Below are 111,165 nucleotides of genomic sequence, written 5' to 3'. Positions count from 1 at the left end.
GTTTGGACATGTTGTTGTGCATGAGTCTCCCTCCATTCCAGCCCACAGTGTGTTTCGCCCTACCTGACGTTAAATGCCAGCGTAAGCTGAAATACAGTGGAAAAGTTTATGTAAAATAAGCTGCAGCGTTTTTATATGTCAAAAATTGGTGGGGCACAAACCATTTCAAAATATTAGATACATACCAGTAAAGCTACAAAACTTGCTTGTTGATGTTTATTTAACACATCAACAAACAGCATGGCTCCACAAAACACTTTTAATGAGTGGCTTGCTTCTACACATACTGGAGAACAAGAGAGACCTTCTTGTGTAATTGCTCTCCTTCTCTCTCACACACACATGTAAAATTAGCACTGTTACATTTACAAACCTAAATTAAGAATGCAACCAAGCTCAGAACCAATGTGCCTACAGGGCCACATGCAAACAGCAATGAGCTCAACACCACTGAAGGCCACAACAAAGCAGAAAGACAACGTTTTAGGGATACAGATCCATTCTATGACAACAACCTTAATAGATAAGCATGGACACACTGACACTCGTCACCATCTATATCAATCTATCCAGCACAAAAATATGACCAATGCACGGACCAGCACCACAAAGGCTGGATGATAAAATATGCTTTCACTCACCAAGGCTGAGGGATCACTTGAAGAGAAAGGGCAAACATTACGATGACTATGGGAATTAAGTAATGTAGCTGCTGAATCAGCTAGCTTTCGATGGACCATGTCCCATGATATTGCGAGTGAAGGTTTTTACCCTCTTCAAGATGGAAAAGTTCCTCTCTGACTCGGATGTCGTCATAGGTGTTATGATAATTTTCAGCAGAGTGGTGGTCTCGGCAAAAGCCTCCTCTAGGTTGTTCTCATGAATGGATCTTAAAAGAGACAGGGCCGTCTTACCAGTGTGAAGCTCAGTGTGGCGGTACAGCGTGGTCAGATCAGACTTCAACTTTTCCTGGTTTCCTAGAGGCCATAGTTTCACCGCACAGTCAAGCTCAGATGTAGGGAATGACAGGACAAATTGTGGGAAGAGTGAGCTGTCAACCAGCTTGGCAGCGATCAGGTGGTCACTTTGTGAAAACCTCTGATCCACCTGGGAGATGACTGTGTCGCATGCCTCCTTCATCACCGGCGCTGTGTTGGTTACTCGTCGGCCTGGCTCGTCTGGGTGGCAGCCCATTCATCAGTTTGCTTCCGCATATTCTGGTCACTCTTATTGAAACAGGTGAGCACACTGCTAAATCCAGATGCATGGATGCTCCGTTTTTGCAGAGTGTTGTATAAAATATCAACTTCAGGCATAAGGAAGAAAATAAATTCCAGCAGCTGCAGAAAGGCTCGGCCCCTGAGTTTTTTTGACAGGACGTATGCCTCACTTATGTTGGCCTCATCCCATCCTGGTTGTGTGCGTATGTCCTCCATACACAGGATCAGCGTAGCCCAGTTTTCCCAAACTGCATTGACAGTTTTACTTTTAAAGTTCCAACATACAGCGGGTGGCTGTGGAATGCCTCTCTGTGTTGCCTGAGCAAGTGGCGCAACACGTTTTTGGAGCACCAGAGAAAAAGGTGCCAAAAGCAGTTAAATCTGCATAAAACACCTTCAGGATGCTCATCCTTGCTGAACAGAGTTGCTGCAAGGTCAGGTTCAGCTGGTGAGCATAGCAGTGAACAAACTGGGCATGTGGGTATGTCTCTTTCATTAGTGTCTGTACCCCTCGGACGTTTCCTCTCATTACAGCCGCACCATCATAAGTCTGAGCGATCAGCTTTTCTTCCAGCTTCAGTTGTTCCAGCACACCCTTGGTGCTATTAGAGAGGCCGAGTCCAGTTTTATCTTTGACTTCCACAAACTCCAAAAAACCTCTCTGTCACTGTATTGTCAGGCAACATGCATCGCAACACAACCACCATTTGTGATTTACAGGAGACAACAGGTGTCTCATCTGCCTGTAGGGCAACAAATGATGTCTTGTCCACATGCTTGGCTATCTCCTCCCTGTACACTTCATACATACAGTCTAACAGTTCGTTTGGTACAGTGCTAGATGTCCCTTTGAAGATGGGCTGAGGGTCATAGTGCCTCTGAAGTCTCGAGTCGCCTTCACACATAGTGTCGAAAATGCATCCGAATATTCCAGGATTCAGGGAGTCCACTGACTCGTCGTGCCCCCGCAGTGCGGTTTCACATTTTCCACACAGTTTAATAAATGCAATGGTCCCGCTGAGAACGTACCTGATTTCCTCCACCTGTTTGTTATGCTGCCCAATAGAGCGCCTGTACGCACTGTCAAATTGGGCTGTGACATTTACCCTTCCAAGTAAGCCCGCAATTTCACAGCATTGTCCAGATGACTCCTGCTGCTCTGATGTTTTGCAATCCTCTCAGAAAGATGTTTCAAATCTTTGTAACCAATCCTCGACCAAGTACCATCTCCACCAAATAGCAGACATGGAAAACAGAAGAGTGTCTTCTTTTGTATCAGCAGTTTGAGAGATGACAATATCCTGTGGCTGTTGGGCACCAAGTCGCTTTATTTCAAGTTTCTCCTCCAAATTAAGGGTTTCAAACCGGTTCTCGAGTATGAAATCCACTTTATTCATTTTCTCAAGTTATCTGGCTTTTTAGAAGCTAACAAGCTAGCTAAGACAATCTTACCTCCTCGCTCTTCTTGCCAGACAGACAGCGAAATGACATGATTGGCTGTCAAATTTGGCATCAAATTTGTGTGATCTACATCAGTCTCCCAACCTTTTTCAGTTACTGTACCCCCAAAATGTTTCTGCACTGCTTTCAGTACCCCTGAAGTACCCCCTCATGTTAATTTCACTAGTAAGTCTATGGTGTCATGAGTGTTTTCAAGTACCCCCTGTGGAGAGGCCAAGTACCCCCAGGGGTCCTAGTGCCCCTGGTTGGGAACCACTGATCTACATTGATCACACTAACGTTCTGAGAATGCATATTAATATTTTCACACGTACATTGTACATTGCATTGTGAGAGAGGGGCTAGCCCCACATTCACGCTTAGCCTATGGCCTACTACTGCGAACTCGAATCGGCAGAACACAGTCTGAAGCAGCAAGGGAGGGACCAATGAACATGAAATAAGAGAAATAAAAATAACATAATTTTGTTGCAGTTCTTTCTGTTGCCCCAACTGCTACTAATGACCAGTCACCCCTGAAAATAAGACACATCTCTCTCTAGTTTTACTCTCTCTCATAGCGTAAAAGGGCCCTTATATGACCTGCTGTATTTGGGGGATTGGCACTATCCTCTGGGAGGGGCAAGGCAGATAATCATATCCCACAAGCAAGGTGAATCCTGACTGGTTGAGGAGATCAAACTTACAGGAGGGGAAGGAGGGGTTTCTGCTGGTTGACATTGCTCTGCCCGCCACACGTGTCCATGGCCCTGGCAGTTGGACCTGATCTGACCCGGTGAAGGGTTGTCCTTTCGGGCCATGATGGACCTCTCTGTTTACTGGTTTCACCACTCTGCCGGCTCGTCTGGCCCCAGAATTGTCTTCTCCCCCACCCGATTCTGTGGATTTGGCCTCCTTTGCCAAGAGGGGGCATTGGAGATGCCTCAACACCAACGGTAACTACTCCAAAGTTGTGCTGCGCACTATTCTGCATTTTTGCCTAATGCAGTGGACTTCTGGACGTCAGTTCTGGAGTTTGACCTCCTTCCGTTCCACCCCTCCCTTTGGTCTGTGAACCAGGAATGTTTAAACGGTTGTGCTGTTACTGGCCAGACAGTGGTGTCCAGTCTCTGACCTTTTCTTTGTGTCATTTGCATCTGTCCTATATCACAGAGGCAATTAATTTGGCATGCAGTAACAAGGGCCAGGTCCTGGACGCTCTTTATAGCGTTTCCCGTGGCTGAGATTTACACACTTTTCTTAATGTAACCGTCTGTCCCCTGGAGTAGCACTAAAGATACAGGCCGAAAGGGAACATTTGGATATAAATATAGCCTAACCTCTGTTCCCTGAGGGAGGGCATGAGGTGCCACTCCTTTTGCGCCCAACGTCAATCAAGTTACAGTGAAAGGTCGTCCGGAAACCAGTGACTGCATGATAAGGCTCCTGGCTGCTTTGCACCTGCTAGGCCTTATAAGCGGGATTTATCACTGTTTCGCATGCGCACTTCGTCTTTCCCCTAGAGTTCCCTCCGTCTAGGAACGAAGGATTTATTTATATCCGAAGGGTTTGTGAGCAAATCATTCAAATGAGGTAGTAAAAGTAGGGGGAGGTGGAAAGCGATGTCTAATCTTTTGAGTTAATTATTCACCGCGGAGAGGTTTGTAACTACTCAACCTTTGGAAGCACTGTAACCAGCAATGCTGTTTAAATGTCATTTGAAAAAATTCTGTGATCGTTTTATTTGCTATCAAGGCGGGCAAGTGCGGTCTCCACCACGCTAATATGTTTAGCTTCTTCCTACTATCGGTGGCGTTATTGCGCAAGCGCATTCTCACACGGACTGGCTGATAGTGACCAGGGTTGTTGTTACGAAGTGACGAATTTTAAAGACTAGCTAAGCATTTATTATCAAAATAGTAAATATTTCACATTCAACGCGTTTCACTCACTTGGCCCATGTTGAATTTCAGTAAAAGGTTTGGAAACCGATAATCAATCGCGGAACTGTTTTGAGGGATAAAGGTAAGCGCGCCGACGCCATTGTTTACTGGCCAGTTTAATAATGAAGCTTGCTAAGTAGCTAGCGTAGCCACAGTAGCTAGCAACATCGAGTAATGGAGTAGGGACTTAACGATTAATACATCGCTGTATATAACTTCAGAGACATTGTCAGATCGCTAGATCGATAGTAACAGGTTTTGGCCTGTACCAATATTTCCCTAAACCTAGATTTGACTAATATCAGTTGCCCGTTAATCCAAAGTTACTAGGCCGGATGCCATTTTAACCCGTTCATTTCCTACTGTAAATTGAAATGTATAATTTAATTTGTTTGAGCTACTTCCCTAAGGGTACCAATGGACAGTTCTGATTTTAGTTAGAGTATATTAAATCTACTAAATCCTTTGTCTACAGTGAGTTTTGATAGTGTTGCTCTAGTTCTTGGACATGATGAGATACAGTACCGATACAGCTTTCTTTTAGACGTTTCATAAATCAAGCAATGTCAATACAGTGTATTATATTAATACTTTTTGTTATATGATGTAGATTTAGTTGGCCAATGATACGCCAAAACATCCTATTAAAAAAATCCATGCAATCATATACACACACCCCTATGTGTATGCAGTAAATCAATTGAGATTGGAACAAGAAACATTTTATTCGGTGTTGTTGTTCTCCGATGTTTTAATTTCATTGTGGCTTATCCATCTGTTCAACAGGTAAAAGATGTCATACCACTCGTCTTCTCGTGGCTCTTCTCGTAACACAGACTGCAAGGTCTATGTTGGAGACTTGGGCAATGGTGCTGCCAAGGGTGAGCTTGAGCGGGCATTCAGCTACTATGGCCCTTTGCGGAGTGTTTGGGTGGCAAGGAACCCTCCTGGTTTTGCCTTTGTGGAGTATGAAGATGCCCGTGACGCAGAGGATGCTGTGAAAGGCATGGATGGAAAGTGAGTAACTAAATTATCAGCACATTATACTTATTATAATGTCATAACATGGGTCTTGGTGATATAACAAATACCAGTCTCCTGTCATAAATCTCTATGATGTTATTAGCTCAGGTGTTAAATACTAATCTCAGGTGTTAAACACTAATCTTTCAGTTTTGTGCCAGTTTTTTTCAGAGTGATGAAATTTTAAAACCATTTAATTTCCTGCCGTCTTAAGAGTCATGCACCATAAAACATTTGGGATTTTATTATTACGAACTGCTTAGGGTGCTGTGTGGCTCGCGAATCCGTGTGGAGCTGTCAACTGGGATGTCACGAAAGACCAAGCATGGTCGCCCCAGCCGCCGCCACTTTGACCCTCAAGACCGTTGCTACCAGTGTGGGGACAGGGGCCACTATGCTTACGACTGCTACCGTTTCAGCAAGAGGGGGGGAGGTCGCCGAAGCAGGTAGGCTACTCCCCTGTCTGCTGGGTGCTCCATGGTATATATTGCCATGGTGCAAAATTATTCAGAAAAACAGGCTAGGGTTGACCCTAATTAGTCGACTTGTCCACTGTTTAATAAATTTGATTGTATTGTCTGCGTGGTTTGTCTTTAATTTGACAGTTAAAAAAATGTTAAATTATGAAATTGCATTGCTGTTTATGGTAGCCTAGTTACAGGCAAAATTTTGGCTACTGATTTTTTTTATATGGAACAATCTGCATTTAAAATTTTCAGTAATATATTTCGTTTTTTGTTGCGGATAGTTAATGCAGGCAAACTGTAAATATTTCATTTGTAATTAAGTTTCTCCCTGAGAGTAATTTCTTTATAGAGGGCCTGCGGTTCAGGATTTTCTGGATTATGTTATTAGAGCTGTAGATGTAGTGATTTTCTGGATGCTCTCCTCTCACTTTCTGACTCCACTGCCTCTTGGATATTAATGGCAGATTCAACAAAAATAGTTATTTCTGTTGTTATATTAATCTAAGCATAAGCACAATAAAAAACAAGCAGTCATGCGATTGTTTTTTTTCCAGGACAAAAGTTTGCCTACTTGAAAATACTCCTTTAATTTGCAAACATTGGCTATTGTGAGGTTGTTCTTTTTCGCGAATGAAAAAAATTCCATCACGCAAAATGTTAAACTCTCTGTGGAATTCACCTTAAAACCTTCGGTGTCAAAGACTGTGGCTGAGATATGCATTGTACCTTTTATAAGCCAATCCCAGAGAGACAAGCCACTTAACAAAAAGGAACAAAGAATGAAAGCCAGGAGAAATTCGTTTTGGGGAGGGCAGGGTGTGGTCAGTTAACTCATTATGGGTAACCACTGCCTTTTCCTTATCACATTACAGTATCACTCGGTTAATCAGGAAAAGATTCTGTGACGCTGAGAAAAAGATTTCAAGCACATTATAGTGCTTAACATCTTCCAGTGGCCTGGTTGATTATTCACTCCAGTTGAGGGCCAATGCCATTCTGCCTAGGTTTCACTGCTACGTTTTAGAGACATCACAGCCAGTTTCTTTTCTTCCAGATCCCGGTCCCGCTCTCGTTCCAGGTCCCGGTCTGGTGGCCGTCGCTATAGGTCCCGCTCTCGCAGCAATGGCCGGTAAGTCCACATGGACCCCCCCCCCACCCCGAGCCTGTACTTTATTTGTGTCCTTGTAACCTCTCACTAACACAAGTCTGTCTCCAACCACACAGCAGCAGACACCGCTCACCATCTTACTCCAAGCGTAGGAACAGGTGAGAGTAAAAAAAAAAAAAAGATATATATATATATTTATGTTTTGTCTTCAAGTTTTTTTGGGGGGGAAATCATTAACAACTTGCCCTTCCATGTTAGGTCTGGCTCCCCTGCACGGTCGAAGTCCAAGACCTCTGTGAGGAGGTAAGTCGTCACGGTGGTGAAACAGCCAGGGATGCTTTTCAGCTGAACACTTCCTGTCTTTTGTTCTGGAGTTGGGGGTTACTATATTTTGGCTACCATGTTTTTTGTGTTGCAGTCATTCCCGCTCCCGTTCCCGGTCAGCATCCCGAACCAGAGGGCGCTCGGCATCCCGCTCCCGTTCCAGGTCCCACTCTCTGAGCCATAAGAGAAATAGGTAAGCTCAGCCCGTATCTTCACAGCAGCTACTGCACTGTGTAAATGCTGTGACATAGAACAATCACCTGTGTCTTGTACTCAGTACTGTACAATATTGCTAAATATAGTTAATTTGGATGATTTGGAATATTGTTTTTGCAAATGTGATTCAGTCAAATAAGCATGTGCTGGAAGCCCCTCCCTCCTCCCCCGACCCCTTTTAATCATGAAATAAATGTTTCCAGGGATGACAGTCCACACTAATTCAGCTGAAGCTTAGCTATACTGCCACCTGTTAGACAAGGCTAGGTGGGGTTTGGTAAGTCATTGGGTAGCTGCCCCATTAGCCCAGCCTCCGATCGAAGTCTGCTGAGTTGGCCTTCCAGAACGCAACAGCGCGACAACTCATTCAACAGATGGCTGCTGCTGAACATGGGGCCAGGGAGGGGGAGAGTGAGAAGAGTAGTCAGGGACTCTAACACTCCCTAAGCTATAGAAAGGAACACTGCCCCACCCCAAACCCTCCTCTATCTTTTACAAATACCTGATTTAATGTTCTTTTCTCTTGGAGGTCCCTCTCCTAGAATGACCTGGCCAGGCCTTGATTAGCTTCAGGGAGTCGCACATGAGACCTATACTTGGAGACAGAGGCTCTGTTTGGGTGCCGGCTGGGGGGGAGCGGGCCTCTTCTCTTTTCTCTTCTCCCTCAGATCCAGCCTCAATTTGATTAGCTTCAGAGGGCGAGTGTCAAAAACCCAAAAGAGAAATCTGTCGTGATCAGACTACGGTGACCAATTGCAGCAGGCCAATTTTTTAAGAGTGTGGGGGAGTCAACTGACTGCACAAGCACTGACCAGGGTCATCCTCGCTGTGTTAACATCCTTCGGGAGGGTGAAAGGGGCTGACCAGAGATCAGCCGGCGCCACGCTGGTTAAAGAGGTCGTCCGACGCACATTCGGACGAGACACATCCATCCTACGCGCGCGCACACAGTTGTTCTACCCACCCCCCCCTCCCTCCCAGAACCCACGCACCACAGCCCTGAACGCTGAGCTGAGTTCAGTCGACCAGTTAAGGCCCCCCAGCTCCCCACAGAGCTCCAGTCCTCTCGCTTAGCTTCTGAGAGGGTGGGAAAGGAGAGCTGACGAGAGATCAGACTTCAAGACCCTCCGAGTGTGTCTTCGAGTTCTAGCATCCGTCGCTTCTCTGTTCATGTTGTTTCTGCCACTGTCTCCAAAGGTAACCAAAACCCAAGAGTCACAATGTAATTCATGATCAGAACGCAGACTTATAGTCTGATGCTCCCTAACATACTGTACGCTAACATTCAACTGTACAGAGCATGCACTATCAAAGTCCACAGGTGTCTGGGGGTGTCTGGGGGTGTCTGGGGGGGTGTGTGTGTGTGTGTGTGTGCGTGTGTGCGTGTGTGCGTGTGTGCGTGTGTGCGTGTGTGCGTGTGTGCGTGTGTGCGTGTGTGCGTGTGTGCGTGTGTGCGTGTGTCTTTGTCTGTCTGTGTGGAGGTGTACATGTTGAATGTTATTTTTTGGAATTACATTCCATGTTGCCCTAGGCGTAATGATACATTGTAGGGGGGGGTGGGGCGTTTAGACTGGGGAGGGTAGCAGATTTTTACTTTCTGAAAAAGAAACATCCTGGTATATTAGCTCAACCTATTTCATTGTTTGCGCTTTTCCACTGAGTTTTAAATACGTTTCTGCACATAGGTGGAGGTTTACCATAGCAAGGTTGGATTGTAATGGTGTAGGCTTGAGGGGAGGAAAAAGTGTTTTCCCATGTAGGCGCTGTGGTCAGTTTACATATTGGGGTTTTGGGTGCCATTCAAAAAGTTCAATTCCTGCCCTAGCCTTTTATTTTTCTTGTGTGAAATTGCAAAGGAGGTTTTTCATTTCCATAAACCCCCTTTGAAATATCAGTCAAAACACACAGCTCCTTCATTGTCTTGACTTCTGGAACCTACTCTTGTTGCTTTAAATATGCCAACTGAGTGTTTCCTTCCCTAGTACACAGTACAATATGTAATATCTATTCTAGCTGTAATATGTATCCTCCTGACCTAGGAAAACAGGTTGTAGAGGGGACAGAATGCATTAAAACAGGTTTGGAGCTGTCAATGGTTCTGAGCTGGGTGCCAGGCTGGTTATTGAGTGGACATGCATTTTCTTCCCTGCATTGACACCCCTTTCTGTCTGTTTTAGTCGTTCCAGATCTCCAAGCCAGAAAAAAAGTCCCACCCCTGGCAACGATTGATTGAAGACGAAACACGTTCCCATCCCCCTCCAACCAACTTCTTTTGGCCTCATAGCCATTTCTTTTTCTCTGTTCCCTTCATTGATTAAACTGCATGCCTTACACAATGTCACATTCCTAAAATAGCTCTTGTGTCTGTCCCTTTTTATAGAGCAAAATTGTTCAAATCTTGAATTACAGTAGAACTCAGATTTGTGAATCAAAACCTGTTTGTTTAATATCTACTATATATTCTGTGTGGCATTGTGTTCAAGACCTGTAATGGCTTTCCTTTAAGTTTAGATTTTTCCAGGATGACCGAAGATTTTGGAATAAATCTAAAGACATGCATTGAGTGTTTTGTTTTATTTTAACCTTGATCACTGCTGCAGAATGTCATATTTGTTGTAACGTTTATTGTGTAAAAGAAAGTTGCAGGCCTCAACAAGAGCAACAAGAGGCACAGAATAGTCAATAACTATGCACCTCTGACATCCAGGATGTTTTAATTCAGATGGTCATTGGCCTGCTCTGCAAACCGGCCAGCTCTGCAAATGTTGAAATACCAGGGTTGCGGTCAATTCCGTTCAAACAGTGAACCTAATTGCAAAATACTTTATTACTTAAAAGAATGTGTTTTGCAGAGCAACTTTATACTTGGGTACCAATGGTATCCCGTTAAGTAATTTGTACTTTGGTTTATAAGAGCCTTAGGTGTACGTATAGGGCCTATAATCCACAGCTAAGGGGTAGATCGGGTTTAAGAACAGCCCTTGCCCCCCCCCCCCCCCCCCCCAAAAAATAAATATTTTCTGCTTTTTTATGGTGAAAATCTTACACATAGCTCCTTAAAATATGTAAAAACATTTAGTATTTGCTCATTCATTGTGGTTTTTCATTTTCTCAAACCCTATTCTGTTTAATGCATTTTGTCTTAGTGTCTTACTCTATTTTCAAGCTGTAACCACCTCACCTGAATTTAGATTTTATTGAGTGAATAAATGAAGATGGTTAATTGACTTCAATGTTGTTATTACAAATACACAAGCAATCAATGCAATACAGTAGCAGAAGATAGATTCGCTTGTATATTTCGTGCGATTTAACTGGTCTTCAGTTGATGTAACGTGTGATTGACATGCCCTTTAGGCCATTTGGAAATCGAAGGGACTCGTTTAAGGCGGACCCATAGGAGTGTCTTTTTCATGAATTTTCCGTCCATTTCACTCCGTCACCGCTACCAACCTTTTTAACTGGGACAACATGGCTACGGCAGGCCGTTATTACGAAGGCGGCAGAGCAACGAAAAGACTAAAAACAGACGACGGAATGGCAACGGTAAATAATTTATGCTAATTACATTTAGGTTGTAACACGAAAATGAAAACAAGTCCATGCATTTAGCAGTACTTTTTGTTTGAAAATAACACAATCGAACCTACGACGGGGCGTTTAAAAAATTTGATTCCAACTAGCTAGCTAGCTAATAGTGCTAACTTTATTTCACGACTTCACGCTGATGGAAACGGCCGACTTGTTTTTGGTAAAATTCCATTTGCTGTGCTGTTCATGTTTTAGTCGTGTTAATGGATTTTTCGTAACTATATGGTCAAGTAACCTGTTATCAAACAAGTTAATATGAAATGTTCAACATATGGATAACCAAGGTTAGCTGGCTAGCTAGCTTGTTTGAATGAATTAGAGGGTGTAACCTTTTATCTAGCTAGGCCATGCCTCACATGGCAGCTAAGCTAACGCGGTACTAGCATGTTGCTTTGTTCTTGTTCTGCGTGATCTTTCTGCCAGCTCCAAATTATTTATAATTATTGCTTGCTTTTGTTTTGCGCTAAGGTTAATCTTCTAACAATGCACACGAACGGTTTTGTTTTAAATCTTAAAATGTACGAACATTACAATGCCGTTATTGCCCGCGTCATTGATGTTGTTGTACATTAGGTCTGCCTTGCCTAGCCAGCAAATTGGTTTTGCTATCTCGGACGTTAGTCAGTACTTAACTTGCTCTGGGTAAAATAAATACAGGTTGCTTTTACTGTAGCCAGGGCAATGTTGTAATATTACGACCCCATAGTTAATGCACTTTCTAACTAATGTTCACGCTTCTATTGTAAAGCCCAATATTTCTCTCTTTATATAAAGATAAATGGATTATACTTCTAGTTACAATATTTTGCTAAGTTTACAAGCTGTTTACCTACTGTACCTTTTTTTTATTTATTTATTATTCCTGCTTGTTGCTAAAGCGCGCATCTGACTTTAAAATGCATTAACTGTTTTAAAATATTTCACCCATTCCATTATTTTCCCAGGAGGGCTACAACGACCCACATAAGACACTTCCCTCTCCAGTTGTGCATGTGAGGGGCTTGGTGGACGGCATTACGGAAGCTGACCTTGTGGAGGCCCTGCAAGAGTTTGGGGCCATTAGGTAATAATGCACATTGAGTGACTTACTTTCCATGCAATGGGGTTATAGTTTTCTCTATACGTTGTGTTTTCTGGGTGAAACAAGAAACCTGACCTCAGTGGTTTATAGGGCCCAATAAAATAATTATTGTATACATGTAATAAACGCTCCAAACCAACATTGTTTTGGTTGCATCCTTTATTAATATAACATTCTTTGTGCAGCTATGTGGTGGTTATGCCCAAGAAGCGCCAGGCCTTGGTTGAGTATGAAGATATGAACGGGTCGTGTACTGCTGTGACGTACGCGAACGACAACCAGATATACATTGCTGGGCACCCAGCTTTTGTGAACTACTCAACGAGCCAGAAGATCTCCCGGCCAGGCGACCCCGATGATTCTCGAAGTGTCAACAATGTGCTTCTGCTTACCATCATGAACCCAATCTACCCCATAACTACGGTAAACCTCACTTGAATTATCCTGAATTATTGATTATCGGTGCACTGCATGTTTTTATTTATTTTGAATTACTTCTGTCCACAGGATGTGCTGTACACTGTCTGCAATAATTGTGGCCCTGTCCAAAGGATTGTCATCTTTCGGAAGAATGGCGTCCAGGCCATGGTGGAATATCCTTTCAAATAAGTCGGTTTTAAATGATGTTTTGTGAAACTGTTTGCTACCCTCTGGTAATCCTTGGTGAGATCAAAATACCATGAGCATTTAAAAAGAAATCCATCTCTACCTGTGACACTGGCTTTCATTGGTTTTTAGACTGTAATGGTCTATTAACCAGCTTTTTTTAAATTAACGTTTGTAATAACTAATACAGAGAGAAACAATGGTTATGCTCATTTGCTCTGGAATTGCTGACAGGTTTGGTTGAGATGCTTTTCCATAAACTGCCTTGTCTTTCCTTGACTCTGAACACATTTGACTCAGTGCAGAGTGCACAGAGGGCCAAGGCATCCCTCAATGGGGCTGATATCTACTCTGGATGCTGCACACTCAAGATTGAGTATGCCAAGGTAAGAAAAAGACATGCCATACTTGGCTTTAAAGAGGTTTTTGAGTTCACTATGTGGAGTACCTGCAGACTCAGCCATTGTGGTTTACTGGGGGAATGCACACTCCTCCCAGCGTATATGTGTTGGTGAATACTCACTGGTTGAGCAAGCAGTGTTATAAGAAACAGAGTGGCTCAGCAAGGTATACATTGTAGAAATGTCTCAATCTTCATCTCCAACCCACTGGGGCGTTATGAGGCATGACCACAATTGTGAATTATACATAATGCTGTGGGTTGGGGAGAATAACTGGCTAAGATGTTTGGGGTGGGGCGGTTAATATGTGAATAATTTTGTTTCTTTTCTCACGCAGCCAACCCGCCTCAATGTATTCAAGAATGACCAGGACACTTGGGATTACACCAACCCCAACCTGAGTGGTCAAGGTAACCCTAACAGCCACCTGTAGTCCCCGCTGACACTACCCAGCACTCTTACTGCCGCTGTGGGGAATGGAACGGGAGGGGGGAGGCCTTCAGGGGTAACGCCACTGAGCACAGGACACGCTCCACGTCCGACTGTCTGTAACGTCGGGCTGGGCTGGAGTCTTTTCTTCCCAGCTGCCTTATTGGTTAAGGGTCAGTTCTTAACGTGGGGCTCCGTCTCTCTGGCATTATGACTGAAGTGTTGGTGTGGTCTTCTGGTGCCACGCCATCTCTGTCACACAGCCAGACACACTAGGGATGTAAGGAGCAGCTGAACAGGCAGATCATTCATAAGAGACTACGTTTTATTGCTGAGGCCTTAAATTAGAACCCCCATTTCTTTCCCCCTTTTATGTACCACCCATTGTGTCTGGAACCCCCCTCCCCCAAAGTAAACTCCTTAACGTCACCTTGGTGGTCAGTTGAGCTCTGAAGGTACCAAGTGCCAACAGATGTCCTGTGAGGCAGGCAGGTTTATCTAGTTGTCTCAATCTCAATGAGAACTTGATAATAAGCGGTCAAATTAAGCTAATTAAGTGGGTGTGTTAGGCGGTTTCTTTTGTTTTTTTAATACCCCTTTTCTGTTCATGGCTGAATACCTGCTTGGTACAGTCTCAAGTGATTTGATAAATATGTAATGTTGGGGGCACTTATTGTACTTGCATCTGCAGGTTAAACACTTTGCTGTGCTACCTGGAACTTTTTGTTGTTTGGGCCTACATTATTCAATGTGCACATTGAAGAAAAGTCAATGTAGAGCCCTTTTTAATGTTGATTCTCCTTTGGGCTGTGGCAACAATCGTTGCCTATAGGTACATTTAAGTTGCAATACATGTCTCTGAGCAAAGATGCCTTCCTATTTACCCACCCGAGTCTCTTGTGAAGCTTTCTCTACCCAGCAGCCAGTTGCTCCTTTCATTCCCAGTGCACACATGAATGTATAGATTTATGCATCTATACAGACAACCTGAAGTATAGACCATACAACCAAACAGCCACTAGCTACTCGTCGGAAACACTGGGGATGAACACACTTCCATATTTGCATCGGATACACATTGTTGTCGTCATCAACACTACTCCTGTTGTCAACACTACTCCAACACTACTCCTGTTGTCAACACTACTCCAACACTACTCCTGTTGTCAACACCACGCCCAACATCACCTCAACTTTCACCGCTCCTACTTCAATAAGGACACATCCACTCTCTCTGTACCAAACAGAAGAAAACACTTAAGACATTGGGGATTGGTAGACTGCAAGACCGAGGCAGCTGACATGTTTTGATTAACTGACACCCCCCTCCCCCCAACCAGTCAATCTCCTTCGTGCCGTGCCAGCGTAGAGCTCCAAAGCCACGAAGACATTCCTATACCTTTCCTATGGCATGACACATTTTCCAATGGGGAGTTTGGTGGTTGGTACATGAGCACTAAAGCTGTGCTCTCCTCACCCTCCCAGTTTTGAGAACCCAGCGAGACATGCCTGACACATTGAAACATGCCATCACCCAGACCTCACCTTCAAGTCACCACCTCACTGCTGACATGGAGTCTTTTTGACTGATACAAAGCCACAGAAGGAGACACCCTAAAACGAAAACATCCAAACAGGGACCCGTAGTGACAGGGGTTCAAGCATGCGCACACAAACCGATGAACAATACTGATTAAAAACAGTTCCAAGACCACACCGAGGCCTGTCCTGTTTTCTGTGCCTGCCTGTCCTTGGTGCAGGCGTTTTCACTCTTGTGTCCCGGTCCTGGCGTTTCACACGACATTTTTTTTTTTGACACACCACTCAAAACCCATCACTCCTGATGTTGCCGCACTGATGCCATAGACGATTTGCACCATCACTGTCAGTCTATAGCCAGTCACATGGGAAGGAATACAACTGATGAAGACACTACAAACAACATGAGAAAGCATACGCACATTGACTGACCATATTTTTCCTCTTCAAATATCTGCATACATCATGGAGTCAGGTGTTCTGTTTTGCCTTTCCTCTTTCCCTCTCCCTTCGTCTCCATACTGCTCTTGCAACATGCATCCCTTTCTAGATTCTCCCTCTTTTTCAGAATGCAGCTCTTTTGTTTAAAAAAAACAAACAATGTTAGTCTTTTTAGTACTGTGTAACACCTTCCATGTGATGCAGGTCTGGCAATTTGCTCCTAATGAGGACCCCGGTCTGTGAAATGTGCCAAATGCCATTTTTGCAGCCTGCCATTGGCAAGGAGTGTGTTGGATAAGGAACTTGGAGAGCGGTCCATCAACCACAATGGATATTGCCACAAAATAAGGGCCAGTTGTCCGCCAAAGGTGAAAGTGTTCTTCCAAAGGAGAGTGGAGTGAGTGGTGGGAAGGATGAAATGGACACGGAGAAGAGTCACAACTTCCAAATAACAGCAAATGTCTCCAGCCTCAGTCTTTGTCCCCCGTTATATCGAAGCTGTAAGTAAACTGAGCCCAGTTTGTTACACAACACATTGTCATCTTACATTCGGGATGTCTATCAGAGAGATGTTATATATTGGCCACCGGGAAGGTATTTTCTTCATCTGTTCAACTCCCCTGTTCTCTAAGGCATCAGATCCCCTTAGAAGGGCGCTTGTAACGGTTTCCCTGTGGCGTTTTGTCCAGGGCTCAACGCTGATCGTTGTTACAAGGATCATGTGTGCCTACGTTGAAAAATGTAGGTATACAATGAAATATTAAAGGTGCAGTAAATCATATCAGGAAATGGCTGATTCATTACACGTCAACAACAGTGACACGTTCAAATAAACCCTCTTAATGTGTTGATGTTGACTTTTCTTGCAAACCTAGCAGTGATGTTTTGTGGGTCAGGGTGCCGTGTTTTCTTTGTAGTACAAGGTTAGGTAGGGCGTTCTTCACATGGGCATTGCTGCAGAGGGAGCAGGCCTGGGTGTGCAGAGGGGTTGCCTAGCAACATGTCTCAGAAGGAGTACACATCCGCTTAGCGCAACACATTCCTGTTAGGTTGGAAGTGGTAGCGGGGCAGCTGAAATGGTTTGTTACAATATGATTTCATCTTCTAGGGAGACCCGTTTTAATTAAATTGACTGGCTCTTTAGCTATTTACACAACGAGGTACATCTTGGTGGCACTCCGCCTATAAAAGTAGAATCCTCTTCCACCTAAATGACACTTCTAGGTTGCACATCAAACTATTTCTGTGCATGTGTGATTGCACTGTAGAGCGTGGCTTTCTGACCCCTGTTGTATGACCTGTCTGAATAAAGCTGTCTTGGGTGGCTCTCCACTAGTGAACTCAATGGAATTGTATTTATTTTAAATGTTTTGCCTTGCAACACAAATAGACATGTAATTCTGTAGCCCATTCGCACAGATCGCACTGTAAAGGTATACAATAGATGCTAATTGTTAATTGTCAGCTTCTTTTAAATGTGCAGTTTTATTTTATTTTTTTTTAAACATTTTTTTTTGTTGTACCTTCTCTGGCCAAACTGTGTAGGTGAATGTATTTTATTGTGGACGGAGTTTGACGTGTGTAATATGTGTGCCTGAACAGATGCAGATGCTGATGGCAATGGGAGCAATGCTGGAGGTGTGTTTGCGTACTTATCTCACCCTCCCCCTACTCCCTTCCACTGTGCGCTGAAAGACTCGCCGCGGACGACGCATGTAGCTTTAGTCAGCGTTCCTAGACGTGTTTTAAACACCGAGTTGTTTTGAACCGGACGGAGGAGAGTAAACATTTCAATGTCGTCTTTGTAATTGGTCCAGTCGTTGGCATTGAGATTTCCACTTGAGAACTGATAGATGTGCTATGTAGGGTAGTCTTGACCTGTAGGTGTTATTACTGTTCACTAGCCTTAATGGTCAGGGTGCCCCCCCCCCCCCCACGTCTTTAGGCCAGTTGCTCGCGTGCGACCCTTCATTCTAATTGAACGTCAGCTGCAGTCCTACATTGTCATGTTTCCTGTCGTTTCTTGCCAATTTATCTATCGCTCTTCTCTTCTTCCCTTATTTCTTCCCTCTGCCTCCTGCTTTTACCACCTCTTAGAAGATGGGAGTGCCAACCCCAACAAGCGTGCGAGAGCGCCGGCTCTGCTGGGAGACCACCCTCCAGAGTACGGTAAGGCTCTTAGGCCCCGGGGAAAGAGAGAGACACTCTCACTCACTCACACACACACACAAGCTCTCCTCACACTAAATTCACCTCTGGGGGTCAGGGGACCGGTTGAAATGTACAATAAAAATGGGTACCCCACAGTGGCAGCTAAGTGGTGCTGTGTAGTCAATTTACTTTGCTCGCCTAGTGATGTGGCAGCCTTCCGTCAGCCAGAGGTTTGACTCGTGAGGTTGATCACTCTTTGGATTGCTTGTTTGTCCTGATCAAAACCGCGTTTAATCTTGCGGTCCCTTGTTTCTAGCTGGTGGTTATCATGGATACGACGAGAGTGGCTACGGGCCCCCGCCACCCCCACACTATGGTGAGGGCCGGCGAATGGGTCCTCCAATGAGGGGGCGAGGGGCAGCGCGCAGCTATGGCGGGGGCCCGGGTTACGGGCCTCCCCCTCCACCCCCTGGGGAGTACAGCGCCCATGCCGACTCCCCTGTTGTCATGGTGTACGGCCTGGAGCCCACCAAGATGAACGCTGACCGAGTATTCAACGTCTTCTGTCTCTATGGAAACGTTGAGCGGGTAAGTGTTGAGGCGGGGGAGGGCTGCAGCCGTTCCGGTAAGAGTCAGTCTGGGTATTGAGCCCTGTGTATCTGTTCTCACTACTGTAGGTGAAGTTCATGAAGAGTAAGCCAGGGGCAGCCATGGTGGAGATGGGAGACTGTTACGCTGTGGACCGGGCCATCACCCACCTCAACAACAACTTCCTGTTTGGACAGAAACTCAACGTCTGGTAAGTTCGAAATTCTCAAGTCTTCAGCGTGGCTTTTCGGCAAGTGATTGGAGACCGTTTGCCACGACGGGCTCATCTGGCATGGTGGAACTGTCACCAGGATGGGTCCTCTTTAGACAACTCACCTGGCAAGGTGTGAAGAAATGTATTGAATGTGAAATCGAGGGCTCTGGGGGGTTGGGAACCCCTGGTTTAGGTTCCTGGTTTTTTAGGCTATTTTAAGCACCTAGTCCAATTTGTTGTTTTTCTCACACACAATAATGTGACTGCAAATGTGGTCTGCTAGGCTTTGAGTTCAGTTCAGTATTGGATTTACTCAGTCCCCCATTTCTGTTTCCTATGCAGTGTTTCCAAACAGCAGGCTATCATGCCTGGTCAGTCTTATGAGCTGGAGGATGGAACCAGCAGCTTTAAGGACTTCCATGGCTCTCGCAACAACCGCTTTACTTCTCCAGAGCAGGCTGCAAAAAACCGAATTCAGCATCCAAGCAACGTCCTGCACTTCTTCAATGCACAGCCAGATGCCTCCGTAGAGATCTTCTCTCAGGTGAGTCCTGAGTCCGACGTCACCCACTAAGCGCGAGTAACTATGAAGTGAGTGGTAACGTGTTCATATAACCGTCAGTTATCATCTTAATCTTTTCAGATCTGTGAAGAGGTTGGTGTTAAAGCCCCTTCAAACATCAAACTGTTCACCGGAAAGAGTAAGTGCCTCATGAGCTTCGTCATTCTAAACTCTTGATGTTGGTGTTGTGTAACCGTGGTTCTAGACTAAGCTGGGCCGTCTTATCAGGTGCAGGTCCGGGTGAGCGCAGCTCGTCGGGTCTGTTGGAGTGGGAGTCCATCAACGATGCTATGGAGGCCTTGTCTATGATAAACCATTACCAGATGAAGAACGCAAGTAAGTTTCATATGCAAGGCCGTATGCGTTGTTAAAAGAATCCTGCCGTTTTGAAATTGTTGGCTGATTGGGTCGGGATCATGGTTTTCCATTTTTAATACTGTATTTTTCTCTTCAGCTGGACCGTACCCATACACCCTCAAACTGTGCTTTTCTACTGCTCAGCATGCTACCTAAACAGCCAAGATCACCTAGAGGTTCCACATCAAACCAGTGTCTCAACAGTCCTCACCCAGATTTTGACCTTGTCTGTTTTAGGCAGTTTGTGAATTTGTTTGCAGTCATCGGTTTGTCCTTATTCTTTGATATTGAACCAATAAGCAATGTGTGAACTGGTTACCTTCAGAAAATTGGATTGTTTTTATGTCTGATGAATAAGGAAAATGCTTTTTGTATAAGTATTATTTTGCATCTTTTATTATCCCATGTTAATTTTTTTTTTAATTTGTATTGTTGCCTGCGCAAAACGCCTGTCTGTATTTAGAGGAAGTTTCTTTTGTTGTAAGAAATAAAAGTCAATTTCAAGTATGGTGGTGTCTTCTGTCGATGTGCCCTGTAATCACAACTTTATGCACATAGACAATGAGTGTTAAACAAAATGTATACAACAAAAGGTTTTTAAGAAATCTATATGATTCATTTCTCGGTTCTTAAGTTGCCTATTAAGGAGAACATCGTGCCCGTTTCAAAGTAGCCGTTTGTCTTCCTACGTCCCATACCTAACAAAAGTCATGCAAAAAACAGCTTTCTAGTAACATTAAAGGAACAAGTTAAACCTGAGGTCAATTTTAAAAAGCACAAATTGTCTGCACCTAGTTACAATCCATAATTAAATACTTTTCTGTAATTGGTTCAAGGTTAGTAGATGCAAGTTGAAGGCGACTGCTTGCGAACGTAGGTGGACCGACTTGCCTGCGATTTGGCCGCGCAACTTTTGCCTTCTAAGTTCATTCGACCAAAGGGCAATGACATTCACTGTCAGAGCAGCTTTTACGAAAAGTAAGTGTACGTAATTGTGAATTTAAATGCTTGGATTCTAAAAACGTTATTTAAGCAAGCTCACTAAGATGGCAAATATTAAACTAGCATGTAGCTAACTTAAGTAGCATGCCTGCATGGATTACTGTTGGACATACCGGGCTGTCGAGTCCATGACTGACTAGCCAGATAATTAACATTTATTTGGATACGAACATTGTTATAAAGTGCCTTATACTGAGCTCCAGCTAACCAAAATATTTGGTATAGCGCCTAGGCTAACTGGGTGAAAGGTTAAAACTACGTAGCGTGCTTGGCTAACACCATTCTTATGCTTCAAACAAAGCAGGATTTGGGTGGATATTACTGGAAATATACTCCCTATTATACAAATGTCTTTGCGTTGTATTTATTTGTTGTACCCCCTCACGCTCAATTGTGCGCTGAATACCAGGCAGGAGTGTGTGGCTTCCGGGACTTAGTGCTGTGAGGACCATGTCTTCGGGGGACCCAACTCCCGCTTACACCACTCTGTCTGTCAGTCAACCTGCCACCTCTATCACACACGTAGAGCTGCATCGGCCAGAGAAACGCAATGCCATGAACAAAGCCTTCTGGAGGTACTTGACATCACTTGGACCAAAACCAATGAGTGGGAAAACTGTTTTCATGTGCAATACTATGTATATACACTATATGACCAAAGGTATGTGGACACCTCATTCCATATCATCACACCTATATGAGCTTGTTGGACATCGCATTCCAAAACCATGGGCATTAATGTATGGAGTTGCCCCCTCCCCTCTTTGCAGCTATAAAAGCTGCCACTCTTCTGGGAAGAATTTCCACAAGATTTTGGAGTGTCTGTGTGGGAATTTGTGTACATTCAGCCAAAAGAGCATTTGTGAGGTCAGGCACTGATGTCTGAGAAAGGCTTGTAAGATCAGGTATAGATTTTGGACTATAAGGCCTGACCCGCAAACACCGTTCCAATTTAGCCCAATGGGGTTCAATGGGTTTGAGGTCAGGGCTCTGTGTAGGCCACTCGACTTCCTCCACACAAATCTCTGTGAACCATGTCTTTATGGACTCCACTTGCTGGAACAGGACTGGGCCTTCCCTAAACAGATGCCACAAAGTTGGAAGCACCCAATTGTCTAAAATGTCTTTGTACTATATACTGTAGCTTTAAGATGACCTTTCACTGGGGCCTCTAGTAGGCACTATGCATTCCGATAGGTAGCGTTCTCCTGGCATCCCAGATTTATCCATCAGACTCTGTGAGTTTGCGTGGTGCACCACTTCGTGGCTAGGCGGTTTTGTTTTTAAACGGTTTCACTTCACAATTATAGCACGTACAGTTGACCGGGACAGATCTACTAGGGCAGAAATTTCACAAACTAACTTGTGGCAAAGGTAGCATCCTATGACCGACATGTATAAAGTCACTGAGCTCTTCAGTATCACCCACTGTACTGCCAGTGTTTTGTCTATGTAGATTTCATGGCTAAATGATGGATTTTATGCACCTGTGAGCAATGGGTGTCGCTGAAACACCTGAGATCCGTCCAGAAATGTTGAATGCTTTGGGTGTGGAGGGGATGTCTTGGATGACACGCCTCTTCAACATTGCGTGGGAGTCGGGGAAAGTGCCTAAGGAGTGGCCCTCTGGTCCCCCTGTTCAAAAAGGGGGACCAGAGGGTGTGTGCCAATTACAGGAGTATCACACATCTCAACCTCCCTGGGAAAGTCTACTCAAAGGTACTGGAAAGGAGGGTTCGGCAGATAGTCAAACCTCAGATTGAAGAGGAACAATGCAGATTCCGTCCTGGTCGCGGAACAACCGACCAGCTCTTTAATCTTGCAAGGATCCTGGAGGGGGCCTGGGAATATGCCCATCCTGTCTACATGTGTTTTGTGGATCCCCCGGGAGATACTGTGGGAGGTGCTGCAGGAGTATGGGGTGAGGAGGTCCCTTCTGAGGGCTATCCAATCCCTGTACGTCCAAAGTGAGAGCTATGTTCGGGTTCTCGGTAGTAAGTTGGACTCGTTCCAGGTGGGGGTTGGCCTCCGCCAGGGCTGCGCTTTGTCACCAATCCTGTTTGTAACTTTTATGGACAGGATATCGAGGCATAGTCAGGGTGGGGAGGGGTTGCAGTTCGGTGGGCTGGGGATCTCATCGCTGCTATTTGCGGATAATTGATGGCATCATCGGTCTGTGACCTTCAGCACTCACTGGACCGGTTCGCAGCCGAGTGCGAAGCGGTTGGGATGAGGATTAGCACCTCTAAATATGAGGCCATGGTTCTCAGCAGGAAACAGATGGAGTGCCTCCTCCCGGTAGGGAATGAGGCGTTACCCCAAGTAAAGGAGTTTAAGGACCTCGGGGTCTTGTTCGCGAGTGAGGGGACAATGGAGCGGGAGATTGGCCGGAGAATCGGAGCAGCGGGGGCGGTATTGCATTCGCTTTACCGCACCGTTGTGACAAAAAGAGAGCTGAGCCTGAAGGCAAAGCTCTCGATATACCGGTCAATTTTCCTTCCTACCCTCACCTATGGTCATGAAGGCTGGGTCATGACCGAAAGAACAAGATTGCAAGTACAAGCGGCTGAAATGGGTTTTCTCAGAAGGGTGGCTGGCTTCTCCCTTAGGGATAGGGTGAGAAGCTCAGCCATCCGTGAGAAACTTGGAGTAGAGCCGCTGCTCCTTTGAATCGAAAGGAGCCAGTTGAGGTGGTTCGGGCATCTGGTAAGGATGCCCCCAGGACGTCTCCCTAGGGAGGTGTTCCAGGCACGTCCAGCTGGGAGGAGACCTCAGGGTAGGCCCAGGACTAGGTGGAGTGATTATATTTCGACACTGGCCTGGGAACGCCTCGGGATCCCCCAGTCAGAGCTGGCAAATGTGGCCTCGGGAAAGGGAAGTTTGGGGTCCCCTGCTGGAGCTGCTGCCCCCGTGGATGAAGATGAGAGATGAAACACCTGAACTCAATCATTAGTAGGGGTGTTATATACTTTTGGTCATATAGTGTATATATATATATTATTATTATTAATTGATATACAGCCTCTAAGAATCTCTTGGTCATGTTTAAATTAAATGTTCTCTTTAATCTTCTTCCTCCCCTTATCGTCTTTCTCTCAGCGAAATGGTGGAGTGTTTCACACAGATATCTGGGGATCCTGAGTGCCGGGTGGTGGTCGTCTCAGGCGCTGGGAAAGTCTTTACAGCTGGTACTGTATATATTTATAATGTTTTCCCCTAAAGCTGGTCTCAGGTCTAACTGGGTGCATTAAAGAACAGTCTACCAAGTACGACTGCAAGAGACACGGTAAGGTTGGTACACAGCAAAAAGGATACAAGGGGACCATTTTTATTTCATCAGTATAAGGCTGCATGGTTGAAAGCCTTACACCCCCAGAAATGCAAATAACTAATCTGTTGCTTTTTCTTCAATCAAACTAAAGTCATATTTGTCCACTACTGGCTAAAACTAAAATCACTGCATTGTGATTTATATATCAATAATCCTTCAAAACCAGTCAGAGCAAAAATGTCCTAGCATATCTATCTCCCCAACTCTTCTTACATATCAGAGAATAATTCAAACATAGATTATATTCTGTGGGGGTGACCGCTTGAGGCACTGGCTTAGAAGGCCAGACCACCCAAGGCCTTGTTGTGGTAATTCAATGTCTTTTTTTTTAAAATGTATTTGCTTTTACTAATTTCTCACTGATGCGGTTTTTATGCGATATGTGTTAATTTTCAGACCTTGCATTGGGGTTCTTAACTAAACTCCCCTGTCTAAGTACATACTATCTTGAAAAGACAATTAAATGGACAATAAGAGCTATTGTCTGTGAGGGGGCTAATGAAGGTCTTAACATGTTAATGACTGTGTAGGCATTGACTTGATGGACATGGCCAGTGTCTTCCAACATGAAGGGGGCGACGTAGCCAGAAATGCCTGGAACATGAGACGCATCATCGCAAAGTACCAGGAATCTTTCACAGTCATTGAAAGGGTCTGTGTGTTATTTATTTGCCCCCTGAGCGATATGTTAGGGATTGAGGTTGAACGAGTAGTCAACTTGTTCTGTCTTTCCCCCCACCAACATTAATTTAGTGCCCCAAGCCTGTGGTTGTGGCGGTACATGGAGCGTGTATTGGAGGAGGTTAGTTGGCTTGATATTAATGATCGTCTTGCAAAAGTGAGGTCACATTATTTCTTCTACCAAAATGTAAGACACTGTTCTGCCAATTACAAATGGTTTGACCTGTTACAATAGTGCATGTGTCAAATGTGTTCTGTTAGGTGTGGATCTGATCACAGCCTGTGATATCCGGCTCTGTACTCAGGATGCATGGTTTCAAGTGAAGGTAAATATGTCTCCTTAAGGTCAAGGGGACACTGAACAAGTAGCAGCTTTCTGTTGCAACTACCATATCCCTGTGTTTTCTGCTTTGTATCCCTGGGGGAGAAACAAAGATGATGGGTACGTGAAAATAGTTCACTCAGACTGGTTACCACTGTAAATACTATCTACTTAACAGAGTGGCTTTCCTATAGACACCCACCTGGTATCAGCTGGGTTTGGTCAAAGTTCATTGAACCTTCATTGAACCAAAAAAGTTAGGTTGTCTTGGCACTTCTTCCATCTTTGACCTGAAAGGTCTGTCTGTGTCACAGGAAGTGGATATTGGCCTGGCAGCCGATGTCGGAACGCTACAGCGCCTGCCTAAAGTAATTGGAAGCCGCAGGTAAGAGCAGGCGTTTGATATGGATTGACTGCGTCATCACACTACCTGGTCATGCCTTGGCTGCCATACTTTACCCAATAACACCAAACGTGTCATCTTATGCTTCCTTCCTCCGCAGCCTGGTGAATGAGTTGGCCCTGACGGCGAGAAAGATGTACGCCGACGAGGCTAAGGACAGTGGATTAGTCAGGTATGAATGGAGCGCCTGCGCGTGAGTTCACGCTTTCATGTGTTTTGTGTATTCATCCACTGTCCCTTTGTTTCAAGTCACGTTTTTCCAGACAAGGAGGCGATGATGGCTGGAGCTCTGGAGATGGCCCGGGAGATAGCAGGTCGCAGTCCCGTGGCTGTTCAGGGAACAAAGGTCAATCTGATCTACTCCCGAGATCACAGTGTGGCAGAGGGCCTTGACTACATGGTGAGTTGTACTCATGACAATGTAAACATGTAACATGATGGGAGCGCGGCACTTTTATTTCAAAATGATAAAGTGTACATACAGTCCACTCCGTGCGTGCTATGACCGCGAAGCTAAACATATTAGTTTAATCCGGCATTATGCAGGCTTTCTCAAAACAGGTATTGCATTATAATAAGGGATAAGGTATGTTGGAAAACAGATGTTAAAAGTAGATCTCAGAGAGACTAAAAAAACAAAAGGAAGAAATGGTGTTTGTAAGCATTGCATAAATGCATCCGTCTCTGTCTTCAGGCCACGTGGAACATGAGCATGCTGCAGTCAGAGGACATCGTGAAGTCAGCTGTGGCATCCATGGAGAAGAAGAGCCCTGAAACAATTACTTTCTCCAAGCTTTGATTCCCAGCGTCATTAAGGTGCTGAAATGCAGCTCAACTGACCTAAAACCATGGTGGAGAGGTTTGGATGGAAAGGGCAGTGAGGAAAGTTACAGCTGGTATTAATTCCTCGCCGGACTTGAGCAGATGCATGTCTCTGTGATTCGGCCTGAATCCCTCAGGTGAGCTAGGGGCATCTGTCGCAAACTCTGTGCAAGGGTCAGGCTTGCGTTATCCAACTGCGTCATGAAAATATGCTTGTAATAAAACATTGGCTGAGACAAAGTGTTGTTTCTACGTGTGTGTGTGCGCGTGTGTGTGTGTGTGAAAATATACACCTCTTTCACCAAGCTAGTGGGGAAAGACGTTGCGTGCCCGTGCGGCGCACTGTCACTGTGGGAGCTCATTGAGCTGCATCTTGATGAAACTCCACTGGCCACTTGTGGACTAACAAACTGGGAATGCAAGTAGACCCACTATAAGGAGGCATATTATCACTTTACTAGCCAATGATATCATGTAGTCTTTTATTCCAAAGTCATCACATATCTGAATCTCAACAGAATAATAAAGCTGTAAAATAAATGTTAACCAAACTAGTTGTTGGTGCCATTGTCATTTCCAGTTAGCCTTAAACAATGAGACACCATGAAAAGGCACAATTCTATCGCCAAACAGCGTCCAAGCAGCACAATCCACCCATTCATCTGTATGAAGTATAGAATCCACTCCTGAATCCTCAAAACAAGACTTTTGTATGATGTTAGGAATTGGATTTATATCATACAAATTGCAAAACAATATTTCTTTGGGTTGGAACATACAAATTGGGTGGCACAGTACCCAAGTTCATGATGTTGTCCACCAAGAAAAGTGCACTGACTGAAAGTACACCAAAGCTGCACCTTGCAACTTCAATAAACACAGACAAATCCCAAACACCTGATGCCTCACAGCTGATGAGGAGAGGAGAGTAAAGGCGCTCTGGTTGTGATGCCACAGATGCTTTGAATGCAAGAGTCAGTCGCCCAGACTGTGAAACATCTCTGTGAGGGTGGTCTGCTTGCTGCCCCTCTTCAGGGGGTTGGAGGGGGTGGCAGTTTCACTGGGGGAAAGGCTTTCCCTCCGTGTGGCAGTGCAAGAGGCCTCGGACTGCCTCCGCTTCACAGACACCCTGTCCTCTTTGTGAGATGAGGAATGTGACGGCGCCCTTCTGGGCATGCTACTACTGCACTTCTGTGACGACTGTGACTTCTGGCGGAGCTGGTACTGGTCGCAGGAGCCCTTTCTGCGGTCCACGGCCCGCAACGCCTCTTCCCGGTTCAGCTGTTTCTGTAGCTGTAGTGCCAGCTGCCGGTCTTTCTCCTCTTGTTGCCTGCGACTGAACAGCACCTCCTCTCTCTGGGCTAGCTCCTGGAACAGATGGGCGTCCCCAACTAATTCTGCCTGTCCATAGGGTAGATAGAGGGATGATGATGATGACGACGACGAGGGACAGGACTGCTTACTGACCCGGTCCCCTTCGTTTGACTCCTCGATGACACAGCTCTTTCTCTTGGCTGGGGTGCCATGGGGAAGTGCTTGTGCCAGTGAAATTCCTCCAGCGTTAGTTGGATGGTGCGTCACACTCTCTGATGTTGTGGCCTTTCCCAGCATCGGACAGTTCTCTGGGCTTCCGTAGAAGTCCAGCAAGGGCATTGGGCACTCGGCTTGCTCTTTGGGTGACCAGCGGTTTGTCTCCATGTGTGAGATGTTCTCCTTCAATGGAACACAAAAGTCAACAGAATTCAGACTGACTTCCCCTGAACTACAAATCCCTTGAAAAAGGCCATTGTGGCATCAATGAGTAGGAACTGATATTCTAGTGTCAAACTTTTAGTGTCAAAGTGTCAAACGCTCATAGTCAGTTTCATCTAAAAGTACATTTCAAATCAGTCAGAATGTATAGTTCTTTTTTTGGAAAATATTCTATTATCTATGGTTCCATTTACCCAATAACACAGAAACCGTTGCCGTGACTTCCATACTTTGCTTACGAACACAAGTTGCATAAAACTAAAAACTTTATTTTTGTACATATTTGAGCCATCAAACAATGCAAAAATGCAATTTCCATAAGCTGTCAAAATGATGAAACCCTTTAAGGTACATAATATAAATGAGGTGCATGTGTATGAGGACTCAGACAGATAAACCTATTTTACAGTAAACGCTGATTGCAAGAGCATTTGAGAGAGACTCACCTTGTCGGAGACACTGCTATGTCTTTGTGGAATTAAGAACCTGAAAGAAAAGTTATCAGAACACTGTAATCAGCTCAGCATAAAACCAAGTGAATTAAACTTCAGGGATATCAATCTGTCCAGTTAGGAAGCAGTAGAAGTCACTTATCATCTGACATTGGATGAGATAATTTTCATTAAACCCCCATTTGATGCGGCAGGAAGCCTAGCAAACAGGGATTTACTGAATCCCTGAGCCAACAAGGGGAAAAATCGGTACTCTCCTTGAGCAAGACAGTCACCCTGGCCGTGACTCCTCTCTGAGCATGCAGAAAAGCACCTTTGACATTTACACATGCATTCAAGACATAGAACAAATCCAAGCACCATCTAGGGCAGGACAATCAATAGACGTGTGATGATAATATTTTAATAAACTATTCACATGTCATGCGAGTCGACTCGATTCAATAACTTGTCCAACTCGTGCAGCCCAAAACCCACTAAATGATTATTACTATACTTAAATACACCAAACAGCCATAACATTTATGACCACCTGCCTAATATTGTGTAGGTCCCCCTTTTTTTACACAGAAAGAGTCCATGCCTCGACAGGTCTGGGCTGAACTAGACCTCTGAAGGTGTGCTGTGGTATCTGGCACCAAGACGTTAGTAGCAGATCTTTTAAGTCCTGTATGTTGCGAGGTGGGGCCTCCATGGATCGGACTTGTTTGTCCAGCACATCCCACAGATGCTCGATTGGATTGACATCTGGGGAATTTGGAGTCAACACCTTGAACTCGTTGTTGTGTTCCTCAAACCATTCCTGAACCATTTTTACTTTGTGTCAGGGCGCATTATCCTGCTGAAAGAGGCCAATCCCATCAGGGAATACCGTTGCCATGAAAGGGTGCACATGGTCTGCAACAATGCTCAGTTCTGTGGTACGTGTCAAAGTAACATCCACATGAATGGCAGGACCCAAGGTTTCCCAGCAGAACATTGCCCAAAGCATCACAATGCCTCCACTGGCTTGCCTTCTTCCCATAGTGCATCCTGGTGCCATGTGTTCTTCAGGTAAGCAACGCACACGCATTCCGACCGACCACGTGATGTAAAAGAGAACATGATTCATCAGACCAGGCCACCTTCTTCCATTGCTCAGGACAGACTGTTCACTTGCTGCCTAACATATCACACCCACAGACATGTGCCAACGAGATTATCAGTGTTACTCACTTCACCTGTCAGTGGTCATAATGTTATGGCCGATCGGTGTATATCCACCGAGATAATCATGAACGGGGACTCACTTCTCTATATCGCCAGCGTTGGTGTTGGTTCTCTTCTTTGCTGGAGTGTCAGTTGGCCGCCGGTTCTTTTGTGACTCAGAGATAGGGCTTGGATTCTGGAAAACAAAAAACAAAGACACAGCTTGTACAGCAACCACCGTGAATTCTTTCCCTAACAGTAACTCACAATGTCAAAGCATTCAAGCAAGTTTATTTATATTGCACAATTCATACATAGAAGCAATTCAATGTGCTTTACAGTGAAAATAAAAATACAAAATGCAATGGAATTAAAACAGTCAGATTGTTACAGTTCTCTAGCTCAGCTGTCTCCAGGGGGACTGCATGAACTTCAACACAGTATCTCAATCCTCACATTCCAATGCTAGGATGAACCAGTCAGTCCCTGTGTGAGATAGTCATTGCATCAATGGCTTACTTGGCTCTCTTTTATATTCCTCCTCAATGAATTACAGTTACCATAACGGTTTACTGTACCACCGCGGTAACTCAATCCTTGCGCTCCAGTGTTTGGATAAACTCGTCAGTCCTTTTGTGAGAAAATACCCTACATCAATGTCTGAACAGCAGCACAAGAACTTGCATTATCCGTCATCAGCAGACTGATACATTCACACAGAGGTTATTCCTCTGATAGCACCAGAACTTGCATTATGATTAGTAAAATATAGCAAAATATACATTTAATAACAAAATAAATCAAGAAGAGAAATATAGAAAATATAGCATAATAATAAAGAGTTAGAAAATAGAAATCGAATAAACCATGATAAAAACATAGGAAGATATAAAAGCTGTAAGACTAAACAGTGCAGATAAGTTTGAACTCAAGAGCTCCGTCATAGGCGCGTGAAAAGAGAAGTTTTTTTTAACCTGGATTTATAAATTGATACGTTTGGTGCACGCCTAAAATCTATTCTGTAACTGACTGGAAGCCAAATCAAAGATTTAAGAACCGGAGTGATGTGCTCTGTTCTCTGGGTCCTGGTTAACGTTCTAGCAGCTGCATTCTGAATGAGCTGCAGTTGTTTAGATTTCCTCCACTTACGTTCCTCTTTCCTACATTCTCTTTTAAGGGCGCTTACCATCATGGTGGTTCTCCATGGTGTTTTCTGTTTGCTCATAGTTTTCTTTACCTTTACCGGTGCAACACGACCCATGACATTCAATATTTTGGTATTATAATTATCAAGGAGTACATCAATGATCAGACAGGAACATGTCTTTAACCATGAGAGAGGAAATATCGAGAGCTTCTGAAATAACCAGATGTAGAATGTGGCCTACGCTCTTTAACATGTTGAGTGAGATCAAAAGTGTCAAGTAGTGCAAAAAGGTATTTGGCATTATTGTCTGTGCTATTATCTATGTCAGGGGTGGGCAATTCATTTTTACAAGGGGCCACATGAGAAACCTGAATTGTGTCAGAGGGCCACACCAACGATAACTATCTGTAAATATTTTTATTTGGCAATGTGAAATTGTGGTTTAAAGGTCAAATAAGAAAACAAAAGCAATTACTGAATCAATGCAATATTTGTTTTAACTTGTTAATCTCCACAAACAATGAAAAACAACAAACAACTTAAGTTTATAGAAATACAGCAATACAACAAACATTAACTTGTAATGTTTTCACCTCATTTTACCTCTTCAGTGAGAATAATCCAGTCTGTTCTGGACTTGAACAAGGGCATAGAAATCTGGCTGAATGTCTGAGGTGGCTATGCCAAGGACAGCTGAGAGGTGGTCATCAGTGATAGAGGATCTGTGTTTGGATTTGTTGAATTTCATCACTGAGAATGTCTGTTCACGTACATAGGTAGATCCAAAGTGGACTAGAATCCTCTGAGCATGCCTCCTCAGGTGTGGAAAGTTCTCCTCTTTGAGGGAGGAGTAAAAGTCCAGCTGTGAGACTGACCTGAAGTGCTCTGCCAGAAGTGTGTCAGACTGCAGGTCAATGAGTTCCATCTGAACATCACTTGGTGCATTATCCACACTGCAGTTGAAGGGAGAAGAAACCATGTGCATTTCACTCTCAAGAGTTTTTGAAATGACCTCAAACTCTGCATGCAGTGCTTCTAACATGGTTGAGTACTTGTGGATGTGATCGGCTGATCTTTTGGCTTCCTTTAGTGTTGGGCAAGTGGGTCAGAATGTTGTCCTTCACTTGGCTTGAGATAAGTGGCAACTTTCTCATGAAAGCCTTCACTGCATTTCAGTCCTAACATGTCCAAACATGCATTTCCTTCTGTGAACAAGTCAATAACAGTGGTTGTCCCTTTCATTGACTGCATGGCTGCCAACTCTTCCGTGATTTGAAAGTCTGCAGTTATCCCACGTAAGAAGAAGTGTAGCAGGGCGGTGTCATGTACATCGCAGCTCTCATCCAAAGCCAGAGAAAAATAGTCAAAGTCAGTCGCTCTGTTCTTCAGCTGAAGCTCCAAGTTTCCAGCGATGTCCTCAACCCGCCTTGTTACAGTGCGTCGGGAGAGTGACATGTTCTCAAATGCGCCCTTTTTCTCCGGGCACAACAACGCAACAGAGTCCAATAAGCACTGCTTAATAAACTCTCCGTCAGAAAACGCCTTACTTTTTCTGGTGATTTTGTGAGAAATTACATAACTTGCCCCGACGGCTGCATCTCTGGGGTTGTGAAGTTTCGTAAAAAGTCCTTGTTGGGTTTGCAGTTTTGCTAGCAACGCATCAGACTCCCACGCATGCTCTTCATCAGACACATTTCTGTATTTATCCTCATGCTTGGTCGTGTTGTGGCGATTCAAATTATAATCCTTTAACACAGAGACCTGTGTACCACAGATTAAGCAAACGGCTTTACCTTTAATTTCTGTAAAGAAATACTTGGCAGTCCATGTCTTGTTGAAAACACGACATTCGTTATCAACTTTTCTTTTCTTAGCGTGAGCCGACATCTTGAGGGTAACCTGGCTAGCGTCACTTGTCGCTGTTCACCTTCACTCTCAGCTCACGCACACATATACGTCCATACGTAAGCAATACAAACGTAACGCTTTTCAAAATACAATTTCCAAAGTCCGAAAACCAAAAACTGAAACACCGAAAGAAAAGATTGTGTCAATTATTCGGTGGCCGAATTTTCGGTGCATCCCTATAATTTATGATTGGCCTCACGCGGGCCGGACAGGGACGTACAAAGGGCCGGATGTGGCCCGCGGGCCGTAGTTTGCCCAGGTCTGATCTATGTGGATGTTGTGGGTACCCTTCAATGTAAAACAGAGGTATTTAAAATAAATAAAATTATCTTTGAATAGGGCAGGCACTCCTCCTCCTTTCCAACCATTTTGACACGTATTCATATAGCCACATTTTTCGGGTGCTGTCTCGTTAAGAAGAGAGGCATTACAATCTTCAGTTAGCTACGTTTCAGTGAGAAACATAAAATCTAGGTTGTAGGATATTATAATGTAATTGACCAAGAATGATATGTTGGCGAGAGATCTGATATTAAGTAAAGCCAGCTTAATAGATATAATAGGGGTTCCTGGACTAGTAGGTTGACGTGTCACAGTTAACAGATTAGACAAGTTTATTTTATAAGCTGCATGGGTACGATTCCTTCTATTTCTAATCAACACAGGAATAGAGATACTGGGTCCTAGCTTGTACTCAAAACAGTCAACATTGTTAATGTTACTATAGCAGGGACCTGAAGCACATCACTGAGTATATTCTGTGCTCTGTGGAAATAAAGGACAAGGTTGTTGACGATCTGGCAGTTGTCTAACCAATCGTTTTAAACGGGGGGGAGGAGTGCTCTCTTTGGTTAGAACTAGCTCCCTGATTGGTGGGTGTGGTGGAAGGGGGAGTGTGATTGAGGTGGAGAGGGTGAGTGTGGTGGAGGGGGGGTGGGAGTTGTTGTACCCCCGTTTGGGACAAGGACAACTTCTGGAAGCATTGGGTGATTTTAGTTAGAGGGTCAGGAGAGGGGGGGGGTGGATACTCTGCCTAATGGTACTGTCCTTCATGCTTATCTTGTTTGGAAATGGCATTCCAAGAGCGTGATGCATGTTGGCACAAAGCAGCCAGCATCCCATCATGTTTGGATGAACCTATCGGGTCAAAAGCAGTCTTTACAGTTCAAAAAAATATTGAAATTGTCAATAAACCTTATCCCGTAGTTGAGGCATGCCGATGTCAGACACGTATTCAGCCCAAGGAGTCTGCAAAAAGATTCAATTCCTTTCCCCAAGGTTGGAATGGGGCCTGAGATGAAAACATGTTGTTGAAAGCTGTTTACTCCAGTAGCATAGGAAAATCATTTTTCAGGATCTCAGAGCCAGTTTTCCTCTGTAGAATGTCAAAAGAGTGTGAATAATAATCTGCATGTTGCTTGGATGTGTAGATAGAAAAACATTTCTGTTAGCTCTCTGACCGATGTGTCAGCCATGGTTAGGTTTTCAGTCTTTGCCATTCTGATATGCTTGGTTATGTAGTCCCCAATCAAGGTAGTATCTGGCTAATCAGATGTGGAGGTATCAAAGTTTCTTCTTTCCCTCATCCTATCAGTGGTGTTAGGGCATTATCTTGGATTTTGGTTAGCCCTAATGCTAGTGTTGTGGTTAGCTTCCCAAGGTTCATTTACACACATTTCGTTCTGAGTCAGTGGATCGTATCTGTTTTGCAGTGTAGTTCAGGTGGTGGATTGAGGGTTGGTGCTCTCATTTGATTTCTTGCTGGATTTGCCTCTGCGGTGCACAGCGTCAGACCAAGCCCCCGCTGGAGTTGATGCCTTCGGTCTAACCCCGGGGCTGTGCCAGTAAGATGTGTCATTGGGGAAGGCTGGTTTGAAAGCCTCTGCGGATAATCAAGTGGCATTTGCACATGTCCAGGGGAAAGTGTCAGCCAGGTCTGTGACAAAGTGGTCTGGATTTGAAGTAATCCCCTTGTATACCAATCTGTGTCTGTCCGTTAGCGTTTGCTAGCTCAACCCCTAGAGTAGCTGCTACAGAGTCAATGAATTGTTCACTCTCACATATTTCAAGCTGTGTTATCGTCTCATTCAGTCGCTCGCTCTGAAATTGCTCTGATCTATTCACCAGTTTTGACTGCGTTCTGTCAAGTATAGGGACATCTTTAGAGCTCTCTAGCCTTAGGTTAGCCTGTTGTGCTATGTTAGCATTAGCCTTTGTTGATTCACCGGCAGGAGAAGAGACACAGTCTGACCAGAGGAGACTAAATCATCTAAGCCATGGGTGTCAAACCGGTTCCACGGAGGGCCGAGTGTCTGCAGGTTTTTGGTTTTTCCTATAAATTGGTTCCTAGTTCATACCTACACAACCAGGTGAGGGTAGAAACTAACCAATCAGTGACCTAATTAACCAATCAAGTACAAGGAGAGAGCAAAAACCTGCAGACACTCGGCCCCCCGTGGAACCGGTTTGACACCTGTGATCTAAGCGGTTGATCCGTTCCTCCCATGTCTCAGCTCCTCCATCAGAAAAATATTTACTCAAAAATACAAAAGAACTATGCTGAGGTCCTCTTTTAAAAATGACAAAATTTGATTAAAACAAATACAGAACAAAAATGAAACAAAGGTAAAAGATTTAAGAAGATTAAAAGAAATTGTAAAAGTAGCAAAAGAAAGAAAGGCTGGCAAAAGGCAGGAAGCAGGAGAGTTGCGTTACGGGACTAACGGGCATGAAAGCAGACATAACCATTCATAGACATTAACTGACAACCTGACTTGAGCATTAGTGAAAGCAGACCCACTTTCTTACCAGAATCACTTTCCATTGTGTTCGCGCTCCATAAGTCTAGTAAAGATGTTTAATAACTGATACCATGATTCATGTTGAATCACCAAGTGGGGCATCCCACTCAAACTGAGAAAAACAGAGTGCATATAGAAGTGTTAGACTATAAAACCCACCAGTTCCTGGCTGAGCAGTTTGGCAAGCTTCTCATCGTTCTCCAGCTGCCTCTCCTCGTCCCTCCTCCTCTCCTCTGCTTGACGCTCCTCCTCTTCTGCGAGCAGGTGCTGGATGTACTGCTCACTAGCCTTCCTTTCCGCCTCCTCGAGGGCCCGTTTCTCCTCTGCAAGCTGAAAACGGGGTCAAGTGTGTCCCAAGTTACTGGAGAGTGTAGCAAAAGCTCAACTTGAGTTCCAACTTGGGCCCACTGAGTATTTCCTGAGCCTGTGAGTGGACCAGGCAACATGTCCAAGACAAACCCAGGAACCCACATATAATGTACCCGGAGGAAGTTCACCTTGCAGATTTGATCCTCGTACTCTCTCCGTACCTCTCCTGGCAGACTGACTTTGGGTCTGGGGACCAACACTAGAGGGAGAGGGAGAAACATCAACAAGGATAGATCCAAAAACCTCTACAACCAAACCAGGGACCACCTCAATGCACAGCCAACAGGTAGCAACTGGAGGCAGGCCAACTGGAAGTCCCTTTGTGTTAAATCAATGTTAAATTTAAAAAAAATTAAATCACTCAACTGTTTTCCTCCTCCTCCTCCTCCTGCCCACTGAGCCTTCGTTGGCACTGCACAGGGAACGCTGCCTGGACCTGCCGCCACAACTCCTCGTTCACCAGCGTCTTGTTCCGGCTATTAAGTCTTGCCCAGGTGGACACGCGCTTGCGACACAGTGGGCAGCACATGTTGGCCTTGTCCACGGTCTCCAGGAAGCAGGGCTTACAGAACGAGTGTTGACATGGCAACGTCACCGGCTCCATGAGGATCTCCAGGCACACCGGGCAGAGGCAATCGGCTCTTGACAACCTCACGGCGGTATCCCCCTCTGGCATAGGTGCCTCCGCGTCAGAAATTGGTGGCATCTTTCTGTCTGTGGTGCTGTGGCCTTTCCCAAGTCCAAATGCACAACAGTTGTACACTCGTTTTTCCTGTTGTCTCTACACAGCTTCACTTGTTCACTCTGTTGGGAGAACCGTTAAAGTAATTGGAAAAGGGCAGCTGCTGAATTATTGAAATGTATGATTGGGTTGGATACGCACTAGAGCACCAGGCCAGGGGTAGGCAATCGTGGTCCTTGAATTTAGAAAATCACGAAATGTATCAAATATTTTACATCAGCTTATTTGGTGTAGTGCCTTAGACAAAAATGCCTGCAGCACTTCAGGAACATGGTTGCCTACCACAGCGAAACTGGTGTTATTGACCCCCACATGTAAGTAATACATGTGAAACACAACTAAATAGTTTGACAGAACACACGGACCAAGACTTAGGTTGACTCAAAAATAACTTAAATTAAGATATCAAAGTTACTACTAGGCACTAAAGGCTAGCTAATTACAGTAGTCAGCTGAATGATTATTTCACGAATGACAGTGGACCTACTAAAGAAGGGCTAGCAAGGTAGCGGAGTAGTAATACACTAGCTAGTTAACGTTAGACTAACATGAATGTAAGGTTTACAACTTAGATAGCAAGCTGTCCCTTAAAATGGATTAATTCAAATGAAAATGCGTGACAAACCACAAGCTCATAGCAAGCTAAACATACCGACAGCAACATAACGAAAGCTAACACTAGCTAGCTAATTATTTTCCATTAAGTTAACACTGACTGGGTTCTCTTCAATCAAACTAGCGAAACCCAAAATAGAAGACAAGATAAATAGATAATTAAAAGAAACTAGGCAATTTCCATACACAGTCAATACCAGAATGTTTTGGCGGACCTAGGGACCAAATTGTGGCTAGTGCTTAATAATCCCGGGAAAACTTGCCAACTTGACGTTTACGTTTCGATTTCAAAATAAAAGTCGCACATTTTGGATCGCTACCAAAAACACGAGCTAGTCCAACGAAGGTATACAACTACATTATTTAAACAAATTAATTAAAGAATGAAAGTAATTAATACATTAATACATTACATTAATATTAATCTAATTCTGAAAAGATAAGAATACATTTCCACAAGCCAAGTTTTACGTATTACATCCTCATTTCCTGTCCTCAGTTCCTGTCTCGCAAAATCACAGAGCAGATTTATCAAACTTCTCAAAAAATGCTTAGTTGCGAAGCTGGAGCAGACTGTGTTCAATTCGGGTGAAAGCAGAGGAGACAGGGAGGAAACGAGCACAGAGAATGATTACTGTGGTTTCCAAATGTATTATATTAACCATTGCAATTAGGGCATCATATCAACATTTAGATAGTCAATTCTAATCCACCTATTATTTTAATTTTTCTTGCTTTCACTAATATACACATATTTTCCTTTTGCTTATGCATGCCAGAGCTGAGACAGACAATTCCATAGCAGCGTACACTATATATTAATTGTAATGTAGGTACATTGATTTTCTTGGTACTACTGTTATTTGGTATATTATGTATAATATACCAAATAACAGTCTCTTTGGGTCAAGAGATGATTAGCGTCATGCTGGCAACATTAGAGATTCATTAGAGTTTAGAGATAGCAACAATAAGACTTCGGATTTTGCCTTCAAAATAGAAGTCCTCGGTAAAAAGCTATTTTAATAATATTGAATGTATCGATTTTGACACTTTGCTTAGTGTATATGGTAAAAATTTTCAGGAGAGTGGATAGAATAATTATATGCAAAGAAATCAAGGGGCACTGTGTATTTGCAATTGTTGCTGGTGTTTTACTCCACCCACCCCATTGGCTACAATGTAACTCAATGCATATGAAATACATATTGCTCTATAAAAAAAAAATTCTATATGCCGTAGTGAATGTATTGTAGGAAATGTTCAGGAGAGTGGATAGAGTAATTATATGCAAAGAAATTAAGGGGCACTGTTTTTGCAATTGTTGCAGGTGTTTTACTCCACCCATACCATTGGCCACATTCCAAATTGCTGAATAGCCTTTAGATCCATTATTCCTTTTGTTAATGGAGGTGATTATCACAACTTACCTAACAATTCAGCCAATGATCTAATGTAGTTGTCAATGACATATATTAACTGGTCATTAGCCTGTTGTACCACCTTTAGAGATGTAGGTGAGTCCAAAAGACCATTTACAGTTTTAAACCTTTTAGATTAGCAAAACATTTTTTACAACAAAGTCAAATCATAACCAACTTTCAAATATTACATGCTAGAATAAGTTCAACTTCATCAACTCTTTTAGAAGGATATATTTTATTGCAAATACATTCCAGCTGTAGCTTAATTTGAGAAAAAAATATGTATTTGTCCTTATAATGAAAGATACATGTTTTAACTGAGACGTATGAAGGCTTGTATTGTACAGTGAGGGAAAAAAACTATTGATCCCCTGCTGATTTTGTACAAAAGACACCTGTCGACAAAAGCAATCAATCAATCAGATTCCAAACTCTCCACCATGGCCAAGACCAAAGAGCTGTCCAAGGATGTCAGGGACAAGATTGTAGACCTACACAAGGCTGGAATGTGCTACAAGACCATCACCAAGCAGCTTGGTGAGAAGGTGACAACAGTTGGTGTGATTATTCGCAAATGGAAGAAACACAAAAGAACTGTCGATCTCCCTCGGTCTGGGGCTCCATGTAAGATCTCACCTCATGGAGTTACAATGATCATGAGGACGGTGAGAAATCAGCCCAGAACTACACGAGAGGATCTTGTCAATGATCTCAAGGCAGCTGGGACCATATTCACCAAGAAAACAATTGGTAACACACTACGCCGTGAAGGACTGAAATCCTGCAGCGCCCGCAAGGTCCCCCTGCTCAAGAAACCACATGTACAGGCCGTCTGAAGTTTGCCAATGAACATCTGAATGATTCAGAGAACTGGGTGAAAGTGTTGTGGTCAGATGAGACCATCAAAGGGACGATGGACGGGGCCATGTACCATCAAATCGTGGGTGAGAACCTCCTTCTCTCAGCCAGGGCATTGAAAATGGGTCTTGGATGGATATTCCAGCATGCCAATGACCCAAAACACACGGCCAAGGCTACAAAGGAGTGGCTCAAGAAAAAGCACATTAAGGTCCTGGAGTGGCATAGCCAGTCTCCAGACCTTAATCCCATAGAAAATCTGTGAAAGGAACTGAAGGTTTGAGTTGCCAAATGTCAGCCTCGATACCTTAATGATTGGAGATCTGCAAATAGGAGTTTGAACCCCAGCACAACGGGGTCTAGTTGTATTGATTACCTGTATTTCCTTAAACAAAGTGTCCTTGATCAGGGTAGCCATAATTGGCGTCTCAAAATCATTGCTCTAATGAATCTTTTCGGCCACTGCTCATAGGGCCCGGAAGGCCCTGGACGTCTCCCATCCATAACTCACATCCAGATCCCATGCTTGGGTTTCATACTCCAGGGCCAGTTGTTCTTGGTAATTGCCTGGGAGATGGATGGGCTGGCTTCAAGGTTGTTACCAGGATTGATCAGATATACTATGACTGGGACAAGGCCTCTGGGTAACACCTCCCCATGAACATCTGCCATCAGATGTGAAACTCTTGCTCCAGGAGTGGACATGAAGCCAAAAGCCATGGTAGATCGACCAGTGGAATCAGCCTGATTTGGCATGGGGACAATGTTATCCACTAAGGTATGGAGATGAGAATTACCAATGACCAGGACAAACTAAATAGCTTTTTCTTAATGAGTCAATATGTATTTCATATCCATTAAGTTGCATTGTGGAAAAAGAGTGTGTGGAAATATTGTGTTGCTAGATGTAGCACACCATTCCCCATGATTAGACAGGTTTGTCTTACTCTACACATTCTCATGAACATTTCCTACACTGCTGTGGAATATTCAATAGTTTATGAGCTATTAGGTAATATGTATTCCATATTCAGTCATTGGCATTGTCTGTATTTTACCTTTGGAACGTGTTTTATCACCCACTTTTTATCGAAATTACTCTTAAATATGATCGTATTTGAATTGTTGTCAATGTTTAGAGAGGTACATGTTCTCAAACAATTAATAAACTCAATTTATCTCAGTTTTTAAGTAATTCGTTGGTCTCTTTTATTTATTTTTTATTCCAGATTTTCTTGACCCGGAAGTGTTTTTTTAATGTTGCTCACAAGACGCTGATCAAGAGATGCCGTTTCAAATCAAAGATTTGTTTCAAGGCGTGCAATTAAAAGAAAGGTTCAGTCCGTTTCCACTGTACGGTCTGTTTTGTGTAGGCTACACCTCCGCGTTTTGATAACTGTAAATATATATTACAAGGTGACAAGGTGATTTTTATATTGGCTAAATATAAGTGTGTGTATATATATATATATATATATATATATATATATATATATATATATGTTTTGGTAGATTTAATTGAGGCAAATATATTGAAAGAGGTCATCTTGATCTGACGAGATTTACACCGTTACCAAAACGTCAAGCCGGGGAAACGAAAGCAGTTCTAATATTCCGCATGTGATAACAGTAATGAATGGTCAAATGAGAAATCACCTAAAATCACATTTTGCCCATAAGATTATTACATGTTATGTTAATTTCATCTACACAAACATAGAATCGAGAATCCATTCAAGAATGGAAGTTAATGAAAGATAGTCATCAAAAGAAATACACTTTCATCTGTTTCAGAATTCATGTATACAGTATATTTTAACTGATATTTCACATCAATATTTGAAGAACCATATGCACTTATGGCACATTTGTTTGGACAACATATTTGCAAAAGGAAAACAAAATGTGTTAATCCTTAGAAAAATTGCCAAATTCAGTTCTTAAACCAGTAGCATTCTGGTTTAATCAACTGTTATTAGTTATCCTTAGCAACAGCCAAATGTAAGCCCAGATATTGTTTTGCACAGGAAGCAAATGACAGGAAATTCAACAATGTAATAAATGGAAACATATAACATTCAAGCTATGCCAACTGAAGGGAAGTAAATTACAAATGTTTACATTATGTATTATGAAGCCTTCAACTGACAATTAATAGTGATTGTGGCAATGAAAGAAATAGGAAAAGAAATTAAAACATTTGAGCGGGTATGTCTTAAAGGAATGGAATTCACGTTTTCTGTTATTTCCTTCTTAATATATGCTGATTTGCTGTGTTTGGTAGTTTTTTTATATAAACCATTTATTACGATTGTGTTGATTAAATACGTACTGCATTACAGAAAATATATTTATGATGAAATGCAGTGGCAGCCAAAGTGTCTAAAGAGCGGCTGCTCTGAGGTCATGCTGTTGCAGCTCATACAGGTGATAATTTTCTTTTTTTGCTGAGGCGTGAAGGCAACCCTCTCTGACATCCATACCTCCCACCCAGGACACGGCTAAGCCAATTTACACCATTATACAGGACATATTGCCCTCATCCTTATGATCCCTCGGATCCACAATTTCCTGAAGTTATTCAACTGATAAATTAGTTCACATGATTGCATTGACGTCTTAATGTAAATGTACAAGTGGGTTACACACGTAATACAGGATGTATATAGTAATAAAAACAAGAACAGCGAGACTATAATTAAGAGTACTTCGTTCGGCTACAAATTAAGAGGGTGTCACTTTGACTTCAAGGCCAGATTGTGGGGGAATACTGTAGCTTTATAAAGGCACGTTAAACACAATGCACATCCCAATAACGTCACTGCAGTCAGTCCTCTTGGCATCCTGACAATGTCACAGAGTGTTTCTCAAAACACAGATTTGAAAAATATATCTGATCACGCCATGTGACCGTTAGCTTTGAAGTTCTCGACCTCTTGAATCAGAGGTTACAGGTCAGAGGTCAAAGTGGTGGTCTATCTCGTTTCAGTATGTGTGGGGACGAATCTCGTTGCCTCGGATGAGATGCTGGGAGCTTGTCAATTTTGGCTCTGCGTCGCAGGTCTGTGGACAGATTCTCCTCCTCTTTGACTATAACTTCACTTAAAACCTGCAGGACAGACAAGGTAAAAAAAACAAAACAATGCAACGCGTATATTAATTGACTCTGGAAAGTTAACTTTAAATGATGTACATATTTAAAAAAACAACTATTTAATGTTACGTGGTTAACATGACAAGCCACAATATGTACTATATGTGTACTATAATACACAAATATAGTTTTGAAACAAAAAAACACAGAACATTCATGCATGGTTCCTTGAGGTGTCTGTCCCTAGGTCAATTGATCAAAGTCAACCAGTATCATGTACTTTCAACAAGCTATTAACCTTTCTGTGAAGTTGTTTAGAAATGGTGTTGCATAGTAATACCAGACGTTCTACAATGACAGATAACGAGGTACTGATCGACTGATAGAAATCCTGGAAGAGGCGAGTCTCACTTGGTTCTCAGCCAGGGCCTCCTTGGCCATGTAGTGCTCCCTCTTAATTTTGATCTCCACCTCCTCAGGTATATCAGGGACCATTAAGTCAATCAAACGGCCAATGAAGAACACGACATGCTGATTACAGGGAGAGGGGAAGACAAGAGAGCTGATATATAACTATTGGAAAGGGATACAGCGCCAACACAGAGTATATACATATGGAAAACACGCCCGTAAGGCTGCTCAGATAAGGATGCATATATCCTTGCATATAGTTTGCATGCGGTAACTTCCTCAAGGCTTCCTCACCAAACATGTGAGGTCTTTTTGCCTTAAATCTTATATTCAGTAAATGACAGGTGTGTTCAACTGGATTTAAATCTGGAGATTGATTGGCCAGTCAAGAACTTTCGAATTTCATCCCAGTTCTTTCTGTGATCCACACTTTTCTCTCGCCATCACAACTGTCCCAATAATTAGGGAAGACATTGTACAAACACACGTTCATCAAACATTTGAATTACAACTGTATTAAAAAGATGTCTGCATAATCTCAACTCCGCGGAACATACCTCAAAAACAATGACAAAGGCCAACCTGCAAGCCAGAAGGTGGAAGAACTCCGGTCGATAATGTCCATGTTGGTCCCTGAATCCTCGATATCTAACACAATCGCAAAGAAGCAATTCACTGCAATGCCGTTTGTGAAAGAAAAGAGGAATAAAAAAGAAACAGCCTTCATCAAATGCACAAATCACGGTTGATAATGGCTGTGGCTCTACCTGCATTGTGTGTGGTTAGCATTATAGCTGCTTGGGGAAGTAGCCAGTGTGAAGTTGACATAACCCTCAAGTGTCCCTTCATTATTGTAGCGGTAGTAGAGGCGAGGCAGGAAGTCAGTCGTAAAAGCTATCAGGAAGGCCTGGTGGAAAGGCCGGAGTGTGCATTAAATACAACACCACGCGCTCTGGCGTAGGCACAAATGCATGCACACACACAAACACACTCACACACACAGACACACACACACACACAAACACACACACAAACACACTCACACACACACTCACACACACACACACACACACAAAAACACACACACAAACACACTCACACACACACACACACACAGACACACACACTTACATTACTAATCACAGCTACTTGGGTGATGACTTGCAGAATGTCCATCCATATCCCAATGTCCTTTGCCCGCTCCACAACAGGTCGTCTGTACTGGCAGACAAACTTCTGCGCGTCCAGGCGCACTTCAACCCAGTTATTGATCAGGGCGAACAGCGGAGCCAGGGGACAGGCCGCCACGAAGATGGTGATGAAGCCAAACTGCAACACTGCAAAGAAAAAATGTCACGGTCGCTTTTCTGTTTGTGTTAGAATGTTTTTGATGCCGCCTAAGGGCGGTTTTAATTTTGCTGTGATATAAGGTAGAGACGAAGGCTAGTGATGGGCTGTTGGGTTATCTGCAGATTAGTCAATAAAGATGATCTCTCTGCACTGTGTAAATGCATCATTCTGAATTCACACTTTGAATTTGATGCCAGCAACAGAGTCTGTGTAAAGAAAAGCTGTGTAATGCTAAAAAATCTCAACCTGGTGGAATATCACACAACTAATTAGGTCAATTGGCAACAGGTCAGTAATATGACTGGGTATTAAAAGATCATTCCAGAGAGGATGAGTCTGTCAGAAGTGAGAATGGGGAGGGGTTCACCACTCTGTGAAAGACTGCGTGGGCAAATAGTGCAGCAATTTAAGAATAATGCTTCTCAACGTAAAATTGCACATCATCTACGGTACATGAAATCATTAAAAGATTCAGAGAATCCGTAGAAATCTCTGTATGCAAGGGACAAGGCCAAAAACCAATATTGGATGGCCGTGATATTCGGGCCCTCAGACGGCACTGCATTAAAAACAGACACGATTCTGTAGTGGACATCACTGCATGGGCTCAGGAACACTTCTGAAAACCATTGTCTGTGAACACAGAACATTGCTGCATCCACAAATGCAAGTTAAAGCATTTGTGGATGCAAAGAAGAAACCATATATAAACAAGATCCAGAACTGCCGCTGCCTCCTCTGGGCCCAAGCTCATTTAAGATCAAAATACGAATCAAAATTCTAAACTGGCCTGCCTGCAGTCCAGACCGGTCACCCATTGAAAACATTTGGCGCATTATGAGACCCCAAACATTTGAGCAGCGGAAATCCAATATCAAACAGGAATAAGAATATATTTCACTTTCAAAACTATATCAATTGGTCTCCTCAGTTCCCAAACGCTTACAGAGTATTTTTAAAAGAAGAGGTGATGCATCTCAGTGGTTAACATGCCCCTGCCCCTGTCCCACCTTTTATCATGGCAGGTTTATTCCAGATCACTCGGAGACCCACATTATTTGACTAATTGTTTCAAAGCGGTGTGGCCGCCAGCGGACGAGGCCCTAGTAGGTGTGAGCACTGGAATACTCACCCATTTCCAGGTACTCATCGAACAGCCCCTCACACACCAGAAGCTCATAGTCTGTTTCCCAGGGTGCAGCGTCATCCACCTGTCCCTTCCTTTCCACCTCTTCATCCTCTGTTTTCACCGTGGGACGGAGCTGGCGCCTCTGCCACCATGACTTCATTTTTCTAAGAAGAGACAAAAGCAGAGTTTCCCTTAAAAGGTGCATTAGCAGGGCATTCGTTTTTTAATGTGGTCTAGATTAGCGGTTCCAATCCAGGACCTTAGAGTTACTTGGCCTCGCTACAGGAGATACACGAGAAGACTCGTGAGACCATAGGCTTACTGGTAAATTAAACATGAGGGGGTACTTCAGGATTATTCTGTGCAAGTCAAAACTCAGTAGGTGGTGAAGGTTAATAAAACAGCTTGGGAACCACTAGACAATAACTAGAACATACTTGTCGTTAATCAAGCATTTTCATGTAATTGTATTTAGATGTAAACCAATTTTCATGTAATTGTATTTAGATGTAAACCAATTTTCATGTAATTGTATTTACATCTAAAACTGTTTGGGTCAAACTGTAGGATTTCAGACTCACGGGACGATAAATTCCTGGATGTTGTTGATGAGCTGTTTGCCCACCATGATTACCAACAGTTCCTGGGCCAGTTCAATGAGACAGCCACCAGCACCACACTAAAAACAACAATACACACTTATAGATTATAAACATGTGTACACTCACACACACACGTTGGATAAAGACAGTGAAGGTACGAGCGCGTACATCCCAGCATCAGTAAACATAATTGCTTCAGTAATTAGGACGATACTCACGTCCTCATTTCGTATTCCCAGTAATGTGTAATAGTTGCCTGGGAATCCGACAAACCTGCAAAACAGAATGGTTCCCTGAAGATATGTCATGATTATATATTTACAGTGCCCACGAGAATTATCGGCACCCTAGGTAGATATGAGCAAAAAAGGGCTGTGATGTCATTGTTCATCCTCTTGATCTTACACTATAAATTGTGTGAAACATAGGAATCTTAAATCAAGCTGATAAACAACAATTACATTGTTAAACAGCCATATTTATTCATATTATTAACCCAGGGTGCCAATATTTCTAGAGGGCACTGTATTTTACTGTTAGGAACTGTATAACCAGCTGGAATGAACAGCACATTTCCACATTGAAGGCTCATTTGTGCCTTGAAGTTGTTTTGTCTACTCACCTGCCTTTGAAAAAGGCAATGTAAACCGGGGAGGAGTAGAAGTTGACAAATTGGAAGATAAAGACCTTGAGAATAAACATGTCCTCATATTTGGTCTGTGTGCGGTGCATCTCTGGCAATGTCAGAAAACAAACAGAAAGAGCAAACATTGGCTTTTTTATCATAACTTTCCCTTCCGCCTGTCACCTCATAGACGAGGGCTGGACTTTCTGACTCACCCCAGTGCGTAAGGAAATGGGCCAGGTAGATGTAGACACGAGACAGCATAAGGATCACCAGCAGGTTCAGCACCGACCCAGAGAGACTGGCGATCCGCCCCGCCTGTCCAGATACGGACAGTAAAAAAGTTCATTTTTAGTTAGTGAATTGAGAATTCTGCTCATTAAAAGGTACACTGTAAAAGAACAAGACACAGTAGCGTACTGACACTATGAAATACAGTTCACCTAAACTAAGCTATCTGGTGTATGAAAGGGTTTTAGAAAATGTTATGAAATGTTATGAAATGTTATTACGGACCAGACGTTGCCTCATAGAATCACATCATGGAAGTGGACGAGGCAACGACAGATGATTCAACCCCTAACCTTAAAATGGTAAATTGAATGGACTTGATTCGATTGGTACCCCTGAATTAAATACTGTGTGCACCTCATCTCTACCAAGGAGGCCAATCATTCTGTAGGTCACAGTATATGCAAAGTATATACAATAGAATACTGGTAAAATTTTATAACGTGCATTGCCATTTAAAAAGCTTCCTACAAATATTTGAAGCAAAACTATTGGGAACTATTACGCAACGATGGAAGGTTTTTGATCTAAAAGGGGGACTCACAGAGAAGATCAAGAAGGCGTTGTTGGATTTGTAGATGATGATGCTCAGAATCACTCTATAAAGGATGATCGCGATGACAAACATCAGCACTACGGACACCTGTGAGGGACAAAACGCAACGGCCACTGAGTTCTAGGGGTTTTAAGGGATTCCTGATTAGTTAACATCATTCATTATTCAATAGTCAATGTCGTCATTAGTTCACGTACAAGACTCGACTCAATCCTGGAGGAAATTAGTGTGCACACTTTTGTTTCAGTCCAGCACTGACATACCTTATCAGACTATTCAAGCGATTGCAAAGAAGTAGTTTATTCACAAGTGGCAGTGCTGTGGTGGAACAAGAGAACACGCACCATTCCCCAGGGCCAGGACCAAAAACGCCTGTCCTGCCACACCTTACCATGATCACAATGACCATACTGCTAGTCAGGGTGCGCCGGAAGCGGCGTTTCTCCGGGAAGTAAGGCTCCTCGGCGCCCGTCACAGGGTTCCGCATGGTCAGTGGTGCCAACGCGGTGAACTCTGGCCTGGGGCGCTCCTGGTGATGATTGGCGACAAAGGGAACAATGTTTCTCAAAGCTCCAAAAGCTCACTGACGGAAAATCTGAAATTAGGCCCGGTTGTACATGCCTGAACAACGCACTGGGCTTTGCAGAAATATTCTGTACGGGCTTTGCACCCGTACCGTACCGCACCTCTATTTCCTGAAACTCTGAACAGTCCCATCGGTGAGTCAGCACAGCGTTGGAGCGCTTCCAGTACTCCAGGAAAGTGACAGCCCATAGAGCCATGAAGATACTGAAGAACACCGTCCCGCCATTGTCAAACAACAGCCCTACCTGTGAAGACAGGACGGCCATGCGATGTTTACAGTAATGACAAGGCATGGGCAGTGGACAAAATGTTTACATAATGTTCAGTTACGATGTCGTGCACATGCACTCGCAAATGAACATGCGAAACACAAACACACACCTTAAAGGTTTTGCAGATGCTTGATAAGTTCCAGTAGGTGCATATATTACATAGAGGACACATGACATACTCATTCCCACTCTGACATATCTCCTGCCTGTGGGACAGAAGAAAGACATGCAGAAAAAGGTTATGTGATGTACTACCAGTGCAAAAGCATTTTAAACCCAAACCTGGCCACTACTTGTACACATGTTTGAGGTGACTGTAATTTTCAACACCGGAGAAAACCGGTGTTAGAAAGTTGCTCAACAAACGAGCTGTGTGGTGAGGGCCAATTCACACACACTCACACGGGACGTAAACTAAGGAAAACAGTGAGCCGGCAGTCAAGGAATGTTTGGTGGAAATAATGAATTGTAACAAAAAAAAAAAGAATTTTTTTTTATAACCAAACCCGAAACGTAAATGACCACAAACACCACTAATCTCACAGCACTAACTCATGCTCTTGTTACTTTAGGCAGAGAACGAAGAAGAATGGGACTATACAGCCATTCCGCCATTGTTTTGGGAATGTGAGTTGGCCGGCCTCACACTTACGCGGGGGTATCATTGACCATCTGCCAGATCCCAAACAGGAAGACCACGGTCCCGACCACAGCTGCTGGGAGCAGCCAGCCCGTGTAGAACCCTACAGGGAAGAAACCGCAAGTTAGCGGAGACTAATGTCATCACGCGATGTGTGTTTGATGTTTTATTTGATGTAAGTCTTATGATGATCTGTTTTGCCAAGTATGTCGGTTCTTTGATGTAGAGGAAATTAGCACATTTCTCCGAAGAGGATATTTACAAATACCAAGCCAAGGCAGTGTTCACACGTTGTCCCTCCACTAACGATGCAACGCCCTCACTAGGCCAATTAGCGTACTGTTCAAAGGCTGGTTCTCTATGATAAGACGTAAAGAGGAAGGATATAGTCCCTCCGGAATTCCATTCAAGACAACAAGACACTGTCAGCGTGAATGTGTACCCAGCCAGGCAAAGTAGAGGGCTATCTTCTCCCCATAGTACTCTCGGATGTGATCCAATGGCTGGTATTTGTACCAGCAGGCCCAGCGAGCCCAGTACCGGTGGAGGATCTGGCGCAGGCTCAGGGCCTTGGGGTCCACCGAGCCATCCTTCGGCATCTCAAATGGACCCTGCAGGGCGTGCCAAGACAGAGGCAGGGTTTGTTAGCGGTTCAGCCTCGGGGTTACGTACAGTCCGAAGGCACAGTGCCTTTGTGACTCGACACTTAGTAACAAAAGACAACATTTGCATCATGTGAACGACAATATTATTATGACTGTTATGACGTGCCTACCTGCGAACAGTAACAGATATTCCTTTGTAGGTTACAATAACATTCTACCGTTTGTTTTGCCATCAGCGCAAAAGAAAAGGACAATGTCAAATGCTTAATATGAATGAAATGAGATTGACAGTTCTTCATCAGATTATCCCCAGGTGTGTGGGAGCAAAGTATTGAACTCATGTGCACATACAGACAAAGACATTTGGACGCCACAAATAGAAGACATCACATCCGCCACGAATAGAAGACATTGTGCAGGCTACTTTTAGGTCTGTTCTAGATTATGGGGGTATTTTCTACACGCATGCTATGGCATCCACACTTACACCACCTGCAGAACTCAACCCTGTGTTTAATATTAAAATGTGTTTTGGACTTTGCTCTCCATGAGACAAAAACAACTTGCTGTCATGTGTGTCTGTGAAGCACTTCTGAATAAACAACCTTCTTATTTATCATCACTTATCAACATTAGAATTATGACTCATAAAACCAGATCTCAGGTTTCCACAGAGTTGGCTTTGACTGCCTTTTCCTGTTACACTCCTTGCTTATGAAACACCCTGCAAACTAAAACCAACCTTTGGGACTCGTGCATGCACATTTTAAACATTAATTGGAGGATCATTTTTTGTGCTGCTTGTAACTGCTTTGGGTAACGCAAGTTATGGGGCTATCATAATAACCTCTGTGTAAATGTAAAAAATCTGCAGCTGTATTTATTTTGTGTTAAATTTGACCGTTTTTGTTTTGTCTGTTTTGTGTTATTTCTTAATCACTGGACCTAAACTGTATGTGTAATGTATGTGTCATGTATATGCAGGGCCCAGCTGTAAAACAGACCTTGGTCTCTGTCTGTGTTCCTTGTTGAAATAAAAGTATAATAAGCGTCATGTATATTTTTTCATTTAAATTGACTAGTCTCAATCCCTTCAGAATTGTGGTCACGTGAGATAAATTAACCTTGCAAATTAAAAATCAGTAAAAAAATGTATAGCCTTGTATGTTTGTATTTCTTGTATTTCTTCCTAGAAAACTATGTGCACTATCTGATCAAACACACATTTACAATCTGGGTGCATGCTAAAATCATTTTCAAAACCTGCACTCTGGAATTAAAGGGGCAATCTGGAATAGGCACAAGCTTGATGTCATTGTGAAAACATTTTATTATTTTTTTAAAAATTAGATCCAAATGTGAATGGTTCATTGAATTTAGCCTTCAGGAAACTTGGCCCTAGTTTGCCATTTCATATTTTATTTCCTTTGAATGTATTAATGGTATCACAACCCTTGGATATTTTTGAATAATAATAATTATAGTATAATAATAATAATTATAATAATAATTATAAAATTATATAAGTCTTAACATAATGATTTCTATTACCTTTCTATTTAACCCCCAAACCAGAGGTTGGGCAGTTAGGTGTTACAGGTACAAACATACATACAAACAAACATACACACATACATACAGACATACATACCTACAGTGGGGAGAACAAGTATTTGATACACTGCCCGATTTAGCAGGTTTTCCCACTTACAAAGCATGTAGAAGTCTGTAATTTTTATCATAGGTACACTTTGTGTGACGGAATCTAAAACAAAAATCCAGAAAATCACATTGTATGATTTTTACGGAATTAATTAGCATTTTATTGCTGATAAAATTCTGATTGATTGACCGCTTCTGTGGAACAAACTGAGATTAGGAGAACTCCCTTTAAGAGTGTGCTCCTAATCTCAGCTCATTACCTGTATAAAAGACACCGGAGTGACGTGATGAGGGGACGGACAGCCCCGTCATCTCCCGCTTTTCCTGGTTTTCTTTTCATCCATGAACACATCCCGGACTTGTCATGTGTCTCGTCTTTGATTATCACTCACACCAGGTCCCAATTCGGTCATTAGTATGTGTTTAAATGTTGCTCCTCTGCTCCCCTCTTTTGTCGGCCATTGCTCCATGTTTCCTTGTGTGTTCGTCTGTGGTGAGTTACGTTTTGGTGCCTAGCCAGCCCTTTTGTTTTCCTTTCATGTGTTAAGTGCGCGGTGTTATTTTTAAGTAAAGATTCAACATGGACTGCCACTCTGCCTGCGCCTGGTTCCTCTCCACCACTACACATTTGTGACAGCGGGAGACAGAAATCTTTCTGATTGAGAGGGGATCAAATACTTATTTCACTCATTAAAATGCTAATCAATTTATAACATTTTTGACTTGAGTTTTTCTGGATTTTTTTGTTTTGTTATTCCGTCTCTCACTATTCAAATAAACCTACAATTAAAAATATAGACTGATCATTTCTTTTGTCAGTGGGCAAACGTACAAAATCAGCAGGGGATCAAATACCTTTTTCCCTCACTGTACATACATAATGTAAATACATACATACATACATAAATACATATTTGATGTAGCCTACTGTAGAAAATATACATGCAATAAATACACAATGCAAATAATATACATTCTATAGAGACATGTATCAATGCACACATACTGTACATACTGTAAATAATATATGTACATACTTAGATATAAACATATCAACTTGATATTGTGGATACTGACCTCATGCAGGGGGTAGGCAGCAGTGAAAGCCTTCTCACTGAGTAGCCTGTCGATTCCCACCTCTCCTCGTTCTAATGAACCGTACGGCGTCCGGGCCAAAATCTCGTACAGCTAGTTAGGGCAACGGAATGAGCAGTAGTTCGAACTTAGGAAATAATAATAATTACAGGAAGTGTGTTCATCACATGTTCAGTATGACTTCTTCAACGTATGGAGGTTCTGTATTACATTACTCTGCAATCATTTAACACAAAGTAAGCAAAACTAGTATTTAAATGCAAGGCCACAGTGCAGTTGTCCCTGAGTTCACCCCACTGGACTGCATTTTTCTTGTTGTTGATTGTTCTTGCAAATCCTTTGCTTTTAAAGTTTTTTCGTTATGCTGCCTTAACGAACACTTAGCTCAGATGGAAGGAGTGATAGCTGTGTGACAGAAAGTGAATGCATGGCTCTGTTTCCTAAGCTCTCATGGTCCAATGAGGTTTTCAAAACATTTATTTGCAGATCAAATCAACTTGAAACTCACTACTTGATGTCTTTGGGTTGTCTTGAAGAATGTTTCCTTATTCTCACTGCCCAGAAACCTGAAACACATAGGTGAGCAGATATACAACAAGCTCTGAGAACAGAAAGCATCCACACAAGTTGTAAGGGGCATTCTAGTGTTACTACATGCATGTTTATACCTAAAAACTGCTGATTCCTGCTTTAAATATTGGATATGCTATTGGATATACTGTCACACCTTTTAAAATGAACCCCTTCAGTTAGTTCTAATCACGGAAACGTGTTCAAGGATTAGACGTGGTTTGAAACAAAGCAGCAGAGTAGCCACGTCGTTTACCTCTCCAGCTTGTTGGTGCGAAACTGGCAGGTGTAGTAGTCAGGGGGCAGGTTGGGCACATCCTGGCTCATGATGTTTGGTATTTTGGTTTTCTCCAGCATCTTCTCTGACCAGTTGAAGTTTGGTGTGGTGACCACCTAGGGTGCATTCAGTAACATTCTGTCATGTGCCACTTCTTTAGGTTTTGTTAAAAGCTTGGAAACCAAGACGCTGTCCAGGTGGAGCGTCGCCAGTTTACTGAAATATAATGTAGTAACTGAAAATTGCTCCCATAGACTTGTTTAATGGTAATAATAATGATATTACATTATATTTATATAGTGCTTTTCAAGGACCCAAAGACGCTGTATAAAATTAACAGGAACAGAAACAAACAAAAAACAAAAACAAAACATTCAGTGAGAAAAGAAAGAAAATTGAGAGAATGGAATTGGGCATGGCTAGGGGTAGGCGATTTTGAACAGATGAGTCTTGAGGCGTTGCTGGAAGATGGGGACAGTCTCAGAGTCACGGATGGTTTTGGGGAGAGAGTTCCAGATCCTGGGAGCAACCCATGAAAATGCCCTGTCACCAAAGCCTTTGAGCTTGGATTTGGGGATTATGAGGTGGCCTGCAGTACTGGAACAGAGTGTGTAGGTTGATATGGAAAAAGGTTATGGATATGGAAGAAGGTTATGGATATGGAAGAAGGTTATGGATATGGAAGAAGGTTATAGATATAGAAGAAGGTTATGGATATGGAAGAAGAAGGTTATGGATATGGAAGAAGAAGGTTATGGATATGGAAGAAGAAGGTTATGGATATGGAAGAAGGTTTAGGGGTCCAAGTCTTGGGAGTCTGTTCGTGTGCACCCACTGTGTACCTTCACCTGTTCTAATTAACAGACCTATGCTCAAACCCATTAAGCCCATTTTTTTCTATGGGAATATTTTCTATGTTGACTGAATTCAAAACTAAATTGACTCCAACACCAACAGTTCAAATCTCTCAACATGTGAGAGGAGAATGGGAGGAGAGTGGGAGGAGAATGGGAGGAGAGTGGGAGGAGAATGGGAGGAGAGTGGGAGGAGAATGGGAGGAGAGTGGGAACATGAAAAATGAGATAACAGTCTTACTGACCTGCAGAGGAACTTGAAGACTGATCTCTTCTGCATAGTAACAAAGGACACTCCAGGGGGCGCTCAAGAGGACGTAAGTGATTTTCTTCTTAGCTTGAAGAACCTCCCTCTAGGGGAGTGTCAAGCGGGAAATTACTTGATTTGAATCCATGTTCAGCTGTTTAGATTGTTTATATTCCTACTGACGCTAGATAATACGGTAACCAGATAGTAAAAAACCAACAGGGTTAATTTCACATAATATATACCCTGATTGAGTACCGGCACTGCACGGTACATTGCCATGAAAAGGTATTTGTCCTCTTCCTGATTATGGATCCGGTTGTATCTCAAAGAAACCCAACCTGCATTCCCCAGCATTGACCACTTATCAAAGGTGGTCGCTGTAACTGTAGTGGGATGTTCAGGGGATGATTTGCATAAGGACCTGGAAGTCTTGTCTTCATTGAAAGAACCAAACATTTTGCTTTCTACCACAGAGAATTCTACAAGGCAAACTGCCAATGAGCTGAAATTAAAGTTCAGGGGACCGTTATGCAGCAAGACAATAATCCAAAATATTCAACCACATCTACATGAGAATGGCTGATAATCCATTTATTTCATGTTTGGGAATGGCGTAGTCAATTGTGATACCTAAACATAACCGAAGTGTTGTGATATGACCTGCAACGAGCATGTTCTTGCTCAAAAGTAACAGATGGCTCTGACTTAAAGCAGTTTTGCATAGAAGAGTGGGCCAAAATGCACAGAAGAGGGGGCCAACATTTTTCCAGGGCAAAGTGCGCAAAGCCTGTTATAGAGTGTAAGGTGTAAGGTCACATTTCCACAAAGTTACATACCAATGATCATTAAAGAAATGAAATTCATAAGTATCCAAAGCTATTTCCTAATTCATGTTCTCTGTATTTACTATTAGGTTTTGTTTAAAGACCTGAACACATTCAGTTAAACATTAAAATATAGAAACATTTAGACCATTTTAAAGGGGACACATACCTTCTCACAGCACTGTATAAGATAGCTTGTGGATTCAAGTACTTAATAGAATGGGATCATAAAACAACTTGGCTGACTAACTCTGTAAATATTGAACATATCTTCTTATAGCTCTCATCTAGGAGCACGCAGACTTACTGATGAACTATGACTGGTGTGGGATTAGCTCATCATGGTGAATTTGTCCTGTATTGGAACAGATTCTTTGTCCTAAATACATGACCTGACAACGAAGAACTCTGAGTGCTGGTCATTGGCTTCATAAAGGCTCAGAGGTTTTCCTGGTCTAATCAAATGTCCATGCAAAACTCAAGGCTCCAGTGTCTGGTACCTTAAACAACCCTAAATCCTTGCTCACCATTTCCTTGTTGATGCCATTTGCTTGGAGTCTGGACAAGAAGTCTTCTCTCCACTTCATGTGTGAGTCTTGAGAGGTGGGACTTGATTTGTCTTTCTCCAACGCACCATTCTTCAACCCAGCCAAACTCTCCTCCCAAACTAAGACAAAGTCTGTGGCACCCAGGTTTATACATGTTATACACAATCATGTGTTTTACCTCTATAATTGATGTGTTCAGACTCAGAGGTTCCTGGGCTGAAGCCCAGCTGATCTGTTACGAAATTACCAGCAGTTTTAGGGGCTGTTAATAAAACATGTCTCCACATGAAATCAAATGTTGATCAGTTATGTTGATAACCAATGACTGGATTCTATGTCACTGTTAACACATTATGGCCAAATTTTCTATCCCCCCAAAAGTGTGATTATGTGTGAAATGAGATGTACTCCATGCTGTTATAATACTGACAGGGAATATTTGCATATACAACTAATCCCAACTTTGTGGTTTCCAATTTGTAGGTACGACATTGTGTCATTTCTGCAAATTCCAAAAGGCACAGGAGAGGCAAGATAGGGACGTGTCCTCAAAGCCATGCTACTTCTTAATCAATCAATCAATCAAAATTTATTTATAAAGCGCTTTTTACAACAGCAGTTGTCACAAAGTGCTTTACAGAGACACCCGGCCTTAAACCCCAAGGAGCAAACAACAGTAGTGTTGAATTTCAGTGGCTAGGAAAAACTCCCTAAGAAGGTCGAATTTTAGGAAGAAACCTAGAGAGGACCCAGGCTCAGAGGGGTGACCAGTCCTCTTCTGGCTGTGCCGGGTGAGATATTAAGAGTCGAATTGGAATAATAAATAAATTTCTCTTGGCTAAATCCAGAGTATATTTGATTTTAGACTAGGTCAGAAGTATGACCAGGTGGACAAGGACAGGAACAGCAACGGTCCCCCCAAACCAGGTAATCCGCAGGTGTGGACCAGGACCTCATCTCCTTCTAAAATTTAAAATTGGAGGAAACTGAGAAAAGTTAGTAGTACATCCCTCATGTCCCCCAGCACAATAATATAGCAGCGTAACACCTTGGAAACTGAGACGGGGGGGTCCGGTGACACTGTGGCCCTACCCGGGGGAGGCCCCGGACAGGGCCCAACAGGCAGGAAATCAATCCAACCACATTGCCAGGCATCAACCAAAGGGACACCCACCAACCGCAACCCCCCCGAATGAAGGCCGAGTATTGCTAGTAGCGTACAGCCCAACTGCACAAGTGCGCAATAGAGAATCAACAACAAGCCAGTGACTCTTCCCCCGAAGGGCATTGGAGGGAGGGCATCCCAGTGGCGACGAGAGCCCACCTGGCAAGACAGCAAGGGTGGACAGTATCAAGCCTACTGGTCACCTTCACGCCCCCGGGCCAGGCTACACCTAATTATAAACCGTGCTGTAGAGATGAGTTTTTAGTAGACACTTGAAAGTTTGCACTGAGTTTGCATTTCTAACCTTAATTGGCAGATCATTCCACAGTAGTGGAGCTCTATGAGAAAAGGCCCTGCCGCCAATTGTTTGTTTAGAAATTCTAGGTACAATTAAAAGGCCTGCGTCTTGCGATCTAAGGTTACGTGTAGGTATATATGGCTGGATCATTTCAGCAAGGTAAGTAGGAGCAAGTCCATGTATTGATTTATAGGTTAAGAGTAAAACCTTAAAATCAGCCCTAACCCTAACAGGCAGCCAATGTAAGCATGCCAGGACAGGAGTAATGTGTTCAAATTTTTTTGTTCTAGTTAGGATTCTAGCAGCTGTGTGCAGCACTAATTGAAGTTTATTTATTAATTTGTCTGGATAACCAGAGATAAGAGCATTGCAGTAATCTAATCTAGAAGTAACGAAAGCATGGATTAATTTTTCTGCATCAGTTTTTGATAGGAAGTTTCTAATTTTTGCGATGTTTCGAAGATGAAAATAAGCAACTCTTGAGACATATTTTATATGTTCTTCAAAGGAGAGGTCAGGGTCAAGGGTAACGCCAAGGTTTTTTACAGTTTTTTGGGATACGACCATGCAGCCGTCGAGGTTCACAGTGAGATCTGCTAACAACGCTATTTGTTTTTTGGGTCCTAAAAGGAGCATTTCTGTTTTATTTGAGTTTAAGAGCAAGAAATTCTCTGTCATCCACTTCCTAATATCTGAAACGCATGCTTCCAAAATAGCTAATTTAGGGGCTTCTCCATGCTTCATTGAAATATATAACTGTGTGTCATCAGCATAACAGTGAAAGTTAATATTGTGATTTCGGATTACATCGCCCAGAGGGAGCATGTATAGTGAGAAAAGTAATGGGCCCAGAACCGAGCCTTGAGGAACTCCAAAGCATACCTTTGACTTGTCAGAGGATATGCCATCTTAACACACTTCTGGCTTAAACAAGAAGTCAGGCAAAACAAATAGGGAGAGACTATGCAGACAGTCACACAGGAGCAGAGTCACGATGAACAAATTTGGTAATTCATTTCAGTTAGCCAGTTTCAGTTGGCTAGTTTATGTTTGTGAAACTTCAGAGTCAAAGTCTTTCATTTTTCAAGTGCACCGAATAACATGAGTCATTCTGAACAATGAAATTATTTTGACATGGCACGCGACATCTACCTAGTATTTAAAAAAAAGAGCAAAAATAGTAATACAAAATACAAAATATATATAACAATAGTGACTAGAAGCAATTCCAAATACTGTGGAAAAGAAAATATGGATAGAAAACTTAAAAATATAAGTGTTGTAGTGCCTATAAATGGATACATTAAAATGTGCAAGAGCTTATGAGGTGTTCATGTGATCAATAGATCAGTGTTGCTGGTTGTTGAGCCTAATTTTCTGGGGGTAAAAATTGTTAGTGAGTTTGGATTTGCGTGTCCTGGTGCTCCAGTAGGCTAATGTCTGCAGACATTCAGGAGTAAGGTGTTCAGAATTATTTTGTTGTAAAACAATAAATTGAAGTAGACATGAATGCTGTAATTGCACATTTTCAATATTTTCAATGTGAAAATATAATAAATCTGTTTTAGCTATAGCTAGCGCACAGTCCTCAATGCCTACGGATGATTCTGGCTTCCTCTTTTACTGCCAATTACAGTGCACACCAAGTAGAAGTGAGACTGGTCTGTCCTGTTGGGTTGGATTGTAGAGCAAACACTTTAGCTTAACTACAGCCAGTAACATGCTGCCTTGTGGTCATTCAAGCAAAGGTGGAAAGCGCCATGACACAACACCGGTGTTAGCCGGCATGTCATATTATGTTGAATACCAGATGGTGACCAATACTACACGTTAATATTTATAACACGGCCATCGATCTAAACAGTCCTTTCGTTCATTAGTTTTAAATGGCGTCATGCTGCTGTATCTGCCAACTGGCAAACAAACTGGTTAGCTGGAAGAGCACATATTTTCCATGACTAAATCCAAATGTCATTATAATGCAAATACATATATAATTTTTTCATGACTTAAGACAATCTCTCTACAACCTGTTCCAACCATTTAAAAACTAAAACGTTTATCCAGCCCTTAATTATACTTACCGATGCGAGTGATGCCATCGCTGAACACATTTCTGTCCCCGGAGCTTACCTGAGAACAATAATATTAGGCCAATCAATGTATTAACTCAATGAATGATGCACCATCCACGTATACCAGTCGCTGTAATTTCCTCTCTAAATGCGCATCATTCGCCAAAGTTTAGTCAGTGGTTGTCAGAGATGTTATAAGACTCATTTCTCTGAGCATGTGAGCCAATTTTCATAAAAAATATTAAGATTCTGTATAATCCTATGTCTACTAAACACAAGTGACTCATGTAATTTTTTTTAAATCAGGCCAATGGTGCCTGAGATATTCCATGTGCTTTAGAAGGCAAATCACATGATGCAAGGGCCGATAAACATTTGTATGATCACATACATGCAAAGGCCCGATCCACTCTCTACTCACTCCCTTGTCGTGGATCAAAGGAGTCATTTAAAAAGAGTTCTACTAATCTTGGTTAACCCAGAAGTAAAATCTCCTACTTCCTTTTGGTTCAATCAGTCACTAATTAATGTCCTAAAACCATAACAGGAGACTAGCGTGGGCAGGTGACGACATTTTAAACACTAACATACACATGCACACACCTACGCACAACACACACATACTTGCACACGCACGCACACGCACAGACATAACAGAAAGTTGTCAAGAGGAGGCTGGAATGGATAGAGGGAACGGAGTGGGATCAAACAAACTAATAGTGTGTGATGTGGTCTGACTATCACCTGTCCTCCCTAATTAAGATGCCACAGGCCACCTGTAACACACACACACACTCACATACACACACACACACACACACACACACTCCATACTGTAGATGTGATTGTCTAAATAAATATCACAGTTCATTTTTCATGATTACCCCGGTGTCCATGCTCCCATAGTTTTGATCCGAGGTGTTAGTCATGGCGATGAGAGAGGTGATGTCATCTCCCTCCTTCCTTGAGTTCATCATGGTACCTCAGGTTTCCGGCTGCAGGCCTGCTCTCCCCTGTGTAGCCCTGGAGCACACGAAGTACCCACACGTCTCCGGGCATCATCAAGCTCCCAGAGCAGGCATGGTACCAGGAGACTCACTATGACCAGTGGTTCCTCTCGTAGCTAGCTAGTGGCTAAACAAATCTGTTGAGGGATGTCCCACATGCTATCCCACAGCAGTGTCTTTATGGAGACACTTTATATTTCCACCTTTTTATTTATGCAGTTGTTATTTGTTTGACTAAACGACAACCAACTATCATGACCACAGTCCTACCGCTACTCCTCCCACCAACACACTGTGTCAATGTCTGACAGGTTTCCTCTTACCAACACACTGTGTCAAAGTCTGACAGGTTTCCTCTTACCAACACACTGTGTCAAAGTCTGACAGGTTAGATCCTACCAACACACTGTGTCAACGTCTGACAGGGTAGATCCTAACAACACACTGATCCAACGTCTGACAGGTTTCACAAAATACCATCTTTGGGCCCTGAAGGCCTCAATCTAGTGAGGTCAATCTATTTACTTTTCTTTCTTTGGTAACTAAGCATGTAGATATATCAATACATTTTGCTGATGAGCCATCTCTGAATACTAGCCAATAAAATAAACTACTCAAAACGGAGACAAGAACTTTCCTAAGAATGTACGTTCTCAATCAGCTGCTTCATTTTCCTGGCACCAATGTATCATGATGTTACATAATACAAAAATATTGAGAAGCCCGTTTTTATTCTTAGACTCTTAACCAGCTCATCCGTTAGATTTTTTGAAGGCTTATCATCTTTGCAGATGCCCAGATATTTGTAAGGAGCACAAGCAATGTTGGCACCATCCAAATTAAACGTATTTAAAGATGCATTTTGGAGATTTTGTACAATACCAGCCTGTGGTTCAAACTGGGCACAGTCTTTTGTGTATTACATCATCCAACTGGGAACCATGTCAACATTTACCTATATGATGTGTTACAACCTAAAATGGGATATCAAACTATGGTAACTAGGTAATAAATAATATATAATAAAAGTAAAGCAGAAAAATGTTTGCTTATCACTGGGGCTCCAGAATGATGAACATATTTACATTATTTTTGTACAGAGGAAAGATGTTAGCTGAAAGTTATGTGTATTAGTCATGCTATATGCAATGGAATGCACTTCTAATTTAAGACCAAAACATATTCCACACCTGTTAACACATTATAATGTTCTCCTAATTATCCTGACTAAACACTTTCTGTGCCTCTCCCGAGTATGTACTTAACATGAAGTTCACGGACTCTTAGAACAACATAATTCATTCCTCATTCATTTACAATGTCAGCCCTTCTTTTTCTCCTTTTTCGAGCTCACCTGTGTTTCACTTTTACGTGGAGCTCTTGGGTTGGAATATTCACTCCATCACCATAACAACATTGTAGATGGAATCCTTGGTCGGCCTGGATCCCATAGGCAAGACAAGGATCTCCACAGCAGTCCTCAGTTGGTGTTCCCTCCAGACTAGGCCTCCTTTACACCTGTGGTGTCTCTCTAGAGGCGGTCACTGTAAGGTTACTCTACTGTGGTCAGTACTAACTGCCCTAGTTGCTACTGCTGGAGCTGCTGCAGGATGTGGCACTCATACCAACAAATCCTGGTCGGACAGATAAGACTTGACTGGAGGAGGAGGGGAAGAAAAGTTAACAAGTAATGGAGGCAGAGAGAGGAGGAGCCAAAGCATTGTTTGTTGTGAAGGTGGAGCTGCTTCCACTGTACTTCACCCCTACATCCCCATACACACACACATAACCGCACACATGCACGCACACACACACACACACACACACACACACATACAAAACTTTTCCTAATAGGTTCTACATTTATAAAAGCATGAAACAACATGCACTTCCTTACCCATTTGTCTCATACATAAGAGGTTTTTAAATGTTGTCGGGCCAAACTTAGACAGAAGGCCACATTCATATAACAGAAAATGTTTTCCTTACCCAAAGTCTATTTAAATTCAAAGAGTATTTGGACAGTCAAATGCTTTAACAGTACATTTGATGTTCCCTTTACTACAAAAAATTGCATTAAGATGTACTCCCTACATGAGACAACACGTACTGTAGTTTCTGTACCAACAAACAACAGGGTTTTTATGAAGAAATACTGACATTTGGATTGGTCATATTTGGATAGGTTTTGTTTAAACAGGCAAACAGTGATGTGTACAGGTCTAATATGACCTGTATATATAGCTATATTTTCCAACTCTTTTTACTATGTATGTATGACTGAGAACACATTTTCATTTCCTGTGTGTAGTGTTTTTGGAACATGAGGCTGCGGCAGAGCTAATGGACTATGAAGGCTTTAATTAAATAAACTTAGACAGGCAAAAACAACAAAACGGCAGGAACAAAGGCACAAGGCAGGTTGGCAGCAAAACGTGACGGCAGGCAAGACATCTCAACATGGGCTGAACAGAACTGGGCAGACTAAATAGGAAGCTAATGAAGGGAAATTGCAAACAGGAGAAAGCAATCAGAACAAAGGACTACATTCAGGAACAAAAGGCACAAACCAAACAGAACAAGACAGAACAGAACCTCACAGTACCCGCGGACACCCAAGACGCACAACAAAAGTAAAATGGGGCACCGATGTAGGCGGCGGCTTCTAACCCGGACAGAAGTTCCTGCCCCGGAGCAAAGCAGGACTTCAGCGCCGGGGAGCACTCTGCAACCGGGGCACGACTAGGGACGCCGAGACAGTCGTGCACCCACCGCCCCCACCACCCACCGTAAGCGTGGCAGGGTCTTCTCCGGGCGGAGGGCTGCAATGGCAAGCTAGCAGTCCCCGGGAGGGAGGTAATGCTCCTCAGGACGAGTGGGACCAGCTCATTGAGAGGCCTCTCTTGGTCTTCAAGTTGTCAAAGTAGCTCTGCTGGGTCGAGTTTTCGGTCGAGTGATTCTGTTTGGTTTTTTTCGTACCTATGTTGTAGTCTCAACGGTAAGTTATGGCAATAAACTGTTATGTTAAAAAACATGACCACTTCTATAATATATAGCTCCTTTATTTCAGTTTCATTTGTTCTGTTTGCAGTCTTGTACTACAGCAGAATTTTGTACTACAGTTGGGGAACAACGGGTTTCCCCGTTCTAGATAAAGCTGGGCATTTGCTTTTATTAAAAACAATAATAATACATCCCTCAAAAAAAAAGTTTCTGCAGAAGGCTTGCAGTCATTTCCATTTCAATTCAGTCATATTCAGGAAGAGGTTTCCGTGTGAGAATTCAGTTCACTCCCAGAATTGACATGGAACTGACCTCAACCCAGTAAAGGGTTAAGTGTAAAAAGCACTTGGCTGGAATTCAACCCACCTGGTCACAGAAAAAATAAAATAAATGTACCAATACCAATCGGAACAAGAACTCAAAAATATAAATAAGGCAAATATTCCCACGACACGATTACACAGGGACACAGATAATGGTCTCATTTACAGGGAATATAGCAGGCTTAGAGTCAATTCAATTAAAAGTCATTATAATTCAGGACATCAGCTGAAATCTCAAAGTAATTCCAGTTCTACCCGAGGCATTTGAGTGGAACGTTGAACTCACAGAACCTTCTGAATCAACAGACAGAAGTACGCCCAAAACCTGCAATACAGTGACAAGAGGAGCTGAACAGCCAGTCTGCTCCACAGCCACCGTGAGAGCCTGGCAATCTAACACCACACATCAACACTGACATACTTAAGACAGACGTGACCACCAGCTAGCTATATGTGTGTAATAACGCGCATGTGCATGGGCAGATGTATCAGTGTTACATGTCAGTCAATGGTCATCCGTCCTGAGGCACGTTTTTTTTTTTTTTTCTTCCCCGGGGCCTCTGATCGCTTGCAGTGTTTGTTCATTTTGTTGTTGACTGAGAGATGTGGAGAGGGGCCCGGCTGGATGCTAGGCAGGTACTGACCGGCAGAAGTGTTCATTATACACCAAATGGAAAGTGGACTAAAAGTGGGGCCCTAGTGAACTAGTCGAGACTCGTTTTGCAGCACTATTTCCCCATCGGGTCTCAACCATAGGTCAGTCTAAGCCAGGAGCCTGGTATAGCAGTGGTTGTTTTTTTGTGTTTCTACGTTTAAATGATGTTCTCCTTAACAGGGTGTAATACTGCGAACAAAGAGTATGACAAGACAGAGAAGCCTGAGGAAATGAGAGAATAGTGGAGTCATTGAGACGGACACAGAACACTGTTCCAAAGAGAGGACACTTTATGGCATGAGCTGGCTAATTAAAGGCTTTTACTTTCAAGTGAACTTTTTTGCTTGCATTTATATATATATACATACACACACACATATATATAAAACGCAATATATATATGTAGTTTTATATATATATATAATATAACTACATAAATATTTAAGGCTAACCCTCAACCAACCCTCTATGTTAATGGACCTCTTTATGACCTCAGAATCATGACCCCTACCTGTGTAAACCTTGTACAGAGGACTTATTGGGGTGGAAAAAGCGATCAGATAGAAACGTGTTGTGTTAGAATACAGATAACCAACTCTCCGCGTTAGATATCCGAAATGTACGATGATGACCGTTATAATGAACTGGGTGGATGCATCTTTATTGTTGAGAAATTGAAAGGCATTTCTGTACAGCAGCCAATACAAGTGACTTCATTTACCTCAGTCTTACATTAGATAATGCAACACCACCAGCATTAAAGAACTACAGTAGTTTTACATTGGCGTGGCCTCCTCTCAGGAGCCAATGGGATTGTTCCGTGTTGGGGATGGGGGGGGTGGTGGTGGGGTGGGGTACGGTTGAGTATGGAGTGCAGTACCTGTGTGCTAACCACACATTTATCAGGTCTTCCTGTGAATTACTCTTCAAAACGTTTTAAAGTGCAGACTGAAGTGGACAGCATCAATGTACGTGGGACTCATGAGTGGCTAACACGAGTAGCACAGCTAGAATAGGCCCTTCCTCACGACACGCCCCGGGAACTCCGCCCTGGAGTGACCCGGGAACTCCGCCCTGGAGTGACCCGGGAACTCCGCCCTGGAGTGACCCGGGAACGTGCCCCCTTTTCTCAACGTATCCAGACATTTCAAACGAGTGCAGTTTTTTTTCTGGGAATGTGAGGTGAAACCACTGCAGCAGACTTGACACGGTCAACGGTTCAACGTAGGCGCAGCCTGAAAGGCATCAGGACGCACAAGCGTTACGCACACGTGCGCGCCCACACGCGGGTGTACTCCCTCACCCACGCGCTAACACACAGACTGTCCTTTTGAAAATCAAGCCTGAACACTAAACGTCAGACCGGCTTCTAAGGCGGCTCAGTTAACCATGGAACAAACTTTGTCAGCGTACAGGAAAAAACAAAGAATCAACGGTGAGAACGAAACAAATCTTTGGCAAAAGCAGTTTTAAAAAAATGAGCGTCTCATTTTAACTTTGTCAACTTCAGAATACGCCAACAACAATATCAGCAACAACAACTAAAACACAATAGGAAAGCAAGTGGCGAATGTCCCTTCCTCTGGAGTCACGGCCAGTCCAGCACTGCCTGGAGGTCCCAGAGCAAGCTCCGCCCATCCTCTGGTTGCTCAAGGGTGAAATATCCCCTAAGTGCAGATCTAAGGTCAGCTTCTGACCTTAGACCAGCGTTAACCACTAGTGGGGAAAATGCTTAACGGAACCAAGATCAGTGTTCAAGGTCGAACATTTACATCCTCCTGGTTGGATCAACACTGTTCAGTGGCTTTATCCCCTTTCCTATGGACTTATGCCGCTTGCCACCAATTTTTAAGAAATGTGAGCAACATGTGGACATGTGGACAAGGCATATCAACAAGCTTCTGTCACGCTCTTTCCTGCCCAGTGCTTTTATACGAGTAGTAGGACATGATACATAGGAGGCCATTTTAAAGCTGTTAGGTCACAGTACAAACACCGTCTCTGGATTCACTGTGACTTCACAAAGGGAGCTGAGTAGAATCTGTGAGGAACCTGGGTGCACTTCCTGTGAAGCAACAGAGAAATCGAGGGAGAGCTGTGTCTAAATGAATTCATCTCAAATGACACCCCATATAGGTCAATATACCAGAGCCACGTACCGGTGTATTCTATAGTATATAGGGAATGGGGAGGATATTTGAGGTGAAGCTTTGTAGCTGTAATGGTCAATCACAGTGAAGTTTGTGTACTTCCTATAAGTTCACAGAAGTGGTAGAACCCACACTGTGACGTCAAAGTAATGTTTCAAGCTTCCTGTGAGGTCATATAGGCAGCTGAATCCATTCTGCGACGTCACAGTGATGTTTCAATGCTTCTCGTGAGGTCACGGAGGCAGCTGAATCCATTCTGCGACGTCACAGTGATGTTTCAATGCTTCTCGTAAGGTCACGGAGGCAGCTGAATCCATTCTGCGACGTCACAGGGAGGTTTCAAAACTTAACGTGAGGTCACAGTGATTGTTTCTGTCCATTTGGTGAAGTCACAGTGGGACCTGAGCACATCCTGTGATGTACATGAATTTCACCTGTAAACAGGGCACCCAGGCAGGACAGCAACGGAGGAAGGGGGTGGGGCAGACAGCCCCTAGTGGCTCCTCCTCTTTTCAAGTCCAGCAAATAATATACAAAACGTGCATTAGTGGCCCACTGAGTAATGGGGGGGGAGTTGTGTGACACTGGGGTGGTGGAGTGTGGCTGGGGTGAAACAAGACAAAAACCATCCCAAACACACCAGCGGATAACATGTTTCTCCACATGCCTCCCTCAGGGTCATCCGGTACCTGTTCTGCACAAACCACAAATAATCCAGCATCAGGAAACAGAAAAAAAATGAACACAAATGTGATGATGGGTCTGAGGTTCCAGTCGGAGGGTTCAGCTCCTACAGTTCCCTCCTCGTCTTGGTTCTTCATGCAGCCTTCACCAACAGAGCCCCCCCCCCACACCCCCCAGCGCTCCATGCTGGCCCTACCAAACCACGCAGCGGTGACCCGAGTTCATTGGGGAGCCACCGGGGCACTGGAAGTGCTCGGCAAAGTCTGGTGAGTTGGAGAGGGTGCCGATGACACGGAACTTCGGGGGGCTGTGGGGGTCAGTCATGAGTCCCTCGTGAGCGCTCTCAGGGGTGCGCACAGAACACCACACCTGACAGAAATGGAAGAGTCCCCTGGTGAGGAAGATGCCTCGCAAAATCATATCCCCCCCCTATCTTCCTAATGACTGTGTGTTAAACTCATTCTGCTTTCAAACTTGTTTTTCATTCTTATCTACTCAGTTTGTTAGAACACACAGCCCTCAGTTGTACCATGAATTCACTGCCTTATCTTATATCAAGACGTGGTGCCAGAAGAGCAACACCTGACCTGAAAAACCTCTGGGCCATTATGATATTTGATGAATATTTGATGGTATTTGATGAATGGACTATTTCTGTGAACTCAGTGCTTCCGTTCCGAGGCTTCGGTCACCCACCTGGGCGAATCCTACGAAGAACAGTTGGTCATTGGTCAAGTTGACCGCAGGCAACCTCTTCTCCTCGCCGTTCTCCTGCACCCATGTCTTGTATGCCTGAGCACAATGGAGAAAGGTGACTGAAACCCCCACGTGAAGTCAGGCTTAACAGAGGACCACATCTGACTGGGGACCACAGGCACCCACCTCAGTCATACTGGCTGGGAGACTCCATCAGCCATTGTAATGGACTAACGCGTAGTTAACGTTTACCAACTGTTTCTTACTTAAGTACTATGGAATTGCATGGATGGTCAGCAATGATGGCGGAAAACCATTACAATGGAAACAGTTTCAAAATGACTGAACTTTACTACAGTAAGGACTAGATGCCTAGACAGGTTTAAATAAGTGTAACGTGTTAAAGGAGAGTCACTTACATTGTATGCAGCCTTTAATCCTCCATTGTCAGCAATGTTCTCACCCAGTGTCTGTTTCCCATTGATATGCTCCCCATTGATTGTAAATCCATTGTACTGCTCCACCATGCATTCGGTGCGATTCTTAAATGCGTCCACAGAGGAATTTTGCCACCACGGCCGAAGGTTCCCGTCTTTGTCGTATTCTCTGCCTGAATAAGGAAAGATAATCTTTAAAAAAAAAATAATAATAATAACGAAACGTGCCTGTGCATGCTTGACGTTTTCGTGGTTGTTTGAGTGTTCATGACCTCCGCGGAGCCCAGGGTCAAGGCGAAAACTAACCCTGGTCGTCAAAGGCGTGAGTGAGCTCGTGGCCCATCACGACGCCAATGCCCCCGAAGTTCAGCGCTCTGTGGAGAATTCACATAGGGTCAGTGAAGCTGTGTTCAAACATAGACACATGCACATACTCACACATGGACACACTCACACACACACACACACACACACACACACACATAAACTGACTCACTTGGGGTGATCATGGGCATAAAAGGGCGCCTGAAGGATTCCAGCCGGAAAGACGATGCCATTCTTAGTGGGCATGTAGTAGGCGTTGACTGTGGGAGGGGTCATACTCCATCTAAAGGAAGGTGTCAGAGACATGGGTGAGGGAGACACATGGGTGAGGGAGACACATGGGTGAGGGAGACACATGGGTGAGGGAAACACATGGGTGAGGGAGACACCCAGTGAATGTTGCTGAGGGGAGGACTGCTCATTTCCTAAATGGAAGGTCACTCTGATCAAGCCCTGACAACAGGCCTGTCCTCCGGTCCCTAAAGGACACTTCCACTTTTTACAATTGGACGTTAGATGGTTCCTCGCCTAAAGGCTCTCTATGGCGCAAGAGACATAATAATCCATGGTTACATTTTCAGCCACGGCAAACTTCAGCTACCTTTTGCCGCCATTGCTTAAAGATCTATTGATTTAATGAGGGTATATGAGAAAATGTGTTTTGTAATGGTCAAACCGCCCTTAAGTAACATAAAATAGTTGATTTATAGTTGATTTCAGGTTAATGTTTCAGAGTTAATGTTTCAAAAACATGTCTGTTTAAAGGAAATTGAAAACCGCAGTTTCTCTTGTCCCATATACTACTATCAGGGTAAGAAATAATCCAACATTTAGTTGTAAAAACAAAAGTATCACCGGTCACCACAGGAGAAAACAGCATCTCAGCTGATCAGAGCAACACTTCATTGAGAACAGAGCACAGTTTGAAATCCAACAACGATGGCCATGATTTTTATGATGATAACATGTAGCTGATGAAGGCTCACTGGTCTCTGTTAGGGGGCTTGCGGAGCTGATCGGCCATCACCCTGGCAGAGAAGTTGTAGAAATTGAGCGCGTTCTGGAAAAAGTTGTCTTCTGAGACCTCATACTGCAAAGAGTGACAGGGACAGACAGCGCTTAAAACGGGCCATTGTTTTGACAGTCCTGTAGGGTTCGGTCATTAAACAACTAAACAAAAGGCACTCACCCCATCATAAACATCATCTAGTTCTTTGGGTTCAAGAATGAAATCAGGGAATCCAATCATGTCATATATGGCGTCCGCCTGAAGACCAAGTGGCCAAAAAGGATGAGAGAGACAGAGAGAGACAGAGCAAGATGAAGAAAAAGGCCTAGAATCCTCCTGGTTCCATTATTTGAAGGTCTGGACCAAGGGGCCAGGGTCTGGACAGAGGTTGTGCTTTTCACAAAATTGCTGAATTGTTATGTTTTATCTGACATCTGGATATTTTTAGAAGACTAATGCTTTGTTCGAAAATATTTTAAATATTATAATTTACATATATATCATGCACAATCCTGCCACAACCCAAGTACCAAAGTGGACACTTTCATGACACAAAAGTTGTTCACGACCCACAGTTTGGGAACCTCTGGTATAGATGATCACTTACAGGTTCGGAAGAAATGAGACCACTGCACATTTTTTCTTCTTTCCAAAAAAGATGAAAAGGAAAGTTTCGAATGAGGAACAGAAGCGTTCAATTTGCAGCGGTCTTTTAATATTAACCCTTCTGTTCCTCACTCAAAACCGTTTTTTGAAAAGGATAGAAAAAGGTGTAGTGTAAACCTTTCCAGAGCTGTACATCCCTAAAATGTTTCAAATACTTGTTGCTTTGGCACAAAAACATCTCCATTACTCACAGCTGAGGATATTAACGTTTTATATTCCTGCTCTGACCTAATGAACCCTGCTAGCCAAAGAAAGGTCGGATTGATTGGCTGTCCACAGGCCTGGCACACTGTAACCGAGTTACCAGTGCAGATAATCATGCTGCTTTCCTTCCATGCTGCACTGTGTGCTATTCTGCGTAGTCATCCACATAAAAAAGACAGTAGTTATGATGACAACGTTACCAGATTAGGTTAAAAACAATGGTCGGCATTCATGAACACAGCCTTTAGTTCAAGTAGTTTTGCAACCTTACTGTACATAACAGTCTTGTCCTCACTGTCTTATACATGTCTAGACACACACACACACACACACACACACACACACACACACCTTTCACAGACATACAGTACATAGCCTCCGGCACCCACACATAACCCATTCCGTAGGTGATAGCATCTCAGACCTTGTCCTTGGCTGCTTGCCGTGTTTGTTTATCCATCCAGTCAAGGTGATCCAGAGCATCTTTGAAGGCAGTTCGGATCTCATTGATCATTCCCTCTGCCTGATAGCGGCATGACAGATTGAAACATTGGAAGAAGAAAGGATCATATAGAGGCTTGTTTTACAGTTACCCTGCTCTCCCCCATACATCTCTCTTTCTACTTTCTGCTGGTGTTTCTACCCCCAAAACCGCCTCTCTATCTGCTAGGACACAGATCTACCGTTAGACCATTTGATTTGGTATTGCCCTCAGGTAGATTGCTATTGGTCACACATTCTCAAAAAAAGTTAACAATTATTCTATATTCTTCTGAGTAGCATTTTGGGGGAGATATAAAGGGACCCGGGCAGTCAGTTGATAATTTGTTAGAATTGTTAGCAAAAAAGAAAACTTTCACTTGCAATTGGTTGATTCTATTGGATTAGGTTATAACAGAGGGGAAGTGGAGATAGATGGGCTGATGGAAGCCAAGGGGTGTGACGAGGGAGCTGCAGCTCAGAGGGAGTTAGGTTGCTGAGAGAGAGGTAACATAACGGTCATGGCATTAGAGATTTAGCTTTCTGGGGAGGGGGCCGGGGGGGGGGTTATGAGTAGTAGAACAGCTTCACTGCAGACGTTTTGTGTATTGTAAAAATGTTTTTCAAAAGATTTTAGAGAAATGCATAAAATAATTAATATGTGTAAATGTATAAAATATGAACCCATGGTTCCACCCCATAATAATACTGACGATCCATTCTCTATCCAAGTTATCCATGCAAGACCAATCTCTACTTTTTATTCCGCTCCCTTCGGCAGAACTACTGCAAAATCACATGACTATTAACGGCAAATATTTATAACAACTGATACAAAATGTAGTAGCATTATTACTGTTACAACTCACCTGCATTTATTCATTATGCTTTATGAACATGCATGTAATTCGTTATAACACCATTTTAGCAGATCATCTGACTTTACACAATGTAACCACTAGGGGGCTGTAATGCATCATTTACCATAGCAAAACCCCTCAGCGACTTGAACAGATTAAATTGCTGTTGTGTGCCTTTCTTACTCACAATCTCTTTGCTGTGTTTATCAAACGTTGCTTTGACAAAGAGCGCTCCCAGGGCGAAGCCAAGAGTGTCATCTGTGTTCCCTATGCAGGTCTGCCATCGAGGTGTGCAGGACTAAATCAACACCCACACACACACAAACACACACAAACAGACAGACAGACAACCAAGATAAGTCACCAGCTGGTTAATCTATCTTATTCTTGTGAAAAGTGTGTTTACTTTAAATGTGCTGAGAAATGTTACTCAGTATTCCTGATTGTCCCCTACAGTGAGACGAGGGACACTGGATCTGTCCGTACGTATCTGAATCACGTGCTATCTGACACCACTGGCCTGATTTAGACAAGACGTGGGTGCATGACACATCCTGCCATAGAGATCCGCCGTTGACCCAAGGTCGTGTCACTCACCCAGTTTTGCCTAAAGTTAGGAAATACGGTACATGAAGTGTCTTTGGAATGTATTCTGACCCCTTCACTTTGTCCACTTTTTGTTGTGCTATTGGACTTAATACTGGAGAATGTACTTTCAGTTTTCAATAAAATAACAATATTGAAGGCAATAATGTATTTAATCAATTAGAAATCTTGTCAAAAACACAATTTCTTGATGGCGCTGTATGTCTTTCTACTCATGATGGATTTTCCGCCATTTCAAATTTAGTGAAACATTTAAAAAGTTTCATCTATAGCACTGAATGACCAATCGGCACAAAACATAATGGAGACATTTTGTAATTCGAAGTTAAAACGGTCACTACTGACCAATAAACATCCAGGTGGGTGTGTCATGGTACATGAATGTTAAGGATATTCATAATATAACATTTTGCTACACGTTTCAAACACTGAACATATCAAATAATATGAATGTTGACCACAAGGGGGCACTAAAACAAGCAAATGTTTAAATACTCGATCAGTTTGACTCAGTCACCATGGTGACTGACTAGGTCTTTTATAGTAACACTGATTGGTCCAGGTACATTATTCATGTTTAGTTTGTGCAAGAAGAATGTTTAAACCAACTTTTGGATGATCTAAAGCTACAAAATATGATGAACACTCTTTGTGAAAGACATGACTCTGAGGAAATCTTTTCTTCTTTTCAGTGGCAGCAAGCCAGACAGGAGTAAAAAAAACTAGCTTGACAAACGGACCAGAAAACAAACTAGACTGGGGGAATAGAAGGTTAATGACAATGATAATGTACTTTCCATACAACATTTTTGCTTGACTATCTTCTGAACTTCCCAATACCTTTCTGATGCATTTCAATCTCTTTAAACCATACTTCCTTCAGATTAAAATACTGTCATATTTATTGTAAGATACTGTTATAGTCAGAATTGAAATAAGTTAAGCTAGGTCTTTGATCACAAACATTTTGTGGACCAAAAACATATGGAAACCTTTGTATCACTTGCTAAAATCCCAAACACAATCTCACATTTAAATCACCAAGCCAGTGTCCTAGACATAGATTAAGCCAAATCCTTAACTAAAAAGCCTGCTCAACGGAAAATCTCAATTGAAATTGCTGTTTTATCCAAGACGAGGCTTAATCTGTGTCTGACAAATCAGACCTAACCAGGTATTCTATGCAGCAGCATTAATCAATTCCAGACAGAATCCCAGATGACAACCCATTTCCTTTATAGTGCAATACATTCAACCAGAGTGGTTTGGACCCTGGATCAAAGTAGTTTACAACTTTGGGATTTTAGTAACATTTCTGCCTTAGCACACACCTTCTTGGTTCCATACAGGCTCTCCAAAAGCTTGTCTTGGGCGTTCTCAAAACGCTGGTCCAGACTTGACACTCCTTTCTGCACCAGATTCCACATCATGTAGTTGTTGAGTAGGCTGAGAGACAAGGAGAAGTGGGAGAATATGGGAGAGACAGGGAGATGTTAACAAACAGCAGTGTCAGTTAAGGACTGTCCTATTAGCTGACTTTGGTTGTACAATAACTGCAACAGGTAAAATACATCTGATCTGGAAAATAGATCATATCTGGTTGCAGAAGAAACTTGTCAGATGCCTTCTTAATCATAAAACCAGTTTACAATCAGAATCATATACACCCCTCTGGAGTCCATTACAAGCCAGAGCTCCCTCAAGTAGAAGTGACACACCATCACCACATAACCTGAGGGGGAAAACGGCTAGGGAAGTAATATTTCCTTGTCAAGTCAGGTGGTCAGGAAGTACCTCTTAGATTGGCTGTCTACTCAGCTATGACCCAATCAGCAGTCCCTATATGGGGACACCACTGCTGTAGTGTTGGAAGGCCAATAGGGGGCACTCTTCCCTTTACTGGAGTAATTAAGTCCCACTGCCCCAGGGCCTGACTGAGACATTGCCCCGCTTGGGTGCCGTCTTGTAGACAGGACATTAAACAGGTGTCTTCTGTGGTCACTAGGGTTGTCATGGCACCCACTAAAACAGTAGGGTTCCTGTGTGTCCTTCGGACAACCGTCTCAGCTACATGACTAGAATGGGAGTGTGTCACGGCTGCAGAAATCCTTCCGACCAAGAAAAACCGAGCCTTCTTGGCCCCGACGGGGGTTAGATTCTGTCCGGGTCCTGACCTGCGCTCGGTCTTGTTGATCAGCTCAGACACTTGTTGTAGGTAGTCCTTGGCATACAGCACGACGGGTTCAGTGTCGTTCAGCTCCAGAGGAGACAGAGCGGAGGTTAGATAATCCACCCAGTCCACCGCAGGAGCCAGGAGCTGAGGGAGAGCAAGGATAAAGGTCAGAGACGTTACGTAAAAGGACAGGCCACCGCGTTTTCAGATCGTCTTTTTAACCTTCCCGACTGAGAGGAGTCCATGTCCCACATAGAAGCATCATTATAGCGTTTGTTGTATAGCTCTGGATCCACACAGGATTTCTTAATAGTTAGCTTCATGCTACAATCCCTGGTTGTTTCATCCCTTTTTGGGCTTAAAGATGAATGGCATAGTCCTGAATGCCCGCTAATCTTATTACATTCATATCCCGCCGTGACTCAAAAGAGAAGCTTGTTTTACTCAGATGAATGACATATCTGTTGAATTCTTTTAACACCTTTCATATCCCATCACTACCAAAAAATACACGCCTGTATACATGGAAATAAACCCTCTAGCCTCAAGACATGCCTGTTGTTCTGTTTACGAACCGACTTCATGAACCATTTCTCCGGCTCTTTTTCCATTGTTTCAATTAAGGATTTTAGGTTTCAGCAAAGGGACACCCCTTCATACACCAAACATTGTTTAAAAACACAGGAGACAACATTAGAAATGTACTCGTGGCCTGAAACAGTTCGACAAAACTCCCAGGCAACGTTCTAAATCTCTATGCTTCTCGCGACGTGCGCACTCATGGAGGAGAAATAAATAAACCACCGCGAGTAATATGGAGGAAATGACCTCCAGGCAAGCTAGCAACAGTCCAATGCCTTTTATATGCATACAGGAAGAGTGTGAGTGCGCACGTCTGGAGAGTGGAATGGAACCCAATCTGTTACTCAGACTGAACCAAATGATCCACAGCATTTAGACAGAACACGAGGGGGGGGGGGAGAGAAAAAAAACAGTTATTATTGAGAGACACGTTCTCCTTGCTGAGGAGGCCACAGTGGAACCGACATGTTCTGTGAAGTGTGACTCGATGAATTTGCCTGAGAGCAATTCAATCTGTATTTCTGGGCTACTTTATATTTCATGCAGTTGGACGTGTGGATACCAGTGGTGCCCTGTCAAAACGAGAGACGCACAAGACGGTGAGAGGAGCCTGCAGCAGAGGAAGAGCACGGATGACCAGCCCTCATGTCTGCGTTCCAGGTCCCAGACGCAATTACAGCCGCCTCTATCTTGGAGGGTCTGTGGGGGTATTACAGTGAAGCCCTCAGCCCCAGACCCCAACTCCTACTGCCTAAATCCAGAGCGTGGGAGCGCAGAGCATAGCGGGGGAGGGAAACATCCTGATGAAAATTAAACTGTATTTCTGGGTGGTTGTTTGGTCCTGAACGCACACCAAAAAGACAGTGAGTGTCTTTTTCAGACAATCCATTTGATGCAATGCAACATATGTGAGGACAGGAGGTTAGAAGCTCCTGTTCATTTTACGGTGTGTATAAGTATTGCAAAGCATGTAACAACTGTGATCATTTCACATCCACTACTTACATTCCATAACATACGAGGTTCTTTGGGACCAGATTAGGGTTCATTTGTGCATTCAGAAGGGCAACCAAAACATTTGGCCACACAAAACCAAAACATAACTGTTTCTTACAAGATAAGTTCAGATAGTTCATCCCTGTCTCAGCCATTTGTTTCTATTAGGCCCCTAGTGAAAGTGAAGCAATTACATAAGAATTCTGCACCAAATACAATCTGCTTAAAATCTGTTTCACTGATTTAATCCATACTATAAACGCTGCCTTTAGAGCCCTACGAAATGGAGAAGAGTTTCTACGCTCTGTTCCTCGGTTCTTTCTCCCTCTGTGTGTTGACAGAAGGATCCCCCCCATGTCCTTGAAACCACTTGCATTCCCTTCACTATCTCTCCGCAGTTCTGCTGCCGTGGCGATAGAAAGGCCTAGCAACAGCTCTTGGCAACAGTCACCTTGGCAACCAGTGGAGCGTTCAAAAACATAGAAGTGGACCGCAGGAGAGGAGAACTAGACCTCAGAGGAGGGATAAAACAAAAGAGGGAGGTGTGAAGAGGCTCAGGCGAGTGACAGGCGGTGGTAGAGAGCAGGTGGGGTGGAGACACTGCCAGAGAAATACAGGGCTGTTTTGACACTAATGGAAACAGGCGGATAGAAAACACAACAGACTGTAATTTATTCAAAGTAAACCAGCGGTGTTCCACCCCCTTAAGTCTGTGATACATGCTCACGCCACATGCATCTGTTTGCAGCACGCTAGCCCTGAAGTTGTTTCTCACACACACACACACACACCTGTAGTTCGGCGATGGTGATCTTGTGATAGATCTTCTCCTCGTCACGGCGTTCGTCCTGTGGTACGGTGATGTTGGCGAGCGCCGTCTCAAAGTCCAAAATTTGCTGCATCTGGATCATTGTGGAGTTCTTATCTCCTCCCAGCAGCAAACCCAGCTCCACCATGTAGTCCAAATATGCTTTCAACACCTGGGAGGGGATAGAATATAGGCTTGAGGAGATGTTCTGTCTGGACAAAATGGAAGCATGCAGTACAAATGAGGGAGGCGGTGAGTTAAGGTAAAATTAGATTGGCTAAATGTGTTTCACAAACACTGTATACGGCATGTACTGCAGGTTTCACAGAGATTCCCAACAGGCCATTAGGAGGGGAAAAACACATTTTATTGATGTTGTGAAGCTTGAAGCTTGAAATAATTACCCAAGCTAGAGATGGTGCAGGTATCCCGAGGAAACGGAATCTATTTTCATTACGGGGACCATCAGTACTAAAACCTCACCCCACTCCCTTCAACCCTCTGCCCATTTGAACTTTACTCACCTTTTCATTGGCCGTCTTGTTGAGGTAATAGTCTCGTGACGGAAGGAACAGCCCTGATTGGTCCACCTGGTGAAAATTAGAAACACATAAAAATTTATAGAATGTTACGAAATATACACTAACGTTCAAAAGGGTCACTTAGAAAGAATGGGGGTTTTTTAACACATGTTTTTTTGTCCATTCAAATTACATCGAATTGATCAGAAATACAGTGTAGACATTGTTAATGTTGTAAATGACTATTGTAGCTGGAAACGGCTGATTTTCGATGGAATTCAATGGAACATTGGCATAAAGAGGCCCATTATCACCAATCTCTCTTGTGTTCCAATGGCACATTGTGTTCGTTAATCCAAGTTTAGCATTTAAAAAGGCTACTTGGCCATTAGAAAACCCTTTTGCTATTATTTTAGCAGCACTGAAAACCCTTGTGCTGATTAAAGAAGCAATAAACCTGGCATTCTTTAGACTAAGTCAGTATCTTCAGCATCAGCGTTTTTTGGGTTTGATTACAGGCTCAAAACGGACTGAAACAAAAAACCTTCTTGTGAAACTCATCAGTCTATTCTTGTTCTGAGAAATGTGGGCTAATCCATGCAAAGAAATTGCCAAGAAACTGAAGGTCTTGTTCAACGATGTGTACTACTCCCTTCACAGAACAGTGCAAACTGTCTCTAACCAGAATAGAAAGAGGAGTGGGAGGCCCCGGTGCTCAACTGAGTAAGAGGACAAATATATTAGAATGTCTAGTTGGAGAAACAGACGCCTCACAGGTCCTCAACTGGCAGCTTCATTAAACAGTACCCACAAAACACCAGTCTCAGTGTCAACAGTGAAGAGGCGACTCCGGGATGCTGGCCCTCTAGGCAAAGTGGCAAAGAAAAGTCCTATCTCAGACTGACCAATAAAAAGAAAAGATTAAGATGGTCAAAAGAACAGAGACACTGGACAGAGGAAGAACTCCGCCCAGAAGGCCAGCAACCCGGAGTTGCCTCTTCACTGTTGATGTTGAGACTGGTGTTTTGCTACTTCACCACTTCATCCTCTACACCTGTCTCCCTATAAAACAACAACATTGATAGAGCAATGCAAATAAGCAAGGAGAGTGAGCATGCACCCGCCTCTTAAACAATAAACAATGTAGTGTGCCCCCTCTGTGTGCAAGCCCAGGTGTTGATTTCCAAAGACCCAGCTGACCTGGATGACGTTGCTGTTGGAGTTCTTGGGGTCCACACTGACGCCAATGGTGAAGAAGGGCTGAGCGCGGTAAGGCCCGGAAACCGTCTTCAGCACCTCCATGAAGTTGTCCTTATCCCACGGCCCTGTGATGTTCCAGCCCCCTGTCTGCACACATTAACCCGCTATCATTTAGATTGGGTTAGGATTAACCAACATGTCATTTAGATTGGGTTAGGATTAACCAACATGTCATTTAGGTTGGGTTAGGATTAACCAACATGTCATTTAGATTGGGTTAGGATTAACCAACATGTCATTTAGATTGGGTTAGGATTAACCAACTGTCATTTAGATTGGGTTAGGATTAACCAACATGTCATTTAGATTGGGTTAGGATTAACCAACATGTCATTTAGGTTGGGTTAGGATTAACCAACATGTCATTTAGATTGGGTTAGGATTAACCAACATGTCATTTAGATTGGGTTAGGATTAACCAACTGTCATTTAGATTGGGTTAGGATTAACCAACTGTCATTTAGATTGGGTTAGGATTAACCAACATGTCATTTAGATTGGGTTAGGATTAACCAACATGTCATTTAGATTGGGTTAGGATTAACCAACATGTCATTTAGATTGGGTTAGGATTAACCAACAGGTCATTTAGATTGGGTTAGGATAAACCAACATGTCATTTAGATTGGGTTAGGATTAACCAACATGTCATTTAGATTGGGTTAGGATTAACCAACATGTCATTTAGATTGGGTTAGGATTAACCAACATGTCATTTAGATTGGGTTAGGATTAACCAACATGTCATTTAGATTGGGTTAGGATTAACCAACATGTCATTTAGATTGGGTTAGGATTAACCAACTGTCATTTAGATTGGGTTAGGATTAACCAACATGTCATTTAGATTGGGTTAGGATTAATCAACTGTCATTTAGATTGGGTTAGGATTAACCAACATGTCATTTAGATTGGGTTAGGATTAACCAACATGTCATTTAGATTGGGTTAGGATTAACCAACTGTCATTTAGATTGGGTTAGGATTAACCAACATGTCATTTAGATTGGGTTAGGATTAACCAACATGTCATTTAGATTGGGTTAGGATTAATCAACTGTCATTTAGATTGGGTTAGGATTAACCAACATGTCATTTAGATTGGGTTAGGATTAACCAACATGTCATTTAGATTGGGTTAGGATTAATCAACTGTCATTTAGATTGGGTTAGGATTAACCAACATGTCATTTAGATTGGGATAGGTTTAATCCACTGTCATTTAGATTGGGATAGGTTTAATCCACTGTCATTTAGATTGGGATAGGTTTAATCCACTGTCATTTAGATTGGGTTAGGTTTAATCCACCTGTCATGTGATATAAAATTAAGTTGTCCTGGGGGTCCTGAGTGACATTGTACTGCTGTTGATTGACATTTGACATCTCCAAATTGTGGCCTTTTAGCACATGTTCTTACTGAGTGCCACTTTCAGTTTTCCATTTAAGATAGATGGAACAACAAACCAACTCAGTAGCAGTATATACACCTCCAGCAACTGTCAATATAGTGAGTACTTGAAGGGATACAAGACACAAAACAAATCGCCAGCATTGGTTCAGAAAGGCCCTGGCATTTCCTCCCAGTTCAATGAGAGCAGCACAGGTATTGGAGGATGACTTGATCGTCTTACCCTCCAGAGGATATCATGAAATCGAGTGAACATTTTGTAAAAACATTTACCCAGATGTCGATTTTAGGTCATCTCCCCCCTTCTAATGCTTAAATTCAGGATTTATATATGTGGATGATCCTAAATAGGTCTCTAGGGAATACTTCTCAACCAAGTATCTCCGGATTTTACTCAGAGCATTTTTGTGTGGAGTCGGATAAGTAGAGCGAATGTCTCTTACTGAGTGAGTGAGTGAGTGACTGACTACCCCTTGTTAAATAGCGTAGCAGTTAGAGACTCTGGCTCCGGAACAACAGGTTCTAAAATGCATGATGCCTGAGGTTCAGGGGAAAAAAAACTTCGCTGGCTACAACTTAACGTAGCTACGTAATAGGAAGCCTAACATAAAACAGTTCTGGTGGATATTAGGATTTGTGCAGGATAGACAAACACTTTGCTGGACTCATGATTCTCTCGTCTTTTCACTTGACAAAATTCAGTTATCGTTAGTGATGGCCATTCGAGGCTTCATTACCGTTCTTCTAACAGCAGTTAATGAGTGAAAATAATATAATGTGAAGACCAGACTAATATCCAGATTGCCTACAGCGCAGTGGTTGTGGACAACGCCTTTCATGTGGGCGACCCCAGGTTCGATTCTTGAGAGGGCAGCCACGACCAACACATTTTATTGCGGGCCGGCTGAATTAGGTTTGCCTGGGCTCTTGTTTCAATATCTCTGGAAATGAAAGACGAAACAGTGTATGTTGAGGCCAGGCCACACAACTACTCTTACAGGCAGATACACACAAGGACACATGAGATTGCATTGTTAGATAGAAGGCGTCTCATCACACGTACTGTCAGAGGACACGGTGTGCTTTGTCAAGGCCCATCCAAAGTAGAGTTAAGGTCGTCTGTGGAACACTGACATTATGGCGCAGTGGCACAAAACTGGGACAGTTATAGAACTCTGGCAGCGAGCCAGCCCAACACTTACGCCGCATTCGCGTCATGTCGGAGAGACCGCGGAAGAGCTTGTCTAACTTACAGGAATGGCTTTGATCGTTACATGCTGGGAGCTCGGAAGGAAAGCAAGGCAGAGACATTAGCTAGCCTGTCCGACAGAAAAAAAACATTATGTTGCTGTAGCGAACATTGGCAAATTTTAAGAGCGCACCAAGCTGTCATCAAGTTGATGGGAGTTTTTCCTAGCCACTGAAATCCAACACTACTGTTGTTTGCTCCTTGGGGTTTAAGGCCGGGTGTTTCTGTAAAAGCACTTTGTGACAACTGCTGTTGTAAAAAGGGCTTTATAAATACATTTGATTGATTGATTGATTGATGGGTGGCTGCTTTGAAGAATTATGAATATGATTTGTTTAACACTGTTTTGTACATGATTCCGTATGTGTTATTTCATATTTTCGATGCCTTCCCTGTTCTATTTGGGAAATAGTAAAACTAACGAAATACTCTTAAATGAGCGGGTGTGTCCAAACTTTTTACTTGTACTGTGTGTATATACAGTATCTCACAAAAGTGAGTACACCCCTCACATTTCCTTGTGACAACACTGAAGAAATGACACTTTGCTACAATGTAAAGTAGTGAGTGTACAGCTTGTATAACAGTGTACATTTGCTGTCCCCTCAAAATAACACAACACACAGCCATTAATGTCTAAACCGCTGGCAAAAGAATTGAGTACACCCCTAAGTGAAAATGTCAAAATTGGGCCCAAAGTGTCAATATTTTGTGTGACTACCATCATTTTCCAGCACTGCCTTAACCCTCTTGGGCATGGAATTCACCAGAGCTTCACAGGTTGCCACTGGAGTCCTCTTCCACTCCTCAAAGATGACATCACAAAGCTGGTGGATGTTAGAGAGCTTGCACTCTTCCACCTTCCATTTGAGGATGCCCCACAGATGCTCAATAGGGTTTAGGTCTGGAGACATGCTTGGCCAGTCCATCACCTTTACCCTCAGCTTCTATAGCAAGGCAGTGGTCGTCTAGGAGGTGTGTTTGGGGTCGTTATCATGTTGGAATACTGCCCTGCGGCCCAGTCTCCGAAAGGAGGGGATCATGCTCTGGTTCAGTATGTCACAGTACATGTTGGCATTCATGGTTCCCTCAATGAACTGTAGCTCCCCAGTGCCGGCAGCACTCATTCAGCCCCAGACCATAACACTTCCACCATGCTTGACTGTAGGCAAGACACACTTTGTACTCCTCACCTGGTTGCCACCACACACTCTTGACACCATCTGAACCACATAAGTTTATCTTGGTCTCATCAGACCACAGGACATGTTTCCAGTAATCCATGTCCTTAGTCTGCTTGTCTTCAGCAAACTGTTTGCGGGCTTTCTTGTGCATCATCTTTAGAAGAGGCTTCCTTCTGGGACGGCAGCCGTGCAGACCAATTTGAGGCAGTGTGCAGCATATGGTCTGAGCACTGACAGGCTGACCCCCCACCCCTTCAACCTCTGCAGCAATGCTGGCAGCACTAATACATCTATTTCCCAAAGACAACCTCTGTATAAGACGCTGAGCATGTGCACTCAACTTCTCTGGTCGACCATGGCGAGGCCTGTTCTGAGTGGAACCTGTCCTGTTAAACCGATGTATGGTCTTGGCCACTGTGCTGCAGCTCAGTTTCAGGGTCTTGGCAATAATCTTATAGCCTAGGCCACAGGTGTCAAACCGGTTCCACAAAGGGCCGAGTGTCTGCAGGTTTTTGGTTTTTCCTATAAATTGGTTCCTAGTTCATACCTACACAACCAGGTGAGGGTAGAAACTAACCAATCAGTGACCTAATTAACCAATCAAGATCACAAGGAGAGAGCAAAAACCTGCAGACACTCGGCCCTCCGTGGAACCGGTTTGACACCTCTGGCCTAGGCCATTCTTATGTAGAGCAACAATTATTTTTTTCAGATTCTCAGAGAGTTCTTTGCCATGAGGTGCCATGTTGAACTTCCAGTGACCAGTATGGGGGAGTATGAGAGCGATGACACCAAATTTAACACACCTGCTCCACATTCACACCTGAGACCTTGTAACAAATTGTGCCCAATTTGGACATTTTCACTTAGGGGTGTACTCACTTTTGTTGCCAGCGGTTTAGACATTAATGGCTGTGTGTTGTGTTATTTTGAGGGGACAGCAAATGTACACTGTTATACAAGCTGTACACTCACTACTTTACATTGCAGCAAAGTGTAATTTCTTCAGTGATAAAATCAAATATTTACAAAAATGTGAGGGTGTACTCACTTTTGTGAGATACTGTATATATATATATATGTCCATCCATCCATCTTCTACCGCTTATCCGGGGCCGGGTCGCGGGGGCAGCAGTCTAAGCAGGGATGCCCAGACTTCCCTCTCCCCAGACACTTCCTCTAGCTCTTCCGGGGGGACACCGAGGCGTTCCCAGGCCAGCCGGGAGACATAGTCCCTCCAGCGTGTCCTAGGTCTTCCCCGGGGTCTCCTCCCGGTGGGATGGGACCGGAACACCTTCCCAGGAAGGCGTTCCGGAGGCATCCGAAAAAGATGCCCAAGCCACCTCAGCTGACCCCTCTCGATGTGGAGGAGCAACGGCTCTACTCTGAGCTCCTCCCGGGTGACCGAGCTTCTCACCCTATCTCTAAGGGATCGCCCAGCCACCCTGCGGAGAAAACTCATTTCGGCCGCCTGTATCCGGGATCTTGTCCTTTCGGTCATGACCCAAAGCTCATGACCATAGGTGAGAGTAGGAACGTAGATTGACTGGTAAATCGAGAGCTTCGCCTTGCGGCTCAGCTCTTTCTTCACCACGACAGACCGATACATCGACTGCATTACTGCAGAAGCTGCACCGATCCGTCTGTCAATCTCCCGTTCCATCCTTCCCTCACTCGTGAACAAGACCCCTAGATACTTAAACTCCTCCACTTGAGGCAGGCACTCTCCACCAACCTGAAGTGGGCAAGCCACCCTTTTCCGACTGAGGACCATGGCCTCGGATTTGGAGGTACTGATTTTCATCCCCACCGCTTCACACTCGGCTGCAAACCGTCCCAGTGCATGCTGAAGGTCCTGGTTAGAAGGGGCCAACACGACAACATCATCTGCAAAGAGCAGAGACGAAATCGTGTGGTCCCCAAACCTGACACCCTCCGGCCCCTGGCTGCGCCTAGAAATTCTGTCCATAAAAATTACAAACAGAACCGGTGACAAAGGGCAGCCCTGCCGGAGTCCAACATGCACTGGGAACAAGTCTGACTTACTGCCGGCAATGCGGACCAAGCTCCTGCTTCGGTTGTATAGGGACCTGACAGCCCTTAGCAAAGGACCCAGGACCCCATATTCCCCAAGCACCCTCCACAAGATGCCGCGAGGGACACAGTCGAATGCCTTCTCCAAATCCACAAAACACATGTGGATTGGTTGGGCAAACTCCCATGAACCCTCCAACACCCCGTAGAGGGTATAGAGCTGGTCCAGTGTTCCACGGCCCGGACGAAAACCACACTGTTCCTCCTGAATCCGAGGTTCTACTATCGGCCGTATATATATATGTATGTTCAAGAAATTTCAAGAAGTCCAAAGTTTACGTTTGGATAAAGGACAGAATATTGTGAAGCTACCTGTGTCTGTGTGTGTGTGTGTTTGTGTGTATGGATGTATGTGTGTGAAGGGGGCAGGAAACTCACCTTTGCGATAAGGTCAATAAGGGGTGTGGCTCCCAGCTCCTCAATGTGCTGCTCGTTGAGACAGGATAGGTAGTAGTACTGGGTCTTCCTCTCTGCCTCGCTGCTGGAGTTGAACGTGCCATTCTCTGAAAGAGGGAAGAAGGAGAGGGATGGAGAGAGATGGGGAGGGAGGGAGAAGGAGAAGGAGGGAGAGAGGGGAGGGAGGGAGGGAGAGAGAGAGAAGGGAAGGGCGGGAGAACAGACGATAATTAGATAATGTTATGGACTCAGGCGGTGACAAGACCTGCCATTTTCTTACAGCTGAGTACTGTGACCAGTGTGAGGACGGGCTTAAATGACATCATGGACAGATGAACTGCGGTTGAACCGTGGATGACTGTTCTGACCATAAGGGTTTGGAAGATAAGTGCTGTTGGGCCGATTGCAACACACACACACACACACACACACACAATGAAAAGGGCAATGGGGGGGGGGGGGGGTCCCCTGTTATCTGACACAGAAGCTACATTCTGCTCAGGTGACAGAACACAGACCCCAGAGCTCCTGTTCCAGTCAGAAACAGACGCTGTCTATTTAGCTTACATATCAATCAACCCATACATCACACTAATACCCAAGCCCTTTCCCCCTGTCTGTCGGAACCACTGGACTTAAAGGGGAATATGTCTTGGGTTTTAATGGGCTATCATCTGGGATTCTGAAATGCACTGTGTTAACAAGACTTGATGGTCTGATTAGCAAGCATCTTGTGCCACCTGCAAAAATAACTGACCAAGAGCCTGTCCAACAAAGAACCGACAATATGAGTCTTTGACATAATGGGGTAATATATGGGGTGTTTGTGAATGTTGGACGGGATTACAGAGAAAAATAGAGAGCGAGAACATGACCTGACAGAAAATGTAAACACCTCACCTCACTCCACCCCCCTCCCATCGCCCTGTTCATCACCCCCTCCAACACCGGGAAAAAAATCATAAACAAGACCCAGTGAGACGGAGGAGAGAAAGACAGAACTAGACAAAGACACAAGGGGAGCAGCAGAGGGAGATCCGAGGGAGAGAGGGGGAGAGAGTGGGGGAGTAGGGGGTTTACAGCAGAAGTAAGGGGGAATGTAAGCAGGAGGTTTATTGCCCACAGGGGGAAACAGAGAAGGGCCCTCCGGGAGGCGGGGGCGGGGGGGGGGAGAACACTGGGAAACGTGTGCGGGAGGATGTGAGAGAAGACAGGATGTGGTTGGAGAGTTTTCTCTCGTCACCCGCTCGTCTCCTCCACGGCTGTATACTGTCACTGCTGTCATGGCAACGCACAGAGTGCTGAAATATGGCTGACCGTTGATGCAGATCAGTTACAGGAATTATCATACCGCAGCTAAAACTCCTGATATCACCAAGAGTGAAAACAGTCCATGAGAACAAAGACACAGGAAGTAACGAGTAGAACCTTAAAGGACTTCCGGTCTCTCTTCACACTGGTTGCAGAATAAATAAAGTTTCTCAAAGGGGGAATATCTCGCTAGTTAATCAATATCACACACGCAAACACACGTCTTAGGTTACTCGTTAGGTTACTCGTCCCCCGAGACGTTGCGTTTTACTGAGAACACAACTCAGGTTACGTCTGAAGTGGAACCCTATTTAAAAGTAGTGCATTACATGCCTATTCTTGCACACATACGCACCTCCCTCACTCCTCCCTCACCCGTCCCTCACCCCTCCCACACCCGTCCCTCACTCCTCCCTCACCCCCAGTAGAAACGCTCCCCTGATGCGTGTAGTCAAATACTGCCTTTATATGTTTTTTATGTTTATGAGCTCTGTTTATGTATTTCAAATAGTCTTTGCATACTGTATGTTACATGTCTTTTTACAGGCTTGTGGGTTTTTGTATTTGCTTGTATGACACCTAGGACAACATTTAATAAAGGGAAAAAAATATATATATATATATATATTTTTTTTTTCTTTTTTTCTTTAAGTAGTGCACTAACTGGGCGATAGTGTATGATTTGGGACACAGAAGGTCTGTTTCCTAAACATTGTTGACAAGGAGTAATTCAACACCAGCACACAGTCCATTTAGTCATGTTTGTTTTGTCTCAGTATGGTGGAGAAAAAAGGCACTGTTGACAAGCTGCATCAAAACAGAGTAAATGGAGGAATCTACACTACAGTAGATGTAGAGTCCAGGAATAAAATGTGGACAGATCTGTCAGTCAACTAGAACCAGGACAGACCTGTCAACTAGAACCAGGACAGATCTGTCTGTCAACTAGAACCAGGACAGACCTGTCTGTCAACTAGAACCAGGACAGATCTGTCAGTCAACTAGAACCAGGGCAGATCTGTCAGTCAACTAGAACCAGGGCAGATCTGACAGTCAACTAGAACCAGGGCAGATCTGTCTGTCAACTAGAACCAGGACAGACCTGTCTGTCAACTAGAACCAGGACAGACCTGTCTGTCAACTAGAACCAGGACAGACCTGTCAACTAGAACCAGGACAGATCTGTCTGTCAACTAGAACCAGGACAGACCTGTCTGTCAACTAGAACCAGGACAGATCTGTCAGTCAGCTAGAACCAGGACAGATCTGTCAGTCAGCTAGAACCAGGGCAGATCTGACAGTCAACTAGAACCAGGGCAGATCTGTCAGTCAACTAGAACCAGGACAGATCTGTCAGTCAGCTAGAACCAGGGCAGATCTGACAGTCAACTAGAACCAGGGCAGATCTGACAGTCAACTAGAACCAGGGCAGATCTGTCAGTCAACTAGAACCAGGGCAGATCTGTCAGTCAACTAGAACCAGGACAGATCTGTCAGTCAACTAGAACCAGGGCAGATCTGTCAGTCAACTAGAACCAGGACAGATCTGTCAGTCAACTAGAACCGGGACGGATCTGGTTTTTAAATAGAACCAGCCACACTATCAACACATTCAACACTATCATCAATTCATGCCCATAATCAACAGATCAACCTGTTCAAGCTGTAGGATGTTGAACCTTTTACGTGTTTATAATATGGTTACATTATGCATGACTGTGCGTTTAAGGCTAGGATTAGGTCAAGGTTAGGTTTATAATTAGGGTAAAGGTTTGGGTTGTTTTTTCATGCCACCACAAGGACAGGAACACAACTGTCTGTGTGCGTGCATCCATTTTGCTCGCCTGTTTTCTCTCGCATCCTTCTCTGCGACTTTGCATGCCTATGTACAATTCCCATTTCCAACTTACCCAGCAGGTGTTTGAGGACAGCCTGGTTCTGGTCCCAGATGCTGTTGAAGGTGCTCCAGCGGGAGCGTCCATCGGGCAGCGGGTTCTTCCGGACCCAGCCCCCGCAGGCATACTGGTAGAAGTCCTGGCAGGGGTCGGCGCTCCGGTCCAGGGCCTCCACGATCTTGCTGGCCACTCTGATACAGGCCTCCGTCAGACACAAGCTCCGCTCCGGGTCTGATGTCAGAAACAGCAACCTGTGATGTCATTCTTACGGCTCACTGTTACAATACTTCTGTCACAGGTTTATATGACACGCCATAAAGTCCGCCAGAGAACTAGGTACCGTGTAAGCCGTAATACAACACATTATATGGGCTCATACATGCTTATGACACGTGTGTGTGTGTCCTTGCCTGCATACGTTAAGCGTGTGTGTGTGTGTGTGTGTGTGTGTGAGATTTTAACCGCCGGACTCTAACCCTTGTTGTAACGCATGCCCAGAGTTATGGCACATCCGAACAGGGCAAGCAGAGAGACGAGCAGCACACCAGCCAGCACCACCTCCATCTGTGTCCTCCGGCCCAGAGGGCCGTATAGCTGGATGCCGCCCTTCCGGAAGCCCACCTGTGGAAACGTGTGAGTCAGAGACGGGGCGGGGTGGGTGACCACACGCCCAGACACTAGACACCTTGTACATCAGGCAGGTGGGTTGGATTTCTTTGTTGACTGTTAAGGAGAGAGACATTCAGACTAATATTTTCTAAGTTCTGGAATACGGTGCCAAGTTCGCCTCTGTATATATCTGGGATCAGCTTCCCATTTCCTACTCATTCTAGTGACGCAGAACTAAACTGACAACTGGAATACCATGAGGGTCTAGCAACTTTCCTCTTCTATAACAACACCCTGCCCACCACACACACACACACACATACACGGATGCACTCACGCACACACATACACGCATGCACGGGGACACACACACGCATGCACGCCAACGAATGAGCTCAGGCAGACCTCCACGCTGTCAGGTGACATGCCCCCATCGGCTGTGTTGTCCGCCCCCTCCTCCTCGAATGTTGCGCGCTTGTAGCTGGACATCTGCACGGGGGGGAACAAGACATGACCGTTAGCCACGGACAGAACAGGAAAGACGGAAGAACGTCACACTTCCACAGGAGGAGATATGGACAGAAAAGGAAAGAAAGATGGAAAGAACGAGTGAGAGAAGGACACCCCAGAGAGGGAGGACAATGGGGAGAGGAGATTAAAGGAAAAGAGAACCTCCTGCGGGTCCTCGTCTCTAGTGCTCAGTCACACTGCGTTAGGCCCTCCTCACACACTAAACCAAGGACGAGCCACAGAAGACAGGACCATGCATGTTGTATGCCAGCTCTTCGTGTTCTGTTGAACACAATGCCTGAAGAAAGGCTGCGACACCCTGACCTTTCCCACTGCATTGCGTGAATGCTTCAGATATTTCATTTAAATGAGGGTTAGCGTCACAAACTCCTCCGCGCTTAAAATTTTTGCTATTAAATATCATAATTGGATATGTATCCACAGCTCTAGATTAGCTCAGGTGTAAGAAACATCTTCAAAATCACACAGGTAAATTGACCTCAATCTGTGTTGAATTGCAGAAATTCACATGATGTTATAATGATAAATTCAGCTGTTCGATAGGGCAACATTAGAAATTCACATAAAACAAAATCCATTAAAAACCTTTAAAATGCCTTAAAAGTACCCCACAAATCTGGCCTGTATGGTAGGGTGAAGAGCCTTATCTGGACAGACAGAAAAATGAATCTAACAAAAACCTGAAAATCTATCGGAGGAAGAAAAACCTGCTGCCTTCAGTTCGAAAACCTTTCAACATAACAACGATACGAAGCACACTACCGAAGCTACAGTTGAGTGGCAAAGCCATGAAAAGGATGTGCTGGAGAGGCCCATTCAGTGCCCAAACCTAAACCAGATCAGACATTGACAGCTCTCTTGTGGAAAATACAATGCCAACAAACACCTTTCTAGTAAGAAACAGCTGTGAGGGATGGCAACCCTTACATGTCTATCTACTGACTACTACTACCTTTGTGGATTGGTCATCTAGTGCAATGATTTTCCATGCACCCCCCCATGCATTCTGGGTGTTAAAATCAGGTAATATAATTTTGAATAATACAATATTAAATTTAAACAATTAATACCAGGGAGAATGTATGTAGATATGATAATGAACATACAATTTTACATTACTGAAGGCAAAAAAAATATTTGTGTTATTATCATTATATATGCAAAATATAACAGGACCATTTAGCAGATTGTGAGCATGCCAACATTCTTCATCAAGAGTTTTAGTAATATCCCATTAAAAAACTAGCAACAAAACTGACTAGTTACTGGCCAGCTTTGTTGAATGTTATGACAACATTCAGAGCAGTAAGCACCGACCCACCTCACTCAGACAACTTTGGTTTAAATCCATGGGAGAGAATTCAAGGTTCTGCCTTTCCTCACCTCTGTGAGTCCCAAAGAAACATGAGTGGACTCCACACCAAATCTGTAAAACAGACCACATACCTCAGCCAATAAAAGTCCACTCCTCATCACAAAGACAACAGTCTCTGCATGGCACTTTGTCTGAGAATGGCCTCATGCTGGTTCGGCTTGTATAGAAAACGCATTCTGGGAAGACGTTCCAAACAGCAAACTTCTTGAACACATCTAATCAACATTCTCTCTTAAGGTAGATCTAAGTGCTATGTTCCATCTGTGAGCATTTCTCATTTTTAGATCCTACAGTGTGCATGGCTCAGTGAACATTGCAGTGGTTATGTCTCTCTGTGAACATTGCAGTGGTTATGTCTCTCTGTGAACATTGCAGTGGTTGTCTCTGTGAACATTACAGTGGGTATGTCTCTCTGTGCATATTACAGTGGTTATGTCTCTCTGTGAACATTACATTGTTCAGAGACATCACAATGTGATTTTCTGGATTTTTGTCTTAGGTTCCATCTCTAACAGTTGAAGTGTACCTATGATAAAAATTACAGACCTCTACACGCTTTGTAAGTAGGAAAACCTGCAAAATCGGCAGTGTATCAAATACTTGTTCTCCCCACTGTACATAGACAGTTTAGCCCACAACATCTTCCTTTTACATTCTACTGTCCATTAGATGTTTTTATTCCCTATTCATTCCCAATTCATCACTTTCATCGTATTCACTTGCCTTTTCTCATCCCAACAACCAGTAGCTCGTGGCATGCTTAACTCATAGGTGCGTTCATAGGCTGTTCAGCTTTTTTCCCTACACTGCTCTTCCAACCAGGAAGTCACATGAGTCAACCTCAGTTAAGGAGTCGCTAGAGAGCACTGTGACCAGAAAATCCCTGGCGACGATGCCTCCCCACTCCCCAGGTGAGGCTGATCAATTGACATCATGCATGGGGTTTCCCAGCCAATCGTCAGCTGACGCAACGTGGATCAACGTGCCCCATGGGAGACTCCTCACATTGTTTCTGAAAGTCACAAGCGGACGAAGCCCTGTCACTCCCCTACAAAGAAGCCGTTACAACAATGGCTTTAAACAAACCTCAAAACAGTGAAGAACAACACTGAGACAACAATTAAAGGGAGCCTGTTTGTTAAAAGTGACACAACCAGAAGTAGTCACACACACACACACACACGCGCGCACGCAAAAACAAACACACACCATTATCAATAGTTTAGAGGTCATCGTGGTTACTATGAACAAATGGTGAATGTGTATTTAGACTGTGTAGTTAACCGAGTCTATGTCCTATCTAAAACATGCACACACACACACACACACACATTTACTATCAGTTCCCCCTTTGTAACTATCATACCGGATCCCTCAAACCACTCACAACACGAGCATCATACAATGAATCCCTGCCCTCCCTGGCAGCCTTCTGCTTTATGACTGTAATTTCACTTCCTAATGAACTCAATGGGAAGTGTCTGCAGAGAAGCTACAGACCGCTAGTATGTATGTGTGTGTGTGTTTGTGTGTGTGAGAGAGCACCAAAGCAATAGTCACAACAATTGCAGCCCATTAAACCAGCCACTATAGGTGATTGATTGACCTGATATAAATGGAATGGTGTCGCGCTGATATCAGGAGCTTTGTGGTCAGCCATCTGGAGGAACATCGAAAGAGAGACAAGCATCCCCTTTCCTTTTATGTGCCCACATTACACCCATTGACCAAGTTCCTCTTTCCTAATGTCACCCCCACCTCAAAAATCCAAAGCCATATCCATAAAACAGATTATTTTCCTAAACGGTGCATGTACTGTATTCAAACTGCAAAGTAGAAAATCATGTCAGCTCATAAAATGTCTATCCACAATAGTCAGACCAACGCAGGCCCCAGTCTCCTCCATATCTTCCAAAGAGCCTATGAGAAAAAAACTAATCCCCATTCTACAAATACTGAGCACATTTTTCTAAAATGTTTCCGCAACTTTTTTTAAAAGTAATAATTCTAAAGTCTTATCCCTCCATTTAGCAGAGAAGGTGTTCTGTTGGAACGTCTTCAGCTGTGGCCTGGCGTCACAGCCCTTCCCGTTTTAGTGCATTACACTTTATCTGCAATGGTGCCCTTTTACGATATAGGAAATAAACAAAGCAATGCACTAAATCCCCACAGCCATTTGTAGTAAATAGTGATACCATTGCTTTGTGATTACAGTATCATTATTACTACGATTTCACAAAGGTCTACAGATTAGTCCATAGCCAGAGAGGACAGACAGTCCTTCCAACGAGGCCAAAATATGAATCAATAGTCTGTTGTTGGGAAAGACAGGCTAATGACGAGGATGTTCTCCTCCCCTCTGTCGTGCCCTCTCTGTGGAAATAGATCATCTCTACCCCCCCCCCACCCCAACCGCAACCGGTACACCGTCACCATGGCAACCCGCACAAGAGCTACTCACGTGATACCCAGCGCCAGCGCAAATTAAAGCAATGTGTTCTCGGGCCGTCTCCTGGGCTGTCTCATTGGGTAGCGGGTGGTCCAAAACAGCTGTGGAGCAGCCAATCACAAAGGCCGTTGCAGGAACAGCTGGAGGGGTCAGGTGGGGTCGGAGGAATGAGTTTGACGCTGAACATGTGGGCTGCTTTACTGGAAATGAGACAGCAACAGTGCCGGAAGGACTGCGTAGGCAAGACATTTCACCCGAAGTCTGTGTGATGGGTAAACAGTTTAAAAACATCCCCAAACTCTGTGTGCATATTTGGCTAGTATTAGACTGGTGTTGTGTCCAGGGACTGTAGTTCTACACCAAGCTACCCCACGTAGGGCCATATAACACCAATAGAGTGTTTTGCACAAATTCCTTTTGTTCCGTTGAGTTTTTCTGTGTTTCAGATTATCCTTGTTGCTTAGGTTTTAACTCTCAAAATCACACTACATCCACAATTTTTTTATTCATCAGACAATTTTGGGGTCAAAACTGTGGCTACAAAGTTGGAAGCGCCCAATTGTCTACAATGTCTTTGTATCCTGTAGTATTAAGATGACCCTTCACTGGAACTAAAGGGCCTAGTCCAAACCCTGAAACACAGCCCCAGACCATTATACCTCCTCCACCAAACTTTACAGTGGGCACTATGCATTCCGGTAGGTAGTGTTCTCCTGGCATCTGCCACAACCAGATTCATCCATCAGACAGCCAGATAGTGAAGCATGATTCATCACTCCAGAGGACGTTTCCACCACTCCAGAGTCCAGTGTTGGAGTGCTGTAAAACTCCAGCCGATGCTTGGCATTGCGCATGTCGATGTGAGGCTTGCGTACAGCCGCTTGGCCACTGAAACCCAATTTGTGAAGCTCTCGACACACAGTTCTGGTGCTGATGTTGCTTCCAGAGGCAGCTTGGAACTCTGTGGTGATTGATGCAACAGATGATGGGTGATGTTTAAGCGCTTCCGCACTTGACAGCCCCAGTCTGTTAGTATGCGTGGTTTACCACTTCGTGGCTGGGCTGTTATTGATCCTAGATGCTTCCACTTCACAATTATAACACTTACAGTTGACCGGGCAGAAACTTTACCAAACGACTGTCAAAGGTGACATCCAATGACAGTGCCATGTTTAAAGTCACTGAGCTCTTCAGTACGACTTATTGTATTGCCAATGTTTGTCTATGGAGTTTTCATGGCTGTGCTCTGGATTTTATGCACCTGTGAGGAATGGGTGTGGCTGAAACACCTGAACTCAAAAATTTGTAGGGATATCCACATATTATTGGCCATATACTTACTGTATACCGTAATCACTACACAGTCCAGAAACTCCAATGCCAACTGAATTCAGGCCAAACAAAAGGCTTGCACGGCTGACCTGAGTAACAGTTTGAGTTTACACCCACACACACACTAGCTGTAGTGCTGGATACAAAGTGCATCTCCCACATACAGGTTTCAGAGAATGTATGCTGAACATTTCCATGTGATTGCGAGTGGAGTCTGAACTGGAATAAGTCTCCGTCACTCGCAGCCTCAGATGGGAAGGATGTTGTACGTTGTTCAAGTGAACACATGACAAAAGACATCTGACCCCCAGGGACCGGAACCGACTTGCCACCGTTTCTTCAGCTTGTCACTGTCTCACTGACATGCAGCCACTACAAAAGCCAGCGGTCCTGGTGCATTGTGGGAAATGTCAGCTCGACACAGGTGCCGCCATGTAGACTAGCTGCAAGGAGGTGAACGCAACGGCGGGAAGACACAGTAACACAAACGTCAGCTGTCATGCACGACAGTCACAATAGACTTCTCAACGGGATCTTCACCTCATCCGGGCGCCATGGGGACTCCCGGGTGAATTGTGCAAGTTGAGTTGACTTCTTTTGTTCGGTCTGACGAACCAAATTCAACCAGCGAGAGAGAGTGCCCTTGTTGAGGGAGATGAGGGGAAGGGAGAGGTTTTCCGAGCTGCAGGAGTGGTGCGGAACTTTCACTGTGCGGAATGTGATTGTTTGAAGTGGTTTCCTGTGGAGTGTTTTTGAAGGGAAGCAGCATTGGTGGAGTTCAGCCTGGCACAGCTCAACCCTCTGCCCTCAGAGCTGGAAATACAGTCACCCCTCATCCCCCTCCACGCCACTGAATCGCCACAGAGGTCACAACGTTCACACACATATACACACACACACACACACACACATACACACACGCATTCTCCTACTTGCCACAAAATGCACGCACAGGCACGTACAGAAATGATTCATTTTGTGACATGAACACACAGCTGTATGGATATCATGGGATACATTTGCTCAAACACAACCCACAAGCAAACTGGATGCAAACATGTTTACACACACGCAGAATTGACACATAGGCAAAGAGAGAGGTATAAAACAAGACATGCTTTTGGTTAAGAGGGGAAACAGTGGATTGAATACAGAGAATGAATAAGGGATCAAGTGAGACAGAAAGAGAGAGGGAGGACAGAGAGAGGTAGAGAGGGGGAGGCCAGGGGGAGAGGTAGAGAGAGGGAGGCCAGGGGGAGAGGTAGAGAGAGGGAGGCCAGGGGAGAGGTAGAGAGAGGGAGGCCAGGGGGAGAGGTAGAGAGAGGGAGGACACGGGAGAGGTAGAGAGGGGGAGGATGGGGGAGAGGTTGAGAGGGAGGGGAAGTACAGAAAGTGGGGAAGGAGAGAGAGCGAAGGCGATGCTTTGATTTAAGAGAAAAGGGGATGGTTTGAAGGGAGAGAGAGAGGAGGAGGTTAGTAGACAAGGAGAGAGAGGAGGAGGTTAGTAGGCAAGGAGAGAGAGGAGGAGGTTAGTAGGCAAGGAGAGAGAGGAGGAGGTTAGTAGGCAAGGAGAGAGAGGAGTAGGTTAGTAGGCAAGGAGAGAGAGGAGGAGGTTAGTAGACAAGGAGAGAGAGGAGGAGGTTAGTAGGCAAGGAGAGAGAGGAGGAGGTTAGTAGACAAGGAGAGAGAGGAGGAGGTTAGTAGACAAGGAGAGAGAGGATGAGGTTAGTAGGCAAGGAGAGAGAGGAGGAGGTTAGTAGACAAGGAGAGAGAGGGAGGGTGTGAGGGAGGTCAGTTTACTCCAGGACCCTGATTCCCCTGAGTGAAGGTGCTTAGACACACTGACGCCATGAAACATGGGTGAGGTCCAACGCACTAAACACAAATGATTACCAGCATCACTCTGAAGCACACACAAAGTAAATACAAACACACACACACACGCAGATCCACATTTGCACATCCACATTTGCACATTGACAGTTTATTCATTACAGGAAGTGGTGAATAACATTTTCCAGTTGCTCATCACTGTTAGCTGTGAGGAGAGAGATGTTTGGGGCTGCATCTGGGTGGTCTCTCTCTCTCTCTCACACATACACACTTGAAACAGGAATCCTTCACTGTCCCTCCGAGGCATTTTTAAGCTGACAATCTTTCTTAAGGAGACCTTCCTTAATGACCAAACAGCAGGGCTGTGTATCAAACGGCACCTTATAGGGCACTATTTTCACCAGGGTGTCAGAACCAGCCGGGGGAAGGAACGGGGGGCATTAGGGAGGCGTTCCACGTCTCTGAGGTCTCCAGGAAGCTAATCTTCCAAACTGGGTTTGGCTTAAACAAACAGTACACACACACACACACACACACACACACGCACGCAGGAACACATGCAGTAGCATTACTGACACACGGCTAGAGGATGACAACCCCCCCCCCCCCCCCCACACACACACACAGACACACACACACACAAACCAGTGCTCTTGGTTGAATCTAACCAGTTGCTAATCAGAGCCTTTAGTCAAAATTGCCTCTAGTCACTGATGCTGGCGTTCAGTTTTCACCACAAATGGGTAGGGTTCATATTTGGAAAGGGAAATCTGATCCTGCATCTGTACTTAGGACAACAGACACAGCCACTGAATCAGGAACACTGTTCCTTACATGTATCAGTAAGAGCTCAACATGTATCGTAAGTTTATCTAACAGTTGCTTTGAAAGTCCATACTGAAAGACGTCAGACACCTCAGCAAAAGCACACGGTAGAAGACACCCTTTAAGATAAAAACACAAGGTGTAGGATCTGTCACTTTTACTTCCACACACACTGCAAAACATACACACGCACGCACACACACATACACACACATACGCACACACGCACAAACACTAGTGAGTGCAGTCAGCTCTGGGCCAATGTTCTCAGAGCCAGAATGAAAATGAAGCCCCTCTCTTTGCTACCTTCCCCCCTCATCACTACAGACTCCAGCCTTCTCAGACACTCTCAAATGGTAGCGTGTGTCTGTCCGTCCGTATGAGCATGGATGAGGATCCATGTCCTGTTCTTTTTCAAGCCCCTCTACTTATCAGCCCGCTGCGCACACACACACACACACACTCACTGAGTGCTGCCCACTAGCCACACAGAACGGATGTCAGGGTTCAGCAATCTCCTTTTCCTCTTTTCTTCAATTCGTGACCTTTCTGAAAATGAGCCCGACACTGGCAAGCCAGGGAGTCACAACAACTCCCTCCCACACAAGCAGACACATGTTTCTTATTGCCCCCTAGCAGTGTAGCAAAGCTGTCAATAGCTGCTTTACGGGGCAATAGCTCAGGTTATTTACTCAGGTTTTAAAAAATCATAGGAGAGACTTGCAGTGACAGAGAGAGAGAGAAATAAAAAATATAAGAATACATGAGATGTCAAAGTACTTACATTTTATAAAGTATTCGAGAGTGTGCCCCTTACAAATGTTCTCTTTCTCACTCTTTCTTATCTCAATCCCTCTCTCCGTGGAGTCATTGAAGGTCTATAAACATTGAGCACAAAGCAATTGAACAGCAAGGGAGGGAAGGAGACAGAAAGAGGGCGAGTTACAGAAAGCAGACAAACAGCAAGAGGCGGGGGTAAAGAAGTACAGAGAGAAGAAGAAAGAGAGAGAAAGAGAGAGGAAGAGAGGAATGCCCGATTGAGGGTTGGGGGTTGGGAGGACAAAGACCAGCAGACAGACATAAGGCATTGGGATGGACACGGTGAGACGTGACTCACGGTTGAGTGAAGTGTTAGAAAAGAAGAAGTACACAGAGCAGCAATGCCGATGAGTCAGAGAGATGAAGAGGTGAAGAAGAGGAAGCAGAGTAGGATAGATGGATCGTTTCAGCCTGTGGTGGGGAACGGGGAGGGGGGGGGGGGGGTCAGTTTTATTTGGCAAGCCTTTTTCTGTCTGCATTATTATTTCTCAAAAAAAGAACAGAAAGTTTCAAGAGAATGAAGGAGACGCCCATTTCTCATGTACATTTCTCAGAGAGAAATGTATTCTCACTTCATTGTTATTGTTCACCTCAACGTTTTAGCTGTTGCTAGGTCTTTCTTTATGATGACGGTCCTCCCTGCTCTTAGTGTTTATATGACTGTTATTTGTTTATTTGTACCTATTGTTCACTCTGAGCATTTTGTTATTGCTGAATATTTCTGACAATGCTGGTTATTGTTGTTTTTGATGTGACCTTAAATGGGGCTGCTACCGTGTAGACTCCTTCCTACTGTACTTCTAACTTTGGCAATATGGTTGTAATAACTGTCGTGCTAATAAAGTTGAATTGAATTTGAATTTGAGAGGGAGACAGAAAAGAGAGAAGGACAGAGGGGCAAAGAAGACATAGACATTCAGCAAGAAAGGAACACAGAAAAACAACACAGGCCGGTGTTGCAATTCTAGTAAAACCCGTTGCAAACTTTAAATCCTAGATATGCTGTCCGAGAAATAATACCTTGCCCATTTTTACCAAGGCATCCATAATTGCAGTGACCACTATGTACCTACCATACCACTACCTCTGGAGGGCGCCCTCCTGACTATAGTCAGCTGCTACAGAGGTGGGTTCAGGCCCTATTCCCTAAATAGTGCACTTCTTTTGAACAGGTTTGGGGTTAAAGGTAGAGCAGAATTAATAGGACACCATTTGGGACACATCCAGAGCCTGCATGACTGTTGTTATTGTTCACGCACAAACAGGACATTCTCTCTCAAAATGCTGTCCCAACACAGTTAGTCACTTGAGCGCACATCACAAGAGCACACTGGGAGTGCCGTAAATGACCAAGCACAACAAACGTAACTGGGGAGGCCCCTGGTACTCTCAAAATGCAATGGTTACACATGCAACATTAGTCCAGTTCTGTTCAAACACTAAGCTTATCTCATTTCAATTGAAAGACAATAGCATCTAATATGAAATGATAAACAATTAAGTACATAGTTTGCACACACACACACACACACACACACACTCACACTAGATGGGGAAAAAAGCTCAAACCAACATACAAATCTTTTTCAGTCTTTCTCTCTGTCCCCGTCAGTCTCAGCCCAACAGAGGCACATCGCAGGTGTCATTCCTCTTCTTCACAGACATCTGTTTGAGTGTTTACAGAGAAAGAAATACACACTGTCTCTGTCGCTCTCCCTCTTCCCTTGCCCCCCTACATGTCCCCTCCGTGCGTCATCAATTAAAGAGAGCAGCAGAGTGAGAGAGCAGAACTGAGCGAGTGGGAGAGGGAGGGAACAGAGTCCTCTCCAGGGATAGAGAATGACGTCACGGATCAAGGCATCAAGGTTACTCCTCTCTCTGTGTATCTATATCTCAATGGAGAGGAAGGAGGGAATACAACTGGGAGGAAAGAGAGAAAGAACAAAAGAAGGATGATCCACAAAAGAATAAGGACGGCTCAATAAACTTTCAAGGATGTCTGCTGCAGTTTTAACAACAATCTTCTGCAAAGTTCCCGAGTGTCTGTGATTGTACACACACAAATAAAGTATTCCCATTTAAAATCATATTTTCCCTTAGCTGAACCATAACATTGCCACCAAAAACCTAACTGGTATTCTAACCATAGGTTTTACTCGAAACACTGGCCCTAATTAAAAAAAATAAACGTTCTTCCTTATCAGGAAACATTTTCCCTTATCAGGAAACTATAAAACCCCCAATAATCACCCCCAATAAACCCCACATGTCCACCAGTCCCCCAGTCCCCACACACAATTTAGAGAACTAGACGGATATAAAAACACATAAAATACTAGGTGAGACTTACAGTACACATTGGATGATAACTGCAGAATATGTAGTTATTCCACAAAGTGAGTAGATAGAGAAGTGAGGAGAGATGTTTTCAACAAAGATGCAACGGGACCAGGATTCCACACCATGCAAACTCTGGCAGATATATTTGCTAAAATACACTGGAGCCCTCGAATGCAAATCCAGACTACGAAGCCAGTTCTGCTGCTTTTTCATTTCCCACTTCTAATCAGGAATGGATATAGACCAGGGACACCAGGAGGGCGTAATTAATATATCAAGTGGTGCAGAATACCAGTGTTATACTCCAGACCTCTTACAGTAGGATTTGAATACCCCTGATTTAAATACCCCTGCACTAGGCATTTTATTTAAATTGTTACTATTATAATTTTTTTAACTAGGTTAGGTAATGGTCTACATATACTGTACAGTCCTACAGTTTATCCTTGTATGGTCACATGCTCTAGACAAACCAGGGTTCCTGGTCATACCCACAAAAAACTACCATTAAGGACACAAATGTCATGTCGTTTGTATTTCAGCTTTTTTTAAATGTACATGCAGAGTAAAAATAATACTAAATAATAGAAAACAAAAAAAATGACATAATGTAAAAGATTTTGTAGAATCAAAGCCACCGCCTGCTTTAAATTAATGCCATTGTGATGACTTGTGAGTTGTAATTCTCAAGACAAGCAGGTAGTTATCTTTATTTATTTTTTACCTTTACTTTATAAAAAAATATGTTTTGACAGTGTTGCTCAGGGTGATGAAAGTCGTAGATGCAGTCCGGGAGTCGTTGTGTACGTTTAGTAAGCTTGACAGGTTGTAAGGAAAAATCCTATGTTTTTTGACAATAACTGTTGTGTCAGGAGTTCAACATCATTCATCTCTAGAGATCATCTAAACACTCTGGTAATATATTTTTTATCCTAAGCTGGTTGGCTTGTTATCTTTTTATTTAATTCAATAACATCAAAATGACTAGGACCCAGGCTACTAGCAAAATAACACAAACTTAGCTAGAATTGACACTGCTAATAATTAACTAGCAACATTTTAGTGCTACTGCTTTCACTGGGCCTCAATCTGTGGAATCTTGACTGTTGACTCTAAACCAGTAAATTACAAGGGTAGAATTAAATATTTTGTGAAAGACTTTCAGTCCAGTGATTGTGCCTGAGTTTTCTTTCTTGACCGACAAGGAAAATGGAATGATACAGCCAAACAAAACTACGTTTCGGAGGGCAAGAGACACAACAAAAGAAACAGAAGAGAGAAGAGGTGAGGTGATGGAGGAGAGAGAAAAAGAAAGTCATTTGACCGTAGAAAGAAATAACAGATATTGTCAAGAAAGAGAAAATGTTAGAAAGGTAGCCTAGACATTATTAATCATGCCCAAAGCTTCCTAGTTCAGTGGAAGGGACCACTAGTTTTAACTAATACAAGAACACGTACAATTTCAATATAATATGAGTATGTTCACATGTGTATATTCACATATAGACATTTCGAGAATGTTGGTATTTTTATAGAATAGATTTTCCTGACTTATGGGACATAAAACATCTCTATCTCATAAATATGGAATTTCTTAATTCCGTCAGGGGTGTCCAGTGAGGAGAAACATAAAGGGACAGGCTTTTGGCAAAGAGGGTATTGCCTACCTTTTTGACATGCCTATAGATAAATGACTGTCTCTTGTAACATATCGCTCTATTGGGAATAAAGTTTCAGTGTTTGAGTTAGGAAGATTTTGAATTGATTCAAGGGAGCAGATACCAGCTGCCTCACCAGAGTCCTAAACTAATCATTGGAGACCAAAGAATCAGGCTCTAACATGACTGTGGATCCAGTATCTCAACATGGCCTTCCCCAATCAGAGTAGACTGGTACCTTGACTGCCAGCCCATCCTGTGTCCCATGGAGTAAGAGAGAAAGAGAGAGAGAGAGAGAGGGAGAGAGAGAGAGATTACATGGAGAAAGAGATTTGTATTAACTGTTTTTAAGTTTTCCATGAGTTCAAGTAACCAGATTTTTTAGGAGAGGAGTTATGGTTGAAAAGAATAAAGAAGGAAGAAAAGGAAGGTGAGAGTCAGAACATGATCTTAAGAAAATGCATTTCCTTGGTGTGACAGACAGACTTGACAAAGCGTCTTTGGGTCATTGAAAAGCGCTATATAAATCCCATGTATTATTATTATTATTATTATTATTCCAAGTAGCAAACCATACGTTTTCTAGATTGAATTCCTGAGCAGGCAAGGTGAAAGATCTGTCATTCTGTCCTTGAGCAGAATGCTCCCATTAGTCACTCTGGATAAGACATCTAATTAACTGTCTAAAGTCTGTAAAATCCCAAATCATCTTCCCCTTTTTGTGGACAGAGCTCTACATTTAGCCCTTTATAGGAAACAGAGTGCTATTTAGGACAAGGACCTCTCCGGCCCTGACCCTGACATGGCCCTGCCGACGAAGCCAAGACAGATGGAGGGCCTTCAGACAGGAAGAACCTCACCCTAACACCCTGAAGCAGGACACACACACACCCGAGCATATATACTCACGCACACACACACACAGGATACCCAGCCCTGACCAACCCAGGGTTCAGGTCATTCAAGAGCCTCCTTCTCCAGTCATCAATTAGTCTCTGCCTTTCCCACCAGGACTGTGATAGGAGACCACAGCTGAACAACTGGTATACATTTCCTGGCTAAGGTCACACAGGGGCGTAACGTACCAAAATTCTTACATTTATCAAAACAATATAGTTTAAAAAAAGATCTGTGAACGATGCCTGTGAATTTAAAAAGTGGTTACATGTCTCCAGCACCCTCAGCTACTCAACAGAATATGTTATGGGTTCATGATTAATTGCTTTTCAAATCCTGGATTGGCCCTTTAATGTTTTCACAACTGGGTCATTCTAAAAAAGAAAATGGTAGCTGATAAGACGGTGGCTTTTAGAACAAAAATAAGTGTTTTAAAAATTACACCAAAACATATGTTCAACTAATAGTTAAACCCTTGACATTGTAAATCAACATAAAATAACAAAGTTATTTTTATAGTTTTACTAAGATACTGCAGCAACAGTTTAGTAAATTATATTACAATACTGAAAAAGTAATAAAAGTCTACGTAAATATGGTTGCTGGTTTTTATAAAAACCTAATGTTCAGAAAAAAAAAGATAGGAGTGCTACTGATTGTCACTGGTGTTATCATCATATCACTTGTGTTACCAGCAAGAACAGTAACACCAATGATCATAAAACCAGAAAGAAATCTTCAGACAACCTGATGTATCTAAGATACAGCCAGGAAAAGGTCAGCATGGATGGATGGTGCATGTTTTTTTTCAAAGGGTTCATTTTCATCAATGGTAACACCAGTGACATTAAAAGTAAGGATAGCTATTCCTTGTAAACTATTTATAATATCTAGTTATATTTAATTTTTTAATAAATTACTATAATATTGTCTTTTTTTTATGACATTAACAATAAAACAGTTCATTTAAAACAAAAAACATATTTGTGTCATAATCTGTTTTCCTGGAGGTTAAGTCAGTTTCCGGAAAGCATTGGTTGGGGGCACTCTCTCAATTCTGCAAGCAAATACTACCAGGCACCGATATCTTACAGTCATCTCCTAATAACAGTCCTTTTATACTGTTATTTTACCAGGTAAGGATGATAACAACACATTTGTATTTACAGCAATAACCTTGGAGCAATTTGACGGTGTGCTCAAGGAAAAAAACAACAGGGTTTTTCACGGTGTCAGTTTGAGGATAAATAACATCAACCTTTCATTTACTGGCCTAACACTGTTGACCGCTAGGCTACCCTGCCTGGACTGAATCAGTTGACTATGAACTATACAGAGAAATAATTATAAGCCTTGTAATAAGACCTTAGAAATGCTTACACATGTTTATAACAACTTATAACGCATTATACCTGTCAGCTTCTACTAAAATGTCTTTCAGAGCAACCGCTAAATGGAGGCATGTCTGGGCATCACTGCTGAAATGAGCCTGAACTTGGGCTTGATTTCCAGTGGGAGTGCCCTCTGTAAAAGTGTTTGCTATGCTAAACCAGCTAAATGGCACATGTACAGAATGAAAATGTGTGTTACTCACGCTTGTGTGTGAGAGTATAATGACATGGCTCGTGTGCATGTTAATATCCAGGCAGACCTTAGCTGTTTCAATGTCCTACATGGTTAAACTCAAGTTAAACTCAATACCCTGAGGTGGCATAAACACTGCTGGTCTTGTTAACAAAGATACTGCAAACAGCACAGGCCTTACAACCGTTTTTGCAGCTAATTTTGAGTTAGTGCATGGCGCATGTAGTTACTTCCTGCTCAACGGTTGCCTGGTGCACATATAGAGTCGTTAATAATCTTCATTACAGAGATAATGGAGATATTCTGAAATGCCCGCTGGGTCTATGGGACACTAATTGAGTCACGATAATTTGAACAGTGGGGCTGCTTTTCCATCTCCTTAGTCTTATATCAGGTAGTTTTCCCTGTGGACATTTGATTTCACGTCTGTAGCACAATATTGTTTCAAAACCTCACTATAGAGATACCAGCATTTTGACATTGCATAATATTTAGGTGTCTTGAATTTCAACATGACATGACAAGAATGCCGAGCTCGGCGTAATGGGTCAACAGCTGTCTGTCAGTAGTCATGGCAACTTCTTTTAGAATAGATGTGAATCAGACTTTTCCTTGACCTATCCCCCCATCTAAACGTGTACGGAACAGGTGGCTTTACCTCCATCCTACTTTACAGAAACATTTGTTTGTCCTCCATCCCTTCATATTGCTTTCAATTGTGAAAGATAATTACACTTCAAAGTTGTGCCACTTAAGCGGTCATGCAGTTTATGAATACCCACCAGTTCATCTCAATCAGTTTAATGAGAATATGCATTTAGATTTGCAGTATATATGAGGTATACAGTGTTGTATAGAAGTAGCCTACAGTGTTGTGTGGAAGTAGCCTACAGTGTTGTATAGATGTAGCCAACAATGCTATTTGGAAGTAGCATGAAGTGTTGTTAGAATGTAGCCTTCAGTGTTGTATAGAAGTAGCCAACAATGCTATTTGGAAGTAGCATGAAGTGTTGTTTGGAAGTAGCCTACAATGTTGTATAGAATTATCCTACAGTGTTGCATGGCGGTAGCCTACAGTGTTGTTTGTAATTAGCCTACAGTGTTATTTGGAAGTAGTCTACAGTGTTGTATGGAAGATGACTACAGTTTTATTTGGAAGTAGCCTACCGTGTTGTTAGAATGTAGCCTACAGTGTTGTATGGAAGTAGCCAACAATGCTATTTGGAAGTAGCCTGCAGTGTTGCATGGCGGCAGCCTACAGTGTTGTTTGGAAGTAGCCTACCGTTTTGTTTGGAAGTAGCCTACAATGTTGTTTGGACATAGCCCACAGTGTTGTTTGGAAGTAGCCAACAGCGTTGTTAGAAAGTAGCCTGTAGTGTTGTATTTATGTAGCCAACAGGGTTGTTGGAATTACATACAGTGTGACCAATTGTGCTACAATGCTTTGTACTATTCTCTTCAGTTATGTAGAACTATCCATATGTGATCTTGCAGACTTTAATTCAGATTTAATCCAACACTATTAAACAAGCACCCTTTCATGGCTTAGGATGTTTTAGCCATATATAACAATACACTGCTTTATTTATAAGGGTTTAGCAGTCTAAGCTGCTGCATCTGGTGAACACATACTGCTAACGTATGGGCTTGAATTTGGCCCCTGGCTATTCCAGCACACTCCCTCTCTAGCCCACATGAAACATGCCCAAAATATACCTTACATTACAAAAATAAGCACCATTCATCAGAGTAGCCAAAATAGTACCCAACTGAGGTTCTTTGGCTTGGTTACTATAGTGGAAGCCGTCTGCCACTATTTTGAACCCTTTTTTGAAGGATATGCACTGCAAAGAACCACGCTAACACGTTTCTAAATGGCACCAAAAAAAAACTACTGCTACAGTTATAAATTATTGAGGGTCTGATAGACCATCTTTTTTGGGTTCTTTATTGAACCATTATGGAGAAAGGATATTTTATTGAAACCATTCTCAATCTGAAATGTTCTTTGCAGTTCCTTTTGCAGAACCATACAGGGTATTTTTTTCCAATCTGATCTACCTCAATTAACTAATATATATATATATATATATATATATATATATATATATATATATATTATATATATATATATATATTATATAATAATAATAACATAATATATACAATATAATTATAATAATATATAATATAATAATAATAATTTTATTTATTTAGTAGGCTAATTCTAGGAGTCATTCCATAGGTGAACCATTGTGGTGAATCAACCGAACTAACTCCGAGACCACTGAGAACTGACCAATGTAATCAAGAGATTGTATGAGTAAAAATACATTAGAAACATGGCCTTTACTGTAACTTCACTGCAGGACCATCGTCCTACAGACAACAGATGTTGAGCCGGGTACATCCATGCTGAATCCCACATGATTTCAAAACTTGATATATGAAATACCTTCTGTTACTGAGCTAAAATCACAGGAGGAATTTATTCATTTGGATTTGATGCTTAATAATAAAAAATGAGAAGATGAATTGCATCAGTTAAGTCCCAAGTGTGTCCGAAGTTGATGGGTCTCTAAATCGCCCCGCTACTCACTGGGAGTCACCAGATTGTAGCGAGGGGAGAACTGAGGGAGCTTCAAAGATGTGGGTATAGAGGCAAGCGGGCTCGTTTGTGGGTTTCTGACTCACGGCCAGTCAACAACGATGAGACCTGACAGAATACCTGGTCACAGAGGGTGGCAGGTAGATTAGATAGAGCATCTGACCAAAATCATAAAGGCTGGTAGATTAAAAGACGCCTTTCTTTTCCCGAGCAAAGCAATTAACCCTAATTATTCTCAGGTCGTATGTGAATTGGAATGTGTTCTAATTCGACTTACCTGGTAAAACAAATGTGCATAAAAAACAGAATTGGGCAGAAAATAATAATGTCACACAGTCCAAAGGGTCTTGCCCTAATACACTTCTATCTAACTTAAAATATGGTAGTCCTGTACTAGAATATAATTAAACAATAAAAATTATTTAAATGCATCTATACGAAAACGATGTAGTCTATATGCGTGAGGAACCTATATGATTATGTCAAATGATGAAAAGATACGGACAACGCATGGATTGAATAAGCGCACCATTTCAATCGTGGGCGGGCAGCGCCGATCGCAGTATTTCTGTGATGGTTATGACTAGGAACGAAAGCCTACTGAAAATATGTTCCTGCATTCTGTTGCGTGTCGGTGTACAAGAGGAGCAGAATATAAAAGGCATATTCGACATGGTTCTGCCAAATGGTTCTGCATTTTACCATAGAAAAACAGGATGATTAATTGCATGAACATTCATCACATGCTTGATTTTGCCCTATCTAGTAAAAATAATACATGAGTATCATGCTGTGTGAGATGTGGGATGATGAACTATTTCCATAGCTAGACTTACGTTGTTCCGCAAATCTTGCAGAGCTACGCTCATCGTGCAGCAGACAGCAACATCGACGGCAGGGCGAGCGCGAGTGACACTCTACCTCTTCTGTTGATGATTCCGGTGGCTGGATCGCGAAGCCATCTCTTTCAAAAATACTGTGGAACAACAAAATGACATTCACTGAACCTTTCCCTCACGTGTCAATACCTATCAGTATTTATTTATAATCGACAAAGGTGCGCCATAGCGTAACGTCACCTAATCCCAAAGGTAGTGTCTCCCGAATGCAAGCAGAATACAGCAGAATGTTCCCATCGTCGTGAGAAAAAAACGTTCTCACGCTTGCAGTAAACCCAGAGATGAACCAGAAGGAAGATAGCAATCACCCTGTAGCCTTTCACACCCGCCCTCCCTCTACCTCTCACTCAGATTCTCAGTCAAACACACACACACACACTAATATACACACATACACACAACCTTCCTTTGCCAAGACAACACACGTATTGTAAGCATCAGGTTTTCGAATCCCGAAGGGGAATTCAAGGAAGGAGAAAAGCTGTGAGACAGGCCACAGAGTGAAGGCAAGTCTGAGTTAATGACATGCCCCAGGGACACTCCTCCAGGGGGGTCATTTGTTTGCCACCCATCAGCCTAATGGCAAATTGTAGGGTGCAGAAGGACTATTTGCTCACAAATATTTTTGCTCCTGTACAAAAAAAGGGTTTATATGGCTATGAAAATGCAGTTTCAGGTTGTATTTGTCATATGAACAGGATACACAAGGGATGGGCCATTCAACAAAATGCTTACTTGCCGTTTCCCTCAATGCAGTGCAAGTAAATTAACCAATAATTAAATGTAAAGCTAACATTAATGAGAACAAAACTCTTATAAGAATATTTGTGCGAATTAAGGTAAGGGTCCAAATGTTTAGTAAAGTGGATAGTACAGAATTTACAAGTATCAGGTCGAGGAGTGAGGATGTTTAAATTGTTCAGAGCTAAATAGTAGTCTGTGCCTTAATGAATACAAAAACAAAGTCTGAAGTCTGATTGCAGCAGTTGGTAGCATTTACTGTTTGTATTCAAACGTGTCCTGGGTTGCTGGTGCAGGACAGCTAGCTTGGCATTCTAGTCAACATTATATATATATATATATATATATATATATATATATATATATATATATATATATATATATATATACACATATATATATATATATATATATATGGCCAACAGTTAGCCTTTCAGGTCCATGTCAGTCCAATCCTCCAGTGCTAAAAAGCTTTCTCCATTGCTTTATTCCAGTTTCTTTGCACTGGTAACTACACACGGACTAGAGCAAAATAAATGTACAAAAATAATTGGTAGGATGCCAAGTCTACTGAGTGTGAATACATCAACAACAACAAACGTTTGGGATGTACTCAGCCACGGGGCTAATGACTGCCACTGTGTCAACTAATAATTGACTGACATGAATCTGCTTATGTACAACCAGACTGTGAGTGGTGTACCATTCTTACTCTAAAATAGTTAGTTGAGATCCCAACTAAGTAAAACTATTTTTGGTAAACCTTTTTAGAGCTGGGGGTCCCCCTAGTGGCTGGGGCCCCAAGGAACCGTGTATATAGCTTATGCCTGTAGCTGGCTCTTGCCAGAAAGTATGTGTTTTTGTGATTAGGGTGTGCAGGCCCTCCAGCTGAAGTGTGGAACTGTCTAATGGCTTGACCCCGAGCCGGCTGGAGTAGGATCTCCTGCACTGATACAGAACCTCTTCGGTCCGCCAGTAAGAGGATAAATAGGTTGTGGCAAGAACGTGTGTGGTCTTTGATAACGCCATTGTCGGGCAACGCTTAGAAAATATGTCCTGAATGGTTGGGAGCTTGGCACCAGTAATCAAGTGCCCCCGTGTAGGGTGTTGCTACTGAGTTCAGAGCAGTTCCCAGACAGGCTTCGATTGCAGCCGGTCAGGATACTGTGGATTGTGCAGTGTCAGTGTTTGAAGAGGACCTGTAGCGACGTGTCCAATTTCTCTTAACACCTTAGTTGCTGTTGTAGCTCTTGACCACATTGATGGTCCATGAAAGGTCATCCACTGTGTGACCCTCGTTACTGTAGGTCCATGGTGTAGACTGCGGCTTTGCCTTCCCCTAGAGGGTTCCCTTGCAGGTAGTACAAATCTACCTAATGCACGTGGTGTCTGGACATGTATGTTGGTGCTGCTGACATTCCCTGAAGAGAGATGGGGTGCCAGTGGAGTTAGGTGGAAACGCTTAGCTTTTCTTAGCCCATCTGGAGGTAAGACTTTCTCAGATAGAGATAACCATGTTTAATAAAGGTTAAGCTCAAAAGACTAAACTAATTTTCCAGAAGAAGATTCCAATGTAGCACTTTCCCACACACACACACACACACATGCACGCACGCACCCATGCATGCAATGCAGATACACACACCCACTGACAGTAGAACACATGCTGGCTTGCTTGCTGGCTTTGCTTAATTTTCTGTCTGTTTTCCTGTGTTGTTCTGTTGTTGTTTTCCTTTGTTTCTGTCCTTGTTTCTACTTACTGAAAAGAAGTGGTTCATTAGTACAGTGGGAGGGTGGTGGTTTGGCAGGACTGGATGGACTGGGGGCCTGGAAGGTGGTGTAAACTAGGCACTTTTTCTTCTGGGAATGGGGAAGTACAGGGGAAAACATCTGCTTCACTGCAGGTGTACTGTTTGTTGTAAAAACATTTGATAAAAAAAGGTAAATCATTGCTGGCATACATACCCGGTAAGTCCTAATTACTGAAAAACAATAAATACTTTTTTCATGCGTTGTCAGGAGGTGACTAACCGAATGTAGGAGCAGGCTTCATCCAAGAAAGGCTAAGAGGCGTGTCCCAGATTCATGCTCCTGACAAGAAGAAGACATTTTAGTGGAGGTTCTCTCCTAACCTGGCTGACACATGACATCCTCCAAGTCACGTGGGTCATTTCAACCAGGTTCACTCTTGTACTGTTAAATCAGTCCAGTAAATGCGGAGGAGTTAAGGTGGAGAGTCACCTTTTACAAAAGGGGAAGTTATTTCCATTTCCCTTAAAATCCAGTATGTCCTGTTAAAGGGCATTCCCCAGACGGTGGGAAGGTGACAAAACAGGTCCCCAGTGCTGAAGCTGAATGTTTCCTGGTAGTTGAACTCTGTCAGGTG

General features: G+C 43.3%; 6 protein-coding genes across 23 annotated transcripts; 3 read left to right on the top strand and 3 right to left on the bottom strand.

The window, feature by feature from the left end:
• Positions 1-4,329: 4,329 nt before the first annotated feature.
• LOC105026808 (serine/arginine-rich splicing factor 7) lies at positions 4,330-10,300 on the top strand. Of its 5 annotated transcripts, XR_829219.5 has the most exons (9): positions 4,331-4,685; positions 5,390-5,620; positions 5,890-6,072; positions 7,148-7,222; positions 7,318-7,359; positions 7,460-7,504; positions 7,620-7,718; positions 8,271-8,938; positions 9,919-10,300. XR_829219.5 is itself a non-coding variant. In XM_020047097.3 (8 exons), the coding sequence occupies exons 2-8, from the start codon at positions 5,397-5,399 to the stop codon at positions 7,961-7,963; spliced, it is 687 nt and encodes a 228-aa protein (XP_019902656.1). In that variant the 5' UTR covers positions 4,330-4,685; positions 5,390-5,396; the 3' UTR covers positions 7,964-8,264. The 5 variants fall into 5 exon arrangements, 4 of the variants coding, with proteins under 4 accessions (XP_019902656.1, XP_010896835.1, XP_010896836.1 ...); XM_020047097.3 differs by lacking the exons at positions 8,271-8,938; positions 9,919-10,300 and adding an exon at positions 7,945-8,264 and having other exon boundaries at positions 4,330-4,685; XM_010898533.5 differs by lacking the exon at positions 8,271-8,938 and having other exon boundaries at positions 7,321-7,359.
• Positions 10,301-11,156: 856 nt separating this feature from the next.
• LOC105026807 (heterogeneous nuclear ribonucleoprotein L) lies at positions 11,157-20,208 on the top strand. 2 transcript variants are annotated; one of them, XM_010898530.4, is made up of 14 exons: positions 11,157-11,287; positions 12,277-12,395; positions 12,599-12,836; positions 12,921-13,006; positions 13,309-13,405; positions 13,758-13,830; positions 17,432-17,467; positions 17,927-17,998; positions 18,297-18,568; positions 18,658-18,779; positions 19,125-19,326; positions 19,426-19,483; positions 19,573-19,680; positions 19,799-20,208. In XM_010898530.4, the coding sequence occupies exons 1-14, from the start codon at positions 11,213-11,215 to the stop codon at positions 19,855-19,857; spliced, it is 1,617 nt and encodes a 538-aa protein (XP_010896832.1). In that variant the 5' UTR covers positions 11,157-11,212; the 3' UTR covers positions 19,858-20,208. The 2 variants fall into 2 exon arrangements, with proteins under 2 accessions (XP_010896832.1, XP_010896833.1); XM_010898531.4 differs by lacking the exon at positions 17,432-17,467.
• Positions 20,209-20,542: 334 nt separating this feature from the next.
• ech1 (enoyl CoA hydratase 1, peroxisomal) lies at positions 20,543-26,502 on the top strand. Of its 2 annotated transcripts, none has more exons than XM_010898528.5 (10): positions 20,543-20,679; positions 21,113-21,278; positions 23,803-23,891; positions 24,565-24,686; positions 24,788-24,836; positions 24,977-25,041; positions 25,352-25,422; positions 25,541-25,612; positions 25,690-25,840; positions 26,135-26,502. In XM_010898528.5, the coding sequence occupies exons 1-10, from the start codon at positions 20,646-20,648 to the stop codon at positions 26,237-26,239; spliced, it is 924 nt and encodes a 307-aa protein (XP_010896830.1). In that variant the 5' UTR covers positions 20,543-20,645; the 3' UTR covers positions 26,240-26,502. The 2 variants fall into 2 exon arrangements, with proteins under 2 accessions (XP_010896830.1, XP_010896831.1); XM_010898529.5 differs by having other exon boundaries at positions 20,559-20,679; positions 21,098-21,278.
• A 225-nt stretch (positions 26,503-26,727) lies between these two features.
• Positions 26,728-37,543, bottom strand: rnf168 (ring finger protein 168). 5 transcript variants are annotated; one of them, XM_010898524.3, is made up of 7 exons: positions 37,452-37,543; positions 36,246-36,683; positions 36,008-36,078; positions 35,670-35,840; positions 29,756-29,850; positions 28,461-28,500; positions 26,728-27,975 (listed from the first exon to the last, which is right to left on the bottom strand). In XM_010898524.3, the coding sequence occupies exons 2-7, from the start codon at positions 36,583-36,585 to the stop codon at positions 27,238-27,240; spliced, it is 1,455 nt and encodes a 484-aa protein (XP_010896826.2). In that variant the 5' UTR covers positions 36,586-36,683; positions 37,452-37,543; the 3' UTR covers positions 26,728-27,237. The 5 variants fall into 5 exon arrangements, with proteins under 5 accessions (XP_010896826.2, XP_010896825.2, XP_010896824.2 ...); XM_010898523.4 differs by having other exon boundaries at positions 37,434-37,535; XM_010898522.4 differs by having other exon boundaries at positions 37,423-37,527.
• A 3,759-nt stretch (positions 37,544-41,302) lies between these two features.
• Positions 41,303-62,073, bottom strand: ano7 (anoctamin 7). 2 transcript variants are annotated; one of them, XM_020047004.2, is made up of 24 exons: positions 61,658-62,073; positions 60,181-60,440; positions 59,306-59,354; positions 55,738-55,889; positions 54,382-54,489; positions 53,262-53,398; positions 52,944-53,001; positions 52,418-52,528; positions 49,516-49,684; positions 49,086-49,176; positions 48,543-48,639; positions 48,263-48,406; positions 47,968-48,105; positions 47,565-47,663; positions 46,945-47,047; positions 46,727-46,838; positions 46,323-46,377; positions 46,084-46,181; positions 45,506-45,666; positions 44,155-44,360; positions 43,791-43,930; positions 43,581-43,671; positions 43,024-43,143; positions 41,303-42,627 (listed from the first exon to the last, which is right to left on the bottom strand). In XM_020047004.2, exons 2-24 carry the CDS (start codon positions 60,271-60,273, stop codon positions 42,481-42,483), a joined length of 2,679 nt encoding a protein of 892 aa, XP_019902563.1. In that variant the 5' UTR covers positions 60,274-60,440; positions 61,658-62,073; the 3' UTR covers positions 41,303-42,480. The 2 variants fall into 2 exon arrangements, with proteins under 2 accessions (XP_019902563.1, XP_010896823.1); XM_010898521.4 differs by having other exon boundaries at positions 60,181-60,319.
• A 1,276-nt stretch (positions 62,074-63,349) lies between these two features.
• Positions 63,350-108,353, bottom strand: ece2b (endothelin converting enzyme 2b). 7 transcript variants are annotated; one of them, XM_010898512.5, is made up of 21 exons: positions 108,219-108,353; positions 107,976-108,115; positions 90,741-90,845; positions 89,294-89,377; positions 88,756-88,900; positions 88,295-88,510; positions 85,056-85,180; positions 78,681-78,827; positions 77,484-77,549; positions 76,943-77,131; positions 74,575-74,717; positions 73,732-73,846; positions 71,982-72,092; positions 70,879-70,977; positions 69,765-69,842; positions 69,562-69,665; positions 68,748-68,858; positions 68,558-68,625; positions 68,234-68,424; positions 67,815-67,910; positions 63,350-67,487 (listed from the first exon to the last, which is right to left on the bottom strand). In XM_010898512.5, the coding sequence occupies exons 2-21, from the start codon at positions 108,006-108,008 to the stop codon at positions 67,311-67,313; spliced, it is 2,403 nt and encodes an 800-aa protein (XP_010896814.3). In that variant the 5' UTR covers positions 108,009-108,115; positions 108,219-108,353; the 3' UTR covers positions 63,350-67,310. The 7 variants fall into 7 exon arrangements, with proteins under 7 accessions (XP_010896814.3, XP_010896815.3, XP_010896820.3 ...); XM_010898513.5 differs by lacking the exon at positions 90,741-90,845 and having other exon boundaries at positions 108,219-108,351; XM_010898518.5 differs by lacking the exons at positions 90,741-90,845; positions 107,976-108,115; positions 108,219-108,353 and adding exons at positions 98,018-98,111; positions 99,630-99,811.
• Positions 108,354-111,165: the final 2,812 nt, after the last annotated feature.

Source organism: Esox lucius, chromosome 1, assembly GCF_011004845.1.
Source record: "Esox lucius isolate fEsoLuc1 chromosome 1, fEsoLuc1.pri, whole genome shotgun sequence".
Classification (NCBI taxonomy): Eukaryota; Metazoa; Chordata; class Actinopteri; order Esociformes; family Esocidae; genus Esox; species Esox lucius.
This window is presented reverse-complemented; position numbering and strand designations above follow the sequence as displayed.

Bases quoted from the DNA above. Each gene is read 5' to 3' on its own strand.
- LOC105026808 (XM_020047091.3), top strand. From the start codon at position 5,397: ATGTCATACCACTCGTCTTCTCGTGGCTCTTCTCGTAACACAGACTGC. The intron at 7,223-7,317 runs GTAAGTCCACAT...CCAACCACACAG, and splicing joins CGCTCTCGCAGCAATGGCCG to CAGCAGACACCGCTCACCAT. The intron at 7,719-9,918 runs GTAAGCTCAGCC...TGTCTGTTTTAG, and splicing joins CTGAGCCATAAGAGAAATAG to TCGTTCCAGATCTCCAAGCC.
- LOC105026807 (XM_010898530.4), top strand. From the start codon at position 11,213: ATGGCTACGGCAGGCCGTTATTACGAAGGCGGCAGAGCAACGAAAAGA. The intron at 17,468-17,926 runs GTGTGTTTGCGT...ACCACCTCTTAG, and splicing joins CAATGGGAGCAATGCTGGAG to AAGATGGGAGTGCCAACCCC. The intron at 19,681-19,798 runs GTAAGTTTCATA...TTTTCTCTTCAG, and splicing joins TTACCAGATGAAGAACGCAA to CTGGACCGTACCCATACACC.
- ech1 (XM_010898528.5), top strand. From the start codon at position 20,646: ATGACATTCACTGTCAGAGCAGCTTTTACGAAAA. The intron at 25,042-25,351 runs GTAAATATGTCT...TCTGTGTCACAG, and splicing joins ATGCATGGTTTCAAGTGAAG to GAAGTGGATATTGGCCTGGC. The intron at 25,841-26,134 runs GTGAGTTGTACT...CTCTGTCTTCAG, and splicing joins CAGAGGGCCTTGACTACATG to GCCACGTGGAACATGAGCAT.
- rnf168 (XM_010898524.3), bottom strand. From the start codon at position 36,585: ATGCCACCAATTTCTGACGCGGAGGCACCTATGCCAGAGGGGGATACC. The intron at 36,079-36,245 runs GTTGAGTGATTT...CTCTCCCTCTAG, and splicing joins GGAGGAGGAGGAGGAAAACA to TGTTGGTCCCCAGACCCAAA. The intron at 28,501-29,755 runs GTGAGTCCCCGT...CTTTTCTTTCAG, and splicing joins AACGCTGGCGATATAGAGAA to GTTCTTAATTCCACAAAGAC.
- ano7 (XM_020047004.2), bottom strand. From the start codon at position 60,273: ATGATGAACTCAAGGAAGGAGGGAGATGACATCACCTCTCTCATCGCC. The intron at 49,685-52,417 runs GTCAGTATCCAC...CACGCCCTGCAG, and splicing joins CTGCCTACCCCCTGCATGAG to GGTCCATTTGAGATGCCGAA. The intron at 42,628-43,023 runs GTGAGACTCGCC...TCTGTCCTGCAG, and splicing joins AGGCCCTGGCTGAGAACCAA to GTTTTAAGTGAAGTTATAGT.
- ece2b (XM_020047014.3), bottom strand. From the start codon at position 93,534: ATGTTTTTAAACTGTTTACCCATCACACAGACTTCGGGTGAAATGTCT. The intron at 85,181-88,294 runs GTAAGTTGGAAA...TCCCTCTTTCAG, and splicing joins TGTCCTCAAACACCTGCTGG to AGAATGGCACGTTCAACTCC. The intron at 69,843-70,878 runs GTCTGAGATGCT...CTTGGTCTTCAG, and splicing joins GGCAAGCAGCCAAGGACAAG to GCGGACGCCATATATGACAT.